This window comes from Henckelia pumila, chromosome 3 (genome assembly GCF_033568475.1).
Source record: "Henckelia pumila isolate YLH828 chromosome 3, ASM3356847v2, whole genome shotgun sequence".
Lineage (NCBI taxonomy): Eukaryota > Viridiplantae > Streptophyta > Magnoliopsida > Lamiales > Gesneriaceae > Henckelia > Henckelia pumila.
The window spans coordinates 105,122,054-105,266,232 of record NC_133122.1 but is presented as its reverse complement, the minus strand read 5'-3'; the positions used below and the strand labels follow the sequence as shown (position 1 = coordinate 105,266,232).

The window sequence follows — 144,179 nt, the reverse complement described above, 5'->3', positions numbered from 1 at the left end:
GTTTTCTAGGAAATATTTTGTAGTATCCCGTACCCTAATTGAGTAATTAAAGGATTAATGCTAATTAAATAAATTGGGGATTGGACGGATCGGAAGCTCCGAAGGGACGATCGAAAGCTTCGATCGGGATCGGAAGCTCCGATGAGGATTGGAGGCACCGATGATATTACGTCATCCATGACGTGTGGCTGGATCGGAAGCTCCGATCACGACCGGAGGCTCCGATCACCCCTATCCGGAGTCATCAAGTGATATTTTGACACGTGGCAGATCAGGATCTTCGGAAGCTCCGATGGCAGGATCGGACGTTCCAATCGAGGTTCGGACGTTCCTATCAGGGATCGGAAGTTCCGATCGTTGTCTATAAATAGAAGGCCGAGACTTCATTTCTCCTTGCCAATTCCGGATTTCCTCTCTATTTCTAGTCATATTCGAGTTGTTCTAGCCTTCCTAGGCTTGAACCGGGAGTCGTCTAGACGTTCGGTAGTCGTAGCGGAGTTGTGCCCAAGTTCTGGAGGCATCGACATCAAAGGGCTAACGACGGACGAAGGTATAGCTTTTGCTTCCTATAAATATTTAGGAGTATGCAATAGCTTAGTTAAGGCTTTTAGAGCACTGTAATGATAGTAGTATCATTTCGCTGTGTAGGCGGACTTTAGGCTTGGACTTAGAGCTGGTAGTGCCTACCTGGTATTTGAGGTACGAAAGTACTGTTCGAGATATCCTGACTGAGTATGCATGTATTATATGACTGCATGATTTATATGCCATGATATTATGCTGCATTCATTTGCATCTTGCTTTATCTCCTTCGAGATGTCTGTAGTAGGGTTGTACCCTATCCTGTTAGTGGATGGACTTCCATCGATTTGGGTCCGGCGTATCCACAGTTATCTCGGTATGGGAGCCACCTCCTGAAGCGACGGCACATCGTGCTACATACCAGGGCCCGGTCTGTCTCTGTTATCTGATCCTTGACCTCGAGTCTATAGGGAGTTCACTTTGAATGCATGTATACTCATACTCTCGCACTGAGCGTTTTATGCTCATGTCTCGTACTCTGTATTTTCTGGACACCCTATTCCATGGGGCAGGTTTGCGATTGGACGAGGAGGGTGGATCCAGGAGGGGCTAGTCAGTGGTTGGCCAGCTGGAGCTTCGTCTAGGTTTTATTACTGTTGTTTGGGTTTATACAGCTATTCGATTTGGTTGTATATTATTGGATAATTACAGATTCCTTTACTTGGGATTGCATAATGTTATTGGATTCCGCAGTTTTATTCTGATATCTGTTTAATTAAGTTAATTGCATGCATAAGTTCTGTTTAGTAGGTGATCCGGGTAAGGGTCACTACATTTATGGTATCAAAGCATGCAAAAGATTTCTTGGGATTTAGTCTCATCTTGAGGTATTTTTGTAGATGTCAAATCGTGACGACCAGAGTTCTCATGGCAGTGTTGGTGGACGTTGGGGTGATGCCGACCGGGAACCTCGTCGAGAACGGCGTCATCGTCACCATGACGACGAGCATTTCACTATGCGTCGATTCTTAGCTATGGGTCCTAAGCCCTTAGTTGGAGGTGAGTCTCCGGAGGATGCGGAGAACTGGTTAGACCGCATGGAGACGACTTTTCAGACTTTCCAATGCACCGAGGAGCAGAAGGTGGAGACCCTTGGCTATCTTCTGGATGGGCGTGCGCGCAGGTGGTGGAGGTTTACTTCTGCACCTTTTGTTGCGGCGAGAGGAGTAGCCACCTGGGCCGAGTTTTGCACAGCTTTCCAAAAGCGGTATTTTCCTCTTGCACTCCGACAGTCGAAGGCAGGCGAGCTACTGAGTCTGCGACAGGGAACCATGTCTATCGATGAGTATCAGCAGAGGTTCTTTGATCTGCTATCCTATTGCCCCGAGATTGCTGATAGCTCAGAGATGAAGTATAATCTATTTCTTCAGGGCCTTAACCCTGAGATCCATGACCGTGTGGCGGTTGGCAACGACATGTCCTACGAGGGTTTGGTGAGCCGTTGTCACCAGGCGGAGGACAGCATTCGGCGGAACAGGTCATTCTCTCAGTCGAGACCTGCTAGTTCTTTGGGTCCCCGTGCCCAAACCTTCAAGAAGTCTAGATCTTCTTCTTCCTCTGGTTCTGGAGGTATTGTCCGTTATGGTAAGAAGGACAAGTGTGATCACTGTGGGAAGAACCATCCATCCGACAAGTGCCGCAGAGCTTCTGGAGCTTGTTTCCGTTGTGGAGAGACTGGTCATATCCGGAGGGATTGTCCACTGTCTGGGGGAGGCGGTTCTGGTTCTGGTTCAGGATCGGGTTCTCAGGCCACCGTTCAGCAGAGGTCGCAGGGACAGTCTGCTGGGAGTTCTCATTTGAGGCCACGAGCTTCTGGCCAGGTGTTTGCCCTGAGACATGATCAGGCTGTGGAGGAGAATGAGAAAGTCATCGCAGGTACATTTATGCTTTATGGTATACCTGCTCTTGTACTTATTGACACTGGTGCATCTCATTCCTTCATTTCTGCACGTTTTGTTAAGAGGCATAAGTTACCATGCATTGCACTAGACATAGTGATGTCTGTTTCTACTCCGACGGGCCAATCTGCTTTGGCTAAGCGTCTAGTGATGGGTTGCCCTTTAGAGTTCGAAGGGAACGTTCTGTTGGCGAATCTCATGGTCCTGGCGATGGACGACTTTGATTGCATTCTGGGAATAGATGTGCTGACTACCTATCGAGCTTCAGTGGACTGCTATCAGAGATTAGTACGCTTTCATCCGGAAGGGAGTGAGAGTTGGTTTTTCTATGGTGAGGGAGCGCGACCCCCGATGCCTTTGGTATCCGCTTTGAGAGCCTGTCGAGCTCTGGAGTCTGGCGGGGAAGGCTACCTTATCTACGCAGTTGATTTGTCCGCTGAGAGTATTGGGATAGAGAGCATTCCTGTTGTGGATGAATTTCCAGATGTGTTTCCTGATGAGATTCCGGGTTTTCCTCCTGCTAGGGAAGTCGAGTTTGGCATAGAGTTGATGCCGGGTACTTCGCCTATTTCTAGAGCACCGTATCGTCTGGCTCCGTCAGAGATGCGTGAGTTAAAGAATCAGCTACAGGATCTTTTAGACAAGGGGTACATTCGTCCTAGTGTATCTCCTTGGGGAGCTCCTGTTCTCTTCGTAAAGAAGAAGGATGGGTCGATGCGGCTGTGCATTGACTATCGGCAGCTGAATCGAGTTACTGTGAAGAACAAGTATCCGTTGCCTCGTATTGATGACTTGTTTGACCAGCTGCAGGGCACATCAATTTACTCCAAGATTGACTTGAGATCTGGGTATCATCAGTTGAGAGTCCGTGATCAGGACGTAGCCAAGACTGCATTCCGTACTCGCTATGGGCATTACGAGTTCCTAGTGATGCCATTTGGTTTGACTAATGCGCCGGCTATATTCATGGATCTGATGAACCGTGTCTTCAGGGAGTATTTGGACAAGTTTTTCGTGGTCTTCATTGACGACATCCTGGTTTATTCGCGTAATACGGAAGAGCATGTTTCTCACTTGCGGTTGGTACTGCAGACTCTTCGAGATGAGCAATTGTATGCCAAGCTGAGCAAGTGTGAGTTCTGGATGGATAGAGTGGTCTTTCTTGGCCATATCATATCCAGGGAGGGGATTTCTGTTGATCCAAGCAAGATTGAAGCGGTACTTAATTGGTCGCGTCCGACGACAGTTGCTGAGATCCGTAGTTTTTTGGGTCTAGCAGGGTATTATCGTCGCTTCATTCTGAACTTCTCTCAGTTAGCTCGACCATGGACGCAGCTTACCCGCAAGGGTGTGGATTTTGAGTGGTCCTCCGAGTGTGAGGAGAATTTCCGTGAGCTTCGACGGCGGTTGACTTCTGCGCCGGTGTTAGCATTACCGTCAGGATCTGGAGGGTATGTAGTTTACACGGATGCTTCTCTTCAGGGGTTAGGTTGTGTCCTGACTCAGAATGGGCATGTGATCGCATACGCTTCTAGACAGCTGAAGCTTCACGAGGACAACTACCCAGTCCATGATTTGGAATTGGCAGCCATTGTGTTCGCTTTGAAGATCTGGCGTCATTATCTTTATGGCGAGAAATTTGAGATCTTCACCGACCATAAGAGTCTCAAGTATTTGTTCACTCAGGCAGAATTGAACATGAGACAGAGACGTTGGATGGACTTGCTTAAGGACTATGATTGCGAGATTAAGTACCATCCGGGAGCTGCTAATCTCACCGCCGATGCTTTGAGTCGCAAGGTGCGACTATCCGCACTTCAGACTTGTTCGATGTCTAGTGCGATCAGTGACTGTTGTACTTCAGGTTTTACCTTCAAGCATAAGAAAGGTATGCAGAGTATCCATATGTTTGCGATATTATGTGAGCCAGCCTTGTATTCGCGGATCCGAGATGCTCAGATGTCTGATTCAAAGACCCAGCGTTTAGCTCGTCTAGCTAATGAGGGTAGCTCGTCTGGATTTCATTATCAGTCAGACGGCTTTCTGTGTTTGTCTGGTAGGCTTGTGATTCCACAGGATGAAGAGTTGCGAGAGGAGATTTTATCTCAGGCACATCGCACTAAGTTGAGTATTCATCCTGGGAGCAACAAGATGTATAAGGATCTACGTACTCGTTTCTGGTGGAAGGGAATGAAACGCAGTGTTTATCAGTTTGTTTCGAGATGTTTGGTGTGTCAACAAGTCAAGGCAGAGCACCGACGACCTGGAGGATTTCTTCACAGTCTGCCTATTCCTGAATGGAAATGGAGTTTATCACTATGGACTTTGTGACCCATTTGCCGGTATCCCCGAGGAACTGTGATGCTATCTGGGTGGTGGTGGACCGACTCACCAAGTCAGCGCATTTCATTGCCTATAGCCGAGAGTACTCTGTGGATCGCATGGCACGGATGTACATTCAGGAGATCGTCCGACTTCATGGAGTGCCTGTGAGCATTGTCAGTGATCGGGACCCCAGGTTTACTTCTAGATTCTGGGGGAGTGTTCAGCGTGCGATGGGTACTACTCTCAGTTTGAGTACAGCCTATCATCCGGAGACTGATGGTCAGTCAGAGCGCACTATCCGTACGTTAGAGGATATGCTTAGAGCGTGCATCATGGATTTTGGTTCAGCCTGGCAGGATCATTTGCCGTTGATCGAGTTCGCTTACAACAACAACTATCACACTAGTATTGGGATGGCACCTTTTGAGGCGTTGTATGGGCGACGTTGTCGTACTCCACTCTTCTGGGAAGAAGTGGGGGAGAGACAGGCTGAGGGATCGGAGTTTATCCAGCAGGCGATAGACATTGTTGATCAAATCAAGAAACGGATTAAGACTGCACATGATCGTCAGACCAGTTATGCTAATATCAAGCGTAGGCCTTTGCAGTTCGAGGTCGGGGAGAAAGTGTTTCTGAGAGTGTCACCTTTCCGCAAGATTCTCAGATTTGGCCTTAAGGGCAAGTTGTCTCCCAGATTTATCGGTCCGTTTGAGGTCTTGGAAAGCATTGGCGATTTGGCTTATCGACTAGCTTTGCCACCGCATCTATCTAGTATTCACGATGTGTTCCACGTATCTCTGTTGCGACGGTATGTGGCGGATGAATCTCATATTCTGCAGCGGTCTGAGGTTCAGGTAGACAAGGATTTGACTTATGTTGAGAAACCTCTTCGTATCCTGGATTATAAGGAAAAGGTTTTACGGAACAAAGTCATTCCTTTGGTTTTAGTTCAGTGGCAGCGCCGAGGCACTGATGAAGCTACGTGGGAGCTTGAGGATAGGATGCGTAAAGACCATCCTGAGTTGTTTTGATTTCATTCTTTAAGTTGTATTCAGTTGCAAACTCTGTAAACGTTTGATTTGAATAAAGAATGTTTCTGATTTCTGTATTTGCATTCGGTATTTAAGATCTGATTTCGAGGACGAAATATCTTAAGTGGGGGAGAATGTAGTAGCCCGTACCCTAATTGAGTAATTAAAGGATTAATGCTAATTAAATAAATTGGGTATTGGACGGATCGAAAGCTCCGAATGGACGATCGGAAGCTCCGATCGGGATCGGAAGCTCCGATGAGGATCGGAGGCACCGATGATATTACGTCATCCATGACGTGTGGCTGGATCGGAAGCTCCGATCAGGACCGGAGGCTCCGATCACCCCTATCCGGAGTCATCAAGTGATATTTTGACACGTGGCAGATCAGGATCTTCGGAAGCTCCGATGGCAGGATCGGACGTTCCGATCGAGGTTCGGACGTTCCGATCAGGGATCGGAAGTTCCGATCGTTGTCTATAAATAGAAGGCCGAGACTTCATTTCTCCTTGCCAATTCCGGATTTCCTCTCTATTTCTAGTCATATTCGAGTTGTTCTAGCCTTCCTAGGCTTGAACCGGGAGTCGTCTAGACGTTCGGTAGTCGTAGCGGAGTTGTGCCCAAGTTCTGGAGGCATCGACATCAAAGGGCTAACGACGGACGAAGGTATAGCTTTTTCTTCCTATAAATATTTAGGAGTATGCAATAGCTTAGTTAAGGCTTTTAGAGCACTGTAATTATAGTAGTATCATTTCGCTGTGTAGGCGGACTTTAGGCTTGGACTTAGAGCTGGTAGTGCCTACCTGGTATTTGAGGTACGAAAGTACTGTTCGAGATATCTTGACTGAGTATGCATGTATTATATGACTGCATGATTTATATGCCATGATATTATGCTGCATTCATTTGCATCTTGCTGTATCTCCTTCGAGATGTCTGTAGTAGGGTTGTACCCTATCCTGTTAGTGGATGGACTTCCATCGATTTGGGTCCGGCGTATCCACAGTTATCTCGGTATGGGAGCCACCTCCTGAAGCGACGGCACAGCGTGCTACATACTAGGGCCCGGTCTGTCTCTGTTATCTGATCCTTGACCTCAAGTCTATAGGGAGTTCACTTTGCATGCATGTATACTCATACTCTCGCACTGAGCATTTTATGCTCACGTCTCGTACTCTGTATTTTCTGGACACCCTATTCCATGGGGCAGGTTTGCGATTGGACGAGGAGGGTGGATCCAGGAGGGACTAGTCAGTGGTTGGCCAGCTGGAGCTTCGTCTAGGTTTTATTACTGTTGTTTGGGTTTATACAGCTATTCGATTTGGTTGTATATTATTGGATAATTACAGATTCCTTTACTTGGGATTGTATAATGTTATTGGATTCCGCAGTTTTATTCTGATATCTGTTTAATTAAGTTAATTGCATGCATAAGTTCTGTTTAGTAGGTAATCCGGGTAAGGGTCACTACATATTTCTTCTGACTACTTAAATGTTTCATCTGCCTAAGATGAAGCGTTGGTAAACTTTCATCCAGGACAATCTCATCTGATTTTTCTTTTATTTATCTTTAGTAGTTTTTCATAGCCTTATTATGTATTATATGTTACTTCTCTTCGTTTAATCTACTGAACCAGATAGAAAGATTTTAGCAAAATATTTCATTTCATAAACTTCGAAAACTTACAAAATACAACTACATCTTTCAAATACCTACCGTAATCACCTAGAGTCTGTCGTATTGGACCCCAGACCCTCTTCCTCACATCAGCATCAAGATGCCACAGATTCAACTACTCAATCAGGGCCAAATCAAATCGCCTACCCTTGTACTTACCTGCATTAATCAGATGAGTAAGGACTTTCACCTCCTTCCTGTACATCAGAAAGGACACCCTCTGATGAGTAAGAATCTCATCAACACTGATGGCACCCAGCAACTCCATATACTTATCCTTGCGATCTTCCAATTCGCAATCATCCTCATACTTGCGTGGAGGGAACAGAGCTTGATGATACATCCATATCTCCTCAACCTTGAACCAAAGCCTCATCACTCATTTCAGGATGAACTCTTGCAACTCTTTCTTGAACTCCTCAACAGATTGATCGGAACTCATGATTCACTTATTTGCTCTCTATCTCTTGCCTTAAAATTTCGAAAGGTTATTCGGAATTTTCATCCGAGTGTCCTATTTATAAGGGGATGTTTGTTTGTCGTTTTATATTCCCGAGAATTTATTGAAATATTATTTTATTTACCGCGTGCATGACTTATCTTATCAGCCGCATTTTATTTGAATTTGAATCCACTACAAAAAAACGCAAAAAGACAACGGATTTTATCCGTTGTCGTAAGGGGTTAAACTCACCAGAGAAGAAGTTCATAGAAGCAAATCTCGGAAACACTTCGATCGCACGAAAAAAGATCTCAAATTAGCCGATCTTTGGCTCAAAACAAAGATTATGTTGTGGGGAACAAAACCACAAAACAATTTTTATGATTTAGGAGAAAAGGACGGTGATTCGACGGCAAGAGCGGGCGGCTAGGGTTGAGAGACGAGAAAGGAATATCCACGACATAAACTTGAAGAAGATGGAAATGAAATAAGACGATGCACGTGAAAGTCAAAGAAAATAATATATAATTTTTTTAAAAAATAAAAATATCAAATACAACGGTTATTAGAACTGTTGTCGAAGAATCTCAAAAAACACGCTCATAGACAACGGTTTTAAAAAACCGTTGTCGTAGACCATAAAAAACCCTCTAATAGACGACAGTTTTTAAAAACCGTTGTCTTTGACATATAACTGTTGTCTTTGTTTATTAAAAAATTTTCAACAACAACGGTTTTCGTAAAAACCATTGTTAAAGACCATAAGACAACGATTTTTTAAAAAAACCGTTGTCTTTTCTATGTTGTTGATACCCAAATTTGTTGTAGTGATCGTTGATTACGTCATGTTCCACATATTTAGATTATTTAAAAACTTATCGAATTAAATTCTTCTTCTCATTCTTAAAATTTCTACGAAGCCCTAAATCTTGTTTTGCAAGAACAGACAACTTGCATTCGAATCTTTGATTTTTGCAGGAACAACATGACACCCATTACCCAAAATGTTCTTCTAGTTGATTTCCACACCATATTTGATCTTACAGATCAAGGAATGGTGGACATGTTCAGAACTATTGAAGCATCTGGGCTGCGGAAATTTCTCGAAGGAGGAAAATCTCTCTACAAGCAGGCTTTGCCCAAATTCTTTCGGACGGACAAATTTGAATATGGTGTTATTTTTGCAACCTTGGGTGGAGAATTAGTTCAAATTACATCCACTTTATTCACCACTTCATTTGATCTACCTCGACAGGGCATCACTGATTTCTTGACTGTCTCTACCGAAACAAAGCAACAGATGAAGAGGATGTACTCTTTGACAGACAAGCCAGTCCGCATTCCTTGCAAGAAGAAGGAATTAAAAATGGAATTAAGAATTCTGCACGACATTGTGGCCAAGTCTCTTCTAGCCAAAGCAGGTTCTTTTGACGCTATTACATCTGAAAAATTTGATGTTATGTTTGCTATCTCTTCTGGTATTTTTGTAAACTGGTCTGTTGTTCTATTCAACATCATATCTGCTATGGTAACTGCTCCTGTAGAACAATCCCAGGGATTTGCAGTTCAGATCGGAGATATATTGAATGATATGAATGTCCATATGGCACCCTCTTCTGCACTTCATCCGCACAAGACTCTGAATGAGAGGGCAATTGAAGTTTATAAGGCTAAGCAATTAATAGACTTCAAACATGGTTCACCTCACTCAGATAAAATTGAAGATCTTACTCTTCCAGATGAAAGCAAGCCTCTGTTAATCGAAGGTGCTAAAGAAATATTGTAGCACCAAGAACTTCTAAAATTTGAAAACATGCCTAAAATTATTTTCAGTATTTATATTTTAAATTTCTTGAAGTTAATTGTTTAAGTTTCAGTTAAAGTTAGCCTTGCTTGACTTATTTGAATTAAATGCCTTGAACTATTTAGTTAGTAATTTTTATCCAGGCAGGCGACGACGGTGGGCTTCGGTGGTTTATTTTCAAGATTTTTAATTTTAAGATTTTAAGTTAGAGGTAAAAGAGGGGTTTTGGCCAAAAATGCAAATTTTGAATTTTTAGGGGTCAAAAAGCAATTTTATCATTTTCTTGGGTTATTTCCTAAATTTTCCATAAAATAGGATTTTATTAAATCCGGATTAGTGGAATTTCAATTAAAATGTTGAGAGTTGAAATTTTAAATTTAGAAGTTTGAAAATAGCAAAAAGTTTGAGGTAAAAAGTTTTAATAGTACAAGTAGTACTTTTGCTAGTACAAGTGAAATTTTAAAACACTACACACAATACACTACACTTTTAATTTACACTATCATTAAAACATTTCAATTAAAATCAAGACACAAACCATAACTCCCAAACCCTAGCCCTAGCCGCCCACTTCTCCCCTCTCCCTTGAAGAAGCCGTCCAACCCCTCCAGCCGCCGTCCCAGCCACCGGAGAAGCTCCCCGAGGTGCTTAGCTTGGTGTTTGGTTGAAGTTCCACTCTCATCTCCTCTTCTTGTTCGAAATTTGTTGGTAGATTGGTGAAGGCAAGTGTAACTATTTTTTTGGGCTAACATTCAAGCAATATCTACCCCCACCCTTAAGACTTCTTGCAATAATTTCGAAAATGCATGATGTTGTGATGTTAGGGTTTCGAATTTGGGCATTTAAGGGGCTTATTTTGCTAAATGTGTTATGGGGTTGAGTTTATGTGATTTAATGTTGAGTATATGTGCAATGACATGGATTTATATGGATGTTCTTGCCAAAATTCGAATTTTCAGAATGTATAAGGATCTAAATTTTGAAATTTTGCATGTGTAGGGGCTGAAATGTAATTGATGTTGAAGTATTTAATGGTCTTGCATTGGTCTTGATTGATTGTTCAACATTTTGGAGTTTTGATGGTTAATTCTTGATGTTCTTGATATTTGTTGTGAAAGTGTGGATTGAGTGTAGCCCAAGTGTTTGGGAAAAGTCCTAAGAGAGGTTATTTGAGGTGTTTGGGTGTTTGGTGTGGAGATAAGTTGAGGAAAGTGGGCTAAGTGTTTGAATTGTTGGAATTGGAGGTGTGTGAGGTGCAGGGCAGTACTGTTCACGGGGCAGGGCAGGGCTGGTCTGAGGTCTGGGCAGTATTTGGTCTGAACCATAGTAAATTTCGTGTCGTTGTGGTCGCATCGATATAAAATAGGCTCGATTCGGATAAGAATTGAGTGAGTTATGGATTTTTAAAAATTGGGTGTAAGTGCATATTTTTCCTTTGAATAGGGGCTGTCCGATTTTTTGTGTTTTGAAAATTTGCTCTTTTGATCTTTTGATGATACCACCTATTCCTTGGGATGATTTGGAGTGTTTTTTGAGTGTCGGTTCAAGCGGGACAGGTTTTGGATAAGGCATGACAAAGTTAAGGGCTTTCCGGTTTACTTGCTCGAGTTAAGTCAAGTTTGAGGATTTTGTTGGGTAAGTTGTCTTCTTTGGACTTAGGGGCAGCCACTCATCCACCTTAAACTCACATTTTCGAGTCGAGTCTCATGTCTTAAAGATTGCTTATTCGTGTGCATTTGACGTGTTCTTGAGTTTAATGAAGAAAAAGGAAGTTTACTTGTTTGCATGCCATTTAATGTATGAGTTGAGTCTTTATAAATGAAAAGGGAAAAGAAAGAAAATATTTTTGAATGAAGTGATCTGTTTGTGACAAGAGGGGTGTTGCTAGACGGGGGGATGCCTCGGTCTACTCACCTAGAGGTTATAGAGGTTAGGCAAGGAGCAAGAGACATCTTGTTTACCCTTGCCATAGAGGGGCAATGTGGGATCGGGAGGCATCTCGGTCTCCTTGCCATAGAGGGGTTAAGTTCGTCGGGAGAAATCTCGTCGTCTTGCCGGCATAGTGCACTACAGTCATGATCATGATCGAAACAGAGGGTCACAAATCAGGGATCGGATTTCTAAGAGGAAAAAGTAAAGAAAAGTTTAAAAGTTAAAGTTTCACAATTTTAGTTGACTCGTTTTGCATTGATGTCAGTCTTTCAGTTATGCATGAGTCTAAGTTGAATGTTATGAAAGTTAAAGTTTATCATAGTGTGAGTTCATTAATGCATGATTTCTATATCTTTCTAGTTTCATGCATATTACAGTTTAAGTTGAGTTTTTGCATCACGTATTTTAAACCCTTGTTATTATCCTAGTTATGCTTGTTGAGTCTTTAGACTCACTATGCTTGAATGTTTGCAGGTGAGGATTTTGTGGATGAGACGGAGGGGCGTGATCTACTGGGATGAGGCCATCGGTAGTGCGAGGCCCAGTGACCGTTGCTTCCTTTTAGTTTATGTTTTTCCGCACAGTTATCAAATTTGTAATAATGAAGTATTATTTGAGATCTTGTAGTATTTATAGCCAGGATGTGCATTCCCTGTGCTACAGCTTATGTTTTGAAGTACGTTTTCCGCTTTTGCAAGTTTATGATTATCGTTGGAATTAATTTTAAATGCTTTAGTTTACTTTATGCTGTAACCGGGAGGTGGTTACTAGGATTGCATGTTTATGTTTAACGCACTTAAGTTTTGAAGTCAATTTTCTTTCCTTATTTAAATTGCTGTTTGAGTCTTGATGGCTTATTTTTTTTACAAATAGGTCATGGCAAAATTTTTAAAAATCCGTAATTTTCCTTTATTTTAATTATAGTCTAGTAGCGAGTAGTTAGGGTCGTTTCAAATATCATCTCCCAAAAGGTCTACACCAAAGAGAAGATCATCGGCAAAGAGAAAGGTGATAATCCACTCTTCTGACTCAGAGACCTCAGAATCAGATCAAATGATTCTTGCAGCTATTATTGTGCCACATTTTCAAAAGAAACGAAGGACTTTTAGACTCCCACCTCGGATCGCTATGCCTACTCAGACTGAACCAGTTCCCGCAATACCTATCTCTATGGTTGAACATATAGCCCATCTGGTATCTCAGATGAATATCACTGCTTTCTGCTCTGAATTATTCAAACAGCCTGATGATGTCTCCAATCCACAGTCAAAGACTCAACGTCTTATTGATCTGACTGCTGATCATATTGTCAAGCATGTCAATATAAAGATGAAGATCTTTGATAAATGGGTATTTCCTCGCACTGAGGATCACTTCACCAATATCAAAAATTTGAACAAACTGGAGAGCATAGCAACTCTTGAAGAAAGAATTCTTGAATGGGATGAGACTCAAGTAATTTCTCGAGCTTTGGAAAGAAGAGAGTTTATAAAACTCAGGCTTCAGGAAAGCATTCTTTGATCTCACATTCGGATCCAAAGAGCAAAGCTTCTTCCCACAAGTTTGAACATCTTTGATATATCTGCCGCACTTACTCAACTGGAGAATGACGCTCATCTGCTCACTTCTAAGGCAAATTTAATGAGACAAGATTTTCCTCTGGAAGCTCCAATCAACGCACAGGCTTCTTCATCTGATAAGTGTCCTGAGATAGATGATTTATACTTATCGGATGAACTCAGTCTGTCTTCTGATCCAACCTCACCAGCTGTATCACCTGTTAGAGCTACTTCTCCTCCACAGAAGTCATTAATCATTGATGTTGCTCCATCAGATCAATCTGCCCAGGAATATATGTCTAAGGAACCACTGACTTCTTCTCACCTTTTAGATGTGTCAAGTGACCAGTTTATCATTACAGATCTGACAGAACACTCTGTACTTCCTAAATTTGAAAGAGAAATAGAGGTACCACTGGCTACATCAACTGTCCCCTCAGCCTTTCCAGATGAAACTCTTTTGTCTACAAAAGAACCAGTTAGACTTGAGTTTCCAGTTGATCCCTCAGCTCAAGAAAATTCTTTTATTGAAGAAATGATTGTGGACCCTCAAGAAAGCTCGACGATCTCTGCTATTGATCCGGACTCAGCAATGGTACCGTTCGATCCAGCGAATGAACAAAGTCATCACTTATATGACGATTCTATGGAGATTGTCTCTTCTGAACGATTGGTAATGGATCTGCCTCCTATAATAAGGTAGTTAGGACTGATCTTATTCATAGTCTATTCAGCCCTATTACCATCATGTTCAAAGACAAGTTAAGTCTTCCATCTGCAACCCTCTCTGAGATCACAGATCCAGATGTATCGTCGAAGATTATGGATGATGTTGTTCTTACATCTCCGGCTATCTCTACTCCACTACTTCAAATTTGTGCCTCATCTGAAACTCCAACAACTTCATCTTCTCGTCCAAATGAAGATAGATCCGATAATTCTCTGTCTGAATCTTTGTCTCAACTATTTATTATTGTCAGAGAATTGCACGTTAATCAGATCCAGACATCTGATGAACTTCGTGATTTCAAATCACATGTGCTGACAATAATAAATAACATTAGTGAATCTGTTTTGAGTGTTCAGAAGAAACAAGCTAGAGAATATATAAATATTCTTCGAAAACTTGACAGACTCGAAGCCTCTACAGAAGCTCACAATAAATAGATTCATGACACCTTTGGTACTCAACTCACGGTTATCCTAGACCTTTTATCTGAGAGTAGTGATGCCAAAAAGGGGGGAAAAGACTATCTCATCTAAAGCCAAAGGCAAATGAAAGAAGTAAGGACCACCAGATCAGAAGAAGAGCAAAGTAGATCTGATTATATTGGAAAATTAATTTTTGACATTTATTTTGTCTAAAAATTATTATTCGATCTATGATAAAATAATTTTGGAAAGCTCCTTGATCTATCATTCTTATCGAAATTTGATCCGAAAATAATCTTGGTTTTGACATCACCAAAAAGGGGGAAATTGTTGGAGATCAAACCCAAATAGTTTTGGTGATAGCAAGTCAAAACAAAACCAAGTAATAAAATAATTTAATGGCTAAAACCATTCGGACTTTTCCAGATCAAATATCCGAGAATTCAAGAGAATAAAGTAATATGCCAAATCGTTGGAGTATAAATAGCCAGAACACTTTAAGTGGATATGACTTCAGGCGGTATGTAAGAATTGTTTGGTATTAGAGACCATCTAATCCAATAAGTGGATAATATATCGTAGTATATTTTGACTTGAAGTGTAATTATGGGCATAGTCCAGGATCATTAAGCATAGAACTAGTAATACGTGGCATGGACCTTTAAAATTTAAAAATGGATATTAAGTTGTTCTGGAGGGTATCATTGTTCCGTAATATTACCGATTTGGGAATATAAGGAAATTAATTGTCGATCCTTATATGATTTGTTGAGGAGATTGGTAATTTGTTTCTATCGTTTAGGTATGCCGCAGAGTTTGGTTTGTAGAATTATGGGTCAGATCCATCTTGTATCTTGATGGCAGTTGAGGTAAAATTGTATAGTTCCCTTAACTATTATACTTAGAAAAATTTACTGTTTAGTTGCTAGGTATTTTGGGAACTTGTGAATTTCTTAAAAGCTCGATTCTATATGATAAGTGTTGAGGTTAATTGTTAAATAGACAATAAGCATAGTTTCGTTGTTAGAAAGTTTTTTTAAGTTATCGTTGCGGTTGACATAAATTATTTATTGTAGGTTGTAGAACTTATCAGTTGCGATGAGATGACGTTTTTAAGTTTGTAAATTTAGATCGAAAGTAAATTTGAAGAATGATAGAATTTCCTTGAGGATAAGACCACTTGGGAATATGTAAGAATTGTAAGTTTTATATTGCAATAAGAGTTAGTCAGATCTTTGATGATATAGATATGAATAAGCATCGGAGTGCGCAACGAAAGCTGATTTGGGCCAACTCTTGTAGGTGCAAAGTTTAAAAAAAAAATTTAATGTTCATTTGGTCTAAGGTATTCGAACATAGTTAGTAAGTCTTGAATTTCGAGGATGGAATTCTATTTAGGCAAATCTTCTAAATCACATGCATTAAATTAAATAAATATTAGGATTATTATTTCTATGTTTAATTGATTTAAATTTTTTATTTGAATTATGTGCTAATAAAATATTTTTATTATTTATTCAATGATTTTATGTTACTAACGATTTAATTAATATTTTTAGTTGTTTAAGTTTATTTGTCTAAATGATTTTATTGTGCAATTTAAATTGTTTTAAATATTTTAAAGGTTTAAGCTTGCATATTTAAATGATTTTAATTTTAATTTTTAATTTTATTCTTTTAAATGATTTTTAATTGTTTAGTTTATTCTATTAAATAATTTTAACTGTTTAGCTTATTTGTTTAAATATTTTTGAGTGTCCAACTTATTTATTTAAAATAGTCTAAGTTTACCGGTTAGTTATTTTAAATTATTATTAATTATTAAAAATATCTAGCTTATTTGTTTAAATCCTTTTTAATTGTCTAAATCATTTTAAAGATTTTTATTTCGGCTTGTATATTTATTTAAATATATTTTAAACGTTAGTATAGTTTATTTAAATTATTTTAATCGCTCTTCCTGTTATTCAAATATTTTATTCGTTTCCGTGACATCGGAATATTTAAAGTGTTTAATTCTAGGATTTTCAAGTTTGTGCTTTATTTAGTGCAATTTAATTTATGACCTTAGTTGCTATTTGGAGAGTAGCACTTTTAATTAGTGGGTAGCACTTTTTCTATACCTACACACTCAAACATTTCCCTAACTTAAAGATTTAACCCTAGACTCCAACATTTTACACAAACTTTTCACACTCAAACTCACACACATCACACGATTCCTCTCATCCTCTCCAACTTTCCTCCACCATTCACGCTGCCGCAGTTCCTCCATCTTCATTTCTCTCCGGCGAATCATTCCTAGGCAAGCTGGTCGAAGTTCTTCAGCTCGTTCCAGCTCGATTTCAGCTCATTTCCAGCTTCTCAAAACTTTCGGCCATAGCTCTTTGAGCTGTAGTTTCTTTTGTTTTCTTGACTAGGCAAGGATATGGATTTTTTGCTTCACCTTGTAGATTAGCTTATCTTGTGTGTTGCATTTCATGTCATTTTTGAAAACTTTTGTTTATGCCCTATTTTTATTTTCGAAAATACATGTGCAGTTTCGCATTCCATGCTTGAGGATTTATGATGCATTGATCTTGGTTTTTTGAGGATTGTAATGAGCATGTGTTTATGGTTCGAAAGTTTCCAGATTTTTCATAGCATATGGTTTGAATATTTTCCAGAATTTCTACATGGCATTTGTCCGAATGTTTTTAGATTTTTCTACATGGCATGCATTCGAATATTTGATGTTTTATTGTGTTGATTGGATGGTGAATTAGGGGATACCATGGGTAAAATGTAGTTCACATGGTAGTGTTTAGGATGGCTTGAAATTGGTGTTTGAGTTTGATTATAAGTGCGCTTCGAATTTACGGAGGGTAGGGGCTCGGTTTTATTGATTTGAGGATGCCCTTGTTGAGATAAGGTTAAGATGATTGGGGTGTGTTCTTAGGTGTTGGAAATGAGGCGAAATGTTGGTCTTGATCCTAGGTTAGTGGCTTAGAACTTGGGAGAATTATAGCTAAGGTTTTTGGTTGGGCTCGAACATGAGACTTGAGCAGAATTTTAGGAGTGTTGGTGCTGTTCGGAAACTTATGATTAAGGCAGGGTTTTAAAAGTGAAATTTGGATACAGGCACGGGTCTGGGATTGGTTTAGGATGTTGGGAATATGCCGGTGAAAGCGGGAATTAATTCAGTTAAGTTTTGGTCAAGTTCAAGGCATGCAAATGGTTAGGTGCAGAATTTTTAGTATTGTAAGATTGTTGTCCGGAAGTATAAGTTTATATTTTGGTTAAGCAAAGAGGGGTGCATCGAGGACGGCTTTCTACCTTAGTTCTAAGGGTGAAGGAGTCGTGGTTTCAAGCGAAATCCTTTTTGAATAATAACTGAGTGAGTTATAAGTTTTACGGCCGAACCGCTCGAATTGATTTAAGCGCAAATTTATGGTTTAGATTCTGTGATGCCTAAATCCAATCTGCATTAGATTTAATAAATATTAGGGTTATTATTTTTAGGTTTATTTGATTTAAATTTTTATTGTGAATTATGTGTTAATAAATATTTTATTATTTATTCTAATAATTTTTATTGTACTAACTATTTAATTAATGATTTTAATTGTTTAGTTTATTCTTTTAAATGATTTTAACTGTTTAGATTATTTGTTTAAATATTTTCGAGTTTCAAATTTAATTATTTTAGATAGCATAAGTTTAGCGGTTACTTTAAATTATTTTATAAGTCTTGCTTATTTATATAAATCTTTTTTAATTGTTCAAATCATTTTAAATATTTTTATTTTCTCTTGTGTATCTATTTAAATTGCTTTTAAAAATTAAACTAGCCTGTTTAAATTATTTTAATCGCTCTGCTTGTTATTTAAATATTTTACTCTTTTTCGTGACATCAGAATATATATAGTGTTTAATTCTAGAATTTTCAAACTTGTGTTTTATTTAGTGCAATTTAATTCATATTCCTAAGTTGCTAGTTTGAGTAGCACTTTTAAAGGGTGAGTACCCCTTTTCCCATTGTACTCACACACTCACATTTATATACATACACCTATACTTACACACACCTACACACTCAAATCATTTATGACCATGTTTCAGTTCTGATTATTCAGTTACATTGCTCATGTTTGACTTAACCATGCATAAGTTTCATTCATTTTCACTTCATCCTTTAAGAAATCATTTGCTTAAGTTAAGGGCACAAAAGTATTTTTAGTACAAGATATTTTTAATATGTGTGTGCATGTATTTATGTAGTACTCGTTATTTTCCCAATATTCTTGTTGGGCCCCTAGGATCACTACATCTACTTGGTGCAGGTTTAGGTTATCATTGAGATTGCGGGGAAGGACTATCGAGTGGACTGTAATGCGGGCAAGGAACATCCCTCTGACCATGTCAGTCTTCCGCAAAAGTTTATTGTATTACATTAAAGTCTTTTATCTAGTTAATTATGAAAATGTAAATGGAAAGATATTATTGTAAGAACTATTTGTGGGCTTATAACTGTCAAATTGTTTATCTTTTGGATGTCCGATATGTCTAATCTTTTTCTCTAGTTTTCATTTCTTTACCGGTCTAGTTTATGTAGTGTTGTTGGTTGTATTTTTTTTTTTTGTTGTTGTCTCTGACAGAGTGGTTTGAATATAAATAGATAGGCCATGCCGAAATTTTTTGAAAAACCCATATTTTATTTAATTATTATTTAAAGTAGAGTTAAGATCGTTTCAGTTGGTATCAAAGCATGCTTCTTGTAGTAGCCCGTACCCCGTTTTAGTAAGTAATTGCTAATTAAACCGATAAATTGGATTAATAAGACTTCTAATGGATTAACGTAGCCCGGGATTAGACCTAGAATGATTAAAAATGGTCCGGATGGTCAGGAAGAACGGAAGCAACGTTCTAGGAACGGATGCAACGTTCGTGCCATCTGAAATGCGTCACTGCTTACGTACTTGATGTGACATTGGCACCATCAGAAGCAACGATGGTTAACGGACGCAACATTCGTTAGGCAGAACGGACGCAACGATGGAGGAATGGACGCAACGTTCGTTGTCTATAAATAGGGGTGCCGAGGCTCATATTTGAGCACATCTTTCACCTCTTCTCTCTCGATTCCTTAGCCTTCTAACTCAGATCTAGGGAATTCTAGGCGTCCCATTGGGAATCCGGAAGTGGCATATCGATCCAGGCATCGTAGCAGAGCTGTGGCCTAGTTTTGAGGCAATCGACAGCAAAGGGCTAACGACGGACGAAGGTATAGCTTTTGTTTCCTAAAAATATTTAGGAGTATGCAATAGCCTAGTTAAGGCTTTTAGAGCACTTTAATGATATTAGTATCATTTGGCAGTGTAGTGCGGATTATAGGCGTAGACCTAGAGCTGGTAGAGCGTGCCTAGTATTTGAGGAACGAAAGTACTGTTTGAGATATCCTGACTGAGTATGCATGTATTATGTGACTACATGATTTATATGCCATGATTTTATGCTGCATACATTTACATCTTGAGCTATCTCTATTGAGATGTCTGTTAGTAGGGTTTACCCTATCCTGTTAGTGGATGGACTTCCATCGATTTGGGTCCCGCGTATCCACTGGTATTTCGGTATGTGAGCCACCTCCTGAAGCGATGGCACAGCATGCTACATACCAGGGCCCGGTTTGTCTTTGTTATCTGATCCTTGACCTCGAGTTTTAGGGAGTTCACTTGCATGCATGTATACTCATACTCCCGTGCTGAGCATTTTATGCTCACGTCTCGTACTCTGTGTTTCTGGATACCCTATTCCTTGTGGCAGGTTTGCGATTGGACAAGGCGGGTGGATCCAAGAGGGGTAAGTCAGCTGGAGCTTCGTCTAGGTTTTTATTTCTGTTGTATTAGGTTGGTACAGCTTTCGATTTGGTTGTATAAACTATTCGGATATTTACAGATTTCTTTTCTTGGGATTGTATTATTGTTTATGGTTTCCGCAGCTTATTCTGGTTTACTGTTTGATTAAGTTAATTGCATGCTTAAGTTCTGTTTAGTAGGTGATCTCGGTAAGGGCCACTACATTTATGATATCAGAGCATGCATAGTATTCTTGGTAATTTATATTCTGCATAAGATAACCGTGAGGTACTTTTGTAGATGGAGAACTACGATGATCAGAGTAGCTATGGTAGTGGAGGTGGACGTTGGGGAGACGATGACCGTGAGCGTCATCATCGTGAACGTGATGAGGATCGTTTCACTGTGCGTCGGTTCTTGCAGATGGGTCCTAAGCCCTTGGTTGGAGGCGAGTCTCCAGAGGATGCGGAGAACTTGTTAGACCGTATGGAGACGACATTCAAGACTTTCCACTGCACTGAGGAGCAGAATATGGAGACACTGGGTTACCTTCTGGATGGGCGAGCCCGTAGGTGCTGGAGGTTTACTTCTGCACCCTTTGTTATGGCGAGAGGAGTGGCCACCAGGGCCGAGTTCCGCACAGCTTTTCAGAAGCTGTATTTTCCTCCTGCACTCCGTCAGTTGAAGGCGGGAGAGCTACTGAGTCTGCGACAGGGAGCCATGTCTATTGACGAGTATCACCAGAAGTTCTTTGATCTGTTGTCTTATTGCCCTGAAATTGCCAACAGCTCTGAGATGAAGTATAATCTGTTCCTTCAGGGCCTTAACCCTGAGATTCATGACTGTGTGGCGGTTGGTGATGACATGAATTACAAGGGTTTGGTGAGCCGTTGTCACCAGGCGGAGGATAGCATTCGGCGGAACAGGTCTTTCTCTCAGTCTAGGCCTGCGAGTTCTTTGGGTCCGCATGCTCAGACTTTAAAGAAGTTTGGATCTACTTCTTCTTCCTCTGGTTCTGCTGGTGTTGTCCATTTTGGGAAGAAGGACAAGTGTGATCATTGTGGGAAGAACCATCCAACCGACCGATGCCGCAAAGCTTCTGGAGCTTGTTTTCGATGTGGAGAGGTTGGTCATCTCTGGAGGGATTGTCCACAGTCTGGGGGAGGCGGTTCTGGTTCAGGATCTGGTTCTCAGGCTACCATTCAGCAGAGGTCGCAGGGACAACTTGCTGGGAGTTCTCATTTGAGACCGCGGGCTTCTGGCCAGGTGTTCGCCTTGAGGCATTATCAGGTTGTGGAGGAGAATGAGAAGGTCATCGCAGGTACATTTTTACTTTATGGTATACCTGTTATCGTAGTTATTGACACTGGTGCATCTCATTCCTTCATTTATGCACGTTTTGTAAAGAGGCATAAGTTACCATGCATTGCACTAGACGTAGTAGTTTCTATTTCTACTTCGACAGGTCAGTCTGCTTTGGCTAAGCATCTAGTGATGGGTTGCCCTTTAGAGTTCGAAGGGAATATTCAGTTAGTGAATATCATGGTTCTTGCGATGGATGACTTCGATTGTATTCTGGGGATAGACATGCTGACTACCTATCGAGATTCAGTGGACTGCTATCAGAGATTAGTACGCTTTCATCCGGATGGGAGTGATAGCTGGTTTTTCTATGGTGAGGGAGCGCGACCCCCGATGCCTTTAGTATCAGCTTTGAGAGCCTGTCGAGCTCTAGAGTCTGGCGGAGAAGGATACCTTATCTATGAAGTTGATTTGTCTGCTGAGAGCATTGGGATAGAGAGAATTCCTATTGTGGATGAATTCCCAGATGTATTTCCAGATGAGATTCCGGGTTTTTCTCCTGTTATGAAAGTTGAGTTTGGCATAGAGTTGATGCCTTGTACTTCTCCTATTTCTCGAGCACCGTATCGTCTGGCTCCGTCTGGATGCGCGAGTTGAAGAATCAATTACAGGATCTGTTGGACAAGGGGTACATTCGTCCTAGTGTATCTCCTTGGGGAGCTCCTGTTCTTTTTGTGAAGTAGAAGAATGGGTCTATGTGGTTGTGCATTGACTATCGGCAGCTGAACCGAGTTACTGTGAAGAACAAGTATCCTTTGCCTCATATTGATGACTTGTTTGATCAGCTGCAGGGCACTTCGGTTTACTCCAAGATTGACTTGAGATCTGGGTATCATCAGTTGAGAGTCCGAGATCAGGATATATCCAAGACTGCATTCCGTACTCGCTATGGGCATTACGAGTTTCTAGTGATGCCATTTGGATTGACTAATGCGCCGACAATATTTATGGATCTGATGAACCGTTTCTTCAGGGAGTATTTAGACAAGTTTGTCGTGGTTTTCATTGACGACATCTTGGTGTATTCGTGTAATGCGGAAGAGCATGTTTCTCACTTGCGATTGGTACTACAGACTCTTCGGGATGAGCAATTGTACGCCAAACTTAGCAAGTGTGAGTTTTGGATGGATCGAGTGGTGTTTCTTGGGCATATCATATCCAGGGATGGGATTTCTGTTGATCCGAGCAAGATTGAAGATGTTCTTAATTGGTCGCGTCCAACGACGATCGTTGAGATCCGTAGTTTTCTGGGTCTAGCAGGTTATTATCGTCGTTTCATTCTAAACTTCTCTCATCTAGCTCGACCATTGATGCAGCTTACCCGCAAGGGTGTTGATTTCGAGTGGTCCTCCGAGTGCGAGGAGAATTTTTGTGAGCTTCGACGGCGGTTGACTTTTGCGCCGGTGTTGGCATTACCGTCAGGATCTGGAGGGTATGTGGTTTACACGGATGCTTCTCTTCAGGGGTTAGGTTGTGTCCTGACTCAGAATGGGCATGTGATAGCATACGCTTCTAGACAGTTGAAGTTGCACGAGGACAACTATCCAGTTCACGATTTGGAGTTGGCAGCTATTGTGTTTGCTTTGAAGATCTGGCGTCTTTATCTGTATGGCAATAAATTTGAGATCTTCACCGACCACAAAAGACTCAACTATTTGTTCACTCAGGCGGAGTTGAACATGAGGCAGAGACGTTGGATGGACTTGCTTAAGGACTATGATTGCAAGATTAAGTACCATCCGGGAGCTGCTAATCTCACTGCTGATGCCTTGAGTCGCAAGGTGCGACTGTCCGCACTTCAGAATTGTTCGATGTCTAGTGTGATCAGTGATTGTTGTTCTTCAGGGTTTACCTTCAAGCACAAGAAAGGTATGCGGAGTATCCATATGTTTGCGATATTATCCAAGCCATCTTTGTATTCGCGAATTCGAGATGCTCAGATGTCGGATTCAAAGACCCAGCGTTAGGCTCGTCTAGCCAACGAGGGTAGTACGTCTGGATTTCACTATCAGTCAGATGGTTTTTTGTGTTTGTCTGGTAGACTTGTGATTCCGCAGGATGAAGAGTTGCGAGAGGATATCTTGTCTCAGGCACATCGCACCAAGTTGAGTATTCATCCGGGGAGCAACAAGATGTACAATGATTTACGTACTCGGTTTTGGTGGAAGGGGATGAAACGCAGTGTGTATCAGTATGTTTTGAGATGTTTGGTGTGTCAACAGGTCAAGGCAGAGCACCGACGACCTGGAGGTTTGCTTCACAGTATGCCTATTCCGGAGTGGAAATGGGAGTTTATCACGATGGATTTTGTGACCCATTTGCCAATGTCTTCGAGAAATTGTGATGCTATCTGGGTTGTGGTGGACCGACTCACCAAGTCAGCGCATTTCATTGCCTATAGCCGAGAGTACACCGTGGATTGCATGGCCCATTTGTATGTTCAGGAGATCGTTCGACTTCATGGAGTGCCTATGAGCATTGTCAGCGATCGAGACCCCTGGTTCACTTCTAGGTTCTGGGGGAGTGTTCAGCGTGCGATGGACACTACGCTCAGCTTGAGTACTGCCTATCATCCGGAGACAGATGGTCAGTCAGAACGCAATATCCGTACTTTGGAGGATATGCTTCGAGCTTGAACTATGGACTTTGGTACAGCCTGACAGGATCATTTGTCATTGATCAAGTTCGCGTACAACAACAACTATCATACTAGCATTGGGATGACACCTTTTGAGGCATTGTACGGGCGACGTTGTCGTACTCCACTCTTCTGGGAAGAAGTGGGGGAAAGGCAGGCTAGGGACCAGAGTTTATCCAGCATGCAGTAGATGTTTTTGATAAGATCAAGAAACGGATTAAGACTGCACAGGATCGTCAGGCTAGCTATGCTAACACTAAGCGTAGGCCTCTACGGTTTGATGTTGGGGAGAAAGTGTTTATGAGAGTGTCACATTTCCGCAAGATTCTCAGATTTGGCCTTAAGGGCAAGTAGTCTCCCAGGTTTATCGGTCCGTTTGAGATCTTGGAGATCATTGACGATTTTGCTTATCGGCTAGCCTTGCCACCGTATCTGTCCAGTATTCACAACGTGTTCCACGTATCTATGTTGCGACGGTATGTGGCAGATCCGTCTCATATCCTACAGCGGTCTGAGGTTCAGTGGATAAGGATTTGACCTATGTTGGGAAACCTGTTCGTATCCTGGATCATAAGGATAAGGTCTTGCGAAATAAAGTCATTCCCTTGGTTTTAGTTCAGTGGTAGCGCCGAAGCACTTAAGAAGCTACTTGGGAACTTGAAAGCAGGATGCGTACAGAACATCCTGAGTTATTTTGATTTCATTTTCGAATTGTATTTAGTTGTAAACTCTGTAAATTTTGCAATTTGAATAAGAGAATGTTTCTGCACCTTGTTTTACATTCGGTACTTAAGATCTGATTTCGAGGATGAAATATCTTAAGTGGGGGAGAATGTAGTAGCCCATACCCAGTTTTAGTAAGTAATTGCTAATTAAACCGATAAACTGGATTAAGAAGACTTCAAATGGATTAACGGAGCCCGGGATTAGACCTAGTGTGAGATCCCATTTCTAATCATCTAAACTCATTTAATTAAACACAAAAGAACACGAGGAGCCACAGAATGAAATCAATTTTTTTTTTTATATTTTTTTTAAATCGAACTACAGGTGCGGGCGCGCCGGAATTTCGCACAATACGAAATTCCATGTCCCGGGGAGCACGCGTCTAGGTGGCGCGGGCGCGTCGGATGTTCGCAACATGAGAAATTCCAAGCCCAGGAGAGGAGCGGGCGCTCCTTGAGTCGCGCGGGCGCGCTGCCCCTTCGACCTGCACTGAAAAACACTCCCAAAAAGCAAAGCTAAAGCTTGGGAAAGTGCAAAACCCTAAACCAACTTAATCATAAACATGCATTGATATATCCGACTGTCAAAATACAATACATGAAGTTCTAGAGTTTTACAATAATCAATCTAGTAGAACATGCATCACTTCTAAGTTCTACAATCAAAATACAACAAGTACAACCGAGTTCGAAAACAAAATCGACTCCTACAATAATGAGGTCTCACTCTATCAACTCGACCACCTAGCCATGCGATCTCTGACTCGATCCTGTCCCCCCTGCCATCAAGTACACATACAAACAAAACGACAGCCGGATAATCCGGTGAGAATACAATTCCCAGAAAAAGAGACAAAACATGCATATCAAATAATATATCGAACGCGATATATGAAATAACCAAACAAGAGTTCCAAAAGAATGTCAATAACTCCAAATCAATTGCACAATGTGCAATGCATGTCTTTAAAACAAGGATTATCAAGTCTGGATAATCACACGGTAAAAGTTCTCTTTTCTCAATTGGGATCCCGAGGACAAAATATCACCAACACGCCGACTCTCCCGATCGAGGTGGACGGTGCATATTTTTCTCCTCTAGACTCTGGGCACATATAGAGAGTGTTTCTCGACAATTGGTAAAAATCTGCTAACCAATGTCACTCAACTATAGTCCACAAAACATCTAACTCTTCTGGGCCTCTCTTGCCCGCAAAACAAAGGTAATTGGCTCAATATGAATGAAATGCAAATCAAAACTCATTCAACTGATTCCAGTAAAACAAATAACATATAATTCAAGAAGCATGCAAGTATGTGATTTTCCCTAGGACACTCGAATAATTCCGGATTCGAGTTAATCGTCCTATTCCATTCCAAAGTCGTCTTTTACCTCTTCTTTGATTGACGTAGCTGAAATCCGGACAAGCTACAAGCACAAAAGGCTCAATCAAACATCATTCGATTCAAGTCAAATAATAAAGTAACCTCGATATCAAACCTCGATCAATTGCTTTAAAGTTCTCCCAGTGCTTTCTTTATATCTTCCTGCAAGAAAGTATGGAAATTTAATTGTAAAAGGACAATAATTTTACATAGTAATAGATGTTTCTATGTCATACAGGAACACCCTGAATATAAGTTCTATATAACTCTGCTCTGAAATTAAAATTTTAAATTTAGTTAGTTATTTTATATAATTGTAAAAGCAGATATAAAAGAATTCCAATGTCAATCCATCCAAATCAACCATTCAAACTCAATTCCAACTCCTAAATCCAAAATCTCATCAATATAAACGATTGATATTCCAAAACTCAACTGGCGGCATAACGGCTATAACTGATCAAACCGGAAATACAGACAGTAGAATATCAATCCAATAAACTTAAATCAACCATCAAACCCAAAAATGGCTCAAACCCAACAAATCTCCAAAACCGAAATTTTGAATAATCTTCCAAAAATCAAAACAATTCCGAACGACGCTCAAATTCAAAACTGACTGAGAATAAACGATCAGAACTCTGCCAAGAACAACATACTCGAAACTCAGTCGATTCTAACAACATCCAAAAAACAAAATGTATCTGATCGGAGAAATACTTACGGTATAACGGAGCTCTCGCTGCCATGATCGCTAATCTGCCTTCAGAATTAAATTCCAACGGATGGATCGACCGGAAATCGAAATCACAAAGCTTGGAATGGGTTTGGGGCGTCGTCTATGGAGGAGAGAGGCGAGGGAGAGAGGAATAAGAAGGAGAAGGAATGCAGAATAAAAGTCAAAAGCCCATTAAATATCTAACAATCTCCATTTTTGCATTTTTGTCCCTGAAAAATCCAAAATTTGCAAAAAGGATCCTGATCAAAATCAAGTCGGCTCTTGAACTCTGAAATCTCCGATTAACTCAATTAAGCTCAATTAAGATAAATTCGGGGCGTTACAATTCTCCCCATCTAAAAATAGATTTCGTCCTCGAAATCAAAACGGTTCAATCTCATAAGAACTAGATAGAGTCAAGACTGCAATAAAGATTCTTCTCTCAGGAATAACCCTGAATTTGCTGCTCCAACCAAACTCTGTTCTTCTAACTGCTTCTTCAAATCCGTAGCAACTTCACTGCACTAATAAAAACTGAAACGGTTTGTCTCAGAACTGTTCTGATTCAGGTCGAAACATCTGAATTAGTCATCTCAAGCAATTTGTCATCTCAACAAATCCAGTCTCATCAGTTAAAAAGCTAAAGAAATTCTGATCTGGTAACCCAAAAACAAGGATTCGGTGATAATCCGCATCAAAAGACGGAAAACACTACGTGAAAACGAAAAAAAGACGGAATAAACAAGTCTGTAGGAAAGATCGCCCATCATCTCCGAACTCTAATGGTATTCAAACAATCTTAAAGACGATTTATCTATCTTCTCATCTTTGAAAAATCTTTCTGAAACTCTTAGTCTTCCGAAATATTCGATCTTTCCGACCAAAATACAAAATTCTGCATCTAAAATCTGAATACTTCGACCGCTTAGTCCAAGTCATCTTCATTCTAGACACAAAATCGTCAACTGATCAAAACCTTGAAACAATTCTGGTCCCAAAACAGGTGATTCAAAAGAAGAACCATCCCAATACAATGGAGGTTTTCAATTCTTCTCGCACAAATCGTCAAAAGATTCCATCCAGATAATCATCTAATAGTTTTTGTTGTACAAGAATTTCATAAAAGTTAGCGACACTCGTCAGCTAGCACAAGGGTCAAGCACCATGCTTCAGATTTTTCCCTCCCGGGATCAGGGAGTTTCATATCTTCCTCTAATTAGAACCATGGACCTTCAGGATCGGTACCTTGATTTACCAAGTCTGGTTAAGGTTGAGCTTAAGAGAAGGAATAGACTTCTCATACAAAAATTTTTTCTAAACAAGAGGCAAACCTCTAATCCATATCATATGTTCTGGTTGTCCGTCGTTCTGAGGATAATCACTGAACTCAGGTGTACTAGAATAACAAAAGTCTATTCGAAGACTATACCAAAAGAAAGGCCATAACCAAGATCTCTATCTAAAATGACCAAATTAGACATTCAATCAATCTGACAAAAGTTATGACAGAAACACTAACATCTGATCATGTCTGAGAACCATTCTGTAGGGACTACAATAGCGGATTAATCAATCGGTCAATCAAACTCGAATGACAATTCAAACTCAGACTGACCGGTAGCTCTGCGACAACACCTGTCGAAAGTTCCCAATTCTATTCTGAAATAATAAACTGTAGCACCGAAATCAGATCTCTCTCTCAGCTACCAGCTGTGGACAGCCCAGATTATCAGTAGTTATTCTTTAAACTTCCTTCTGCATCTGTTCTGAAAAGATCAATTCCTCAATTCTCTGAATATCCATCTGTCATCTGAAAGAATACTGAATAAATTCAAAGTGCCAATCTCTAGATACTCTGCTTTCTCGAAACATCTAACGTAACAAAATAATTACTCCCAACATACAATCTCGGCACTGAACTGAAACTCAAACTGTAACCCAATCTGAATTTCTTCAATGAATTCTCATACCTGCTTCAAACTCAAAATCGAAACGGTATCAATCGTCACTCAAAGAGAATTACCGATAGTAGATAAAATAAAAACATATCTTTCGGCTTAGAGCAACAGATGTTGCATTCGATATCCCCGAAAAGAAAAGATTTCCAATCAAAAATTCCTCAGTACTGCTAATCATCTTCTCTTCTTATACTCAGTCTGTACGGAAATTTACTCATAAGAAAAGTGATACAGATCTTCTAATCAATAAGATCGCGACGAGATCAAAGTCCAAATTCAGACATTGAGTCTCGAGCGTCTTCAGCTGTCTCGATGCTCAGGCTAATAATTGAATCTTCCAAACAAGAATAAACCTCAAATCTCAATAAGAATAAGTTCAAAGCACTGTAAGGTATGCAATACAGAAGAATACAGAATTCTGAAGAGATGGTCAATCTCTTATTCAAATCTATAAGAACTGGTCTCATGAGATTAAGTCCAGACATAAGAATATATCCTGCTGAGTAATCGGCTTTACGAACGATAAGAATTTCTCATAGAATCTGCGATAGGACTCAAACATCTTCAAATTCTAGGTAAAGACGTCGATATAGATCAATTCATTTTGTGTCGGTCGTGAGGTGATCAACAGAAATTCCACCTCCAGATAACATGGTTGATAAGAACACCTCAAACCAATCAAAATTCCGTCGGTAAAATAGTGTATCACTGCTCGGCATGCAATCAGCGATCATCAACCAAGAATCTAAAAGATCAGTACAAATCTTCAAACGGATGTGAAATCCACCGATCGAATACTTACGAATTCATCTAACGTCTCTGACAGGTTGAGTTCAAGAGTCTATAAAACTGAAGACGAGTTTAAAATTCAAATGGTATTACAACAGAATCAAAGCGGCCATACATCATTCCAAATCCACTCTTCCATACCTCTTTCTTACTACTCTCAAATGATGATGTCTGATCTCAAGTCGTTGCTGAAATTAACTTCATAAATCAGAGGCAATCCCGGAATCTCATCTGGCAATACTAGCAAAACTCTCTAACCACTGATTTATCAACCAATTCGGGGTAGATTCTAAGACATCAACTGTATACAAAGAGAATTCCTCCGTACAATTTTGAAATCAAGCGATCATACAACAGATAAAAGCAACTATGCAATGCAAAAGCTCAAAAGGCAGAGGATGCATCATAGTAATATCCTCAGTTAAGAATAAGGAGCGTAACAGAACTATCAGAATAAGAGCATAAAATTATACTCAACAATTACCTGTTGTGTCATCATCGGGTGAAACCCAAGTCTGCGGATCCTCATGGAGAGAAAGATTCAACGTCTGTTGAATCGGAGGTTGATTCATGATCAAAGAGCCTCTAGGCCGATTCTCGTGCGGCGGTTGAAATGAGTGAACTACACGAGCTTGTCCCTCATGTTGAACCATCGGTCTAAAAGAACTCCCCGACTGAGACCCACTGGTATAACGCTGAGGACATCTCCTAGAAAAGTGTCCTGGAAGATGGCAGATATTGCAGCATCTAGAAATCCCAAGGCAATGCTCACTGAGGTGTTGATCTCCACAGTTATTGCAAGATACACCGGAAGATCCTGAACTATGTCCGGAACCAGACTGTTTCGATCCGCTGGAGCTGGAAGAACTACTCCCATACTTCTTGAAAGACCGTCCTCTCGGTTGCAAACGATCTCTAGTGGTACTCCCTCTGTACACGGTCGGTTTTTGGAACGAAATCTGCCTAAGAAATTCATCTTTGAACAAACTCCACAAAACAACCAAACCTTGATTCTCTAATGCCTTCTTCCTAGAAATCCACCAAATTTTGGCAGTCCCTTGCAGTTGGTACATAACTAACTGAATTCTACGGTCATCGTTGTATTCCAGAGAATCAAATAGCTGGTCGATTTCTTTTAACCAATTCACACATTCCACTGCACTCTCTGAACTTCTCAGAGTTGGGGGTTGAAAGGTCTGGAACCTCATCAACAAGGCTTCCATCGGTGTTGGAGTAACGTCCATTCTTCGGTCGTAGAACAACCTCGTTCAATCGAATTTCGATACGAAATGTTCCTGTTCAAAAATTTATCGAGGAACGCATATTTCAAATTCGAGAGCATTAGGACACAACATCTCAATCCCAACTCAATCATCTCGTGTCCATAATCTCTATTCAATAATTTTCTTCTATCTCAGAAATATTCAGTTGCAATTGAGAAACAATTACAGTTTATATTCCAGATAATTCATGCTTCACAAATTAAACCACAAAATCATGCATTTCAAATAATCTTCACGTAATAAAGCATGCTCGCATGGTATTTAAACAAACAATTAAATAACCCAATCACATGCGATAATTCAATTCATGCGAACTCGATCTACCCTGCTCACTCTAATTCAGTCCAAGAAACTTATCGCTCTGATACCACTTAATGTGAGACCCCGTTTCTAATCATCTAAACTCGTTTAATTAAACAAAAATGAACACGAGGAGCCGCGGAAAGAAATCAAATTTTTTTTTCAAATCGAACTACAGGCGCGGGCGCACCTCTTGGTGGCGCGGGCGCGCCGAAAGTTCGCAACATGCGAAATTCCAAGCCCAGGAGAGGCGCGGGCGCTCCTTGATTCGCGCGGGCGCGCTACCCCTTCAACCTGCACTGAAAAACACTCCCAAAAAGCAAAGCTAAAGCTTGGGAAAGTGAAAAACCATAAACCAACTTAATCATAAACATGCATTGATATATCCGACTGTCAAAATACAATACATGAAGTTCTAGAGTTGTACAGTAATCAATCTAGTAGAACATGCATCACTTCTAAGTTCTACAATCAAAATACAACAAGTACAACCGAGTTCGAAAACAAAATCAACTCCTACAATAATGAGGCCTCACTCTATCAACTCGACCACCTAGCCATGCGATCTCTGACTCGGTCCTGTCCCACCTGCCGTCAAGTACACATACAAACAAAACGATAGCCGGATAATCCGGTGAGAATACAATTCCCAGTAAAAGAGACAAAGCATGCATATCAAATAATATATCGAACGCGATATATGAAATAACCAAACAAGAGTTCCAAAATCATGTCAATAACTCCAAATCAATTGCATAATGTGCAATGCATGTCTTTAAAACAAGGATTATCAAGTCTAGATTATCACACGGTAAAAGTTCTCTTTTCTCAATTGGGATCCCGAGGACAAAATATCACCAACACACCGACTCTCCCGATCGAGGTGGACGGTGCATATTTTTCTCCTCTAGACTCTGGGCACATATAGAGAGTGTTTCTCGACAATTGGTAAAAATCTGCTAACCAATATTACTCAACTATAGTCCACAGAACATCTAACTCTTCAGGACCTCTCTTGCCCGCAAAACAAAGGTAATTGGCTCAATATGAATGCAATGAAAATCAATACTCATTCAACTGATTCCAGTAAAACAAATAACATATAATTCAAGAAGCATGCAAGTATGTGATTTTCCCTAGGACACTCGAATCATTCCGGATTCGAGTTAATCGTCCTATTCCATTCCAAAGTCGTCTTTTACCTCTTCTTTGATTGACGTAGCTGAAATCCGGAAAAGCTACAAGCACAAAAGGCTCAATCAAACATCATTCGATTCAAGTCAAATAATAAAGTAACCTCGATATCAAACCTCGATCAATTCGTCAACGATTCGAATTCTGTAATTTCTGGACTTCAAAATCTGCAACTGAATCTGAAAGGAGATATAAAAGAATTCCAATGTCAACCCATCCAAATCAACCATTCAAACTCAATTCCAACTCCTAAATCCAAAATCTCATCAATATAAACGATTGATATTCCAAAACTCAACTGGCGGCATAACGGCTATAACTGATCAAACCGGAAATACAGACAGTATAATATCAATCCAATAAACTCAAATCAACCATCAAACCCAAAAATGGCTCAAACCCAACAAATCTCCAAAACCCAAATTTCGAATAATCTTCCAAAAATCAAAACAATTCCGAACGACGCTCAAATTCAAAACTGACTGAGAATAAACGATCAGAACTCTGCCAAGAACAACATACTCGAAACTCAGTCGATTCTAACAACACCCGAAAAACAAAATTTATCTGATCGGATAAATACTTACGATATAACGGAGCTCTCGCTGTCGTGATCGCTAATCTGCCTTCATAGATAAATTCCAACGGACGGATCGACCGGAAATCGAAATCACAAAGCTTGGAAGGGGTTTGGGGCGTCGTCTATGGAGGAGAGAGGCGAGGGAGAGAGGAAGAAGAAGGAGAAGGAATGGAGAAGAAAAGTCAAAAGCCCATTAAATATCTAACAATCTCCATTTTTGCATTTTAGTCCCTGAAAAATCCAAAATTTGCAAAAAAGATCCTGATAAAAATCAAGTCGGCTCCTGAACTCTGAAATCTCCGATTAACTCAATTAAGCTCAATTAAGATAAATTCGGGGCGTTACACCCAGAATGATCAGAAATGGTCCGGAGGGTCAGGCAGAATGGAAGCAACGTTCTAGGAACGGATGCAACGTTCGTGCCAACAGAAATGCGTCACTGCTTACGTACTTGATGTGACATTGGCACCATCAGAAGCAACGATGGTGAACGGATGCAAAGTTTGTCAGGCAGAACGGACGCAACGATGGAGGAATGGACGCAACGTTCGTTGTCTATAAATAGGGGTGCTGAGGCTTACATTTGAGCACACCTTTCACCTTTTCTCTCTCGATTCCTTAGTCTTCTAACTCAGATCTAGGGAATTCTAGGCGTCCCATTGGGAATCCGGAAGTGGCATAGCGATCCAGGTGTCGTAGCGGAGCTGTGGCCTAGTTTTGAGGCAATCGACAGTAAAGGGCTAACAACGGACGAAGGTATAGCTTTTGCTTTCTAAAAATATTTAGGAGTATGCAATAGCCTAGTTAAGGCTTTTAGAGCACTTTAATGATATTAGTATAATTTGGCAGTGTAGTGCGGATTATAGGCGTAGACCTAGAGCTGGTAGAGCGTGTCTAGTACTTGAGGTACAAAAGTACTGTTCGAGATATCCTGACTGAGTATGCATGTATTATGTGACTGCATGATTTATATGTCATGATTTTATGCTGCATACATTTACATCTTGAGCTATCTCTATTGAGATGTCTGTTAATAGGTTTTACACTATCCTGTTAGTGGATGGACTTCCATCGATTTGGGTCCCGCGTATCCACTGATATTTCGGTATGTGAGCCACCTTCTGAAGCGACGACACAGCGTGCTACATACCAGGGCCCGATCAGTTTTTGTTATCTGATCATTGACCTCGAGTTTTAGGGAGTTCACTTACATGCATGTATACTCATACTCCCATGCTGAACATTTTATGCTCACGTCTCATACTCTGTGTTTCTGGATACCCTATTCCTTGGGGCAGGTTTGCGATTGGACGAGGTGGTTGGATCCAAGAGGGGTTAGCCAGCTGGAGCTTCGTCTAGGTTTTTATTTCTGTTGTATTAGGTTGATACAGCTTTCGATTTGGTTGTATAAACTATTCGGATATTTACAGATTCCTTTTCTTGGGATTGTATTATTGTTTATGATTTCCGCAGCTTATTCTGGTTTACTATTTGATTAAGTTAATTTCATGCCTAAGTTCTATTTAGTAGGTGATCTCGGTAAGGGTCACTACAGTTCTGGTTTTGGTTGTGCCTACTGCCGATTGCAAGAAACTCGAGAAATCTCGCCCCAAAGTCTGTAAGTTTTTAAATAATTTTATATGTTAGTCATACTTGAATTGTTACATTAAATGTTTTGATGTCATCTTCTTTTTAAAAATATTTTTCGAAACTAGATGTTTAATTATTTAAGTGTAGCTCAGTGTTGATTTTTGTTTATAACTTTTTTTTTTATAGATTAAATGGTACTATTTGACTGTTTATTTTTATAGCATGCGATTTCAAGTTAAACGAAGTTGGTGTACTAATATTTCTTCCAGTTTTAGAAAATACGTGGTTGTTGTTTGAGTTATTAGGTAGTGTTATCAATTTTGATAAGATTGTAGGAGTTTGTTGGGAAACATTAAACTTGCGTATTAGGATATATTAATTGTGTGCTATTATTGTAAGTTGTTTTTTATATGGGATTTTAATCTGATGCAACTAGGTGCATAGTTTTCTGAGAAGTTGATAGGCGTATGTTTCGTCAGTTAAGTTAGTGAGTCGAAACTTCTACGAGGACTTGGGTTACATACTTTGCTTTATATTATGAATAGCCTAAGTTTTACTCTTATTAAGGGGTCAAATATAATTTTTGGATAATAGGAAATTGGTTACTATGAGTCTTTCAATTATGTGAACTATTATTCCGATCGTTACTTCCTTTTCTTCTTTTGTGCTCAAATCCATTGCAACATATACTTTTTAGTATCCGAAATTTCTTTGCACATCCATTGTTCATTCATGAATTCGTATGACATCAGTCAATGTTGTATTCAGCTACTTTGGCATTAATTGAACTTCTTAATAAAATCTTGTTCATGTTTTACATTTCTTGAAATTTTTCTTCGGTTCTAGAGCCGCATATTGATGTGAGTAAAATTCACCTCGATTTTCTTCTGCGATCTACTTATGTTGTGTTGACATTCGGATATGTATTAGGACCGTTGTTTCCACTGATTATTAACTTGTGTGAACCTCCCTCGACTGAAGTCACACTGACTTTCTTAATTGTGCTTTGATTGTTGAGCCTGAATTCATTACCCATGGGTAAAAGATCACGAGATTTGTATCTTGTTGGATCATATTTATTATTCATGGAGCCTCAATTATTATTCATTCACCCTTAGAATTGAATTATGAGTGGGTTGTTTTTACTTAACTAAATTTTTGTTTTCAGCTTGTTTGTTTTTAATGCTTGCATTAATTCATTTCGTATTGAGCGGAATTACTTGTATGCTTGTTTCTTTTCATGATCCACCATGACAGGGACTTGGGTGGATTATAGTTTCAACTATCATTTTTATTTCTTGTGTAGAAATTTGACTCGTAACCGCATAGTGAGTGTTGCGACCGTTGGGAATTAATGTTATTGCTAGATAAAATCCTAGTTTATCGTTTTGTTCTGAGGAATGACGACTATCAATTATATCTGGTTCTAGCGAGTAGACTGCTAGGTAGTAAATTAATTGAATAGGTGTTTAAATTTTAAATAGTATCGTTAAGAGTAAAAAGATGATTTTGGTAACCTGAATGACTGGTCAGTCGCGAGTTAGAGAAATAGAGTTGTCCCAAGAATACTTTTGAGTACTTTACATTTCCATTCTAAGACTTTGTGATTATCGACCGGTTAGACTAATGCACCAACTATGGGAATAGAATGATGAATAAAACATTCAGGTAGTTTTTCTAGTTAAGCTGTGGATTTATTTATTGGGAAAATAACAAGGTACTGGAGGATCAATTAGAAAGTCATTTTGATCGGGTTACAACTCTTCGAGATGCCCAATTGTGTACTAAGTTCTTGAAATATGAATTCAGGTCATACATATAATAACTTGGAATTTCTGGATTTTCAGACTTGCTGTCAAGTTGAACTAGGGATTAGAGATATGTCTTCAGGCGATATGTAAGAATTATTTGGTGCTTAGAGACGATCTAATCCAATAAATGTATAATAGCTCGTGGTATATTTTGATTTGAGGTGTAAATATGGATTTCTTAGTCGTTGCGGCTGGGATAGAAAATATGGTTAAATCTGTTAGAAAATTTTAATTAAGAATTTGACTTTCGGGAGAATAAAAGATGCTAGAGATGAACGTATAACTTGGAGAATGGATAATTGGTATCTGTTTAGTCATATTTGGATTCTATATGTTATCGGTTAATACCTTGGGACTGAACAACAGTGGATTTTATGGTTATATTTTCTTATGAAGGATTAGATTTATTTATTTATAGAAATAGGTCAGATCTATCTCGTAATTTTAGGTGTAACGCGGTAGAATTGTATAGTCTCTTAGCTATCCTATTTAAAAAAGTTTAGTGCTTAGTTGCTAAGTATTTTGGGAACTTATGAATTTCTTAAGAACACAATTCTATATTATAAGTGTTGAGTTCAATTGGTAAATAAACATTAAGCATAGCTTCGTTGTTAGAAAGTTTTTAAGTTATGATCGAGGTCGACATAAATTATTTATTGGTTATATAGACTCTATTGCTTGGATTTTCGACGTAGGATATAAGATTAGCAAAAGGTAGGTTGTGCAATAACATAAAGATCTAAAAACTTGTAGGTTGTAGAACTTATCATTGCTGTAGGGTGAAGATTTTAATTTTATAAATTTAGATCGAAAGAAAATTTGAGGAGTGATAGAATTTCCTTGAGAATAAGACCACCTGGGAATAAGTAAGAAATGTGAAATTTTATGTTGCAGTAAGATTTAGTCAAATCGTTCGTGATATAGGTATCAGTAAGATTCATAGTGCGCTGTGTAAGCTAATTAGCGTCAACTCATGTGGGTTCAAGGTAAGAAAATTTAGTGTTGTTATAGTCTTAGGTATTCGAACCTAGTTAGTAAGTCTTGAATTTCGAGGATGAAATTCCATTTATGGGGGAAGGAATTATGACGCCTAAAATCCAATCTGCATTAGATTTAATAAATATTAGGATTATTATTTTTAGGTTTATTTGATTTAAATTCTTATTGCGAATTATGTGTTAATAAAATATTTTATTATTTATTATAATAATTTTTATTGTACTAACTATTTAATTAATATTTTTAATTTTTTAGTATATTCTTTTAAATGATTTTAACTTTTTAGCTTATTTGTTTAAATATTTTCGAGTGTCCAATTTATTTATTTTAAATAGAATAAGTTTAGCGGTTACTTTAAATTATTTTAAATGTCTAGCTTATTTATTTAAATCCTTTTTAATTGTTCAAATCATTTTAAAGATTTTTATTTTCGCTTGTGTATCTATTTAAATTGATTTTAAACATTAGTCTAGCCTGTTTAAATTATTTTAATTGTTTTGCTTGTTATTTAAATATTTTACTCGTTGCCGTGACATCAGAATATATATATATAGTGTTTAATTCTATAATTTTCAAGCTTGTGTTTTATTTAGTGCAATTTAATTCATATTCCTAAGTTGCTAGTTTGAGTAGCACTTTTAAAGGGTGAGTAGCACTTTTCCCATTGCACTCACACACTCACATTTATATACATACACCTATACTTACACACACCTACACAATCAAATTAAGATTTAACCCTAGCCCCTAAAATCACACATTTCCTCAAGCCCAAAACACCCACACACGCATAGCCGCCCTTTCACTCCCATTTTTATTTAGTCATCGGCTTCTTCTCCCCTTAGAGTTCCAGCCACCACCGTCGAATCCAGCACCACCAGCTCCGTCGAAGCTTTTCCCTAGGCGAGCTGAGCGAGCTGGTTTCCCCATTTATTCAGCTCGATTCCCAGCTGTTCGAGCCCCTGCATTTTTTTCCTTGGACGATTTTAGCTCCATTTTCTTTCCTCTTTCAGGCAAAGCTAATCCTTGGCAAGTTGGTCGTGCTTCTCTGCTCTTTGTGAGCACGGTTTCCAGCTCCATCACAGCCCCGTAGATTCGGCCGCATCAAGCCCTGTTCTTTTTTTATGTTTTTGGTAGCTCAGGCAAGTATATGGATTCATTTCCTCACCTCGTAGATTTAGTATGTTGTGTGTTTGGTTTATGTTTGCAATACATTATTTTCGAAAATCTGTTCAAGTGCCTTGTTCGATATTTTTAACCCCATTTCTGTCATGAGATTTGCATTCTTTCATTCTTGAGAAATACTTATATTATGGCTATGGAGGAGAATTTAAAATAAATTGAATTTGAAATGGGAATGGTATTGATGCTTGACTATTTCGAAAAAAATATCCCGAAATAATTTTTTTTAGCTTGTTGAATTCAATAATCTCATGTTGCTGCCTGTGATGACGGAATGGTGATTTAGAGGCTGCCATGGTTGAGATGCATCTCACATGGTAGCACTTAGGTGTGTTGGATATAGCTAGCAAATTGGAGGTGAAGGAGTCGTCGAATTTGGGTCAATGTGAATTTGGTTTTGCGGCAGGGGAGGAGTTGATGTGCGAGCTGGGTGTGGGGCTGGTTTCAGTGGTTCAAGGGAGTCTACAATGTGGTCTCGGACAGGTGTATATGCTGGGATAAAGGTGGGTACAATGGTTAAGTTTAGGAGGGAGAATGGGCTAAAGTGTGTGGGCAGAATTGTGTATTGGTTGGGGCTGCTCGGAAACGAGTGTTTAAATCAGGGTTAGATTCATGGTTTGAATAAGGGCTCAGGTTTGGAATTAGTCCAAGATGTTAGGAGTATGTCGGTGAAAGTGAAAATTAATTTGGTTAAGTTTTGTTCAGGTTATAAGCTTATGAAGGCATAGGTGCAGAATTTTAGTGTCTTAAGCTTGCTGCCCAGAAATGGAATTTTTATAATATGATTGCTTAAGAATAAAATTTAGAGGATGATTTATCTACTTAGTTATAAGTGTCATGGAGTCGTGGGTTCAAGCGGAATCCTTTTTGAATAAGAATCGAACAAGTTACAAATTTTATGGGAGAACCGCTCGAATTTGTCATAAGCGCTAAATCATGGTTTGGTTCCCATCTATTGGGTTGCCTCATAATCACCATCCCAGTCATCCTTGTGGGAGTCATTTTCATGATTATTGAGTAAACATTTACTTGTACGTCATATTTACATATGCATGATAAGTACTTGAATCAAGAATGAAAGAAAATACTTTTTATGGACGAAGTGAGTTGATTGTGACTACAGTAAAATTCATGTGTTTGGATGGGCTGGGAGACGTCTTGGCTTCCCTTACCGAAATTCATGTGTATGGAAGGGCTAGTAGAAATCCTGGCTTCTCATACCACCCATAGGGATAGACGGGTTGGGTGTATCCTGACTTCCTTGCGGCATAGTGCACTACAGCCATGATCATGATCGCAATCACAGAGTAACAATTCAAGGATCTAAGTTCACAGTTTCAGTTCCAATCATTTATGACCATGTTTTAGTTCAGATTATTCAGTTACATTGCTCATGTTCGACTTATGCATGAATATGTTTCATTCATTTTCACTTCATCATTTTAGAAATCATTTGCTTAAGTTAAGCGCACAAAAGTATTTTTAGTACAAGATATTTTTAATCTGTGTGTGCATGTATTTATGTATTACTCGTTATTTCCCCCATATTCTTGTTGGGCCCCTAGACTCACTACATCTACTTGGTGCAGGTTTAGGTTATCATTGAGATTGCGGGGCAGGACTATCGAGTGGACTGTGATGCGGGCACGGCACATCCTCTGACCATGCCAGTCTTCCGCAAAAGTTTATTGTATTACTTTAAAGTCTTTTATCTAGTTAATATTGAAAATGTAAATGGAAAGATATTATTGGCATAACTATTTGTGGGCTTGTAACTATCAAATTGTTTATATTTTGGATGTTTGATATGTCGAATATTATTCTCTGTTTTTCATTTCTTTATCGGTCTAGTTTATTTAGTGTTGTTGGTTGTATTTTTTTTTTGTTGTTGTGTGTGACTGGGTGGTTTGAATATAAAGTAGAGTTAGGGTCATTTCATATTCCTACCCTTGGTTTGCTCCCTACATCATCATCCCGATCATTCATATTTGAGTCTTTTGCATGATTATCGAGTAAATATTTACAAATACATTACATCTACATATGCATGCTAAGTTCTTATATCAAGACAAGAAAGAATGAAAGAAAATATTTTATGAGATGATTGTGACTATATTTATTATGGATTTAGACGAGTTGAGAGACGTCTTGGCTTTCCTTACCAAATTTATGGGTTTGTACGAGTTTGGGATAAATCCTAACTCCCTTACCAAGTATGGTTTTGGACGAGTTTGGGAGAAATCCTGACTTCCCTTACCAAGTATGGGCAAGACGAGTTTGGGAGATATCTTGACTTCCTTGCGGCATAGTGCAATGCAGTCATGATCGAGATCAAAACCAAAGAGTCACAATCCAAGGATCTAAGTTCAAAGTTTATATGATTACGTTTAAGTACAGTTTATGCAGTTATATTGATTATGTTAGACTTAAACATGCATATGTTATATTCATGTTCTCTCTCTTTTTAGAAGCAAATTCTGTTTAAAGTTAAGTGCACAAAGTTATACCTCTTTAAGTACAGTCTATTATTTTATTGATTGGATTAATGTTAATGTAAGAATTTATTGTAAGTTATTAAGTATGTAATTATGAAATTATTTAACCTTTGGTTGTTTGTATGTCGAATCTTTTTCTTAGGTTCCCGTTCTTTTCTCGGTCTATCTTGTTTAGTGTTGTTGGTTGTGATTTTGAAATTTTGCTTTCTGTGACAGGTAGGTTGTTATATAAATAGATAGTTCATGCCGATTTTTTTTTAAAAAATCAGTATTTTATTTAATTGTTATTTAGTAAAGGTAAGGGTCGTTTCACGTGAAGTTTTGAATTAGAGGATGCGTAGCCCATGCGCGCCCGCGCCTACGTTTTTCCACACACACTTCGGCATGTTTGTGTGTGTGCGTGATTTTTGATATATTTAGATATATTATGATATTTTGAGTTTTTTAAGTTTATTAGGAAAATTTTGGAAGATATCTTTGATATCTTTAGATATATTTCTGCGATATATTTTATTATTGAACAAAAAAATTATGATTTATTTAATTATTTATTTTTATCAATTCTTAAAATTCTTTCTAGAATTTTACCAAAGCTTTGCTTTATTTTTATCAAATCAAACTTATCAAAGTTTCATAAACTTTGTGGCGTTCGTCAATTGATTTTTTACTTGGGTTGTCAAAGACAGGTTCCTTTGAAGGTCTAATTTAATTATTGATTGTTATCTTCTCGTGATTATATGTTGCTAATTTCAAGTAAATTAGAGGTGGATATCCAAAAACTTACTTGTTCAAAATATTGGGACAACATTATAGAATCTGTTTGTTATTGTACTGGGGGTACGATTCATTTATAATCGTGTTTTCTTTTCATGCATCCAAGATTCGCATCAGTGTGTGAGTGGAGGGAATATTAAAAATGCTATTTCACTTGTGAAAGTTCTAGTCACTCATTACAACTTTAACACTAAAAATCTTACACATATTAAAATTTCTAAGCTTGAAAATTCCAAAATTAAAATTTAAAAATCACATTTTACTAGTCCGGGTTTGAAAATGATAATTTTTGAAATTTTTTTAAAATAAGCTCAAGAATGCAATAAAAGCGATTTTAGGCATCCGAAAATTACAAAAATCAAAATTTCATTTATTTTCCTCAATTCCCATAAATTTTAACTCTCATAATAAAATTTAAGAATTTACCGCCGAAATCGACAATCACCATGTGCCGAAACCGGACTTCACTGAATTCAAGAACATCAAGAATAATTAACTTAATAATCAGACAAATAAATATTTGAAAGAATTTAAACGCTAACTTAGAAATTTAAAATCAATACTTTAAATATCTTGATGTCACAACGATAAGTAAAATAATAAAATAATAAAACAGAACGATTAAAATAATTTAAACAAACTAGATGAACGTTTAAAAGTCATTTTGTAACTCCCCGAAATTATCTTAATTTAGTTCATTAGTGATATTCAGAGATTATGAATTTGAGGGATAAATTGTTATATGCTCAGGGACTGATTTGCAATTTTTGAAGAGTTCATGAACTAAAATGCAAAATTAGATTTTTATATAACACTTGGCCTATTTCTTGTGACTAGGCATGTGCATCATCTTCTCTCCTCCTTGTCCATCGTTTCCATCCATTTACGTGATCTCCAAGCTTTTCAATTTCCGATTTCGCACGATCCGTCTGATAGAATTTTATTCCGAAGGTAAATTTGCGATCACAACTGCGAGAGCTTCGTTCTATCGTAAGTTTTATTTAGATCCGATATTTTTTGATTTTTAGACGTTGTTAGAATTTGATTTCGATTGGATATGTTGTTCTTGAGCTAGCATAGTTTGTTTATTTCAAGGAGGATCAGAAAAACAACGATGTTCGGATTTTTTATGATTTTTAGAGTGAAATTTGGAAATGGGGGTTTGGAATATTGTTGATATTTGAGTTGTTTTAGTTGATATGAGATAGTATGAGTTGTATTTGATAGATATGCTGAGTTTGTTAATAATCGATTAGCCGATATTTAGCCGTTATGCCGTCAGTTTGAGAATTTTGGAATTTTGGAAGTTTGTTTGAGTTTTTGGGATTTGAGTTGAATTGAATGTTTGATGTATAGTTTTTTTATATCTCCGTAAAGATTTGTTTGAAGACGGTTGGAACTTAGAGTTGTCAGAATTCAAATCGTTGAAGAGTTGGTCGAGGACTGAGGTGAAGCCCGGTGTGGAGCACCTAGAATCGAGAAGAAGGTAAAAGTCAACATCGAACTGAAAAGGGGTCGAATACTCGAATCTGAACTGAATTTAGAGTTCCCTGAAATCACATACTTGCATATTATTTGAATTACATGAATTATTCTTGAATGCATTATGATTTTTATATGCATTCTTCTTGAGCCGAATATTTTATTTCCTTTCAAATTAGACGATTTGGAGACTATAATTAAGTGCATGGGTTGTTGACGTTTCCCATAATCTGAATACTCCTTATAGTTGCTCCAAAGTCCAGAGGAGTAAGTTATACCTCATCCACCTCGATCGGGTGAGTCGGTGAGTTGTTGTTATATCTTATCCTCGGGGTCCCAACCGAAGAACCGAATTCTCTGAAGATTATCTGATTTGATAATCCCGAATTTTAAGGACATGCATTTCATTCTATTTATCTTTGAACTATATTGAGGTTGTATCGTGTTGTTGATATATTACTTGATAATGCATGTTATGTTGCTTTTATTGGGAATATTATTCTCACCGGAGTTTTCCGGATATTGTCTTGTTTTGTATGTGTACTTGGAAGCAGGTGGGGCAGGATCGAGTCAGAGGCAACATGGTTAGTTTGGGGTTGATCGATAGAAGTGGGTAATTGGTTTTAGATGTTGGGGTTGTATTCGAACATGTTTTGTATTATGTAGTTTGAACTATCTTGTATCGATGCATGTTCTACCTTTTGATTACTCGAACAACTCTAGACTCGTTATGTATTGTAAAATACTAGATTGATGTATTATTGCATGTTGTGGATGTAATTTGGAGTTGATTTTGGGATTTATCAGCTCTGATATGCATTTTATTTTTCTGAGTTTTAACAGGGCATGGACCCGTGCCTACATCCATTCCAAGGTCCATGTACCCTCGCATATGTTATTACTATGATTTTGTTCATGCACGGACCCCAGACCTGCATCCGTGCATGGGTCCGTGTTAGTCTTCTGATGAGACAGTATGTTGAGATTTTGATATGCTGATCACGGACCCGAGCACAGAAGGTGCACGGGGTCCGTGTAGAAAATAGAGAGTTGCGTTTTTAGTGCTTTTATGTGCACGAACCTATGCACGGAGGTGTGCGCGGGGTCTGTGTACCCTGTAGTCTCAGAAGCTTGGCGACAGATCAATGCACAGACCCAAGCACGGAGATGTGCACGGGGTCCGTGCATGCTTTAAAATAATAAAATTTCCTTTACTTTTTGTCTTGACTCTTTGTGGTTGTTTGATTGATTTACTCTCGATTAGATTATTAGAACCGAGGTCCTTACATTAAGTGGTATTAGAGCGATAAGTTCTTGGACTGAATTAGAAGCGAGCGAGGTAGATAGAGTCCCCTTCATTTAATTTTTTCACATGTGATTCAATTCTTTATTTGATTATTTGAATTCCATGCGAGCATGCTTTATTAATTGAGAATTATTTTAACTACATGATTTTATGATTTAAATTACGAAGCATGATTATTTGTTATAAATTGTAAAGCATGAGATATTAGAGATCCGGATTTGAATACTCTTGAGATTGAATAAGTTGTTGATCAGAGATTATGGACACGAAATTACTGAAATTGAGATATTTGTGTCCTAATTCTCTTGAATATCAGATTTGTGTCCTCGAAGTGTTTTGAACCGTTAAAAACCAGCAGTAACACTTCGAATGAACAAGATAGTACTGTGATTGATCAAATGGGCGTCACTCCAACACCAATGGAAACCTTGCTGATGAGGTTCCATTATTTCAAACCACTGACTCTTAAGAGTACTGAAAATGTTGTTGGGTGTGAAAGTTGGTTAGATGAGATCGATCAGTTGTTTGACTCTCTTGAATACCCAGATGACCGTCGAATCCGGTTAGTTGTTCATCAGCCGCAGGGTATTGCGAAAAGTTGGTGGATTTCAAAGAAGAAAGCTTTAGAGAATCAAGGTACGATTATTTCTTGGAGTATGTTTAAATCTATTTCGTCAGCAGATTCATTTCCAGCAATTGTCCGGATATAGAGGTAGTAGCATAAGATATCATTTACAACCAAAGGGAAAGCAGTTCAAGAATCCAGAGATCCGTTCTTCTATTTCCAGTGATTCGAGACAGTTTGGTTCAGGACATAGTTCAGGATCTTCAGGTATGTCTTGCACCAATTGTGGAGGTCGACACCTTAGTGAGCATTGTCGTGGAATTTCTAGAAGCTATCAGGCTGCTAGTTCGACTCATCCGTTCCCTCCGTATCCACAGTGGCCGCCTACTTTTGGCCCTTCCGGTCTTGCCCATGATGATGTTGCTGGTGATGGCGATGACCACTGACGGTCGTCGTTTGTGGTACATGTCCTTTATGCTTTCTTGTTTTAATTCCTTGAGGACAATGAATGTACTAAGTTTGGGGGGATTGTGTCCTTTTTTACTTTTGGTGTTTTTGCTTTTGCTTTTGCTTTTATTTTGTTTTGTGTTTTCTTTTAGTTATTTGGTTCTTAGGTGTTGTGTTGTGTTGGTGTGTGGCTGAATTTGAGTAATTGTGTTTTTGGTGAATGATGTTGATAAGTCATGAATGAAATGGATTGATGGCCAATGATGGTAACTTTTTTGTTTTGTAACTGAAATCCATGACTATCTGCGTAGCTGACAAAATTTTGAAATAAACCGAACCAAGTGAACAATTGAACTTCTATATACTATGGGATTTTCCTTGAATCTGAATCTTGAGACAGACAAACATAAAAATGATTGAGGCATTGTTTGGATTTTTTGGGCCTGAATTTTATTGAATCAATGTATCCTTAGTTGCCCAGTTGAGCCTACACATTTATTAGTACATTGAGGTACTGAAAAATCTGAATTGTTGTGAAAATCATCGTTTACTGCTGATGATTATTCTTTCCTGCACTGATTGGAATTCGTATGATTTAATTGTGGATTGAGACTTGTCTAGAACTAGTTCAAACACTCCTCGAGGTGAAATACGGGCATAACTGTGATTAGAAATGATTTAGGCAATTTTTCTGAAATCGTTTGAGCCTTTCAAACTACCTTGTAATGCATGTATCCCTAGTACCGTGTTTGAGCTTTATTTGAAAATCGAATGACATGCGTGTAAACGTGTGATAAACCCCCATTCGTCATTATTTCAAGGTCCTACATTGACTACATAATTAACCTAAACACTAATTCCTACCTTTCAGGGAGTAATTTGAGTGCTAAAATGTTATATGCTCCTGGTGTTATTTGTGAAAAAATGGAATGGTGTGGTGGATGAATTGAAAATATGAAAATAGGTAGTATCAAAAAGAGTTGAAAAAAGTTGTGAAAGAAAGTGTGAAAAGCTGAAAAAATTAATGAAGTGAAGAAAAAAGTGTAAATTTGTGAATGAAAGGAGTTGAAATTAGAGTTTAAGCATAAGTATGAATTACTCCTTATTTTAAATTCTTATCCTTCAATTGTAGCCATGAGCCAGGCCTGACATTATAAGCTGATTAAGTCCTAATTGACCGAGTCACAGTTGCCCAATATACTAGTGGAGAGGGGTTGCGAGAATTTAGCCTATGGACTGTTGATTGAAACTCTTAATGATTATGAATTCTTGATCGAAACACGCACACACTATTATTCTTTGAATAACACTGATTGTGAGTGTTTTTGATGATACCTCCTTGGAATTTGATCCTGTGCTACCATGAAAGTCTTCATGATTTGTGAATGTTTGAATTGAGTTAAGAGAAGAGCATTTTGAACTGTGAGTTGCGGGGTTTCTTAGTTTATGAGGTTGAATTATTTTTCTGGTTAACTTATTTTTCAAGTGTTAGTAGGATAGATTTGATTGGATTTAAATTGTTTTTGAATTCCAAACTGAGGTCATTGATCCATAGTAATTCTTGATGGTTATTGTTCATGCATTTGTGGTGAGTTGTGTTAGTTTTGCTCGAGACGAACAAAATTTCAAGTTTGGGGGAATTTGATAAGTGCATTTTGTGCACGTAATTTGCATATGGTTTTACTTGAATTTTGATATTTATTGGTAGATATTGCGTGAAATTGTTGTTGTTTTTGTGTTTGTAGGTAGTTATGGACCTTGATGAGTATTTAAAGGATTTGAGCCTAAAAGATGAAAATTAAAGGAAAAATCAAGAGATGAAAAAGAGAAGAAAAAGGCAAAAATCGAGGTCAAGGCGCGCCTGTGCCAACTAATGGGGCGCCCGCTCTGTTATTGAAGAATTAGGCAGAAAAGTCAAGCTGAAGACGCGCCCGCGCTGACCATCCATGCCCCCGCGCTGTTGAAGAAGATTCTGAAGAGTGTTTTGCGAGTCTAAGGCGCGCCCACGTCGTCGTCTGTGAGGAAATAAAGAGTCCGACTGTTTATGAAAACTTTGGAGATATCTTTGGTATTATGTTTGGACGATTGTTAGGTCATATTTAAGGGATTTTTCTGAGTCATTAAGCAATCTATCAGCCGCCAATACACACAATATTCTTGAGAGCACTTTTGTGAGTTTTTGGGATCAAGAATTGAAGATTGCTTGGAACGAAGACGAAGATTTTCAACCGGACACGGAAGAAATACTACGGCTTTGTTACTTCTTTTTATTTTCTTTTGATTGTTGAATTATGTTTGAGATATTAAACATGATTTGGTTTTTATTGAATTTGAGCATGAACTAAACTTTTCTAGTCTAGAGTTTGACGTAGCTTGGTTGAGACATATTCATGAATATTTGATTTTAATGCATTGAATTTCTATAGATTAATTGTGTTTCTAGAATTGAATGTCTTCTTAATTTACTGGCCATAAATTAAGTTGTTATATTTACTTAGAATCATTGATCGGGAGAGGGGATTTTGAGTAGGATCATTAGAAACTACACTATTAATTGTTTATATAGCTCGGGAGAGTATATAGCTTTAATAGAACCTTTAATGAACATAGTTTTACACATATCACTACATCTAGATTTTTAATAGGGATATTAAAATCGAACTGTAGTTGATACACTCTATTTATTGCTCGGGAGAGGAGAAAAGAATAATCTAAGTGTTCTTGGTTATTAATAGAAAGAAATTCATAAAATAGATTAATTATGATTGAATATTGTTGAGACCAAGTGAAATCAAAACCTCTGGACTATTTTTTCTCTAATTGATAATTTCTCAAAATTTGTGTGTGCGTGAGCTTGATAATTCTTCATTACTTATTTAAGTTTTCAGCGAATTTCCAAAATTGATTTTCTAGATAAAATTAAGACTATTATACTAAAACTTGACACTCGTACGCTTGCGAGTATTTTTCACAACACATATCGATCATAGAAAAAACCAAAGATCCCTGCAACTGATCAAATAAATCTTCTATCCTCGGTAGTGGATACTTATTCTTTACGGTGAATCTGTTCAGCTCTCGATAGTCAATACAAAGCCTCATGCTGCCGTCTTTCTTCTTCACAAATAAGACCGGTGCACCCCAAGGTGACACACTAGGGCGAATAAAGCCCTTCTCTAGAAACTCTTGAATCTGTTCTCTCAATTTTTTCATCTCTGTGGGAGCAATACGATACGGTGCCTTAGAGATAGGCACAGTTCCTGGTAACAGCTCGATACTGAATGAAACCTCTCTAACTGGTGGAACTCCTACCACATCATCCGGAAAGACATCAGAAAACTCAAGAACAATCTCCACATCTGTTATAGATCTAGTAGATGACTCGCCTGCTGCTATTACAATTGCAAAAAATCCCTGACAACCCTTCCGTAACAACCTTCTTGCACGCACATAAGATATGACAAGCAAAGCACTACTACTCTAAGATGCGAGAAAGACAAAAGAATCTCCGCCTGACGGGTTCACTAAAACTGTCCGCTTTCGAAGGTCTATCGAAGATCCATTAGATGTCAGCCAATCCATGCCAAGAATAAGATCAAATCCTGACATCGGTAACACCACTAAATTGGCTCTAACCAAAGTTTCCCTAAAGCTCCAACTCCACTTCATTAAGTACACTGGAGGTAGTAATAATTTCGCCAGATGGAAAGGTAATATCATAGCTCATAATAGCATCCTTGGGTATGATTCCTACTCACCTAACAAATTCTTGAGCATTAAACGAATGCATAGCTCCTGAATCTAGCAACGCATACATAACATTACCTCTAACAAGAATCTTCCCTTTACTCATAAAAATATCCCCACCACCATACAACTTAGGAACAGTTAACTAAACCAAAATAATGTCACATAAACATGAATTGCCTATGCAAATTCTAAAAATTATGCAAATTATCGAATCTTAAATACATAAGTTATAATTACCCATGATCAAAGACGTGTTTGGGTTAGCCTCCTCTGTCTGCATGACATATACACGCCCCGGGATGTTCCTTGCAGTAGGACAGTTCATCGCAACATGACTTGGTAGCTTACATTTGTAGTAGACTCCCTTACCATACATGCACTGGCCTGAATGAGGCTTTTGACAAGTCTTACATAAGGGAATACCTCTGGGATTTAGGGCGGCTGCCCCATTCTGCTACGGCCTCTGCTGGCCCTATTGTCTCTACTGTGGTCGGGAAGGATTCGGGCCCTTAGCCGGTCCGGTGAACTGTTTCTTCGCAGGCTACGAAGACTGACCTCTGAAAGGTCGCTGAACTGCCTCTTTGCTGATTAGCTGCATGCATCTCCTTCCTTCCCTACTCGGATCTCAACGCCCTGTTTACCGCCGCCTTGTAGTTCTCCACCTCAGCCATAAACACATCATGCTTAATGTCAGGTCGCAATCCATCTGTGAAGTGCCTCAATCTTTCCTGCTCATCATTCGCGATCAATGGTGCAAAATGACATCCCCGCTCAAACTGCATCACGTACTCGGCAACATATTTGTCTCCCTGACGGAGACTCATAAACTCCCGAATCAGTCATCCACGTGTGTAGTAGCCCGTACCCTAATTGAGTAATTAAAGCATTAATGATAATTAAATAAATTGGGTATCGAACGGATCGAAAGCTCCGAAGGCACGATCGGAAGCTCCGATGAACGATCGGAGGCACCGATGATATTACGTCATCCATGACATGTGGTTGGATCGGAAGCTCCGATCACCCCTATCCGAAGTCAACAAGTGATATTTTGACACGTGGCAGATCAGGATCTTCGAAAGCTCTGATGGCTGGATCGGACGTTCCGATCGAGGTTCGGACGCTCTGATCGAGGATCGAGGATTGGAGGCTCCGAGAATTCACTTTCAATTGCCAATTCCGGATTTCCTCTCTACTCTAGTTGTATTCGAGTTGTTCTAGCCTTGCTAGGCTTGACCCGGGAGTCGTCGAGGCATTCAGAAGTCAAAGTAGAGTTGTGCCCAAGTTCTGGAGGCATCAACATCAAATGGCTAACGATGGACGAAGGTATAGCTTTTGCTTCTTATAAATATTTAGGAGTATGCAATAGCTTAGTTAAGACTTTTAGAGCACTATAATGATAGTAGTATCATTTGGCAGTGTAGCGCGGATTATAGGCGTGGACCTAGGGCTGATAGCACTTGCCTAGTATTTGAGGTACGGAAGTACTGTTCGAGATATCCTGACTGAGTATGCATGTATTATGTGACTGCATGGTTTATATGTCATTGATTTATGCTGCATTCATTTGCATACTGAGCTATCTCCTTTGAGATGTCTGTTAGTAGGGTTTTCCCTATCCTGTTAGTGGTTGGACTTCCATTGATTTGGGTCCGGCATATCCACTGGTATTATGGTATGGGAGCCACCTCCTGAAGCGACGGCACAGCGTGCTACATACCAGGGCCCAGTCTGTCTCTGTTATCTGATCTTTGACCTCGAGTTATAGGGAGTTCACTTTGCATGCATGTATACTCATACTCTCGTACTGAGCATTTTATGCTCACGTCTTGTACTCTGTGTTTCTGGACACCCTATTCCATGGGGCAGGTTTGCGATTGGATGAGGTGGGTGGATCCAAGAGGGGCTAGGCAGTGGTTGGCCAGCTGGAGCTTTGTCTAGGTTTATTTCTGTTGTTTTGGGTTGATACAGCTTTCGATTTGGTTGTATAATCTATTTTGGATATTTACAGATTCCTTGCCTTGGGATTGTAATTTTAGTAATGTTTCCGCATTTTATTATGATATTTGTTTATTAAGTTAATTGCATGCCTAAGTTCTGTTTAGTAGGTGAACCGGGTAAGGGTCACTACATTTATGGTATCAGAGCATGCAAAAGTATTCTTGGGATTAAGTCTCATCTTGAGGTATTTTTGTAGATGACAAACTACGATGATGAAAGTAGCCATGAAAGTGGAGGCGGTCGTTGGGGCGATACCGACCGAGAGCGTCGTCGAGAACGGCATCATCGTCATCATGACTACGAGCATTTCACTGTGCGTCGATTATTAGCTATGGGTCCTAAGCCCTTAGTTGGAGATGAGCCTCCGGAGGAAGCTGAGAACTAGTGGGAACGCATGGAGACGACCTTTCAGACATTGCACTGCACTGAGGATCAGAAGATGGAGACACTGGGAAATCTTCTAGAGGGACGTGCCCGCAGGTGGTCGAGGATTACTTCTGCACCTTTGGTTTCGGCTAAAGGAGTGGCCACCTAGGCCGAGTTTCGTACAGCTTTCTATAAGATGTATTTCCCTCCTGCTCTCTGACAGGCAAAGGCAGGTGAGCTTCTGAGTCTGCATTAGGGAGCCATGAGTATCGAGGAGTATCAACAGAAGTTTCTCGATCTGTTATCTTGTTGTCCGGAGATTGCTGACAGCTCCCATATGAAGTATAACATGTTCCTTCAGGGCCTTAACCCTGAGATCCATGACCGTGTGGCAGTTGGCGACAACATGTCCTACGAGGGTTTGGTGAGCCGTTGTCACCAGGCGGATGACAGCAATCGGCGGAACATGTCTTTCTCTCAATCGAGACCTGCTAGTTCTTTGGGTACCCGTGCCCAATCTTTCAAGAAGTCAGGATCTACTTCTTCTTCCTCAGGCTCTGCTGGTGTTGTCCATTTCGGTAGTAAGGACAAGTGTGATCACTGTGGGAAGAACCATCCATCCGACAAGTTCCGTAGAGCTTCTTAAGCTTGTTTTCGTAGCGGCGAGGTGGGTCATATCCAGAAAGATTGTCCACTATCTGGGGGAGGCGGTTCTGGTTCTGGTTCAGGATCTGGTTCTCAGGCCACCGTTCAGCAGAGGTCGCAGGGACAGCCTGCTGGGAGTTCTCATTTGAGGCCACGAGCTTCTGGCCAGGTGTTTGCCTTGAGGCATGATCAGGCAGTGGAGGAGAATGAGAAAGTCATCGCAGGTACATTTCTGCTCTATGGTATATGTAACGCCCCAAAATTATCTTAATGGACTTTATTTGAGATAATCAGATATTTTAGAAGTCGAGTCCCGATTCGATTTTGATCAGGGACTAGAATGCAATTTTTGGAATTTTCAGGGACTAAAATGCAATAGTGGGTTTTGTTAGATATTTATAAGGGATTTGACTTGGTCTCCTCCGTTCTCTCCTCCCCCATCTCGCCTTCTTCCTCCATTGTTGAGAGGAAAGTGAGTTTCAAGCTTTGGAATTCTCCTTTTTTGTCGATCCGTCCGTTGGAATTTATTTCTGAAGGCAGATTAGCGATCACGTCTGCGAGAGCTTTGTTCTATAGTAAGTTTTTCTTCGATCAGCTAGACTTATATTTTCGGATTTCGTTAGAATCGATTGATTTTGGAGTATGTTGATCTTGGCAGAGTTCTGATCGTTTATTCTCAGTCGGTTTTGAAATAGAGTGTCGTTCGGAATTGTTTTGATTTTTGGAAGATTATTTCAAAATTGGAGATTTTAGATTTGAAGGATTTGAATTGTTTTGATGATATTGAGATGATTATGAGTTTATTGAATTGATATCTTGCTGTCTGCGTTTCCGGTTTGATCAGTTTATAGTCGTTATGCCGTTAGTTTGAGTTTTGGACTTCGTTCAATATTTTGATCGTATCGAGTTTGATTGAGCTTTTGGATGTCGATATTGATCCTTATGAATTCTCCTGTTAGATTGAAGTGAAGTCAACAGAGTTGCGAGATAGTAGCTTTGGTCAGTTTGGAAGATTGATGTCGATTGAAGTACCTTTGAAGAGAATAAGGTAAAAGATGACTTAGACTTGAATGGAACGATTAACTCGAATTAGACTTTATTCGACTGTTCTGAAGAAACCACATACTTGCTTGATTGAATGTTTATTTGAATGCATGAGATTATATCTGAATTTACATTGACGAAATCATGTTTGAATGATTATTTGAATTGATGAATGAAAGCATGATTGAATGCTTATATGAACTGATGATTGAAATGATATTTGAATGCATGAGATGACATATGCATTCATATTGAGCCTCGATTCATTTCAATTTGATTAGACGATCTAGATATTGTAGTTGAGTGACTTGGTTGGAGATTTTATACCTTGTCTATTAAACTCTCTATAATGCTCTGGATTCTAGAGGATTAAAATATGCCTCGTCCACCTCGAGAGAGGAGTTCGGTGTGATTGTTGGATATTTTAACCTCGGGATCCCAAACTGAAGAAAGAAAGAAAGAAGAATTCCTAGTGATTATCTGAGTCTGATAATCCAGAAGCTTTAAAGACATGCATATCATTTTAATTCAGTACTTGGATGAATTACTTGATTTATATTGATGCGATAGATATTTGGAAATTGATACATGTCATGTATTGATGTGTTTTAATTGATATGCATGATAGTCTATTTTACTAAGAATTGTATTCTCACCGGATTATCTGGCTGTTGTCTTTGTTTGTATGTGTACTTGGAAACAGGTGGGGCAGGAACGAGTCAGAGGCAGCATGACTAGGTGGTTGAGATGATAGAAGTGAGGCTTTGATGTTTAGGAGTCGTTTACGTTTTTGAACTCCTTTTTGTAGTTGTATTAGTTCAAACTAGATTGAAGCATGCTTGATATATTGAAGATTGTATGAACTTAGAATTGAATACTTGTATATCATGTTGAATGGAATTTATCTTGTTGTCGAATTGATTGAGTTGAGATTGGATTGAAAGAAAGAGAGAAAAGAACCAGTATTTTTTTCTGGTGCAGAGTGACTCGCTCGATCGGTGGAATTATACCGATCGAGCGAGCACCCCTGTTTTGAGGCAGAAAGTTTAGCATGTTACTTTCGCTCGATCGGTAAGTTTTGACCGATCGAGCGGCGGGCTTTTGTAAGTCTCGGCAAAGACTTGGTTAAGATGGCCCGCTCGATCGGTAAAGTTGTACCGATCGAGCGAGCACTGCTTAAAAAAAAAAAATTATTTTATTACTTTTAATCTTGGATCTTGATTGCCCTATTGTTGTTTAATTTCGAGATTGGATATTTAGAATCGAGGCCTCACATTAATTGGTATCAGAGCGATAAGATTCTTGGACTGAACTAGAGTGAGCGGGTAGATCGAGTCCGCTTGAATTGGCTTCTCGCATGTGTTTGAGTATTTAATTGATTTATTAAATACAATGCGAGCATGCTTTATGATTGAGAATTATTTGAATTACTTGGATATGTGATTTAAATTTTAAGGCATGAATTAATTGAGATACGAACTCTTTCGAGTTACTGGTTGCACTGAATACTCTAGAGATCGAATGAGTATGTCGAGCAGAGGTTGTTGGACACCGGATAGATGTATTTGAGATGTTGTGTCTTAATCCTCTTGAATCATATTTTCTACTCGGCAAGTTTTGAACAAGATTCAACTAGTAGCGAACTCGATGGTACAGAATTGTCCTGTGACTGAACTGATGGATGTCACTTTGAAATAATGGAAGCATTGCTGATGAGATTTCAGTATTTTAGCCTTCAACTTTAAGGAGTTCTGAGAATGAGTTTGGTTGTGAAAGCGGACTAGAAGAGATCGATCAGTTGTTTGATTCTTTTAAACTACACTGATGAACGACGGATTCAGTTAGTTGGTTACCAACTGCAAGGTATTGTGAAAAGTTGGTTGATATCGAAGAAGAAAGCCTTAAAGAAACAAGATTTGGTCGTTTCGTAGAGTTGTTTAAATCCGAGTTTCTACGACAGGCTTTAGTACTTGCTCGAGGATTCACAGACTCTAACTGCTCTTGACGATGATGAAGCAGGTAACTGTTCGATTCTAGTCTTTCGACTCTTTTGCTGTTAGATATTGATGCAACTTTTTCTTCTTATTGAGAAGTTAGATTAATACTTCCTCTAAATTTGAGTATCTGAATTAGTTGCGGTGAGTTTAGTTCGAATTTTTGAACTTTGATTCGATGGGAGTTGATTGCACTGAACAGTACTTTACTTCGATTATCAAATTTGATTATATTATCGATGTAGTTTATTAATCGAGTATAGGGCAACCGAGGTTGATTTCAGACAGTTTCCAGATTCAGATCCGAGACGATAGACGAATGAATTTTCTCCAGTAAAACTCATGAATTAAGAATTCCTTTCTTATTTATTGTTGATTACCGTTTGTTACAGAATGGTACGGAGGAATGTTTGATGTATGTAGATGATGTCTTCAATCAGCCCGTGTTGGTTGTTTTAACAAGACATGTTAAGTTTGCTGATGTTGTTCTAGTTGAGATTCCAGATTTGCCTCCGAGTCGAGAGGATGAGTTCAGCATTAATTTTAGATCAGACATCATCGACTGATATTCTGAAGGGAAGAAGTTTCAGAGATTGAATTCAGAATGAGGTACGACCGATTTTAATTTTAATCGTACAGATTGAATTGGAATTACATCTGCAATGTTTATGAGTTCTTTGAACCGAATATTCCAGAGGTTTGTAGATAAGTTCTTGAGTATTCTTATCGATGAATCTTTTATCCTTCGAAGATCAGTACTGATCTTTCAGATTCATTAAGAATTGTTCGCCGTTTTCCAGGTCGATCAATTATGCTATTCTTTTGACGTCTGAATCTCGTGAGACCGAGTGGTATCTTCCTCGATCTTTTCCCTAGGAAAATGGAATTTTATTGAATACCTCAATACTAGAGCTGTTATGAATTGATTTGGATCGACATCCTTATCTGAAATTGAAGATTCTTGGATTTAGCGAGTTCTATCGCGAATCCTTTGAGGAATTCTTATTGTTGATTAGACGAATACTCAGCAGATTATGCTCTTCTATTCAGTTGTATCTTTGAAGACCTTTTGGTGCTTTGCACTTCTTCATATTGAGTATTGAGATTTATTCTTGTTCAGAAGAAATCTGTATTATCTTGAGCATCGAAGAAGTTGAAGACGCTCGAGATGCAATATTAGTTTCCGATTTGAATCTCACAGAGATCTTATTATTTGAAAGATTTCAGTAATCTATTCTGATCTAGGAAGATAGAAGTTTTTATTGTCGCAGTCCGAACTGATTTTGTTTTGGGAGAGAGTTTTAGAGGATGATTTATCTGACTGCGAATTTTTATTGTTATCTGGAGAACTGATGGTAACCGCTAAGATCCTAAGCTGTATGATCTGATCTTATTTTATCTACTTCAGTTGTCCTCTTTGACAGATGATTGCTGCACTTCTGTTAGAGACTGGAACAGATGGAATGTTTATCTTGACTCCTTCATTCGACTTTCAACCAGAGTTGATTGAGAAGATTGAGAACACTCTGGAATCTGATTCGACCTTTCAGAATCCAATGAAGATAGATCATATCTGAGTATAATATGAGTTTTGGATTTTTATTGATGCCTTTTTAGCGAATAACTTTTGTTGTGCCAGATATTTCGGTTTGAGACAGAGTATCAGGAGTTTGGCACTTTGAAGTTTATTCAGAGTTCTTCCAGATGATCGGGAGATGTTTGATGAATTAGGGAATCAGATCGAATAGAGGATGATGAAGCATGAAGTTCGAAGTAAGGCTTCTGATGTTTTGAACTGTCAGCAGTCAGAGAGAGAGCGATCCAATTTTCTATTGTTCATTCTATTCTGATTCAGAAGGGAATTGAGATCGCATTTTGATGATTTTCGTAGCAAGGCTACTTGGTTGAGTCTGAGATGAGATGTCACCTGAGTATCGTTGATCGAGTGATGGAATACTTTGTTAAGAATTCGCGATTCTAAGAATTCTTGTTTTATTCTGTAGATTGACTGTTGTTACAGAATAGTATGAACGAACTCTCGAAGCTTTACAATTAATGTTTTGAATTGTAACCTGAACTGGTTGATGTGCCAATGGTTATTGAACGAATGAAGTTGTTTGGAATGAGCTTCTAGATTGGTCCCGATTGTCAAAATGAGTTCGAAACTGTATTTTTGAAGAATTTTCTGTTTACCGAATCTCTCAGAAGTATGAGTTGAAATTAGGAATTCTTATTGATGAATTTCTTGCTTTCTGGATATGAGAATTGAACTGATCGTTCAGAGCCTTCTACAATCTTTTCAGAATTGTACGCCGATCAGCTGTAGACTAATCTCGATGTTCGAAATTCTGATTGAACCGAATGAATTTATTTGATCTTATTATCTGTTGATGAAATTTTTGATTATCCGTTCTGAGTTTCAGTACTGATGATCTTGCAGTACTTGGTTTTCTTCTTATTGAGAATTCCGATTTGAATCTTTTTAACTAAAGGGTGAATGCAGCAAATGATGTTTAGAACCGAAGAATTTGTTCTTATTTTATCTACTGTCTGATTTTGATTGACCGATAGATAGGATCCGTTACAGTTATCTGTACAGAATGATTTTTATGAAGAACAGAGAATTGATATCTTGTCAGAGGTTGTCAGATGTCATGAATTGCCGAAGTCTGTCGGTCTAGACATAGATCCTTGATGTTATGGTTCTTTCGGCATAGACTTGGAAGAGAATTTTGTTGTTGATTTCAACTACTTTTGATTCGATACCCTCAGAACCACATACAGCCAGATCAGATGAGTCGAACTTTAGAAGAATTGCATTGAGTAGTAGTGCTCGACTTAGCACTAGTTGACAAAATTCTTGTTGTTTGTGGAAATTTCGTGCAACGACAGAGCTTGACGAGTTATTGGAGACACATTATAGAAATTGTACAAGGAGAAATGAAGATCTCCTTCCTTTTGAGATGAACTTTCTGTGTCTCTTGAGTTAGAACAAAAGATGATTCGAATTGTGTCTGAGTTTAGAAGAATTTTCTGACGACGATGAGTTGAATTTTGGTAGATGGACGGAGTGTTGATGAAATAATCAACTAGAGTTTCTGACATTCTCTGATTGATTGAGATGTCGAACTGTCTGAGACGAACAATTCAGAGTTAGATTGGAGGCAGATTCTGGACTTAGTTCCGAGATGTAAATTCTTATTGCAGTCCTTTGATTCATGCCTCGACCTTGTGATAGAATCATGTTTGATTTTGAGGACGAAATCGATTCTTAGAGGGGGAGAATTGTAACGCCCCAAAATTATCTTAATGGACTTTATTTGAGATAATCAGAGATTTTAGAAGTCGAGGTCCGATTCAATTTTGATCAGGGACTAGAATGAAATAAAATTTTCAGGGACTAAAATGAAAAAATGGGTTTTGTTAGATATTTATAAGGGATTTGACTTGGTCTCCTCCATTCTCTCCTCCCCCATCTCGCCTTCTTCCTCCATTGTTGAGAGGAAAGCGAGTTTCAAGCTTTGGAATTCTCCGTTTTTGTCGATCCGTCCGTTGGAATTTATTTCTGAAGGCAGATTAGCGATCACGTCTGCGAGAGCTTCGTTCTATAGTAAGTTTTTCTTCGATCAGCTAGACTTCTATTTTCGGATGTTGTTAGAATCGATTGATTTTGGAGTATGTTGATCTTGGCAGAGTTCTGATCGTTTATTCTCTGTCGGTTTTGAAATAGAGCGTCGTTCGGAATTGTTTTGATTTTTGGAAGATTATTTCAAAATTGGAGATTTTAGATTTGAAGGATTTGAATTTTCTTTGATGATATTGAGATGATTATGATTTTATTGAATTGATATCTTGCTGTCTGCGTTTCCGATTTGATCAGTTTATAGCCGTTATGCCGTTAGTTTGAGTTTTGGACTTCGTTCAATATTTTGATCGTATCGAGTTTGATTGAGCTTTTGGATGTCGATATTGATCCTTATGACTTCTTCTATTAGATTGAAGTGAAGTCAACAGAGTTGCGAGATAGTAGCTTTGGTCAGTTTGGAAGATTGAAGTCGATTGAAGTACCTTCGAAGCGAATAAGGTAAAAGACGACTTAGACTTGAATGGAACGATTAACTCGAATTAGACTTTATTCGAGTGTTCCGAAGAAATCACATGCTTGCTTGATTGAATGTTTATTTGAATGCATGAGATTATATCTGCATTTATATTGACGAAATCATGTTTGAATGATTATTTGAATTGATGAATGAAAGCATGATTGAATGCTTATATGAACTGATGATTGAAATGATATTAGAATGCATGAGATGACATATGCATTCATATTGAGCCTCGATTCATTTCAATTTGATTAGACGATCTAGAGATTGTAGTTGAGTGACTTGGTTGCAGATTTTATACCTTGTCAATTAAACTCTCTATAATGCTCTGGAGTCTAGAGGATTAAAATATGCCTCGTCCACCTCGAGAGGGGAGTTCGGTGTGATTGTGGGATATTTTAACCTCGGGATCCCAAACCGAAGAAAGAAATAAAGAAGAATTCCTAGTGATTATCTGAGTCTGATAATCCAGAAGTTTTAAAGAAATGCATATCATTTTAATTCAGTACTTGGATGAATTACTTGATTTATATTGATGCGATAGATATTTGGAAATTGATACATGTCATGTCTTGATGTGTTTTAATTGATATGCATGATAGTCTATTTTACTGAGAATTGTATTCTCATCAGATTATCCGGCTGTTGTCTTTGTTTGTATGTGTACTTGGCAACAGGTGGGGCAGGACCGAGTCAGAGGCAGCATGACTAGGTGGTTGAGATGATAGAAGTGAGGCTTTGATGTTTAGGAGTCATTTACGTTTTCGAACTCCTTTTTGTAGTTGTATAAGTTCAAACTAGATTGAAGCATGCTTGATATATTGAAGATTGTATGAACTTAGAATTGAATACTTGTATATCATGTTGAATGGAATTTATCTTGTTGTCGAATTGATTGAGTTGAGATTGGATTGAAAGAAAGAGAGAAAAGAACCAGTTTTTTTTTTTGGTGCAGAGTGCCTCGCTCGATCGGTGGAATTATACCGATCGAGCGAGCACCCCTGTTTTGAGGCAGAAAGTTTAGCATATTACTTTTGCTCGATCGGTAAGTTTTGACCGATCGAGCGGCGGGCTTTTGTAAGTCTCGGCAGAGACTTGGTTAAGATATCGGTAAATTTCTACCGATCGCCCGAGCACTGTTAAAAAAATTTGTTACTTTTAATCTTGGATCTTGATTGCCCTATTGTTGTTTAATTTCGAGATTATATGTTAAGAATCGAGACCTTACAGTATACCTGCTCTTGTACTTATTGACACTGGTGCATCTCATTCCTTCATTTCTGCACGTTTTGTTAAGAGGCAAAAGTTACCATGCATTGCACTAGATGTAATGATGTCTGTTTCTACTCCGACGGGCCAATCTGCTTTGGCTAAGCGTCTAGTGATGGGTTGCCCTTTAGAGTTCGAGGGTAACATTTTGATTGCGAATCTCATGGTCCTGGCGAAGGACGACTTTGATTGCATTCTGGGGATAGATATGTTGACTACCTATCGAGCTTCAGTGGACTGCTATCAGAGATTAGTACGCTTTCATCCGAAAGGGAGTGAGAGCTGGTTTTTCTATGGTGAGGGAGCACGACCCCCGATGCCTTTGGTATCAGCTTTGAGAGCTTGTCGAGCTCTAGAGTTTGGCGGGGAAGGCTACCTTATCTATGCAGTTGATTTGTCCGCTGAGAGCATTGGTATACAGAGCATTCCTGTTGTGGATGAATTCCCAGATGTATTTCCTGATGAGATTCCGGGTTTTCCTCTTGTTAGGGAAGTCGAGTTTGGCATAGAGTTGATGCCGGGTACTTCTCCTATTTCTTGAGCACCATATCGTCTGGCTCCGTCAGAGATGCGTGAATTTAAGAATCAGCTACAGGATCTTTTGGACAAGGGGTACATTCATCCTAGTGTATCTCCTTGGGGAGCTCCTGTTCTTTTTGTAAAGAAGAAGGATGGGTCTATGCGGTTGTGCATTGACTATCGGCAGCTGAATCGAGTCACTGTGAAGAACAAGTATCCTTTGCCTCGTATTGATGACTTGTTTGATCAGTTGCAGGGCACTTCAGCTTACTCCAAGATTGACTTAAGATCTGGGTATCATCAGTTGAGAGTCCGTTATCAGGACGTAGCCAAGACTGCATTCCGTACTCGCTATGGGCATTACAAATTTCTAGTGATGCCATTTGGTTTGACTAATGTGCCGGCTATATTCATGGATCTGATGAACCGTGTCTTCAGGGAGTATTTGGACAAGTTTTTCGTGGTCTTCATTGACGACATCTTGGTGTATTCGCGTAATACGGAAGAGCATGTTTCTCACTTGCGGTTGGTATTGCAGACTCTTCGAGATGAGCAGTTGTACGCCAAGCTGAGCAAGTGTGAGTTCTAGAAGGATCGAATGGTCTTTCTTGGCCATATCATATCCAGGGAGGGGATTTCTGTTGATCCAAGAAAGATTGAGGCGGTGCTTAATTGGTCGCGTCCGACAACGGTTGCTGAGATCTGTAGTTTTTTGGGTCTAGCAGGTTATTATCGTCGCTTCATTCTGAACTTCTCTCAGCTAGCTCGACCTTTGACGCAGCTTACCCGCCAGGGTGTGGATTTCGAGTGGTCCTCCGAGTGTGAGGAGAAATTCTGTGAGCTTCGACGGTGGTTGACTTCTGCGCCGATGTTGGCATTACCGTCAGGATCTAGAGGGTATGTGGTATACACTGATGCTTCTCTTCAGGGGATAGGTTGTGTCCTGACTCAGAATGGGCATGTGATCGCATACGCTTCTAGACAACTGAAGCTTCACGAGGATAACTACCCAGTCCATGATTTGGAATTGGCAGCCATTGTGTTCGCTTTGAAGATCTGGCGTCATTAACTGTATGGCGAGAAATTTGAGATCTTTACCGATCACAAGAGTCTCAAGTATTTGTTCACTCAGGCGGAGTTGAACATGAGGCAGAGACGTTGGATGGACTTGCTTAAGGACTATGATTGCGAGATTAAGTACCATCCGGGAGCTTCTAATCTCACCGCTGATGCATTCAGTCGCAAGGTGCGACTATTCGCACTTTAGACTTGTTCGATGTCTAGTACGATCAGTGACTGTTGTACTTCGGGTTATACCTTCAAGCATAAGAAAGGTATGCAGAGTATCCAGATGTTTGCGATATTATCTGAGCCAGCTTTGTATTCGCGGATTCGAGATGCTCAGATGTCTGATTCGAAGACCCAACATTTAGCTCGTCTAGCTAACGAGGATAGCTTGTCTGGATTTCATTATCAGTCAAATGGCTTTCTGTTTTTGTCTGGTAGGCTTGTGATTCCGCAGGATGAAGAGATGCGAGAGGAGATTTTGTCTCAGGCGCATCGCACTAAGTTAAGTATTCATCCTAGGAGCAACAAGTTGTACAAGGATCTACGTACTCATTTCTGGTGGAAGGGAATGAAACGCAGTGTTTATCAGTTTGTTTCGAGATGTTTGGTGTGTCAACAGGTCAAGGCAGAGCACCGACGACCTGGAGGATTGCTTCACAGTCTGCCTATTCCTGAATGGAAATGGGAGTTTATCACAATGGACTTTGTGACCCATTTGTCGGTATCCCCGAGGAACTGTGATACTATCTGGGTTGTGGTGGACCGACTTACCAAGTCAGCACATTTCATTTCCTATAGCCGAAAGTACAATGTGGATCGTATGGCTCGGTTGTACATTCAACAGATCTTTCGACTTCATGGAGTGCCTGTGAGCATTGTCAGCGATCGAGACCCCAAGTTTACTTCTAGATTCTGGGGGAGTGTTCAGCGTGCGATGGGTACTACTCTTAGTTTGAGTACTGCCTATCATCCGGAGACTGATGGTCAGTCAGAGCGCACTATCCGTACTTTGGAGGATATGTTTAGAGCGTGCGTCATGGATTTTGGTTCAGCCTGGCAGGATCATTTGCCATTGATCGAGTTTGCGTACAACAACAGCTATCATACAAGTATTGGGATGGCACCTTTTAAGGCGTTGTACGGGCGACGTTGTCGTACTCCACTCTTCTGGGAAGAAGTAGGGGAGAGACAGGCTGAGGGACCGGAGTTTATCCAGCAGGCGGTAGACATTGTTGATCAGATCAAGAAACGGATTAAGACTATACGGGATCGTCAGGCCAGCTATGCTAACACCAAGCGTAGGCCTTTGCAGTTCGATGTCGGGAAAAAAGTGTTTCTGAGAGTGTCACCTTTCCGCAAGATTCTCAGATTTGGCCTTACGGGCAAGTTGTCTCCCAGGTTTATCGGTCCGTTTGAGATCTTGGAGAGCATTGATGATTTGGCTTATCGACTAGCTTTGCCACCGCATCTTTCCAGTATTCACGACGTGTTCCACGTATCTCTGTTGCGACGGTATGTGGCGGATGAATCTCATATTTTGCAGCGGTCTGAGGTTCAGGGGAGCAAGGATTTGACCTATGTTGAGAAACCGATTCGTATCCTGGATTATAAGGATAAGTTTTTGCGGAACAAAGTCATTCCTTTGGTTTTAGTTCAGTGGCAGCGCCGAGGCACTGAGGAAGCTACTTGGGAGCTTGAGGACAGGATGCGTGAACACCATCCTGAGTTCTTTTGATTTCATTCTTAAGTTGTATTCAGTTGCAAACTCTGTAAACGTTTGATTTGAATAAATAATGTTTCTGATTTCTGTATTACATTCAGTACTTAAGATCTGATTTTGAGGACAAAATATCTTATGAAGGGGAGAATGTAGTAGCCCGTACCCTAATTGAGTAATTAAAAGATTAATGATAATTAAATAAATTGGGTATCGGACGGATCGGAAGCTCCGAAGGCACGATCGGAAGCTCCGATGAACGATCGGAGGCACCGATGATATTACGTCATCCATGACGTGTGGTTGGATCGGAAGCTCCGATCACCCCTATCCGAAGTCAACAAGTGATATTTTGACACATGGCAGATCAGGATCTTCCGAAGCTCCGATGGCAGGATCGGACGTTCCGATCGAGGTTTGGACATTCCGATCGAGGATCGGAGGTTCCGATCGAGGATCGGAGGTTCCGATCGATGTCTATAAATAGAAGGCCGAGAATTCACTTTCAATTGCCAATTCCGGATTTCTTCTCTACTCTAGTTGTGTTCGAGTTGTTCTAGCCTTCCTAGGCTTGACCCGGGAGTCGTCGAGGCGTTCGGAAGTCATAGCAGAGTTGTGCCCAAGTTCTGGAGGTATCGACATCAAAGAGCTAACGACGGACGAAGGTATAGCTTTTGCTTCCTATAAATATTTAGGAGTATGCAATAGCTTAGTTAAGGCTTTTAGAGCACTATAATGATAGTAGTATCATTTGGCAGTGTAGCACGGATTATAGGCGTGGACCTAGGGCTGATAGCACTTGTCTAGTATTTGAGGTACGGAAGTACTGTTTGAGATATCCTGACTGAGTATGCATGTATTATGTGACTGCATGGTTTATATGTCATTGATTTATGCTGCATTCATTTGCATACTGAGCTATCTCCTTCGAGATGTCTATTAGTAGGGTTTTTCCCTATCCTGTTAGTGGTTGAACTTCCATCGATTTGGGTTCGGCATATCCACTGGTATTATGGTATGGGAGCCACCTCCTGAAGCGACGGTACAGCGTGCTACATACCAGGGCCCAGTCTGTCTCTTTTATCTGATCTTTGACCTCGAGTTATAGGGAGTTCACTTTGCATGCATGTATACTCATACTCTCGTACTGAGCGTTTTATGCTCACGTCTCATACTCTGTGTTTCTAGACACCCTATTCCATGGGGCAGGTTTGCGATTGGACGAGGCGGGTGGATCCAAGAGGGGCTAGGTAGTGGTTGGCCAGCTGGAGCTTCGTCTAGGTTTATTTCTGTTGTTTTGGGTTGATACAGCTTTCGATTTGGTTGTATAATCTATTTTGGATATTTACAGATTCCTTTCCTTAGGATTGTAATTTTAGTAATGTTTCCGCAGTTTATTCTGATATCTGTTTATTAAGTTAATTGCATGCCTAAGTTCTGTTTAGTAGGTGAACCGGGTAATGGTCACTACAACGTGCCTCCACGATGAAATACTTCTCGAAGAACATCCTCTTAAGATCTTCCCATGCCAACGTAGCCAAGTCCACCCCGATCACTACCCCTTCCCACCACAATGCTGCATCTCCCTTCAGCATGTAAATAGCGCACCTTACTTTATCAGCATCGGTGATCCCCATGTATGCAAAAATGGTCTCTAGAGAACGGATCCACTCCTCAGCAACAAGTGGGTCAATAGTACCTCTAAATTCTTTAGGTCCCTGCTTCTTGAATCTCTCTGCCACATCCTCTTCATGAGACTTCCTTGGCTGTGCAGTTTGGTTGTAGTGACCCTTACCCGGATCACCTACTAAATAGACATTTAGGCATGCAATTAACTTAATTAAACAGATATCAGAATAAAACTGCGGAAACCATAAACATTATACAATCCCAAGTAAAGGAATCTGTAATTTATCTAATAATATACAACCAAATCGAATAGCTGTATAAACCCAAAACAACAGTAATAAAACCTAAGCGAAGCTCCAGCTGGCCAACCACTGACTAACCCCTCTTGGATCCACCCCCTCGTCCAATCGCAAACCTGCCCCATGGAATAGGGTGTCCAGAAAATACAGAGTACGAGACGTGAGCATAAAACGCTCAGTACAAGAGTATGAGTATACATGTATGCAAAGTGAACTCCCTATAGACTCGAGGTCAAAGATCAGATAACAGAGACAGACCGGGCCCTGGTATGTAGCATGCTGTGCCGTCGCTTCAGGAGGTGGCTCCCATACCGAGATAACCATGGATACGCCGGACCCAAATCGATGGAAGTCCATCCACTAACAGGATAGGGTACAACCCTACTAACAGGCATCTCGAAAGAGATAAAGCAAGATGCAAATGAATGCAGCATAATATCATGGCATATAAATCATGCAGTCACATAATAGATGCATACTCAGTCAGGATATCTCGAACAGTACTTTCGTACCTCAAAACAGTGCAAGCTCTACCAACTCTAGGTCCACGCCTATAGTCTGCTCTTCACTGCCAAATGATACTACTATCATTAAAGTGCTCTAAAAGCCTTAACTAAGCTATTGCATACTCCTAAATATTTATAGGAAGCAAAAGTTATACATTCGTCCGTCGTTAGCCCTTTGATGTCGATGCCTCCAGAACTTGGGCACAACTCCGCTACGACTACCGAACGCCTCGCCGACCTCCGGACCAAGCCTAAGAAGACTAGAACAGCTCCAAAAAGGACTAGAATGGAAAGGAGAACTTGGAATTGGCAAATGAAAGTGAAGCCTCGGCCTTCTATTTATAGACAACGATCGGAACGTCCGAACCTCGATCGGAACGTCCGATCCTGCCATCGGAGCTTTCGAAGATCCTGATCTGCCACGTGTGAAAATATCACTTGATGACTCCGGATAGGGGTGATTGGAGCTTCCGATCCTGATCGGAGCTTCCGATCCAACCACATGTCATGCCTGACGTAATATCATCGGTGCCTCCGATCGCTCATCGGAGCTTCCGATCCTGTTCGGAGCTTCCGATCGTGCCTTCGGAGCTTCCGATCCGTCTGATACCCAATTCAATTAATTAGCATTAATCCTTTAATTACTCAATTAGGGTACGGGCTACTACATTCTCCCCCACTTAAGATATTTCGTCCTCGAAATCAGATCTTAAGTACCGAATGCAAAAACAGAAATCAGAAACATTCTTTATCCAAATCAAACGTTTACAGAGTTTGCAACTGAATACAACTTAAAGAATGAAATCAAAACAATTCAAGATGGCCTTTACGCATCCTGTCCTCAAGCTCCCAAGTAGCTTCCTCAGTGCCTCGGCGCTGCCACTGAACTAAAACCAAAGGAATGACTTTGTTCGGTAAAACCTTATCCTTATAATCCAGGATACGAAGAGGTTTTCTCAACATAAGTCAAATCCTTGTCTACCTGAACCTCAGACCGCTGCAGAATATGAGATTCATCCGCCACATACCGTCGCAACAGAGATACGTGGAACACGTCGTGAATACTGGATAGATGCGGTGGCAAAGCTAGTCGATAAGCCAAATCGCCAATGCTCTCCAAGATCTCAAACGGACCGATAAATCTGGGAGACAACTTGCCCTTAAGGCCAAATCTGAGAATCTTGCGGAAAGGTCACACTCTCAGAAACACTTTCTCCCCGACCTCGAACTGCAAGGGCCTACGCTTGATACTAGCATAACTGGCCTGACGATCCTGTGCAGTCTTAATCCGTTTCTTGATTTGCTCAACAATGTCTATCGCCTGCTGGATAAACTCCGGTCCCTCAGCCTGTCTCTCCCCCACTTCTTCCTAGAAGAGTGGAGTACGACAACGTCGCCCATACAACGCCTCAAAAGGTGTCATCCCAATACTAGTATGATAGCTGGGGTCCCGATCGCTGACAACGCTCACAGGCACTCAATGAAGTCGAACGATCTCCTGAATGTACATCCGTGCCATGCGATCCACAGAGTACTCTCGGCTATAGGCAATGAAATGCGCTGACTTGGTGAGTCGGTCCACCACAACCCAGATAGCATCACAGTTCTTCGGCGATACCGGCAAATGGGTCACAAAGTCCATTGTGATAAACTTCCATTTCCATTCAGGAATAGGCAGACTGTGAAGCAATCCTCCAGGTCGTCGGTGCTCTGCCTTGACCTGTTGACATACCAAACATCTCTAAACACACTGATAAACACTGCGTTTCATTCCCTTCCACCAGAAACGAGTACGTAGATCCTTGTACATCTTGTTGCTCCCAGGATGAATACTCAACTTAGTGCGATGCGCCTGAGACAAAATCTCCTCTCGCAACTCTTCATCCTACGGAATCACAAGCCTACCAGACAAACACAGAAAGCCATCTGTTTGATAATGAAATCCAGACGAGCTACCCTCGTTAGCTAGACGAGCTAAACACTGGGTCTTCGAATCAGACAACTGAGCATCTCAGATCCGCGAATACAAGGCTGGCTCAGATAATATTGCAAACATCTGGATACTCTGCATATCTTTCTTATGCTTGAAGGTATAACCTGAAGTACAATAGTCACTGATCGCACTAGACATCGAACAAGTCTGAAGTGCGGATAGTCGCACCTTGCGACTCAAAGCATCAGCGGTGAGATTAGCAGCTCCCGGATGGTACTTAATCTCGCAATCATAGTCCTTAAGCAAGTCCATCCAACGTCTCTGCCTCATGTTCAACTCCGCCTGAGTGAACAAATACTTGAGACTCTTATGGTCGGTGAAGATCTCAAATTTCTCGCCATACAGATAATGACGCCAGATCTTCAAAGAGAACACAATGGCTGCTAATTCCAATTCATGGACTGGGTAGTTGTCCTCGTGAAGCTTCAACTGTCTAGAAGCGTATGCGATCACATGCCCATTCTGAGTCAGGACACAGCCTAACCCCTGAAGAGAAGCATCCGTGTAAACTACATACCCTCCAGATCCTGATGGTAAAGCCAATACCGGCGCAGAAGTCAACCGCCGTCGAAGCTCACGGAAATTCTCCTCGCACTCGGAGGACCACTCAAAATCCACACCCTTGCGGGTAAGCTGCGTCAACGGTCGAGCTAACTGAGAAAAGTTCAGAATGAAGCGACGATAATACCCTGCTAGACCCAGAAAACTACGGATCTCAGCAACTGTCGTCGGACGCGACCAATTAAGTACCGCTTCAATCTTGCTTGGATCAACATAAATCCCTTCCCTGGATATGATATGGCCGAGAAAGACCACTCTATCCATCCAGAACTCACACTTGCTCAGCTTGGCATACAACTGCTCATCTCGAAGAGTCTGCAGTACCAACCGCAAGTGAGAAACATGCTCTTCCGTATTACGTGAATACACCAAGATGTCATCAATGAAAACCACGACAAACTTTTCCAAATACTCCCTGAAGACACGGTTCATCAGATCCATGAATATAGCCGGCGCATTAGTCAAACCAAATGGCATCACTAGGAACTCGTAATGCCCATAGCGAGTACGGAATGCAGTCTTGGCTACGTCCTGATCACGGACTCTCAGCTGATGATACCCATATCTCAAGTCAATCTTGGAGTAAACTGATGTGCCCTGCAGCTGGTCAAACAAGTCATCAATACGAGGCAACAGATGCTTGTTCTTCACAGTGACTCGATTCAGCTGCCGATAGTCAATGCACAGCCGCATCGACCCATCCTTCTTCTTCACGAAGAGAACATGAGCTCCCCAAGGAGATACACTAGGAAGAATGTACCCCTTGTCCAAAAGATCCTGTAGCTGATTCTTCAACTCACGCATCTCTGACGGAGCCAGACGATACGGTGCTCTAGAAATAGGCGAAGTACCCGGCATCAACTCTATGCCAAACTCAACTTCCCTAGCAGGAGGAAAACCCGGAATCTCATCAGTAAATACATCTGGAAATTCATCCACAACAGGAATGCTCTCTATCCCAATACTCTCAGCGGACAAATCAACTGCATAGATAAGGTAGCCTTCCCCGCCAAACTCTAGAGCTCGATAGGCTCTCAAAGCTGATACCAAAGGCATCAGGGGTCGCGCTCCCTCACCATAGAAAAACCAGCTCTCACTCCCCTCCGGATGAAAGCGTACTAATCTCTGATAGCAGTCCACTGAAGCTCGATAGGTAGTCAACATATCTATTCCCAGAATGCAATCAAAGTCGTCCATCGCCAGGACCATGAGATTCGCTAACAGAATGTTCCCTTCGAACACTAAAGGGCAACCCATCACTAGACGCTTAGCCAAAGCAGATTGGCCCGTCGGAGTAGAAATAGACATCACTACGTCTAGTGCAATGCATGGTAACTTATGCCTCTTAACAAAACAAGCAGAAATGAAGGAATGAGATGCACCAGTGTCAATAAGTACAAGAGCAGGTATACCAAAAAGCAGAAATGTACCTGCGATGACTTTCTCATTCTCCTCCACAGCCTGATCATGTCTCAGGGCAAACACCTGGCCAGAAGCTCGTGGCCTCAAATGAGAACTCCCAGCAGACTGCCCTGCGACCTTTGCTGTACCGTGGCCTGAGAACCCGATCCTGAACCAGAACCAGAATCGCCTCCCCCAGACAGTGGAAAATCCCTCCGGATATGACCAGTCTCTCCACAACGGAAACAAGCTCCAGAAGCTCTATGGCACTTGTCGGATGGATGGTTCTTCCCACAGTGATCATACTTGTCCTTCTTACCGTAACGGACAACACCTCCAGAACCAGAGGAAGAAGAAGATCCAAACTTCTTGAAAGTTTGGGCACGGGTACCCAAAGAACTAGCAGGTCTCGACTGAGAGAAAGACCTGTTCCGCCGAATGCTGTCCTCCGCCTAGTGACAACGGCTCACCAAACCCTCGTAGGACATGTCGTCGCCAACCGCCACACGTTCATGGATCTCAGGGTTAAGGCCCTGAAGGAATAGATTATACTTCATCTTTGAGCTATCAGCAATCTCGGGGCAATAGGATAGTAGATCAAAGAACCTCTGCTGATACTCATCGATAGACATGGCTCCCTGTCGCAGACTCAGTAGCTCGCCTGCCTTCGACTGACGGAGTGCAGGAGGAAAATACCGCTTTTGGAAAGCTGTGCAGAACTCGGCCCAGGTGACCACTCCTCTCGCCGCAACAAAAGGTGCAGAAGTAAACCTCCACCACCTGCGTGCACGCCCATCCAGAAGATAGCCAAGGGTCTCCACCTTCCGCTCCTCGGTGCATTGGAAAGTTTGAAAAGTCGTCTTCATGCGGTCTAACCAGTTCTCCGCATCCTCCGGAGACTCACCTCCAACTAAGGGATTAGGACCCATAGCTAAGAATCGACGCACAGTGAAACGCTCGTCGTCGTGATGACGATGACGCCGTTCTCGACGAGGCTCCCGGTCGGCATCACCCCAACGCCCACCAACACTGCCATGAGAACTACGGTCGTCATGATTTGCCATCTACAAAAATACCTCAAGATGAGACTAAATCCCAAAAATTCTTTTGCATGCTCTGATACCTTAAATGTAGTGACCCTTACCTGGATCACCTACTAAACAGACACTTAGGCATGCAATTAACTTAATTAAACAGATATCAAAATAAAACTGCGGAAACCATAAACATTATACAATCCCAAGTAAAGGAATCTGTAATTTATCCAATAATATACAACCAAATCGAATAGCTGTATAAACCCAAAACAACAGTAATAAAACCTAAGCGAAGCTCCAGCTGGCCAACCACTGACTAACCCCTCCTGGATCCACCCTCCTCGTCCAATCGCAAACCTGCCCCATGGAATAGGGTGTCCAGAAAATACAGAGTACAAGACATGAGCATAAAATGCTCAGTACGAGAGTATGAGTATACATGTATGCAAAGTGAACTCCCTATAGACTCGAGGTCAAAGATCAGATAACAGAGACAGAACGGGCCCTGGTATGTAGCACGCTGTGCCGTCGCTTCAGGAGGTGGCTCCCATACCGAGATAACTGTGGATATGCCGGACCCAAATTGATGGAAGTCCATCCACTAACAGGATAGGGTACAACCCTACTAACAGACATCTCGAAAGAGATACAACAAGATGCAAATGAATGCAGCATAATATCATGGCATATAAATCATGCTGTCACATAATACATGCATACTTAGTCAGGATATCTCGAATAGTACTTTCATACCTCAAAACAGTGCAAGCTCTACCAACTCTAGGTCCACGCCTATAGTCTGCTCTTCACTGCCAAATGATACTACTATCATTAAAGTGCTCTAAAAGCCTTAACTAAGCTATTGCATACTCCTAAATATTTATAGGAAGCAAAAGCTATACCTTCGTCCGTCGTTAGCCCTTTGATGTCGATGCCTCCAGAACTTGGGCACAACTCCGCTACGACTACCGAACGCCTCGCCGGCCTCCGGACCAAGCCTAAGAAGACTAGAACAGCTCCAAAAAGTACTAGAATGGAAAGGAGAACTCGGAATTGGCAAATGAAAGTGAAGCCTCGGCCTTCTATTTATAGACAACGATCGGAACGTCCGAACCTCGATCGGAACGTCCGATCCTGCCATCGGAGCTTCCGAAGATCCTGATCTGCCACGTGTCAAAATATCACTTGATGACTCCGGATAGGGGTGATCGGAGCTTCCGATCCTGATCGGAGCTTCCGATTTAACCACACGTCATGCCTGACGTAATATCATCGGTGCCTCCGATCGCTCATCGGAGCTTCCGATCCTGTTCGGAGCTTTCGATCATGCCTTCGGAGCTTCCAATCCGTCCGATACCCAATTCAATTAATTAGCATTAATCCTTTAATTACTCAATTAGGGTACGGGCTACTACATTGGTGCTCAAGAAACCTTGTAATCCCAGTCAACATATCCACACTGGCTCTCGAAAACGAAGTAAGCTGAGGTGGTGGAGGTGGATTCTGACGATTTTTATCAACTTGGTCTCCATTGATGTTGTTCGATTCCTGAGAATACCTTCGGAGAGCCATACTGCATTTTCCATAAATCTCTAACGTGATCGCAATGTAGAACTAGTATATTTAAAATCTTTCATAACTTAAATGGTTAAAACATAAATTTTAAGCTCCATAACATAAACATTAATAAAACATGAAAACATATGGACTTGTAGTGCGACTTCTGAGCTCCACGTAGCAGACAAGCACCCTCTAAGAACCTGGCTCTGATACCAACTGAAACGACTCGATCCTACTACTACAATTTTTTTTAATAAATATATAATAAAAACATATATATATATATATATATATATAGATATATAGAGAGAGTAATAGTAGTGAAACTTATAATAATACATAAATATGGAAACATAGAAAATAAACTTACACAAATTATTTTACAATAAATTTCATGATTTTGCATGCAAATAATTATTTTTAAAAATAAACATAATTCCATACATATAAATATCACCACTCGAACTCTCGTAAAATCTTTTAACATAAAATCCATAAATAATAAATTATAATACTTGTGCGGAAAAAAATATAGTATTCTTCAAGACCACTGAAAACATAAACTGAGCATAGGTCATGGGCTAGCCAACTGTCGGGATCTCATACGTCCTCACCGCCAGTCGGGGCAATATACTCTACATCATTGTCTCCCTGCTCACCTGCACCATTTAAGTCTAGTGAGCCTAGAAGCTCAACACGTTCTATCTCATAATAACAACATGATTAAAATAATGCATCACATAACATATGCACGATACATAATAAATAATATATATACATGCATGTCATAAAATACATAACTCATGATCATCTCATAACATAGTATACATATTCATATCATAATCATCATGCATCATAATAAGGGCATATCATCATTTAAAACTCTGAAGATTATATTCATGTTGTGTGACCGTATAAGTGATTGATCAATCAAAGAACCAACGTACGTGGATTTGGGATCTCCACCTCTTGGCCCCTTCACCACGCTGACCCCAGATCCGTAGGCAAATCATCATAACATATGGAAAGGCAATCGGGCCCCAGTATCCCGACTCTCAGTCCCGTACTCTATGGAAAGGGCTCCTAGCTTAGATATCCCATCCCCAATCCCGTATTTGTCACACATTCATTTCAACTTCCTTAAAATATTTTTATGCCCAACATCATACATATACATATAATATCATGCACATCACAAAAATCATTCATGATCTTATTTTTCGTAAAATATTGTCCGTCAATATATATTTAATTAATTAATATAAATATTAAATAATCTTTTGTCATACTTAAAATATTCAAGCAATAATTAAATATATATTTACGGACCATGCATATTTTTTTATATATTGGTTCAGGCTGCTAACTCCTTAAACTTAGGCCCATTAACTTACATTTAAGCCCAAATAAATATTCAAGCACAATAAGACATATATGGCCCAATTAAAAAGCACAAGCCCACTAATAATCTAAACTGGCCCAATGGGCCCAAAATATCGTAAATTGGCCCAATAACTTTCATGGGCCCTAAGCCCATAAAATTTAATGGATTAACTTAAATAATTATTTAAGCCCAAAATATTATCCCAATTAGCCCATTTAAATTCATTAATTCAACTTAGGCTTAATTTAACACTTAAACTAATAATAAATCCTAAAATAAAAATACCCGAGCCCGACTAACACGACCCAAACCCAAACCCAAACCCAACCAACATGACCCATAAACCATCGGACCCAACCCAAACCACCCAGCCTGAGCCCAGCCCGAAGCAAACCCAGAACCCGATCCCCTTTTTCTAGCTACTGCGTGGCAGCAAGCAGCCTTAAAGAAGGCCGGCATCCGGCCAGTTTCGGAAACCACCGACCAAAGAACCACCCCCTAAACCGAGCCCACATCCAGACGTTTCCATCAAGCCAAGAACTAGCCCAAACCGTGACCTGAGCAGCTCACACGAAAGCTTGCACTCAACCCCTTTCCCAGCTCACGCACAAGAATGAGCAGTTGCTGTATTTTCACTCGTACGACCTGATCAAACCACCAAATACCGTGAAACCACTTTCAAAACATAGCCAACATCTAGGGGTTTTAACCCAACAAATCTTAACCAAAACCGTACTCTATAGTAGGAGAACGAACCACCACAACATGACTCTATTTTCTGCTCGTGCGGAGATCGCGATTTCCAACTTCGGCGGCTTGGACCGACTAGCTCCGGCAACCACTGACAGTAGAATCACCAACACATCCTTCCCCAAGGTCTCGGGGTTCTAAAACTATTGGAATCCACCTGTAAATCGCATCCTACAGTGTATACAAAGCAATCTTCTAAGATTGCTGAATCTGCAACAACTTGCGCATCACAAAAGAATAGCTTCGGTTCCAGCCTAGATTATCCGCAAAATCCAACCAAGATCAACCCTAGGGACCCTAAGACACCACATAGCCATGCACCAGTAGCCATAAAAGATCCAGATGAAGAAAACATGAACATCAATCATGAAAAGAAGGAAAAGTCATGGACAGCTTGCAAATCATTACATAATCTTCATGAAACACATTCATAGTATGTGAAAACATTGATTTCATGATCAAACAGGAATATATAACTTAAATGGTGAGAAAAGAAGAGAATTAAAACGTGCCTTTGTGTTTAAAACACAAGAAAAACGTATACGATTGCGTAGATCGCGACTTGGACAGGCGGACTCTGATTTTTCCTTGAGTTTGCACCAAGAATTTCGTGACGTGTGTGGATCTGTGAGTTAGCTGCTGCTAAGTATTGTATATGAATACTCAAAGGGACAAGGAGAGAAGAGGGAGGAGAATGATTGAGGCTAGACAATCCCATAAGTTGTAGTAAAGAAGGGATGGGTCTAGGGCCATCAACTTGTGTAGGAAAAATGAACTTCTCGTGCATTTGCTAGTTAGGTCAAAGAGACAATAATCCAGCCTATATTTATCAGATTTTAAAATTCTAAATTATGACATTAATTCTCCAATCTTTGTCCAAAATAATGCCTCAATTTTTAAAGTGTACTAAAAGTTCTTAAAGTGGACTTAGTAGGTGAAAAATAGGTTTCCAATAATATGTACTTATCAAAAAACTATTTTTATATAAATTAAGTCTTTAAAATTAATTATTTTTCCTAATTATTCATGCGAAATCACGTAGAAAAATTTCGGACGTTACATCGTGCTTATTCTTATTGATGATATTCTTATCTATTCAAAGAATTGTACTGATCATGCAAAACATTTGAGAGTTGTTTTGCAAATTTTGCATGCTCAACAGTTGTTTGCTAAACTGTCGAAGTGCGAGTTCTGGTTGGATCGAGTTGTCTTTCATGATCACATTATCTCCAGAGATGGGATTTCTATTGATCCCAAAAAGATTTAATCAGTTATGAATTGGCCTAGACCAACATCTGTTCTTGAGATTTGATGTTTTATGGGTTTAGCGGGTTTCTATCGCAGATTCTTCGAGATATTATCCTCTCTTGCGAAGCTGATTACTTAGCTAACTCAGAAAAATGCGCCTTTTGTCTGGAACGAAGCGTGTGAGGCCAGTTTTATTGACTTGACGAAGTGGTTGACCAGTGCTCTAGTTTTATCTATCCCTTCAGGTACTGGTGAATTTACAGTTTATTGCGATGCTTCTCGTAGAGTCTTGGGAGGTGTTCTTATGCAGAGGAAGCATGTGATAGCTTATGCATCAAGGAAGCTGAACCCGCACGAGACTCGATATCCTGTTCATGATCTTGAACTTGCAGCTATCGTTTTTGCTTTGAAGATCTAGCGTCACTATCTTTATGGTGAGACTTTTGAAATATTTTCATATCATAAAAGCCTGAAATATTTGTTTTTGCAGTCCGAACTGAATATGAGACAGAGAATATGGTTAAATCTACTGAAGGACTTTGACTATGAAATCAAGTATTACCCGGGGAAATCGAATGCAGCTGATGATGCCTTGAGCCAAAATATCAATTCTTTATCTTTATCTACAGTTGGTGTCTCTCATTTCATCGATGATTGTTGTACTTCTGGTTTAGAGTTTGAAATAGATAGGTGGTCTATCAGAGTGTTTGTTATACAAGACAACCACAGTTTTTTTTGAAGATCAAAGTGGCACAGAAATCTGATCCGAGTATTCAGATTTCGATAGAGAAAGTCAGATCTGGATATCAGTCTGAATTTCAAGTTAGAGATGATGCTTTATTTGTAAATAATCGTATTGTTGTTCCCGATGTTTTCGAGTTGAGACAGCGAATCTTGTGAGAGGCACATTGCAGTCAATTCAGCATTCATCCAGGTGGTCGAAAGATAAACAATGATTTTAGAAACCAGTTCTGGTGTAAGAAGATGAAGAGCGATGTTACGAGGTATGTATCCCGATGTTTGAACTGTCAACAGGTGAAAGTAGAGAGAAAGCTACCCGGTGGTCTGTTGCATAGTCTATCTGTTCCTGAATGGAAATGGGATCTTATTTCGATGGATTTCATCACGAAGCTACCACGATCAGTCCAAGGTTGCGATGCTAACTAGGTAGTGATCGACCAATTGATGAAATCTGCCTACTTTTTTCCGTACAAGATGACGTATCGACATGATCAGATGGCCGATATCTATGTCAGAGACATTGTGAGATTGCATGGTGTGCCGAAGTCAATCGTTTCATATCGAGATCCTCGGTTTACTTCTCACTTTTGGCTTAGTCTTCAAGAGGCACTTGGTACTTAATCTATCATTTAAGACCGATATCCTCGGTTTACTTCTCACTTTTGGCACAGTCTTCAAGAGGCACTTGGTACTCAATTTGCATTTAAGTATAGCATATCACCCACAGACTGACAGATAGACAAAGAGGACGATTCAGACTTTAGAGGGTATGCTGCAATCCGTAGTGCTTGACTTTGGCACTAGTTGGCAATATTCCTTACCTCTTGTAGAGTTTTTGCACAACAATAGCTATCAAACGAGTATTGGGATGACACTTTTAATGGCGTTGTACGGAAAGGAATTCAGATCTCCTTTGTACTGGGATGAGATTTCTTAGTCACATGATGTGGGACCGGATATGATTCGAGATTTGGCTGAGCAGATGAAGATTATTCTGACAAAAATAAAGACGGCTCAAGAAAAACAGACGTAGTATGTGAATATCAGACGCAGAACTCTGTGTTTTGATCAGGGAGACCGATTATTTCTGAAGATTTATCCTCCAGAGGCACTGTAAGATTTGGGAAGAGAGGGGAGTTGTCTCCGAGATTCATCAGACCGTATGAGATTCTGGAGAAGATAGGGGATCTTGCCTACAGACTTGCACTTCCTCCATTTATTTCTGGTATTCACGACATCTTTCATGTCTCTTTGTTGCGGAAATATCACCAAATCATTCTCATGTTCTTTAGCCAGACGAAGATGAATTTAACGATACGTTGAGCTCAGAAACAAGTCGATTCAGTTAGTGAAAGTGCAGTGGAGCCAACACGGAGTCGAAGAAGCGACTTGGGAGACAGAGTTCGATATGAGACATCATTTTCCAGAGTTATTTTTGTGATGTGAATTCTTATTGCAGTCTTTGTTCTATCCCTTATCTTATGTGATCGATTCGAATGCGATTTCGAGGACGAAATCAGTTCTTAGAGGGGGAGAATTGTAATGCCCCAAAATTACCTTAATTGATTTTTGTAGTGATATTCGGAGATTATAAATTTGAGGGCAAAATTGTTATATGATCAGGGACTGATTTACAATTTTTTAAGAGTTCGGGGACTAAAATGCAAAATTGGATTTTTATATAACACTTGGCCTATTTCTTGTGACTAGGCGTATGCATCATATTCTCTCCACCTTCTCCATCGTTTTTGTGACGCCTAGAATTTTCATAATTTGAGTTTTATGCCTAACCTGTTTTAATATTTATAATTTTTAATTTTCGGTATTTAATTGCTTAAATAAGTTTTAAATTCTCTATTATTTAATCATTTCAAATTTTCGATGACAAGTCGCTTTTAAATTTAATTTTTCTCGCACTCTTGAACTTTCTCTTTTAAACCTCTGTGAGGATTAGTATTTTAATTTCCGGGCTATCGAATTCGATCTTTTATTTTATTTGAAAAATCCTAGTGTGTATTTTGGGTGCGGATTAATTTAGAAATGCAAATTATCTCTTTAGTCTAACACTTGAAATTTTAATTGACATTTTTACCTAGGGTTGGGTATAACCATAGCCTTTAAAACACACACACACACACACACACACTAACACTCTAAAACACACTCAACTCATGCACACCATCTCGCAATACACACACACTCATGCCGAGAGAAAGGAGAGAATCCCTTTGTTCTGTTCTTCATTTTTTCCCTTTGAATCCTCACATCGTGCCATTCTAGCTTAGATTTTTCTCGAGAAAATCAACCCTTGGTGAGCTAGGATGCAAGATTGAGCTCGGGTCCCGCAATTTTCTTCCGTTTCTCCTCGCCTCACTCATGCCGCAGCATCACACCTTGTTCGAGATTTCTGATTTCTTGCTTGATTTAGTTTACGCAAGATTTTGGATTCGTTTCTTGCATTTCATATACGAATATTATGTGTTGCATTTTATTGATAGCTACTGCCCTCCCCATTTTTTAAAATACAAGCTTATGCTTGCCCTGTTCTCTTCTCCTCACGACTGGAAATGTTTATTTTCTCTAGAATTTTGATTTCAGTTAGTTTATTGATGCCCTCATGAGTTAAATGCTATGGTTTAAAGCTTGAATGCCATTGTATATATAATTGTGTATTTTTTAAATATTTCCAGAAAATATTGGCAGCTTGTTCGATTTCTATTATGGTTTTTGATGGTGTTGGATTGGTGTGGTGAGGTAGGGGCTACCATGGGTGATACGTAGTTCACATGGTATCAATGGAATGAGTTGGATGCGTTTTGGGACTTGGTTAGGGGCTGTTCGAATTTTTGTCAGAAACTAAGTTCTATTCTTGGCTGCTGGTTCGATGTTTAGCATGAGTTTGTGGTTGGTTTCTATGGGGTGATGGTGTAGGGGCTACCACGGGTGATATGTAGTTCACGTGGTAGCAATAGGATGATTCGATTGTGTCTTGAGATTGGGCTAGAGGTTGTTCTGTAGCGACCCTACCCGGATCCGCAACCTAATCAGAGTTAAGAGCATAATTAAACATGCATTAAATAAATCGCTGCGGAAGACTTAAATAAAAACAGACCGGCAGAATACAACCGGTTAAACCAATTCAATTTATACAACCAAATCGAATAAATAGCCTAAAGGAAAAACCTACAGCTAATCCTGCTGTCTTCATTGGTCACTGGCTACTCCAAGCTCCTGGTGCTCAATCCTGCACCTACACCTGCCCCGTCGAATGGGGTGTCCAGATACACAGAAAAGACTGGACGTGAGCTCTAAGCTCAATACGAAAGCACTGGGTAAAACATACAAATATGATGCATGAAAATGATAGAGTATCCATATCTGGGATAACTGTATATAACTGCTTAATAGTGGCGCCTAGGATATGAGTGGTACAACCCGGGGAGCAAACCCTGTGTACACTGCTCATTCCTATAGGACGTGGACTCTGTCCCCAGATGCTAATCACCCATGACCCGTCGGTCACTGGGCCCTAGACATCAACCGTCCAGACAGGGCTGAGCGGCCCTACATGTCTCATCTCACAAGATGGACAGACACAATATGATATGCACATGCTGCATAATAATATGACACACAAATGCAACATATAAGCATGCAAAACCCGCTGGCTATCTCAGTCTGTACTTACGTACCTTACTACAGGCAGTTCCTAGTTGTCCCACTCTAGGTTCCAAGCCTATATCAGCTCTACAATGCAAATACCCATGCATCATTATTTAAGCTCTAAAAGCCTTAACTAAGCTATTGCATACTCCTAAATAATTTAAGGAGACCATAGCTATACCTGCGTCCGTCGTCAGCCCGCTGATGACAATTGCCTCAAAACTTAGGCATATCTTCGCCTCGACGTCGGGATCGCTATGCCACTTCCGGATTCCCAATAGGATGCCTAGAACTCCCTAGATTCTAGTTAGAAGGCCTAGGAATTGAGAGAGGAAAATGAGAGGTGCGAGTTGAAAATGAAATTTCGGACCTCTATTTATAGGCGAAGTTCGGGCCGTCCGAACTCGACTTCGGATCCTCCGAACTGGTTCGGATCCCCCGTTCTTGACTTCAGAGCCTCCATTCCTGTTCGGAGCCTCCGATCCTGACTACGAATCCTCCGAAGTCCCATCAATGATGTCACCCATGATGCATTATCTTCGGAGCCTCCGATCCGAGCTCGGATCCTCCGAACCCATTCGGATCCTCCGATCTTTGGTTCGGATCCTCCGATCCAGTTCCTATTTGGAGCCTCCTTACCCGGTTCGGAGCCTCCGAACCCTCAGAACCTTCTCGACCATTTTTGAGTGTCTTGAATCCATTTCTGGACTCTGTTAACCCATTTGGAATTTACTTAATCATGTTTTACTTAATCTAAACATGATTAATTATTCATTAATCGTTAATTCTTGATACGGGTCACTACATTCTCCCCGCCCCCCCCCCCCCTTAGAAGATTTCGTCCTCGAAATCTAGGGTAAAACCTCGAGAACGTACAAGAAACCCTTGCTCGAGTGTCTGGTCGAAATATCCTCTGACACACTCAGACTCCCGTCGAATTCTCTGCAAGCTTCATTAATGCTGAACCGCATTAACATTTTCCCAGCTGAAAATTACTGCGCTACTGGTCGACAGTCGAACTTCCCTAGCGCTAGCGTATCGTAACTCTTATACATCTTTCATTTGGACCACGATCTTCCTGATCACGAAAGATACCAACACCCACTTGATCGAGATTATCGTCTCAAAGGAAATCTTATACTGACGAAGACCAAGTCATAACCTGACTGGTTTTACTGCATTCGTCGAATTACTTATCGAATCTAACCATCTAATGGTTTCAAAATTTCTCGGTGCTCAACACCTCTAGTTAGGAAAACACTAATCCCAACATTGTGCTGACACATTCTAACATGAATCTCGCTTTAAGATAATCCAGTTGACTCAAGTATATACTCCAACGTAACTGCTCACAATGTTCCCTAGACTGGTTATCCTCTCCACTCTCCCTGAAGCACAACCGGCTTCCCAAGAAATACTGGGAACTTAAACCATCATGTCTAGTACATTCTGCTGTCCACGTTTCTTAGTATAACCTCAACACTATGCCCTGATGATAACTATCATCACTTGCAATTTATGACTCTACATCATCTCCTAGCCATTGGCCTGCGAAATCACGCATACATTGCAATGGAAGTCATCACGCCTCTGATGATCTACACCATCTTGATCATAGGTTATTCAACTCATGAATTCCAATCGTTAGACATCCTCTGGTTAGTTATACATACTCGCAATCACTGTACACACATCAAGACTAAGGCAAGCTTCCACCAATATGCTCGACTGGGACATTCCACAGTGCACATACATATGGAAACGCTTCCTATTCCGTCTCGAAACTCGACAGTCGTTGCACCTGGTATAACTCAACTCAGAGTCTCTGATAATACCACCTGCTCATACCAACCTCCCAAGGTCGAATCATAAAGATCCTGGAAACTAAATCCCAATGGATTCTCAATAGTCAAATCGCTCCCTTGCCGAACGCATCAGTCTCAGCACTGAACGATCTAATTCGTCGATTCCCTAATCGATCCTGGGAAACACTTGTGCTCGAAGTAACTTGCCACTTGACGCCATCCGAATATCGATTATTGCTAACGCGCAATATTCTTGACAAAACAATCCGCATAGATGTGACTCACTGACTCGAAAGAACAATTTCGATCCGTCACGATCTTGCGAAATCTTCGCTCCCAAAGGCAAACCTTGTTGGCTACTAAGTCTATCCCAGCTAATGTCATACCACACGATTAGACAACTAATGTTCCTTGCTAATGTCCATTAGCATTTCCAACTACTCGTCGGATCCAAACACAACGGTATACATAGATGCCCTTACTTAACCGAACTGTCCGGTCAACAATCTTCACTATTGTTGTTCAATGGAAAACTCTCACATGAAACAACAACATGATCCTTTCCTGACCTATTGCTATCACTAAGCAATTGATTGGATCAATATCAGCTTCCTTCTTAACAATAATGCATAATCCTTGGAAACTACCAACTCCCTTGCTTGTCTCCACTGTCAAGTTAGCATCTAACTTGATCATACAAGTACACTTGCAATCATTCCCGATTACAGCAATCCCAGAAGATTCATCTCTGGCGATCATTGAGACTAAATAACTTAAATCTCCGATTTCTCTGAGATGGTATTCAGTACTCATCCCATAAGCATTACTCGACAAAATACTATCCCAAGTATTTCTTAATTGCTACATCCTGATCAACCCTGATTGGCTCAACCAATCGAATTCGTCGATCTACTTAAGCTCGCACTTATCAGATAAAACCACCAATGATCATCCAACCTACATGGCTCGGTCAATAACCATGACTCAGCTGCCACAAAGAACCATTTCCAAACGGTGTCGGAATACGGTACATAAGTAGTTTACTTGGCACAAGTCCTGCGCCTTTTCTGCACTACTAACCGCTGCTTCGTATTCTGAACTTAATTATCCTAACTCTGACAGAGTTAGCCAATTGACACTAGTATTCATTAGCACAGATTCCGTGCCACATCATCACTACTAATCGTTGTCTTGTTCGCCCAAGGCAAACATCAAGATAAACTAAGCCCATTTCCATCCCATGGAAAATCCTATGCTCAACCTTTGAAAATATCAGACAGTACTTAGTGCAATCACCGGACTCACTATCCTTGCCTCATTCATTCACGATGAACATCGCGATTCGTCAAGTCCAAAGTTATACCTAAGGAATTTCAAATATTTCCACAATCTTCGAACACTCTCCTGATCATATCCCTTGTTAAGATTGTGCAACAGTTCAAGACTAAGGTAGCTTACCTCAATAACCCACCTGGACAACCACCAAGGTTTCACGGTCATAGGCCATGCTTCCCACATCTTAAATAGTCATGTACAATCCTCAACGTCTGATATAATCCAATACTGATGAAGCCAATCATCAAGGAGTAGTCCTCGTATTCGATTTGAAGTCATAAAACAGCATCACATCCAAGTTCTTGGATGATTCCTATCACAGGGAAATTCTAACCACAACTCTGATGAAAACCCATAGCCATCGCTGGTAGAATCCATCCACCTACTAGATCCACATGTCTAGCAGTAACCCAAAGGTTAAAACCTATCTGCTCAGAGTACACACTTGTCAAGAAAATCCCTTCATGACTGGTTCCTATAGCAGAATATTCAAACTATATCTCTGGCACACCAGACGATATCGAACCATCGATATCAAACCTGATATCTTAATCCAAGGTCATAACCTGTTGTGACTGCTACCAAATCCCTAGGCTGAGTAGCCTTCCCACCGCCAATCCTGAAGCACCAAGGCTCCCAGATAACATCTGAAGTACAAGGACTCCTAGAGTAACATTGGCATAGGGTCGCGCCCCATCACGTCTAGTCATGGTCATAGTCCACAACTCTCGGCATATACTGGACCTGGTATCCCTGATGAAAACCCATCATCTCAAGTCTCAACCTAACGAATATCAGACAGCCTGTTCTAAGGAAACAACCTAGAACAAAGTTCAAATGTTCTAAACCGAACAATATGCCTAATGCCTTTAGATGAGTCCACTCATCGCTGGCACTAACATAGTCCACTGACTAACTAGGTCAATCCTAGGAAAACGACTAGACTAACCGCAAGTCAAACATTCACGTTGGCCCACTCAAATCCCATGAGCTGCAATAGTTGAACGCTAATCAACTAAACCCAAATCCAAACTTCCGCACAATCATGAAATCATCCACGAATTGCTGGATAAATAAAACAAGTATCACTTATTTCAAGTTATGTACAATTCTCTTTATTACAATCTCATTTAATACATACAGTATTCAAAATACAATGAAATGTACAATAGAACTTGAAATAATACAACCAAAGTATGATGATTCTTTACAACTAAAATACTGTTTACAACTACATCAATACAGTATTTAAATCATCGTACTAGTCTTTGTTTCTTGAGCATGAAGCTTCTAATCGACACGCGCATCGATACAAGCATACTCCCGACCAAGTCTCTCTACATGTCCTCCTACGAAGAACTCCGGAGAAATGGCTCGTGATAGCTAACCAGCTATGCTCTGCGTCAGTGCATGTCAGTCGACCCCTCCTGCTCAAGATCTACCATCAGCGTTCTTCTTGTATTCATATCATGCTTTTGAACATGAAGTTTCCCGTGTGCTTACCGAAAGCATCGATATCAGCATACTGGCAAAACCATGTACTTCATGAGGTTAAAGACCTTACGCTCAAAACTTGTCATGCCTTAGGCACTCGAGGCATTCCCTGGTAAAGGTCTATCTGACAATCTCTCCAACTACTAGTGGAGAATCTTCAGAGTAGTGTCATCATGGTAATGACTGTACAGATGCAAGCATCAAGTAAGTCCACACCAATCCTCTGACACTGCCTCTAGCATCCGGTACTCGATCCAAAACTAGGATCCACCTGAGTAGAATTCTTGAAAACTCGGACACGATCCATCACTCCTGTCCGCACTTGCTGGAATCCCATAAGGCAAATCTTCATAAATCCTGCCGATGATGATAGTCTCTGGGCAAACTAATCGTCGCATTATCACCTCTTCCAAGGTCTCATCAATCCTATAAGGATAACCCAAATTATCTTTCCTATATCCCAAGTCTCTTGCATGCATATGCTCTGATACCAATAAATGTAGCGACCCTACCCGGATCCGCTACCTAATCAGAGTTAAGAGCATAATTAAACATGCATTAAATAAATCGCTGCGGAAGACTTAAATAAAAACATACCGGCAGAATACAACCGGTTAAACCAGTTTGATTTATACAACCAACTCGAATAAATAGCCTAAAGGCAAAACCTACAGCTAATCCTGCTGTCTTCACTGGTCACTGGCTACTCCAAGCTCCTGGTGCTCAATCTTGCACCTACACCTTACCCGTCGAATGGGGTGTCCAGATACACAGAAAAGACTGGACGTGAGCTCTAAGCTCAATACAAAAGCACTGGGTAAAACATACAAATATGATGCATGCAAATGATAGGGTATCCATATGTGGGATAACTGTATATAACTGCTCAGTAGTGGCGCCTAGTACATGAGTGGTACAACCCGGGGAGCAAACCCTGTGTACACTGCTCATTCCTATAGGACATGGATTGTGTCCCCAAATGCTAATCACCCATGACCCGTCAGTCACTGGGCCCTATACATCAACCGTCCAGACAGGGCTGAGCGGCCCTACATGGCTCATCTCACAAGATGGACATGAACAATATGATATGCAGATGCTGCATAATAATATGACACACAAATTCAACATATAAGCATGCAAAACCCGCTGGCTATCTCAGTCTGTACTTACGTACCTTACTACAGGCAGTTCCTAGCAGTTCCACTCTAGGTTCCAAGCCTATATCAGCTCTACAATTCAAATACCCATGCATCATTATTTAACTAAAATCCTTAACTAAGCTATTGCATACTCCTAAATAATTTATGGAGACCATAGCTATACATGCGTCCGTCGTCAGCCTGCTGATGACAATTGCCTCAAAACTTAGGCATATCTTTGCCTCGACGTCGGGATTGCTATGCCACTTCCGGATTCCCAATAGGATGCATAGAACTCCCTAGATCTGAGTTAGAAAGCCTAGGAATTGAGAGAGGAAAAGGAGAGGTGCGAGTTGAAAATGAAATTTTGGACCTCTATTTATAGGCGAAGTTCGGGCCGTCCGAACTCGAATTCGGATCCTCCGAACTGGTTTGGATCCCCCGTTCCTAACTTCGGAGCCTCCGTTCCTATTCGGAGCCTCCGATCCTGACTTCAGATCCTCTGAAGTCCCATCAATGATGTCACCCATGATGAATTATCTTCGGAGCCTCCGATCCGAGATCGGATCCTCCGAACTCGTTCGGATCCTCCGATCTTTGGTTCGGATCCTCTGAGCCAGTTCCTGTTTGGAGCCTCCTAACCCGGTTCGGAGCCTCCAAACCATCCGAACCCTCGAAACCTTCCCGACCATTTTCGAGTGTCCTAAATCCATTTCTGGACTCCGTTAACCCATTTGGAATTTCCTTAATCATTTTTTACTTAATCTAAACATGATTACACGATTAATTATTCATTAATCTTTAATTCTGGATACGGGTCACTACATGTTCAATTTTCTGGACAGCAACCAAAGGGCTGATTTTGGGTTGGCCGGGAACAGGCATTAGCGAGGGATAGAGCGATTGTTTCAAGGTTTTGGAAGAGCTTAGGGGTTGGTGTTGATGCTAGGATAGTGGCTTGAGGATCGGGGGACAGTTTGGTAGGTTTTTGGTTGGTTTGAGGAAGGGTGTTGAGCAAGATTTTGTAGGCCACGCTGCTGTCCAGCTTCTTGCGAGTTCAGCAGGGTAAGGGGCTGTACTCAGAGAAGGGCACGGGGCTGGTGGATACCTTATAGCGTTAGAAAATTAAGGTTTCAGGGGGAATTTGAATTGGTTGAGTTTTCTCTAAGCATTAGGCCTTGAGTCTTAGGAAGGGCAAAATTTTAAGGCAAAAGCTTGCTATTCGGTTTTGAACATTTTAACTAGTGTTGGGTTTAAGTCAAGGGGTTAGGGAAAGTATTGTCTCAGACAGATTCCTCTCTTGGTCAAGCCCTTAGCGAGTCATAAGAGGGTAGAGTGTGCAGCTCCGTTCACCTAAGTTCTTTATTCATGGTTTAGATTTCCGCATTGGTACTACCCTAAATCACCAAACCCAATCAATCACCATCGAGTCTCTTGCATGTACATTGAGTAAATAGATTTTGTTTGAGTTCATTACTATCACATGTGCTTGCTATGTCCTATATCCCATAAAGAAAGAAAATTATTTTTCGAACGAGGTGAACTGATTGTGACTATAGAAATGACGTGTATGTGTGGGGTTGGGAGAAGTTCTGACCTACCTTACCAATGGACGTGTATGTGTGGAGTTGAGAGACGTCTTGGTCTATCTTACCAAATATAGACGTGTAAGCGTGGGGTTGAGAGAAATCTTGTCCTCATTTACCAATCACAGGGCAAGACGAGTTTAGGAGACATCCTGACTTTCTTGCGGCATAGTGCACTGCAGCCATGATCATGATCGAAATCACAGGATCACAACCCAAGGATCTAAGTTCGCTATTTATATGTTTATTTTCAGAACCATGTTATGCAATTTATTGAGTTATTTGACTTAGCCTTGCACTTGTCATATTCATGTACTCGCATCTTTTGCATGTTCACTACTTCTAAGATCAAGGGCACTAACATTTATTTTATTACGCACTATTTTGAATTATGTGTGTGCTTGTAGTTATTTAGTACTCGTTATCGCCCCCCCCCCCCCCCCCATGATCTTGATGGGTCTTTTAGACTCACCCCAATTTTTTCATCCTTTCAGGTGAGGACGAGTATCAGTGGACTGAGGGGCAGGATCCCATGGGTGAGGTTCCTGGGGGCGCAAGCCTGTGACCGTGGCTCCATTTATTTTCCGTTGTGTCCTTTCCTTCCTAGAGTCTGTAATGAATTTACATTTCGTACTTTCTCGTTTACTTGGTAGCAGGATGTGTTTCCCTGCTTAGGAACATTTGGTTCGCTTTACTTTCGGTTGGTTGCCCGGTGTGGCACCTTACTGTCATGTTACTAGTTGTGATACTTGTTGAACATTTGGAGTCATTATTTAAGATATTTTGAACTGCTGTCTGTGTTGTTGGTTTGTTCTAAAATAACATGGGTCATGCCGAAATTTTTAGAAAAATTTTAATTATTTTAAAAACCCGAGTATTACTTTCTTTTATTTATTCAAGTACTAGTAACTAGTTGTTTCAGTTGGTATCAAAGCCTCGGTCTTGGTTGGGTCTGTGCCTACTACCGATTGCCGAAACTCAAAGGGATCTAGCCTCAAAGTCTGTAAGATTTAAGTGCAATGATTTTTATTTGTTTAAGTTCATTTCCGCTTATCCTTTTTAATTTTTGAGCTTGTAAAAGTTTAAAGATTTTTTTTTCTAAGGCATGAAACTTGATTGTGGGAATTTGAACATGCGTACAGATGGCCGCTCGTCGTGGACGGTACCCACATCCACCGCCACCTCCTCCTCCGCCGCCTCCACCAGCTGGAGATGTTGGGACGTAGGTGCTAGCGGGCTTAGCCCGTATCCTGGAGCGACATGTGGACGCTCCGAGGTCTGGAATTGGGACTGTTTATGAGCAGTTCAGGAAGATGAATCCGAAAGACTTTGCCGGCACCACTGATCCACTGGTAGCGGAGGGATGGATCCGATCTCTTGAGGTGATCTTCCGCTATATGCAGTTGGGAGATCCGGATCGAGTACGATGTGTTGTCTTTCATCTCCAGGATGATGCTGCCCTCTGGTGGGAAGGAGTGGAGAAGACAGTAGACACAACTACCCTGCCTTGGGCTGAGTTTAGGAGACTCTTCTTTGAAAAGTATTTCACTGCTAATGTGAGAGCCCGTTTGAAGACGGAGTTTTTGAGTCTACGACAGGGAGACTTATTGGTGGCTGAGTTTGTGGTGAAATTTGAGCGTGGTTGGCACTTTGTTCTTCTGATTGGAGACGAAGAGGCGGAGAAGCTCCAGCACTTTATTGTGGGGCTAAGATCCACTATATAATGAGATGTACTCATGGCGGAGCCAGCTGAATATGCTTCAGCGCTCAGACGAGCTTTGAGGTCTGAGCAGACATTGAGGGACATCAGTGCTGAGGTGCAGAGTAAGAGGCCGCTCCCATCTCATGGCCCGCAGTAGCAGCATGGGAAGATGCCATTCACTGGGCCGCAGCGTCACCAGGGACACTTCAGGCCCCAGGGACATCATGTTCAGTGACCCCAGGGTCAGCCAGCACCGAGACCCGCTCCTTCCAAGACTGGGGAGAAGCCATTTTTCCCGAAGTGCAAACGTGCCCATTATGGGAAGTGTTTGGAAGGCGCTGGAGTTTGTTATCGATGCAAGAAGCCGAGGCACATGGTCTCAGATTGTCCATGGCGTGAGACGCCGACTCAGGGCAGAGTGTTTGTGATGCAGGCCGAGGAACCCGATCCTGATACCACGCTCGTCACAGGTAATATTTAGAGCATTTAATTAAGGGTGATTTTACTGATTCCTAGTTGCACTGTTCGTTTTGAGTTTTTCTTTTGGGAATGAGAATTTGTTTTAGGTTGCATGCTTTGGGTTAATTGGTCGTGTAGAGATGAATAATTTTGTTTATGGGATTTGTTGGCTTAGAATGAACCTAAGAAGGACTTGCCTTATTTGTTTTCAATCTTTCCGTGGTTGTAATCACCTTTAATGCAGGTAGAATTTTAGTAGCCGGTGTTGCCACTAGAGCCTTGTTAGACTCAGGGGCTACCCATTCTTTCATCGGAGGATTTTACTCGCAAGCAGAGCTTTGAGTGCGAGGATCTGATTGGTGGATTCACAGTGACCATCCCATCAGGGGAAGAACTGTCCACTAGGAGAATGGTGAGGAATCTTGAACTCCTGTTGCAAGGGCAACCAGTAGTTGCAGCTGAGGTCAGTATTGGTCAGACCAGAGGGAGTAGATCCGTTTCAGTTTGAGGCTACTAGGGGTTCGAGGAAGACACATATCATATATTTTATGCAAGCTAAGAAGATGGTGCATGAAGGATGTGAGGCATTCTTAGCCAGTATATCTTTGACAGAGTTGCCACCATGTCCAGATATTTCAGATGTGGACATTGTCAGGGATTTTGAGGACGTTTTTCCAAACGATGTGGCAGGCATTCCGCCTGCTAGGGAGGTGGAGTTCTCTATCGACTTAGTACCCGGTACTGTGCCAATTTCTAAGGCACCGTACAGATTGGCTCCTACAAAAATGAGGGAGTTAAAAGAGCAGATTCAAGAGTTGCTTAACAAGAGTTTCATACGCCCTAGTTTTTCTCCATGGGGTGCACCGGTCCTTTTTGTGAAGAAGAAGGGCGGATGCTTAAGGCTGTGCATAGACTATCAAGAGTTGAATGGAGTGACAGTGAAGAACAAGTACCCCCTACCCAAGATTGAGGACCTCTTTGATCAGTTGCAAGGGGCCTCTGTATTTTCGAAGATCGACCATCGATCCGGTTATCATCAGCTGAGGGTGAAAGAATTGGATGTGTTCAAGACAGCTTTTAGGACTCGTTATGGTCACTACGAGTTTCTTGTGATGTCGTTCGGGTTGACAAACGCGCCAGCGGTTTTCATGGATCTTATGAACCGCGTATTCCAGCCGTTCTTGGACCAATTTGTCATCGTCTTCATTGACGATATCCTTATATATTCCAAGGATAGAGAGGAGCATTCGCAGCGTTTGAGAACTGTTCTAGAGGTACTCTGGGAACGGAATCTGTTTGCTAAGTTCGACAAATCCGAGTTTTGGTTGGAGATAGTAGAATTCTTGGGCCATGTGATTTCCGAGAGAGGTGTTGAGGTAGACCCCTCCAAAGTTCAAGCAGTGAAGGAGTGGTCAGTACCTAGAAATGCCTCAGAGATTCGCAGTTTTCTCGGATTGGCCGGTTATTACAAGAAGTTTATCAAGGGCTTTTCATCCATTACAGTGCCCTTGACAACATTAACCAAGAAGAATGCTAGGTTTGTTTGGAGTTCCGAGTGTCAAAGGAGCTTTGATGTATTGAAGGAAGCTCTTACGACAGTGCCAGTATTGGCTAAGCCATCAGGGCAAGGTGATTTCGTGGTTTACACTGATGCTTCCAAGTTGGGATTGGGAGCAGTTCTTTTGCAGCGTGATAGGGTTATTGCTTATGCTTCTAGGAAGCTGAAGGAGCATGAGAAGAATTACCCTACACATGACCTAGAGTTAGCGGCAGTAGTGTTCGCTCTCAAGATTTGGAGACACTATCTCTATGGAGAGAAGTGTAAGATATTCACCTTCCATAAGAGCCTCAAGTACTTCTTCACCCAGAAGGAGTTGAATATGAGGCAACGGAGATGGCTAGAGTTGGTGAAGGACTACGATTGTGAGATCAGTTACCACCCAGGTAAGGCTAACGTGGTCGCAGATGCATTGAGCCGGAAGACGGCAGTGATTGCTTCCATGTCAGTGACTAGACCATTACAAGATGAGATTCAGAGGTTCAGATTGGAGTTCTATGTTGAGGGTAGGGCTCCTAGATTGTCAGCCTTGTCAGTAAAGACCACATTGTTCGACCGTATCAGAGTTGCTCAAGCAGATGATGAGCAATTGAGAAAGTGGAGACAGAAAACTGAAGAGAAAGATAGTGGTTTGTATTCTGTAGTAGATGGGATTGTAAAGTTCAGAAATCGATTTTGGGTTCCCGTAGGTGACTCTCTACGAGCTACTATCATGGCAGAGGCACACGCATCACCGTACTCTATCCACCCGGAAAGTACAAAGATGTATCGGGATCTTCAAGGATTGTATTGGTGGCAGGGCATGAAGAGTGACATTGCCCGATTTGTGTCAGAATGTCTGACATGCCAGCAGGTCAAGGCGGAGCATCAGAGGCCTGCAGGATTGCTTAAGCCACTTCCTATTCCGGAGTGGAAATGGGAGAACATTACTATGGACTTCGTTGTTGGTTTGCCGAGGACAGTGAGGAATTCGAATGCTATTTGGGTTATAGTAGACCAACTCACAAAGTCGGCACACTTCTTGCTATTGAGGACGACCTTCACGATGACACAGTATGCGGAGTTGTATATCCGGGAGATTGTCAGACTACATGGTATCCCTGTTTCCATAGTGTCTGATAGAGATCCGCGGTTTACTTCAACTTTTTGGAAGAATCTTCACGCAGCTTTACGGACGAAGCTTTTATATAGCACTGCCTTTCACCTGCAGACGGATGGACAGTCCGAGAGGATGATTCAGATTCTAGAAGATCTTTTGAGAGCTTGTGCCATTGACTTTTAGGGAAGTTGGGAGTCGAGACTGCCATTGGTGGAATTTTCTTATAACAACAGCTTTCAAGCCACCATTGGTATGGCATCTTACGAGGCACTCTATGGAAGATTGTGTAGATCTCCGGTGTTGTGGACCGAGATTTGGGAGAAAACGGAGTTGGGACCAGAGATTGTTCAGCATACTGTCAAAGTTGTAGCCAAGATCCGTGACAGGATGAGGACTGAACAGAGCCGGCAGAAGAGTTATGCAGATCACAGGATGAGAGACTTGGAGTTCTCGGTGGGAGATCATGTGTTCATCCGAGTAGCACCGCTGAAGGGAGTTATGAGGTTTGGGAAAAAGGGAAAACTGGCGCCGAGGTTCATAGGACCCTTCGAGATATTGGATAGGGTAGGGGCATTGGCTTATAGGGTGGTCTTGACGCCTAACCTTGATGGGGTCCATAATGTCTTCCATGTGTCGATGTTGAGGAAGTACATCTCGAACCCATCCCATGTGCTTAGTTCGGAACCACTTCAGATGTAAGGCCCGGGATTAATTAGAGATTAATCCAAATTTATTTAAATTTTACTCCGAGTATATTTAATTTGGGAATATTTGAAGTTTTGATTTAAATTCTAATATTCTTAAATTATTTAGGATTGAAATTGAATTAAAATAGGGGCCGAGGACCAAATTGCAATTATTGAAGAATCTAGGGACTAAGTTGCGATTTCTATTGAAAGTTATCAGATATTGAATTGATTATCAGCTTGTGCACGTGTATGAAGTAGGAAAAATTCAGAAAATAAGAACAGAGCCCGTCTTCTTCCTCTTTTCCTTAGAAAGTTTGATTTTCGATTTGCCATAACTTTTGTTCCGGTTGTCCGATTTCGATTCCGAAAAGTGTTCTGGAATCCTTACGACAAGAGCTTCAATCTCGTGTAAGTTTTATGTTGTGTTTTATGGATTTCGAAATCATTATGGAGCAGATATCAGATTTTTAGTTGTTGATTGTGTTCTTGCTATTGTATCGCTTCTATTTTCGAAACTGGATCAAAGTTGGATGATTTAAGGGATTGATTATGATTTGTAGCATGTATATCGATGACTATAGCTGCTGATAAGATGTTTTATGACTGATTTTTATATGATACATGCTCATATATGAATTGGAGTTACAAGTTTCGAAGTCGGGATTACGTCGGTTATCGATTTTGAATCGCTACGTCGCTTAATCGAGTTTTGGAACTATTTTGATAGCCGATTTCTGAGTTGAAGTTGTTGTTGAGATGTTATGAATGTTATAGTATTTTTCTTATTCAGTTTCAGTTGAGTTTTAAGGCTTAACGACACAAGACGCGGATTTGAACGAACGAAGAAAGAGTTGAGGTTTGAAATGCGATTCATTGATGAATTCTTGATGGTTTTGACTCGTTTCTGAAATGATAGGTTGATATGAAGTTTGATATATGTATTTTGATTATATCTCGCATATTTGAAGAGTTCAGAACCTCGATAAACGAAGGTATAATGACGACATGCGAAGTAGGGACTTTGAAACTCAAGAACGATTATCTTTGAGTTGGCCCGCAAAAATCACATACTTTTTTATGTTTTGATTTGATTTTGGTGTTGTCGATCCATCTCAGGTTGTGGATCTTTAAATTTGAGTTGATATGATGTTATATCGAATTGATTCTAAGCCAAGGTTGCGGTTAACCTTATTTGCGAGTCGTGTACGAATTCGTTAGATGGATATCCATGTCAATATCATTTATGAATCTTGATGGCTTCGAAGTTATATGAATCAATTCGTATTTAAAGCGTTTGAGTACTCTATTTGTTGAGTCGAGTTTTAAATAGAGTTAATATGATTTATTTAACTCTTTCGATATGTTGGTTATACTGAGATTTGTATCTCACCGGAGTTTATCCGGCTGTTGTCTTGTTTTGTATGTGTGCATGACAACAGAGAGGGCAGGAGCTGATCATCGACGTCATTGACAGCTGGGAGAGAGTCTAGCACGTGAGGACTCTGGTTGTAGATGATGTTTTGAATGTTAGAAGCAAGGAACTTTAGAACTTGTTGGTTTTGGAATACATGTATAAAACTTGAGATAGTTTGTGTCGTTATCGTTATCGTGTCTTTAGCGACTTTGTTGATGTAATAAAATGCATGTATACTTACTTGAGACTTTCTTTAGATGTATAAGTTTGTGTTTACATCAAATGAAACAAGTTTTGGAGCTGTCAATTGCCAAGTTTTGGAGCTGTCAAGTGTGGGCAAGAATCTACCCAGGGCCGTACTCGAGCTGCAGAAAACAGCAGCCCGAGCGCAGCCCGGGGCAGAAAGTTCTGCCTCGAAATGGGCAGGGCGCGCCCGAGCGGCGCTTTTCAGCCGCTCGAGCGCAACCTATTTTAAAAAAAAATAAAAATATTTTTGTTTGTTACAGCTTCGGATGCTTGGTGATTGCTTATTCATTAATTGCCCTTAAGATTTGAGATTAGCAACCCGAGGCCCCACAACAGGTGGTATCAGAGTGTTAAGTTTCTCGGACTATGACTAGATGAGTGGGGTAGATCGAGTCTTCTATTCTGATTTATTTATTGCTTTCATAATTGTATGGTATATGATTTATTGATTACAGATATTAAATTGTCACATGATGCTGTGATAATTTGCGAAGAGTATGTTGTACAATGTTGTGAATTACATGCTATTTAGTTATTTGATTGAAGTACTAGCATGTATTATGAGGATGAATTGAAACTCGATCTACGAAGGCAATGTGGATTGCAACAGACTTGATGTATTTGAGATTGAACTGTACACTAATTTGTTTGATTATCAAATATGCCTCCCCGACCAGCACCGAGAGTTAGGCAGACTTTAGCTACGAATCAGCCTGAACAAACAAATGCTGCACAGGTCCCAGTGACAGTGTCTGAACATGGACAGGGTAGTACATCTACTGATGAGTTCAGTGATGCTAATCCGATGGAGAAACTTTTGAAACGATTCCAATCATTCAAACAACCGAAGTTGAAAGGAACAGAGAATGCTATAGAGTGTGAGAAATGGCTGGAAGATATTGAGCAGTTATTTGAGTCCATTGATTATACAGATGATCGTCGTGTGAGACTGATAATTCATCAACTGCATGGCCTTGCCAAGAGTTGGTGGATAGCGATGAAGAGAGAACTGGAAAACCAAGGTACTGTTATTACCTGGTCTGTATTTCAAACTGCTTTCTATCAGCGTTTCTTTCCTGTGTCTTATCGCAAGGACAAAGGAACAGAGTTTGCAAGTTTGCAACAGGGACAGTTGAATATTGAAGAATATGTTGCCAAATTCACTAGCTTGTTGAAGTTTGCACCACATATCGTTGTTAGTGACGAAGCTCAAGCCGATCAATTTATCAATGGCTTGAATCCTGATGTGTTTACACTGGTGAATTCGTGAAGACCGAATACCTTTGCTGATGCTCTGAATCAAGCAAATGGTGCAGAAGCAGGGATACTAAAACAACGAGGAGCACAGTTTGTGCCACAGCCAGTGAGACAACAACAAGAACAGCCACAGATTCCACAGCCACCTCGATTTGAAGCTGGAGGTAGCAGCAGTGGAAAGAAAATTTTCTTCAAGGGTAAGAGCAAACAGTTCAAGAGATCAGGTGGTGGTAGCTCTTCTAGTTCTAGTGGATCCCGACAGTCTAGAGCTGGACAGAAGTCTGATGTATATTGCACCAAATGTGGAGGTCGCCATACTGATGAACAATGCCGAGGTGTGTTTGGAAGCTGCCACATTTGCAACAAGATGGGACACTTTGCAAGAGTGTGTCCACAACGAGGATCTGAAGGTGCACAGGATGTAGGAGCATCGAGACCGGTGGGTCAATCTACATCTTCGGTTCACTCTTTTCAACCACAGCCTGCCGCACCGAGTAGAGGAGGAGGTCAGACGGTGAATCATCCTCCAAGGCAACAAGCAAGGGTGTTTGCATTGACTGAGGAGCAAGCACAAGCGGCACCAGATGATGTGATTGCAGGTAACTGTTCTCTTTATGGTTATCCTGCTTATGTCTTATTTGATACTGGTGCGTCGCATACTTTTATATCTGAGCAGTTTATTGCATTGCATTCATTACCTGTTGAGCCCTTAGCTACTGTTTTATCTATTTCATCACCTTTGGGTCGAGGTATTGTATCAGTGAAGTCTGTACGAAATTGTATATTACATTGTGAGGGGCATGAGATTGAGCTTGATTGTATTGTACTCGGTTTTTCTAATTTTGATTGCATAATCGGTATTGATATGCTAACCAAGTACAGAGCTACAGTAGACTGTTTTCAGAAGATTATGAAATTCAGACCTGATATGGCTGATGAATGGAAATTTTATGGTAAGGGATCAAGATCTAAAATTCCATTGATATCTGTTCTTGCTATGACTGAGTTGTTACAGAAAGGAGCAGAGGGATTTCTGATCTATGTTGTTGATGTATTGAAGACTAGCCCTGAATTGGCTGACTTGTCAGTCGTTAGTGAATTTCCTGATGTTTTTTCTGACAAGATTCCGGGATTGCCTCCATATCGAGAGATAGACTTCGGTAATGAATTGATTCCAGGTACACAGCCGATATCAAAAGAACCTTACCATATGGCACCGATTGAATTGAAAGAACTGAAAGACCAACTCGAAGATTTGTTGGCCAAGGGTCATATCAGACCGAGCATCTCTCCTTGGGGTGCTCCGGTATTGTTTGCTAGAAAGAAGGACAGATCGATGAGACTATGTATTGACTACCGGCAATTGAACAAAGCAACGGTAAAGAATCGCTATCCTTTACCTCGTATCGATGATTTATTTGATCAATTGCAGGGATCGTCAGTATATTCGAAGATTGATTTGCGATCCGGATATCATCAACTGAGGGTTAGAGACGAAGATATTCCAAAGACTGCATTTAGAACCAGGTATGACCATTATGAATTCATAGTCATGCCTTTTGGTCAAACGAATGCACCAGTAGTTTTTATGGGATTGATGAATAGGGTATTTCAAAGATATCTAGATGATTTCGTGATAATATTTATCGATGATATCTTGATTTATTCTAAGAATATGTGTGAACATGCTGATCATCTCCGAATTGTATTGAGAACGTTACGGGAAGAAAAATTATATGCCAAGTTATCCAAATGTGAGTTTTGGTTGCAGCGAGTCGTGTTTCTTGGCCATATAATTTCAGGATATGGTATATCAGTGGATCCAAGCAAAGTAGAAGCTGTGATCAGTTGGCAAAGACCGACGTCTATGCCAGAAATTCGAAGTTTTATGGGCTTAGCTGGTTATTATCGTCGATTCATTCGAGATTTTTCATCTATAGCGAAGCCTATTACACAGCTTACACAGGAGAATGCACCATTTGTTTGGTCTGAGGCATGTGAAAGGAGTTTTGTTGAACTGAAGAAGAGATTGACTACTGCGCCAGTGTTGACAATCCCTAAAGTTACTGGTGATTTTGTTGTTTATTGTGATGCTTCTCACCAGGGTTTGGGATGTATTTTAATGCAGAAAGGACATGTTGTTGCTTATGCTTCTCGACAACTGAAACCACATGAGGTTAGGTATCCGATTCATGATCTTGAATTGGCTGCTATCGTTTTTACATTGAAGATCTGGAGACATTATTTATACGGCGAGAAGTTTGAAATATTTTCTGATCATAAAAGTCTGAAGTATCTATTCTCACAATCTGAATTGAACATGAGACAACGACGATGGCTTGATTTATTGAAGGATTTTGATTGTGAAATCAAATACTATCCGGGAAAATCTAACGCAGCAGCAGATGCCCTGAGTAGAAAAGTATGTGCTCTATATTTATCTACTATAGGTGTATCTAGTTTGATTGAGAATTGTTGTGTTTCTGGGTATGTATTTGAGACAGATTGAAGGCCGATGAGAGTGTATGCAATCAGTGCTGAGCCAGAGTTGTTGATTCGTATCAAAGAAGCACAGAAAGCTGATCAGAATGTACAGAAATCGATTGAAATGATCAGATCAGGACATCAGTCTGAGTACAAGCTTAGTGACGATGATATCTTGTATGTGAATAACCGAATAGTTGTTCCCAATATTGCAGACTTGAGACAGAATATTCTGAAAGAAGCCCATTGTAGTCGCTTTAGTGTTCACCATGGAGGCAGAAAGATGTACAACGACTTGAAGAGTCAGTACTGGTGGAATCAAATGAAGTCTGATGTGACTGAATTTGTATCTAAATGTTTGAATTGCCAACAGGTGAAAGCTGAAAGAAAGAAAACGTAAAACATCCTTAAAGTACTACTGATTTTTTTTTTATCTCTATCTCTAATTATAAAATAATAAATATAAAAATATATATGCAATACATATATATATATACATCATACTTAAAAATAACTTTTTAAAATTTAATATGCATCTACACGATAAACATAAATAATAATAAAAATACAAGCATGCAACTAAATACCTAACATTAATTACTAAATAATCATTTATAAAAATTTCCATAATAAAATGCCTAAATAATATCTCTTTTACAAAAATCCATGAAAACTTAGAAAATAAATACTTAAATATAAAATCCATGCATATACTAACAATCCAAAATAATAAAACATGTGCGGAAATACATATTTTATATCTCAACATAAATATCGTGATAGAGCTATGGTCACGGGTTCTAGCCGCCTGGATACTCATACGCCCTCGCCGTCAGTTGGGAACACATTAACTTCATTAACATTTCACTCACCTGCACCATTTAAATCTAGTGAGCCTAGAGGCTCAACACGTTCTATCCTTATATAACAAAATAAAACCACACACAAGCACACATCATATAAAATACGTGAATATAAATATACGTGCATGATCTTAAAATTATATACATATAAACATGAAATAAAATAATTATACTGATTTATCATAATGCTAAACATGTATCATCATACTTAATAAATCTCATAAAATAACTTATCATGATTTCTTAGTTCTCAACAGGTCGTATCCATATCGGTGACATCATACTAAGCGATTGATCAATCTAAAAACCAACGTACGCGGCGGTGGGGTTTCCACCTCTGTGCTGCCACTTCACCAGCCCTCTCAGCTGGATCCATAAGCTCATCATACTTATACATCATTAGGAAGGTCATCGGGCCCAGGTATCCCGGCGTCCAACCACATCACTTTCCACCTTCACTTCAACTTCCATAAAATATATTTTTCTTAACATGCATTTAATTAAATTTATCATAAAAATTCTTACATGATGCATGAACTTAAAAATTCTCATTATTTCTTTATTTCATGAAAATTTTGCCCGTAAATATATATTTAATTTATTTTTTAAAAAATCATACTTATATAACTAATAAAATACATGCATGAATTAAATATATATTTACGGACCCGTTTTATTTTCCATGGACTTGTTCGAGCTGCTGACCAATAGACTTAAAGTCAAAAATTCCTAGACTGACTCAAAAATTCACAAACTGGCCCAAAAATTCTTATGGACTCCCAAGCCCATAAAAATCATTGGGCTAACATAAATAAATTATTTAAAGGCCAAAATAAAATTATTTGGAGGCCCAAATAATTTTCTAACTAACTAATTGGCCCAAAAACCACTTAAACTAATAATTATTTAAAAATTAAAAATACCCGAGCACAATTAGTCTAACCCGGACCCAGACCCAAATAACTTGACCCATGACCCAAAAACCCAACCCGGACCCCAAAGACCCGACCCGGACTGCCCTAAACCCTAAAACCCGAACAGCCCCCCCTTACCATGCCCACGGCCGTGAGCAGCAAGCCTTCATGGCCTGCTGCCAGCCGGCTCCGGCCACCCCTTGCCGGAGCAACTCTATCTACACCTAGAAGACTTTAAGACGTTTCCATAAAGCCAAAAACCAGCCCAAACGGAGTCCTAACGAAGGAGAACGAACCAAAACAAAATCTGCCTAATTTTGCTCGCGTGCTGCGCGCGACGCCGGACTTTCGGCCGTTCGGCCGACCCACTCCGGCCACCACCGGCCAGAGGACCACCTTTTCTACCTTTCACTTTGTCTTGCGGTTCTAACCCAACTAGAATCACCCTAAAACACGCTCTGTGGACCGAGAACGAGCCAATCTCCCAAAACTGCTCATCCTGCGCGCACAGCCCTATACCAGCGGCTTTCATTCCTGATTCAAGCCACTTCAGACCTTTTCCACCCGCCAAACCTGACCCCAAGGGACCCTAGATCGACCCCCTAACAAAGGTGCAGCAGTCCCGATCAAGCCGTGGTCAAAAAACTCGTCAACATGAGCCTTATGCATCAAAAACGTGGTTACATGTATGAATCATGAATAATATCCTTAAATTCTGAAAATACATGCATTAACAAATCATTCATAGTAAAAATCAGTGTATATGATTTAAATGGTGGCCAAGAACGGATTCGAGACGTGCCTTGTTGAAGATTTGAACAAAACGAAGAAATTGACGCGTATCGGGCTCGCCGGGACGAACGGCTTGAAAATTCCTTGCCGAAAAACCTCAAGAAAAATCGTGTGTGTTGTGTTTTCTGACATAGAACATGAGAGATGGGGAAGAAGGATGAGGGAGGCGGCTTAGAGAGTTTAAGCGTGAGATAGGGTAAATCTTTTTTTTTAAAAGATAATCTGGGTTTAATAAATAAATAGATAATTAAGATAAATATATACTCTAAACATATAAAATTTTAAAACTCTTAAATACAATATAAATTTGATATTTAACCTTAAATCCCGAAATTATAATTAATGGGATTTTTAAAGCTTAATAAAAGTCATTAAAATGACTTATCTTGGGTAAAAACGGACCTATAAATATATATATATATATATATAAACACTATAATTTACTTGAAATAATACCTTAAAATAATATTTTAAGGCTACTAAAAATCTCATAAAATATTTTGGATGAAAACAACATCTCGTCCGTCCACTGTCCTGCCTACGCGATCATAAAATAATTTTTCTCAAATAAATTCATAAATCATATCATATAAATTTAAATGTCGAAACAATATTTAAAGCATGCAAATAAATCACATAATTCACATACTAACTCATAAAAACAATTTAACACATTTTCACATTATTTTAAAATTATTAAATCTCCTAGTTATGCATGCGGATTTACGTGACGAATTTTTGGGCGTTACAATTCTCTCCCCCTTAAATGGAATTTCGTCCTCGAAATTTGATTTAACTTAGTCGTCTAATAACATATGACTAAAAATTTTCCATAACTAATTTTCAAACTTAAATCCCAAAAACATATCTTAATTTGCAAATCTAAAATTCAACTTATATATCAAAAATTCTAACTTGTCAAACTTAAATATGCAATTCATAACTTAATCTACAAATCTAAATGTCAAACTTACATCTCATAAATTATCAAACTTAGTTTTCTAAACGTATATCATTATAGTCATCCTCGTGTGTAATACGTCTCAAAAGCATACTGTAATTTTCGTAAATTCTCCACGTAACCGCATTGCAAAACTAAGTGTTTTTAACTTTAAGACTGTCATAACTTTAAATTCTCCTTTCATAAATCGTTAAAACATAAGTCATGTGTTCCATGCATAAAACATAATTTAAATCATTTAAAACTTACAGACTGGCAGTGCGGCTTCTGAGCTCCGAGCAGCAAGCTAGTAACCCTCCAAGAACCGTGGCTCTGATACCAAATAAAACATCCTAAAAGTACTACTGATTTTTTTTTATCTCTATCTCTAATTATAAAATAATAAATATAAAAATATATATGCAATACATATATATATATACATCATACTTAAAAATAACTTTTTAAAATTTAATATGCATCTACACGATAAACATAAATAATAATAAAAATACAAGCATGCAACTAAATACCTAACATTAATTACTAAATAATCATTTATAAAAATTTCCATAATAAAATGCCTAAATAATATCTCTTTCACAAAAATCCATGAAAACTTAGAAAATAAATACTTAAATATAAAATCCATGCATATACTAACAGTCCAACATAATAAAACATGTGCGGAAATACATATTTTATATCTCAACATAAATATCGTGATAGAGCTATGGTCACGGGTTCTAGCCGCCTAGATACTCATACGCCCTCGCCGCCAGTTGGGAACACATTAACTTCATTAACATTCCACTCACCTGCACCATTTAAATCTAGTGAGCCTAGAGGCTCAACACGTTCTATCCTTATATAAAAAAATGAAACCACACACAAGCACACAACATATAAAATACGTGAATATAAATATACGTGCATGATCTTAAAATTAATACATATAAACATGAAATAAAATAATTATACTGATTTATCATAATGCTAAACATGTATCATCATACTTAATAAATCTCATAAAATAACTTATCATGATTTCTTAGTTCTCAACAGGTCGTATCCATGTCGGTGGCATCATACTAAGCGATTGATCAATCTAAAAACCAACGTACGCGGCGGTGGGGTTTCCACCTCTGTGCTGCCACTTCACCAGCCCTCTCAGCTGGATCCATAAGCTCATCATACTTATACATCATTAGGAAGGTCACGGGGCCCAGGTATCCCGGCCTCCAACCACATCACTTTCCACCTTCACTTCAACTTCCATAAAATATATTTTTCTTAACATGCATTTAATTAAATTTATCATAAAAATTCTTACATGATGCATGAACTTAAAAATTCTCATTATTTCTTTATTTCATGAAAATTTTGCGCGTAAATATATATTTAATTTATTTTCTTAAAAATCATACTTATATAACTAATAAAATACATGCATGAATTAAATATATATTTACGGACCCTTTTTATTTTCCATGGACTTGTTCGAGCTGCTGACCAATAGACTTAAAGTCAAAAATTCCTAGACTGACTCAAAAATTCGCAAACTGGCCCAAAAATTCTTATGGACTCTCAAGCCCATAAAAATCATTGGGCTAACTTAAATAAATTATTTAAAGGCCAAAATAAAATTATTTGGAGGCCCAAATAATTTTCTAACTAACTAATTGGCCCAAAAACCACTTAAACTAATAATTATTTAAAAATTAAAAATACCCGAGCACAATTAGTCTAACCCGGACCCGGACCCAAATAACTTGACCCATGACCCAAAAACCCAACCTGGACCCCAAAGACCCGACCCGGACTGCCCTAAACCCTAAAACCCGAACAGCCCCCCCTTACCATGCCCTTGGCCGTGAGCAGTAGGCCTTCATGTCCTGATGCCAGCTAGCTCTGGCCACCCCTTGCCGGAGCAACTCCATCTACACCTAGAAGACTTTAAAACGTTTCCAGAAAGCCAAAAACCAGCCCAAACGGAGTCCTAACGAAGGAGAACGAACCAAAACAAAATCTGCCTAATTTTGCTCACGTGCTGCGCGCGACGCCGGACTTTCGGCCGTTCGGCCGCCCCACTCCGGCCACCACCGGCCGGAGGACCACCTTTTCTACCTTTCACTTTGTCTTGCGGTTCTAACCCAACTGGAATCACCCTAAAACACGCCCTGTGGACCGAGAACGAGCCAATCTCCCAAAACTGCTCATCCTGCCCGCACAGCCCTATACCTGCGGCTTTCATTCCTGATTCAAGCCACTTCAGACCTTTTCCACCCACCAAACCTGACCCCAAGGGACCCTAGATCGACCCCCTAACAAAGGTGCAGCAGTCCCGATCAAGCCGTGGGCAAAAAACTCGTCAACATGAGCCTTATGCATCAAAAACATGGTTACATGTATGAATCATGAATAATATCCTTAAATTCTGAAAACACATGCATTAACAAATCATTCATAGTAAAAATCAGTGTATATGATTTAAATGGTGGCCAGGAACGGATTCGAGACGTGCCTTGTTGAAGATTTGAACAAAACGAAGAAATTGACGCGTATCGGGCTCGCCGGGACGAACGTCTTGAAAATTCCTTGCCGAAAAACCTCAAGAAAAATCGTGTGTGTTGTGTTCTCTGACATAGAACATGAGAGATGGGGAAGAAGGATGAGGGAGGCGGCTTAGAGAGTTTAAGCGTGAGATAGGGTAAATCTTTTTTTTTTAAAGATAATATGGGTTTAATAAATAAATAGATAATTAAGATAAATATATACTCTAAACATATAAAATTTTAAAACTCTTAAATACAATATAAATTTGATATTTAACCTTAAATCCCGAAATTATAATTAATGGGATTTTTAAAGCTTAATAAAAGTCATTAAAATGACTTATCTTGGGTAAAAACGGACCTATAAATATATATATATAAAAACACTATAATTTACTTGAAATAATACCTTAAAATAATATTTTAAGGCTACTAAAAATCTCATAAAATATTTTGGATGAAAACAACATCTCGTCCGTCCACTGTCCCGCCTACGCGATCATAAAATAATTTTTCTCAAATAAATTCATAAATCATATCATATAAATTTAAATGTCGAAACAATATTTAAAGCATGCAAATAAATCACATAATTCACATACTAACTCATAAAAACAATTCAACACATTTTCACATTATTTTAAAATTATTAAATCTCCTAGTTATGCATGCGGATTTACGTGACGAATTTTTGGGCGTTACAAAACGGGTGGCTTATTACAGAGTTTATCAATTCCTGAATGGAAATGGGATCACATTTCCATGGACTTTGTAACGAAGTTTCCACGATCATCTCGAGGATGCGATGCTGTTTGGGTGATCATCGACATGTTGACGAAATCTGCGTGCTTTATTCCTTATCGAATGACTTATCGTCATGATCAAATGGCGGATCTTTATATTCGAGAAGTGGTATGACTTCATGGTGTGCCAAAGTCGATTGTATCTGACCGAGATCCGAGGTTTACTTCGCATTTTTGACATAGCCTACAGGAAGCTCTAGGTACGCGTTTACATTTGAGTACTGCTTACCATCCTCAAACCGACGGTCAATCTAAACGAACAATTCAGACGCTTGAGGATATGCTTGGAGCTGTAGTACATAATTTTGGTGTTACATGGCAAAATTCTATACCACTCGTGGAATTTTCTTATAACAACAGTTATCAGACGAGTATAGAGATGGCACCATTCAAAGCGTTATATGGGAAGAAGTGTCGATCGCCTTTGTATTGGGGTGATGTTTCTGAGGTACCTGAGTTAGGGCCAGATATGATCAGACAGATGACTGAAAAGGTTAAACTGATACAGCAGAGAATGAGAACAGCACAGACAGACCAGATAAGCGAATGTACGACGACGACCGTTATCTTTTGATCAGGGAGATAGAGTGTTTCTGAAGATTTCACCGTTCAGAGGCACCGTTCGATTTGGTAAACGAGGGAAATTATCTCCGAGGTATATTGGGTCGTATAAGATTCTCGAGAAGATAGGCAATCTAGCTTATCGACTCGCTCTTCCTATGTCTTTATCTGGAATACATGATGTCTTTCATGTATCGATGTTGAGGAAGTACATATCTGATGCATCTCATGTGATTCACTCCGATGAAGCTGAATTGGATGACACTCTTAGTTATTTCGAGCAACCTATTCAGATTCTTGATAAAAAGACGAAGCAACTCCGAACGAAGACCATTCCATTGGTGAAGATTCAATGGAGTAGACACGGAGTTGAAGAAGCGACTTGGGAAGTCGAAGAAGATATGAAGCAACGATTTCCTTATCTATTCCACTAATGTGAGTTCTTATTCAGTTTTCAGTTATTCTTTATTCTTATGAGCATACGGACTGCATATCTATACTGTTTATGAATTCGAGGACGAACTCATGTCTTAGTGGGGAAGAAATGTAAGGACCGGGATTAATTAGAGATTAATCCAAATTTATTTAAATTTTAATCCGAGTATATTTAATTTGGGAATATTTGGAGTTTTGATTTAAATTCTAATATTCTTAAATTATTTAGGATTGAAATTGAATTAAAATAGGGGCCGAGGACCAAATTGCAATTATTGAAGAATTTAGGGACTAAGTTGAAATTTCTATTGAAAGTTATCAGATATTGAATTGATTATCAGCTTGTGAACGTGTATGAAGTAGGAAAAATTCAGAAAATAAGAACAGAGCCCGTCTTCTTCCTCTTTTCCTTATAAAGTTTGATTTTCGATTTGCCATAAATTTTGTTCCGGTTGTCCGATTTCGATTCCGAAAAGTGTTCTGGAATCCTTAAGACGAGAGATTAAATCTCGTGTAAGTTTTATGTTGTGTTTTATGGATTTCAAAATCACTATGGAGCAGATATCAGATTTTTAGTTGTTGATTGTGTTCTTGCTATTGTATCGCTTCTATTTTCGAAATTGGATCAAAGTTGGATGATTGAAGGGATTGATTATGATTTGTAGCATGTATATCGATGACTATAGCTGCTGATAAGATGTTTTATGACTGAGTTTTATATGATACATGCTGATATATGAATTGGAGTTACAAGTTTCGAAGTCGGGATTACGTCGGTTACCGATTTTGAATCGCTACGTCGTTTAATCGAGTTTTGGAACTGTTTTGATAGCCGATTTCTGAGTTGAAGTTGTTGTTGAGATGTTATGAATGTTATAGTATTTTTCTTATTCAGTTTCAGTTGAGTTTGAAGGCTTAACGGCACAAGACGCGGATTTGAACGAACGAAGAAAGAGTTGAGGTTTGAAATGCGATTGATTGATGAATTCTTGATGGTTTTGACTCGTTTCTGAAATGATAGGTTGATATGAAGTTTGATATATGTATTTTGATTATATCTCGCAGATTTGAAGAGTTCAGAACCTCAATAAACTAAGGTATAATGATGACATCGTGAAGTAGGGACTTTGAAACTCAAGAACGATTATCTTTGAGTTGGCCCGCAAAAATCACATACTTGTTTATGTTTTGATTTGATTTTGGTGTTGTCGATCCATCTCAGGTAGTGGATCTTTAAATTTGAGTTGATATGATGTTATATCGAATTGATTCTAAGCCAAGGCTGCGGTTAACCTTATTTGCGAGTCGTGTACGAATTCGTTACATGGATATCCATGTCATGATTATTTATGAATCTTGATGGCTTCGAAGTTATATGAATCAATTCGTATTTAAATCGTTTGAGTACTCTATTTGTTGAGTCGAGTTTTAAATAGAGTTAATATGATTTATTTAATGCTTTCGATATGTTGGTTATACTGAGATTTGTATCTCATCGGAGTTTATCCGGCTGTTGTCTTGTTTTGTATGTGTGCATGACAACAAAGAGGGCAGGAGCTGATCATCGACGTCATTGACAGCTGGGAGAGAGTCTAGCACGTGAGGACTCGGGTTGTAGATGATGTTTTGAATGTTAGAAGCAAGGAACTTTAGAACTTGTTGGTTTTGGAATACATGTATAAAACTTAAGATAGTTTGTGTCGTTATCGTTATCGTTTCTTTGGCGACTTGGTTGATGTAATAAAATGCATGTATACTTACTTGAGACTTTCTTTAGATGTATAAGTTTGTGTTTACATCAAAGGAAACAAGTTTTGGAGCTGTCAATTGCCATGTTTTGGAGCTGTCAAGTGTGGGCAAGAATCTGCCCAGGGCCGTGCTCGAGCTGCAGAAAACAGCAGCCCGAGCGCAGCCCGGGGCAGAAAGTTATGCCTCGAAATGGGCAGGGCGCGCCCGAGCGGCGCTTTTCAGCCGCTCGAGCGCAGCCTATTTTTTAAAAAAATAATAATTTTTTTTTTGTTTGTTACAGCTTCGGATGCTTGGTGATTGCTTATTCATTAATTGCCCTTAAGATTTGAGATTAGCAACCCGAGGCCCCACATCAGATATCTCCTCACATGACCTATGAGGAGAGGCCCATCCGGATTTTGGATAGACAGGAGAAAAGACTCCGTAACAAGTCAATTCCAATGATCAAGGTGAGATGACAGAACCAATCGGATGAAGAGGCCCATTGGGAAGCAGAAGAAGATATCAGAGATCGCTATCCAGAACTATTTTGTGAGTCTCGAATTTCGAGGACAAAATTCTGTATTAGGGAGGGAGGAACTATGACGCATAGAATTTTCATAATTTGAGTTTTATGCCTAACCTGTTTTGATATTTATATTTTTTAATTTTCGGTATTTAATTGCTTAAATCATTTTTAAATTCTCTATTATTTAATCATTTCAAATTTTCGGTGACAGTCGCTTTTAAATTTAATTTTTTCCGCACTCTTGAACTTTCTCTTTTAAACCTCTGCGAGGATTAGTATTTTAATTTTCGGGCTATCGAATTCGATTTTTTATTTTATTTGAAAAATCCTAGTGTGTATTTCGGGTGCAGATTAATTTAGAAATGCAAATTATCTCTTTAGTCTAACACTTAAAATTTTAATTGACATTTTTACCTAGGGTTGGATATAACCCTAGCCTTTAAAACACACACACACACTAACACTCTAAAACACACTCAACTCATGCACACCATCTCGCAATACACACACACTCATGCCGAGAGAGAGGAGAGAATCCCTTTGTTCTGTTCTTCATTTCTTCCCTTTGAATCCTCACATCGTGCCATTCTAGCTTCGATTTTTCTCGAGAAAATCAACCCTTGGTGAGCTAGGATGCAAGATTGAGTTCAGGTCCTGCAATTTTCTTCCGTTTCTCCTCGCCTCACTCACGCCGCAGCATCACACCTTGTTCGAGATTTCTGATTTCTTGCTTGATTTATTTTAGGCAAAATTGTGGATTCGTTTCTTGCATTTCGTATACGAATATTATGTGTTGCATTTTATTGATAGCTACTTCCCTCCCCAATTCTAAAATACAAGCTTATGCGTGCTCTGTTCTCTTCTCCTCACGGCTGGAAATGATTATTTGCTTTGGAATTTTGATTTCAGTTAGTTTATTGATGCCCTCATGAGTTAAAAGCTATGTTTTAAAGCTTGAATGCCATTGTTTATATACTTGTGTATTTTCGAAATATTTCCAGAAAATGTTGGCAGCTTGTTCGATTTCTGTTGTGGTTGTTGATGGTGTTTGATTGGTGTGGTTAGGAAGGGGCTACCACGGGTGATACATAGTTCACATGGTAGCAATGAAATGAGTTGGATGTGTTTTGGGACTTGGTTAGGGGATGTTCGAATTTTTGGCAGAAACTAAGTTCTGCTCTTGGCTGCTGGTTCGATCTTTAGCATGAGTTTGTGGTTGGTTTGGATGGGGTGATGGTGTAAGGGCTACCACGGGTGATATGTAGTTCACGTAGTAGCAATAGGATGATTCGATTGTGTCTTGAGATTGGGCTAGAGGCTGTTCGATTATCCGGACAGCAATCGAAGGGCTGATTTTGGGTTGGCCGGGAACGGGCATTAGTGAGGGATTGGGCAATTGTTTCAAGGTTTTGGAAGAGCTTAGGGGTTGGTGTTGACGCTAGGATAGTGGCTTGAGGATCGGCGGATAGTTTGGTAGGTTTTTGGTTGGTTTGAGGAAAGGTGTTGAGCAGGATTTTGTAGCCCACGCTGTTGTCCAGCTTCCTGTGAGTTCAGCAGGGTAAGGGGCTGTATTCAGAGAAGGGCACGGGGCTGGTGGATACCTTATAGCGTTAGGAAATTGAGGTTTTGGGCGGAATTTGAATTGGTTGAATTTTCCCTAAGCATTAGGCCTTGAGTCTTAGGAAGGGCAAAATTTTAAGGCAAAAGCTTGCTATTCGGGTTTGAACATTTTAACTAGTGTTGGGTTTAAGTCAAGTTGGGTTTAAGTCAAGGGGTTAGGGAAAGTATTGTCTCAGACAGATTCCTCTCTTGGTCAAGCCCTTAGCGAGTCATAAGATGGTAGAGTGTGCAACTCCGTTCACCTAAGTTCTTTATTCATGGTTTATATTTCCGCATTGGTACTCCCCTAAATAACCAAACCCAATCGAGTATTTTAACCATCGAGTCTCTTGCATGTACATTGAGTAAATAGATTTTCTTTGAGTTCATTACTTTCAAATGTGCTTGCTAAGTCCTATATCCAATAAAGAAAGAAAATTATTTTTTGAACGAGGTGAACTGATTGTGAATATAGAAATGACGTCTATGTGTGGGGTTGGGAGACGTTCTGACCTACCTTACCAATGGACGTGTATGTGTGGGGTTGAGAGACGTCTTGGCCTACCTTACCAAATATAGACGTGTAAGCGTGGGGTTGAGAGAAATCTTGGCCTCCCTTACAAATCACAGGGCAAGACGAGTTTAGGAGACATCCTGACTTCCTTGCGGCATAGTGCACTGCAGCCATGATCATGATCGAAACCACAGGGTCACAACCCAAGGATCTAAGTTCGCTATTTATATTATTATTTTCAGAACCATGTTATGAAATTTATTGAGTTATTTGACTTAGCCTTGCACTTGTCATATTCATGTACTCGCATCTTTTGCATGTTCACTACTTTTAGGATCAAGGGAACTAACAGTTATTTTATTATGCACTATTTTGAATTATGTGTGTGCTTGTAGTTATTTAGTACTCGTTATCCCCCCATGATCTTGCTGGGTCTTTTAGACTCACCCCACTTCTTTCATCCTTTCATGTGAGGACGAGTATCTGTGGACTGAGGGGCAGGATCCCATGGGTAAGGTTCCCGGGGGCGCAGGCCTGTGACCTTGGCTACATTTATTTTCCGATGTGTCCTTTTATTCCTAGATTCTGTAATGAATTTACATTTTGTACTTTCTCGTTTACTTGGTAGCAGGATGTGTTTCCCTGCTTAGGAACATTTGGTTCGCTTTACTTTCGGTTGGTTGCCCGGTGTGGCACCTTACTGTCATGTTACTAGTTGTGATACTTGTTGAACGTTGGGAGTCGTTATTTAAGATATTTTGAACTGATGTCTGTGTTGTTGTTTTGTTCTAAAATCAGATGGGTCATGCCGAAATTTTTAGAAAAATTTTAATTATCTTGAAAATCCGAGTATTACTTTATTTTATTTATTCGAGTACTAGTAGCTAGTTGTTTCAGTTTCCATCCATTAACGTGATCTCCAAGCTTTTCAATTTCCAATTTTGCACGATCCGTCCGATAGAATTTTATTTCAAAGGTATATTTGCGATCACAGCTGCGGGAGCTTCGTTATATCGTAAGTTTTATTTCGATCCGATATGTTTTGATTTTGAGACGTTGTCAAAATTTGATTTCGATTGGATATGTTGTTCTTGAGCTAGCATAGTTTGTTTATTTCAAAGCGGGTCGGAAAAAGAACAACGTTCGGATTTTTTATGATTTTTAGAGTGAAATTCGGAAATGGGGGTTTGGAATAGTGTTGATATTTGAGTTGTTTTGGTTGATATGAGATAGAATGAGTTTTATTTGATAGATATGTTGAGTTTGCTAATTTTTGGTTAGCTGATATTTGGCCGTTATGTCGTCGGTTTAAGAATTTCGGAATTTTGGAAGTTTTTTTGAGTTTTTGGGATTTGAGTTGAATTGAATGATTGATATAGAGTTCTTATATATCTCCGTAAAGATTTTTTTGAAGACAGTTGGAACTTGGAGTTGTCAGAATTCTAATTGTTGAAGAGTTGGTCGAGGATTGAGTTAAAGCCCGGTGTGGAGCACTTTGAATTGAGAAGAAGGTAAAAGTCGACATCGAACTGAAAAGGGGTCGAATACTCGAATCTGAACTAAATTTTGAGTTCCTTGAAATCACAAATTTTCATGTTATTTGAATTACTTGAATTATTCTTGAATGTATTACAATTTTCATATGCATTTATCTTGAGCCAAATTATTTGATTTCCTTTCGAATTAGAGGATTTGGAGACTATAATTGAGTGCATGGGTTGTTCACGTCTCCCAGAGTCTGAATATTCCTTATAGTTGCTCCCAAGTCTAGAGGAGTAAGTTATACCTCATCCACCTCGATCGGGTGAGTCAGTGAGTTGTTTTTATATCTTATCCTCGGGATCCCAACCGAAGAACCGAATTCTCCTATGATTATTCGATTTGATAATCCCGAATTTTAAAGACATGCATTTCATTCTATTTATATTTGAACTATATTGAGGTTATATCGTGTTGTTGATATATTACTTGATATTGCATGTTATTTTGCTTTTACTGAGAATATTATTCTCAACGGAGTTATCCGGATGTTGTCTTGTTTTGTATGTGTACTTGGCAACAGGTGGGGCAGGATCGAGTCAGAGGCAACATGGTTAGTTTTGGGTTGATCGATAGAAGTGGGGACTTGGTTTTATATGTCGGAGTTGTATTCGAACATGTTTTGTATTATGTAGTTTGATGAAGCTTGTACCAACGCATGTTCTACCTTTTGAATACTCGAACAACTCTAGACTTATTATGTATTTTAAAATGCTAGATTGATGTATTAATGCATGTTGTGGATGTAATTTGGAGTTGATTTTGGGATTTATCAGCTCTGATATGCATTTTATTTTTCTGAATTTTAGCAGGGAATGGACCCCGTGCCTACATCCGTTCCAGGGTCCGTTGATAACTGCATTTTGTATGCTTTATTTTATGTCTATTTTGCATGCATTCGTATGGTTTCATATTGTTTTATGTGTGTTTTTATGTGATTTATTGTTTACATGTGAATTTCACTCCCCGAGTTAATTTTGTAGGAAAATGGATTTATGAAAAATGAATTACGGAGCAGCCATGATTCAAAAATCATATTTTATTTTAGAAACATCCAAATCTGATCTCTACTGTTCTAAATGAATTTCAAGATGTTTTAAAGTTTCTTTCCAAATTTGAGATCGATCCAACGGCTAGACCTCAAGATATGAATTTTTCAAAATCGTTGCGCGCAACAGAAAATTGAGCTCGCTCAGATGCTCGCTCGAGTGAGCGAGACGGGCCAAAATTCCTTCGGAGCAGAAAGTTGCTCGCTCGAGCGAGTGGAGCATACAAAATTTATATTTTTGGAAACTCTTGCTCGGGAAGGATACTATCTTTTGAAGACCCTTGGGCATATAAATACGAATCTATTCATCAGATTAAGAGTTCCGAACGCAGACAACACATGGGAGGCGGCTTCAAAGCTTGGGAGAAGATTTCTACACTTTTTCTTTTTCTGTTCTTCTTTATTTTTATTTATTGAATTATAATTTCAATTATTGAGTAGTTTGTTTTCAACCAAGACGGCGTGATTGAGCAAAAAAAATTTATGTAGAAAACTTGGATGTTTGTTTGGGATTTTTCAGACTTCATTATATTTTATTGATTGTTAGATTCATATTTGTCTTGTGGATAGTCTGATCAACTATTTGCTTGCATGTTAATCGATTCCAAGTCGACAGAGGAGGTATTGATTTCGATCACTTTGATAATCAACATATGATAAAACCGATTAGAAATAAAATTCGGTTTCAGTGTGCGGTTTATGTGAAAACTAAATTTTCACAAATATTTAATGCATTCAAATTTGATTAGAATTACGAAAGATTAATCCGTCAATATTTGAGTAGGTTTGATTGTTCTAAAAATAGAACTTTGAACAAGTTAGGAGAATTCCCGTAATCTAATATTAAATCTGAGTTCTGAATCGGCTACATGTTGCATGATTTGTTCTGTACCTGTGTGTGTCTTGGTTGTCTCATTTTAATTAAATTAACCTTTCAGCTATTCTAATTATTATTTCTTTTTAGTAACTTTATTTATATTTAAATTGTTGGAGAACGCGGCGATCAGATCAATCAGGATTGATACCCGGTGCAGCGGAAGTTTAAAAATTTTATATGGAATGATTCCATAGTGGGTATCAAAACCTTACGATTAAATTGTGTGTGTAAAAATTAAATAACAATTATAAATTTTTACCTCAAATCTCGAATCGAGATTATGGACACCAACAGATTGCTCTGCTCTTGTTGTATATCCCTGGAACTGATGGACGAACTGTTCTTCAATCAGGTCCACGAACAGAGATTTAATCCCTCTGATAGATTGCACTAGAAAATCTATCAGAAGTTTCTACGAAGAGAATTAACGAATTTGATCCGTTAAACCAGAATGTAATTCAAAATTCACAGACTGGATTTTTCCCGAGCAGAGGGTGGCGGCCACTTTTAGAGAGAAAACTAGGGTTTTTCGAAAATTTTGTGACCTGTTGTATGTAATTTCTGTACTGCAATAACTTATTTATAATGTAGGCCACTAACAGCTTAGGGCCCATTAGTCATAAGTTTAAGCCCGACAAGCAAAGCCCGCACGTTCAAAAATTAATATAAAATTCATCATGACTCCGATTGATAAACCGATTTCACCAATGTGCACAGAAACCATTTCTGCACCTTTTAAAGTCAAAATAAATTTTTCTGAATCCGAATTCAGTGATTTCCAAAAATGCCCATCCCTATGTCATTTTAGGAAATCTTACTCCTCTACTCTTAAATAAGAAGTCCAACTTCTTCGTTCATTAAATTTAACTCTTTAAATTTAACTATCTCAACGGGGATTAAAAATCCATTACTCTGTGTGACCCTCAATGGTTCAGGGATACAGCTAGCCGTGGGCTCACAACTCCTTGTGACTCGGAACAACAATTTCCGACTTGCCCATCGAATCATGGTAAGAGCGCCTAGCAACATCGCCCCATGATTCCCTAGGTATCACTGATAGTTCCTGCAAGAACCAATAGATTTTGGTTAGCGTACAGTACGGTCCCTTCATCCATATATCCCGATCGAATCAACAACCATTGGTATATCGAGAGTCGCTCGAGATTCGATAACTATGCAATACATCTTGAAGATCAAATAGTGACATCGCATGTGTTACTAAGAAACCATTTCTTAAAACACATCATGTACTCTGGCCAGAGATTCGTCACACTAATATCTCCTCAGATCGCATAGGATATCCACACTCGCAAGTATGTGGTGAATCCTTGACAACAAAACATCGACTCCTATATGTGTTGTAACTGTACCCAATCCCGACACCTGATGACCCCAATAGAGTCGGTAAACGAGTCAAAGCACAGTACTAGCATATAGAGTCTCAATGATGTTTCAAGTAGTAAGGACTAATGGTGTACAACCAAAACCGCGGACTTTATCCACTTGATAAGTGATAACCACTTGAAAAGTCCGGATAGGGTATTTCGATCATTCATCGTATGAATATCTATTTGCATGCTTCGAACATATCTATGTTCCTTACCAATGAAACGTGGTACTCTGCATCGCAAATGCTAGTCTCAAACTCGAGCGATCCTTATCCTTATTATCGGACGGCTCAATCGACTAGGAACAGTTTAGAATATACAGTGACTATAAGATGTATTTCATGATAGACATCTCCATGTTCTACCACATCTTACATACACTATAGTATATTCAAGGTCTTTATCAAAACAACAATAGTATATCACAATATAACAATATGAAGAAAGATAAAGTCATTGCCATTAATAAAAGTGTAAATTATATTAAACAAAAGATTGTTTATACAAAGAGTCATCAAAGCCCTTAGCCACAAGTTGGCTCACCGGGCACCCACTCTTTCAATCTCCCACTTGCCCTATAGCCAACTAGTCATACTACGTATACCCATTGCTTCGCGATGTTTGTCAAATAATGGTCCTGGAAAGGGCTTAGTAAGTGGATCAACGATATTGTTTGCAGAGGCTACTCTTTCGACAGTGATGTCTCCTCTTTTCACAATCTCCCGGATGATGTGGTATTTCCTCAGTACGTGTTTGGATCTTTGATGAGACCTTGGTTCCTTTGCCTGAGCAACGGCACCCGTGTTGTCACAGTACACCGGGACTGGACCAACAACTTCAGGAATGACGCCCAACTCTTGGACGAAATTCCTCATCCAAACGGCCTCTTTAGCAGCAGCTGATGCTGCAATGTATTCTGCCTCAGTGGTGGAATCCGCTGTGGTGTCCTGCTTGAAACTCTTCCAAGAGACAGCACCGCCATTGAGCATGAACACAAATCCAGAGGTTGACTTCGAGTCATCCACGTCACTTTGGAAGCTAGAGTCGGTATAGCCTTCCAATTTTAGTTTTCTTCCTCCATATACCATGAACATATTCTTAGTCCTTCGTAAGTACTTAAGAATGTCCTTCACGGCTTTCCAATGCATTTGACCGGGATTATCTTGATATCTGCTCGTGACACTCAGAGCAAATGCTACATTCGGTCTGGTAGATATCATCCCATACATGATACTACCTATGGCTGACGCATATGGTACATGTGTCATTTTCTCTATCTATTCATCCTTCTTGGGACACATAGACTTGGATAGAGAAACTCCATGACACATGGGTAGATGTCCTCTCTTGAACCCATCCATTGAAAACCGTTTCAATATGGTGTCGATGTAGGTTGATTGAGTGAGTCCTATCATTCTCTTAGATCTATCTCTATAGATCTGTATCCCTAGAATATAGGATGCCTCACCCAAATCCTTCATCGAGAATCTACCTGATAACCATATCTTTGTTGACTGCAACATCCCTACGTCATTTCCAATGAGTAGGATGTCATCAACATAAAGTACTAAGAATGTCACAGCATCCTTAACTACTTTCTTGTACAGGCATGGTTCCTCCGGGTTCTTGATGAAACCAAAATCCTTTATTGTTTCATCAAATTTCTGGTTCCAACTTCTTGATGCTTGTTTTAGACCATAAATTGATCTCTGAAGCTTGCATACCTTATGCTCGCTTCCCATGGATGTGTACCCCTCAGGCTGCTTCATATAGATTTCTTCCTTAATGTCTCCATTAAGGAAAGCAGTCTTCACATCCATTTGTCATATCTCATAGTCATACCAAGCAGCTATGGCAATAAGGATTCTTATGGACTTGAACATTGCAACTGGTGAAAAGGTTTCATCATAGTCAACTCCTTGTCTTTGAGTATAACCTTTTGCCACCAATCGCTCCTTGTAGGTCAATACCTTACCATCAGGCCCAAGCTTTCTCTTGTAGATCCATTTACACCCTATTGGAACAATTCCATCAGGAGGATCTACTAAAGACCAAACTTGGTTTGTATGCATCGAATCTATTTCCGACTGCATAGCTTCAAGCCATAAATTTGAATCCGCATCAGAAATTGCTTCTTTGAAGTTTCTTGGATCACATACAACATCGGGTTCATCTTGATCCCCTTCAAGAAGAAGACCATATCGTATAGGAGGTCTAGAAGTCCTCTCGGATCTTCTAGGTACAGGCGTGTCTATCAATGGTTCCTGAGGTGTAGGATCGTTATTTTGTATTTCGGGTTCTTCTCGAATTTCTTCGAGTTCCATCATCTCGCCTTTCTTATCCAATAAGAACTCCTTCTCCAAGAAGGTGGCATTCCTTGAAACAAACACCTTTGTTTCAGTAGGATAATAGAAATAATATCCGATTGAATTCTTCGGATACCCTACAAAATAACATAAGGTGGATTGACTATCCAACTTATCTCCCACTGTCTGCTTCACGTAAGCAGGACATCCCCAAGTCCTCAAGTACGAATACTTAGGAGCTTTGCCATTCCATAACTCGTATGGTGTTTTGTCCACTGCTTTAATGTGGACGTTGTTCAACAACAATACCGCCGTTTCAAGCGCATAGCCCCAAACGAAGGTGGAAGCTCAGTGAAGCTCATCATGGATCGAACCATGTCCAACAAAGTTCGATTACGACGCTCCGATACACCATTCAGCTGTGGTGTCATAGGAGGAGTCCACTGAGAGAGAATCCCATTCTCTTTCAGATAGTCCAAAAACTCGGTACTTAAGTATTCTCCACCTCGATCCGATCGAAGTGCTTTAATACTTTTACCTAGCTTGTTTTCTACTTCAGCCTTGAATTCTTTGAACTTTTCAAATGCTTCAGACTTATATTTCATTAAATATAAATACCCATACCTAGAATAATCATCAGTAAAGGTAATGAAGTAGGTGTGGTCATATTGAGTACCAACTCTAAATGGACCACAAACATCTGTATGGATCAAATCCAACAGATTTTGACTACGCTCAGGTTTCCCCTTAAAAGGAGATTTAGTCATTTTTCCTTTCAGGCAGGATTCACAAGTAGGTAGAGAGTTAATATCAGACATATCAAACATGCCCTCTCCCACTAGCTTGGTCATCCTCCTTGAGGAAATATGACCTAGCCTAGCGTGCCAAAGGTTTGCCGGGTTTTGACTATCGATTTTCCTTTTGTTTGTTGTTGCCGGTTTATCAACATAATTTATTGGAACGTCTTTTAGTTTTAAGTTATATAGATCGTTTTCAAGTTGTCCATTTCCAATCAAACATTCATTCTTGTAAATATTGCGAATCCAATTCACAAAATTTCAAGAATAACCATATCTATCAAGCATAGAAACAGAAATAATGTTTTTAATCAAATCTGGAACAAATAAAACATCTCTCAAAAGTAACTTAAAACCGCTCTGCAAAATTAAATAAATATCTCCCACAGCTTTAGCTTCAACTCTGGAACCATTTTCGAGCCTCAGCTGGGTCTCACCCATTCTAAGCTTATTACTTCTTGTCATCATTTGCAACTCATTGCAAATATGAGATCTACATCTGGTATCCAATACCCAAGAAGTAGTATTAAGAAAAACATTTATTTCAATGTAAAACATACCCTTTGCAGTTCGCAACTGCTCGAGGTATTCCTTGCAGTTACGTTTCCAATGACCGGGTTTCTTGCAGTGATGGCAAACTTGTTTAGACTTGTCCAATTTTGCATGTAACATTTGGCCTTGAGATCATGGTCCAACCATTTCTCTAGTTCGGCCAACCTTTTGGCAGTTACATCAGCCGGGGCTGTTTTTCGGAGAAGCCTTTTCTAACACTTAGAAAATCTTTTCCGAACTTAGGACAATCTTAACTTATGGAATCATTCTGTATTGTTTGCGCCAATAAGTTTGTTTTGTTGGGGAATAGAAACATGTGGATTACTGAGATGAAACAGACAATTATCGATGATTGTTTAATTAATTTACTAAGACATAAAATAGGCGAAATTTATTTTATGAATCTCACTCCCACTATTTTAACGATTTCACTACCCTCTAGTGAAAACGGGAAACTGTTTTCCTTAGTGAGAACATGGAGTCCAATTGACAAACTATGGTCCCGAATAATATCAGTCAACCATAATTTTCAAAAGCTAGAGCCCAATTGCTTCCAAAGCAACCTCCAAGTTTTTACCTCATGTCCAATAAGGGCCCAATAATATGATGCCGTTTATTGTGACATGTCAAGATGACCCATCAATATTATGTTGTGATGGACGGTCGCCATGTGGATCCCCCAATAATATGAGCCGATCCCATGGGAGTTCCACCCAACTTACAACATGTGTCGATCCAATGTACAGCTTTCCGAAGAACGGGCCCCCCCAATAATATGAGCCGGACCGTATCCACGGGTAGCATCTCATACATTGATCGTTGATGGAAGGTAGGAACATTTAAACAAATTTAAATTTCCTTTATTTATCTTGATATCAATTTTAAATCATATTTAAAATGAGGGATTTTAATTTTGAAAATTTGTCTCATCATTTTTAAAATTTTGTATGCTTGCCGGATTCACACAATTTTGTCTAAAACATGCATACAACAATAATATCATATATTATATAGGATGATCGATTCCATTTCTAATCGACCCGTGATTGCCAATCATGAGTCTTAGTCCAATCCTAGGTAATATGCAGTATGCAATGCAATCCTATTACATTGAGCTTCCAATTTACATTTCTTCTGTCTTTATTGTCTGCTGGGCCCACCTCCATCTTCAAATCTTGATCTCCCACTAAATCTAATGTATTTACAATAAATAACAATGACAAGTAGGGGATACATTTTTAAGGGGTGGGAACGGGCCATAAACCAAGCCCACTTTTATTACATATGACAATTCATATTGGGCCATAAACCAGGCCCATTAATAAATCCAACAATAAAAACAAATGTAAATTCCTAACATACACCTACAAAATTGGTCATGGCAATCGATCATCCTTATCCAATAACATTTAATTCAAAATTAATTTATTGGATAACATGCAATGACAATTTAAATTTAAAAGGATAAAATCATATTTTATATATAAAATCTTATTTTACATACAAAATCATATTTTATATTTTTATCAAATAAAATCATATTTTATCTATAAAATCCAATTTTATACATAAAATCATATTTTACTCAATATATCTATAAGATCATATCTTATCATCAATTGTACCAAAAATAATTAATTTCAAAATTCAATTTAACGGATAAAATATTTAAATTTTCAAAAAATTCAAATTTATCCAAAAATCAATTTTAAAATTTTTGGACTCGAACAATTCGATCCGACGCCTCGTGGACCAATCAAAAACAATTTTCGATCGGACCAAAAATAAAATTTTAACATATTAAAATTTAATTTAAAAATTAAAAATTAATTTTTCCGCGGGCCGCCCGGGACATTCCCGGGCTGCCCGCGCCCCAAAGGGCTCGGGCCGGGCAGCCCGGCTGCCCCTAGGGCAGCGACGATCGCTGCCCCCCCTTGGGCAGCGATCCAATCGCTGCCCGGGTTTTGCCCGAAATTTTTTTTTTAATTTTTAAAATATTTATTTTGTTTCAAAAACCGAGGCTTAAAAATTTTTGTACAATCGATTAAATTTAATCGCTTGATCTGAGCAACCTGGCTCTGATACCACTGTTGGAGAACGCGGCGATCAGATAAATCAGGATTGATACCCGGTGCAGCGAAAGTTTAAAAATTTTATATGGAACGATTCCATAGTGGGTATCAAAACCTTACGATTAAATTGTGTGTGTAAAAATTAAATAACAATTATAAATTTTTACCTCCAATCTCGAATCGAGATTACGGACACCAACAGATTGCTCTGCTCTTGTTGTATATCCCTGGAACTGATGGACGAACTGTTCTTCAATCAGGTCCACGAACAGAGATTTAATCCCTCTGATAGATTGCACTAGAAAATCTATCAGAAGTTTCTACGAAGAGAATTAACGAATTTGATCCGTTAAACCAGACTGTAATTCAAAATTCACAGACTGGATTTTTCCCGAGCAGAGGGGAGGGGGGCGGCCACTTTTAGAGAGAAAACTAGGGTTTTTCGAAAATTTTGTGACCTGTTGTATGTAATTTCTGTACTGCAATAACTTATTTATAATGTAGGCCACTAACAGCTTAGGGCCCATTAGTCATAAGTTCAAGCCCGACAAGCAAAGCCCGCATGTTCAGAAATTAATATAAAATTCATCATGACTCCGATTGATAAACCGATTTCACCAATGTGCACAGAAACCATTTCTGCACCTTTTAAAGTCAAGATAAATTTTTCTGAATCCGAATTCAGTGATTTTCAAAAATGTCCATCCCTATGTCATTTTAGGAAATCTTACTCCTCTACTCTTAAATAAGAAGTCCAACTTCTTCGTTCATTAAATTTAACTCTTTAAATTTAACTATCTCAACGGGGATTAAAAATCCATTACTCTGTGTGACCCTCAATGGTTCAGGGATACAGCTAGCCGTGGGCTCACAACTCCTTGTGACTCGGAACAACAATTTCCGACTTGCCCATCGAATCATGGTAAGAGCGCCTAGCAACATCGCCCCATGATTCCCTAGGTATCACTGATAGTGCCTGCAAGAACCAATAGATTTTGGTTAGCGTACAGTACGGTCCCTTCATCCATATATCCCGATCGAATCAACAACCATTGGTATATCGAGAGTCGCTCGAGATTCGATAACTATGCAATACATCTTGAAGATCAAATAGTGACATCGCATGTGTTACTAAGAAACCATTTCTTAAAACACATCATGTACTCTGGCCAGAGATTCGTCACACTAATATCTCCTCAGATCGCATAGGATATCCACACTCGCAAGTATGTGTTGAATCCTTGACAACAAAGCATCGACTCCTATATGTGTTGTAACTGTACCCAATCTCGACACCTGATGACCCCAATAGAGTCGGTAAACGAGTCAAAGCACAGTACTAGCATATAGAGTCTCAATGATGTTTCAAGTAGTAAGGACTAATGGTGTACAACCAAAACCGCGGACTTTATCCACTCGATAAGTGATAACCACTTGAAAAGTCCGGATAGGGTAGTTCGATCATTCATCGTGTATGAATATCCATTTGCATGCTTCGAACATCTCTATGTTCCTTACCAATGAAACGTGGTACTCTGCATCGCAAATGCTAGTCTCAAACTCGAGCGATCCTTATCCTTATTATCGGACGGCTCAATCGACTAGGAACAATTTAGAATATACAGTGACTATAAGATGTGTTTCATGATAGACATCTCCATGTTCTACCACATCTTACAAACACTATAGTATATTCAAGGTCTTTATCAAAACAACAATAGTATATCACAATATAACAATATGAAGAAAGATAAAGTCATTGCCATTAATAAAAGTGTAAATTATATTAAACAAAAGATTGTTTATACAAAGAGTCATCAAAGCCCTTAGCCACAAGTTGGCTCACCGGGCACCCACTCTTTCATAAATCATCTTAATCATTTTATGATTTTGACTAGATTAAATAAAATAATTAATTCTTGAGAATTGACAACAGTCCCTGTGGGATCGATACTTGGACTCTCTATCCACTTTACTATTACTTGACCTAGTGCACTTGCTAGTAAATACCGAATTAAGCGGTCAAGTTTTTGGCGCCGTTGCCGGGGACTGTTTAGTTAATATTAGGATAAATTATTTGTTTGAGACTATATATTTTATTATTGTTAGTTATTTATTATTTATTATTAATTTTTTTGTTTCTTACTTGTGAGGTACTTGGAGATGGATCATCGACAGATGTTCACAAGGTTTGGCCAATAATACTTGGAGCCTTTCTATGATGCTTTGGGAAGATTCAATGATTTGGCGAACAGATTTCGATGCCATGATTTTTCAAACTACACTCTAGTTCAAATTTTTTATGGTGGTTTGGATGAGCTAACAAGAGATTGGGTAGATTATGGAGCTTTGGCCACTGGCAGTCACTTGTTCAACAGAGATTACGACAGTGCAATGCACTTGTTAATGATATGGCAGATTTCGACTACCATTGGCATTGTGATCCTTCATTGCAGGGTTGAAGTCATAAATATCCTCCACAATTAAACTCCACAAATCAAGAAGAGTGTATAGGGCATTTTGAGGATCATGTGGCTCAGTTGAATAACATGGTGCGATGGCAGAGAGAGACAAATCAGTTCTTAGAAAGCCGCATCAAGTCATTGAGTATTTTGGATGAACAGATTACGCTTCTTAGAGAACCAATTTTTGAGATCTACTAAGAGAATGAAGTAATTGAGCCAGAGCAAGAAGAACTATTTTTCAGGGACTAAAGTGCAAAAATGAGTTTTGTTATATATTCTTGAGTTTGACTAAGTATATTATTCTTCCATCTTCTTCCTCTCCAGCGTCTCCTCCATTGAAGATGCCCCAGCACTTCTCCAAGCTTTCAGATTCGGTTTCTACTCGATCCGTTCGTTAGAAATTAAATCTTAAGGCAGATTAGCGATCACAACATTGAGAGATTCGTTCTATCGTAAGTATTTCTTCGATCAGATATACTTTATTTTCCGGATGTTGTTAGAATTGAATGAGTTTTGAGTATGATGTTCTTGAACTAGTTCTTATCATTTATTCTCAGTCAGATCGGAAATAGAACGTCGTTCGGAATTGTTACGATTTTTTAGGCATAATTCGGAAATTGGAGTTTTGGGATTTGATGGGTTTGAGTCTTTATTGATGTTTTGGTATTTATTTGAGTTGGTTTTTATATTATACTGATGTCTGTGTTTCCGGTTTGATCAGAATATAGCCGTTATGCCGCCGATTTGAATTTTGGATATCGTATCATTTGAGTTGATTGAACCGTGTATTTATTGAAGTTAGAATGTCGATATTGATCTTTTTGGCTTAATTTCAGATTGATTGAAGGCCGTTGGATTCGGAGTCGACAGAATTTCTAAGCGTAGAAGAAGGGGCAGAGTTGGTAATGAGTTTTACCTAGTTTTTTTATGAGATTGATTGGATCATAGTTTTATTATCGTTGTTGTTTTCCAGATTTGGAGCTTCAACTGAATCAAGAAAGGTATAAGACAACATTGGATGGAATAGGATGATTAACTTGAATCCGGATTGATTCGAGTGTCCTAGAGAAATCACATACTTGCATGTCTATGTGAATTAATTGGATTACATGTTTGAATGTTTGTTTTTCATATGCATTCATATTGAGCCGAAAGATTCGTTTCAATTGAATTAGACGATCTGGAGATTATAGTCGAGTGGCATATGGTAGGTATATCAGTGGCCGATCAACTCTCTATTGAATGATCCGGAGTCTGGATGATTGATGTATACATTGTCCACCTTGAAAGGGGAAGTCGGTGTGATTGTTGTGATATTTCATCCTCGGGATCTCAACCAAAGAATCGAAGAACCAATTTACCTTTTGATTATCCCGATTGATAATCTAAACTTTTGAATAATGCATTCATTTACTCTAATTGTGAACATTTTAAAGTTGATGTTTTCATTTTTGAGATGCCTATTTGATATATCATGTTTGTCTCTTTTACTGGGAATATTATTCTCACCGGATTTATCCGGCTTTTGTCTTTTATTTGTATGTGTGCTTGGCGACAGGTGGGCAGGACGGAGTCAGAGATCACATGGCTAGGTGGTTGAGTTGATAGAAGTGAGGACTTGGTGTTTTGAGAAGTCGATTATGTAATCGACTTAGATTGTATTCGAACTTGTATTGTATTGATTAAACTAGACCGAAGCATATTCTACTAGCTTGAATAGGGCTGAGATACCGAACCAAAATACCGATATTTTGGGATACCGTACCAAAATATTTTGATATATAGACATTTTTTTGATATATGAAATTTTTTTCGGTATTTATACGGTATCAATATGGATTTTTTCCATACCAAAATTTCGAAATTTTGATATCGGTATCGGTATGAATTTTTTTCATACCAATATTTTGGATACAGTATACCGAAAACCCACCCCTAAGCTTGAATATGTATAACTCTAGAACTACATTGTATTGGATTATGCATGTTGTTTGGAGTGAGTTATGCTTGTTGGAATGGAATTGTGTTGCGAGCGGGTGTTTCTTACCGCTCGAGCAAGGGACCGGAAAATTCTTTTTTTTGAGGCAGGGAATTTCTCTCTCGAACGAGTGTTCATTACAGCTCAAGCGCGAGTATTGTAGGGAGCCGGGCAGAGTTTTGCTTGCTCGAGCGGGCGTTTCTTGCCGCTCGAGCGAGGCACTGTTCACAAAAAATTAAATTTTTTTTTATTGGTTTCAAGCTTGGCTCTTGTATGCTTTTATGTTGGTTTATTCTAGTTTGGATGATTGGAACCGAGGTCCTCATACTTGGGTTATGAGATTTTGACTATTTTGTCAGTTTAGATGCTTTAACCTAGTACAGAACAACCGTGGGTTGTTTCCAGGAAGTGCTCAATTTTAGACCCGAAATGGCAGACGAGTGGAAACATTTTTTGGTAAGGGTTCTCGATCCAAGATTCCTTTGATATCCATTTTTTCGATGACCCGTTTGTTAAAGAAAGGTGTAGAAGGATTCTTGATATATGCAGTTGATGTACTGAAATCTAGCCCCAAATTGGTTGATATATCAATGGTTAGATAATTTGCTGATGTATTTCAAGATGAGATTCCTGTATTTCTTCAAATTTGTGAGATCAAATTCAGCATGGAATTGATGTCAGACACTCAACCTATATCAAAAGCTCCGTATCGAATGACACTTGTTGAATTGAATGAATTGAAAGAATAGCTCGAATATTTGATTGCCAATGGTTCATCGGTATATTCTAAGATTGATCTAAGATCACGATATCATCAACTGAGAGTTTGAGAGAAACATGTTATTAAGACTGCCTTTAGAACAAGGTATGGCCACATTGAATTTACAGTCATGTAGTTTGGTTTGACTATTGCTCCAGAAGTTTTATGGGTCTTATGAACCGAATCTTTCAAAGGTATTTGGATGAGTTCGTGCTTATTCTAATTGATGATATTCTTATCTATTTGAAGAATTGTACTGATCATGCAGAACATTTGAGAGTCATTTTTCAGATTTTGCAAGCTCAACAGTTGTTTGTTAAACTGTCTAAGTGCGAGTTTCGGTTGGATCGAGTTATCTTTCTCGGTCACATTATCTTTGGAGATGGGATTTCTATTGATCCCATCAAGATTGAATCAGTTATGAATTGGCCTAGACCAAATTCTGTGCTTGAGATTCGAATTTTTATGGGTTTTGCGGGTTTCTATCGCAGATTCTTCAAGGGATTATCCTCTCTTGTGAAGCCGATTACTCAGCTAACTCAGAAAAATGTGCCTTTTGTCTGTACCGAAGCGTGTGAGGCCATTTTTATTGACTTGAAGCAGCGTTTGACCAGTGCTCCAGTTTTATCTATCCCTTCAGGTATTGGTGATTTTACAGTTTATTGCGATGCTTCTCACAGAGTCTTGGGAGGTTCTCTTATGTAGAGGAATCATGTGATAGCTTATGCATCGAGACAACTGAAGCCGCACGAGACTTGATATCCTGTTCATGATCTTGAACAAGCAGCTATCGTTTTTGTTTTGAAGATCTAGCGTCACTATAGTTATGGTGAGATTTTTGAAATATTTTCAGATCATAAAAGCCTGAAATATTTGTTTTTGCTGTCCGAACTGAATATGAGACAGAAAATATGGTAAGATCTGCTGAAGGATTTTGACTATGAAATCAAGTATTACCCGGGGAAATCAAATGCAGCTGATGATGCCTTGAGCGAAACAATCTGTTCTTTATCTTTATCTACATTTGGTGTCTCTCATTTCATCGATGATTGTTGTACTTCTGGTTTAGAGTTTGAAATAGATAGGATGTCTATTAGATTGTTTGCTATTCAAGACAAACGAGATTTGTTTGTGAAGATCAAGGAGACACAAAAATCTGATCCGAGTATTCAGAGTTTGATAGAGAGAGTCAGAACTGGACATCAGTCTGAATTTCAAGTTAGAGATGATTCTTTATTTGTAAATAATCATATTGTTGTGCCCGATGTTTCTGAGTTGAGAGAGTGAATCTTGTGAGAGACACATTGCAGTTGATTCAGCATTCATCCAGGTTTTCGAAAGACGTACAATGATTTTAGAAACCAGATCTGGTGGAAGAAGATGAAGAGCGATGTTACGAGGTATGTATCCCGACGTTTGAACTGTCAACAGGTGAAAGTAGAGAGAAAGCGACCCGGTGGTCTGTTGCACAGTCTATCTGTTCCTGAATGGTAATGGGATCACATTTCGATGGATTTCGTCACGAAGCTACCACGATCAGTCCGAGGTTGCGATGCTATCAGGGTAGTGATCGACCGATTGACGAAATCAGCATAATTTTCTCCATACAAGATGACGTATCGACATGATCAGATGGCCGATATCTATGTCAGAGATGTTGTGCGATTGCATGGTGTGCCGAAGTCTATCGTTTCAGACCGAGATCCTCGGTTTATTTCTCACTTTTGGCACTGTCTTCAAAAGGCACTTGGTACTCAATCTAACATTTCAGACCGAGATCCTCGGTTTACTTCTCACTTTTGGCACATTCTTCAAGAGACACTTGGTACTGGATTTGCATCTAAGTACAACATATCACCCTCAGACTGATGGACAGTCAAAGAGGACGAATCAGACTTTAGAGGGTATGCTGCAAGCCGTAGTTCTTGACTTTGGCACTAGTTGGCAAGATTACTTACCTCTTGTAGAGTTTTCGTACAACAATAGCTATCAGACGAGTATTGGGATGACACATTTTGAGGCATTGTACGGAAAAAAATTGCAGATCTCCTTTATACAGGGATGAAATATCTTAATCACCTGATGTGGGACCGGATATGATTCGAGATATGACTGAGCAGGTGAAGATTATTCTGACAAAAATGAAGACGGCTCAGGACAGACATGCGTAGTATGTGAATATTAGACGCAGACCTCTGTGTTTTGATCAGGGAGACCGAGTATTTCTGAAGATTTATCCTCAAGAGGCACTATCAGATTTGGGATGAGAGGCAAGTTGTCTCCGAGATTCATCGGATCGTATGAGATTTTGAAGAAGATAGGGCATCTTGCCTACAGACTTGCACTTCCTCCATTTATTTCTGGTATTCATGACATCTTTCATGTCTTTTTGTTGCGGCAATATCACCAAGATCCTTCTCCTGTTCTTTCACTAGACAAAGCCGAATTTGACGAGACGTTGAGCTACTTCGAACGACCGATTCAGATTCTTAACCGAAAAGAGAAGCAGCTTAGAAACAAGTCAATTTAGTTAGTGAAAGTGAAGTGGAGCCGACACGGACTCGAAGAAGCAACTTGGGAGTCAGAGTCCGATATGAGACATCATTTTCCAGAGTTATTTCTGTGATGTGAATTCCTATTGCAGTCTTTGTTCTATCTCTTATCTTATGTGATCGATTCGTATGCGATTTCGAGGACGAAATCAGTTCTTAGAGGGGGATAATTGTAATTCCCAGAAATTATCTTAATTGATTTTATTAGTGACATTCGGAGATTATAAATTTGAGGGCTAAATTGTTATATGATCAGGGACTGATTTACAATTTTTGAAGATTTCGGGGAATAAAATGCAAAATTGGATTTTTTATATAACACTTGGCCTATTTCTTGTGACTAGGCATGTGCATCATATTCTCTCATCTTTCTCCATCATTTCCCTCCATTAACGTGATCTCCAAGCTTTTCAATTTCCGAAGGTATATTTGCGATCACAGCTGCGAGTGATTCGTTCTATCGTAAGTTTTATTTCGATCCGATATATTTTGATTTTGAGACGTTGTTAGAATTTGATTTCTATTGGATATGTTTTTTTTGAGCTAGCATAGTTTTTTTTCAAAGCGGGTCGGAAAAATAATGATGTTCGGATTTGTTATGATTTTTAGAGTGAAATTCGGAAATGGGGGTTTGGAATAGTGTTGATATTTGAGTTGTTTTGGTTGATATGAGATAGTATGAGTTGTATTTGATAGATATTATGAGTTTTCTGATTTTCTATTAGCCGATATTTAGCCAATAAGCCATCGGTTTGAGAATTTCGGAATTTTGGAAGTTTGTTTGACTTTTTGGGATTTGAGTTGAATTGAATGATTGATATAGAGTTCTTATATATCTCCGTACAGATTTGTTTGAACACGGTTGGAACTTGGAGTTGTCAGAATTCTAATCGTTGAAGAGTTGGTCGAGGATTGAGTTGAAGCTCAGTGTGGAGCACCTTGAATCGAGAAGAAGGTAAAAGTCGACATCGAACTGAAAAGGGGTCAAATACTCGAATTTGAACTAAATTCGAGTTCCCTAAAATCACATACTTGCATGTTATTTGAATTACTTGAATTATTCTTGAATAAATTACAATTTTCATATGCAATCATCTTGAGCCAAATTATTTGATTTCCTTTCGAATTAGACGATTTGGGGACTATAATTGAGTGCATGGGTTGTTGACGTCTCCCAGAGCCTGAATACTCCTTATAGTTCCTCCAAAATCTGGACGAGTAAGTTATACCTCATCCACCTCGATCGGGTGAGTCGGTGAGTTATTGTTGTATCTTATCCTTGGGATCCCAACCGAAGAACCGAATTCTGTTACGATTATCCAATTAGATAATCCCGAATTTTAAAGACATGCATTTCATTCTATTTATCTTTGAACTATATTGAGGTTATATAATGTTGTTGATATATGACTTGATATTGCATGTGTTTCTTTTACTGGGAATATTATTCTCATCGGAGTTACCCGACTGTTGTCTTGTTTTGTATGTGTAATTGGCAACAGGTGGGGCAGGATCGAGTCAGAGGAAGCATGGTTAGTTCGGGGTTGATCGATAGAAGTGGAGACTCGATTTTAGATGTCGGAGTTGTATTCGAACATGTTTTGTATTATGTAGTTTGAACTAACTTCTACCAATGCATGTTCTACCTTTTGAATACTCGAACAACTCTAGACTCGTTATGTATTGTAAAATACTATATTTATTTATTAATTCATGTTGTGGATTTTTTTTGGAGTAGATTTTGGGATTTATCAGCTCTGATATGCATTTTATTTTTCGGAATTTTATCAACGAACGGACCTCGTGCCCACATCCGTGTCAGGGTCCATTTACCCTCGCATCTGTTATTACTTTGAATTTGTTCATGCACGGACCTCGGACCTGCATCTGTGCATGGGTTCGTGTGAGTCTTCTAATGAGATAGTAAGTTGAGATTTTGACATGATGAGCACGGACCCGAGCACAGAAGGTGCACGGGGTCCATGTAGAAAACAGAGAGTTGAGTTTTTAATGCATTTGTGTGCACGGACCTATGAACGGAGGTGTGCACATGGTCTGTGTACCTTGTAGTATCCGAAGCTTGACTACAGATTAATGCACGGACCCGAGCACGGAGGTGTGCACGGGGTCCGTGCATGCTTTTAAAAAAAATTCCTTTACTTTTTTCTTGACTCTCTGTGGTTGTTTGATTGATTTACTCTTGATTAGATGATTAGAACGGAGACCCTCACTCATTTAAATGAATCCCCAAGCATAAATAATGACCTTTAAAACGATTTGGACAGTCAAAAACAATTAAATAAATAAGCTAGATATTTAAAATAATTTAAAATAATTAACCGCTAAACTTAAGTTATTTAAAATATATAAGTTGGACAATCAAAAGTATTTAAATAAATAAGCCTAACATTTAAAATCATTTAAATAAGTACTATCCAATAAACATAAATCATTTTAAATAAAGAAGCGGGACAATTAAGATCATTTAAATAAATAAACTAAATAATTAAAATCATTTAAATATAAATATTAAACCTTTAAAATATTTAAAACAATTAAGTTTCACAATAAAATCATTTAGACAAATAAACTTAAACAATTAAAAGAATTAATTAAGTAGTTAGTACAATAAAAATCATTTGAATAAATAATTAATTTTTTATTAACAAATAATTCAAATAAAAATTTTAAATCGATTAAACTTAAAAATAATAATCATAATATTTATTTAATTTGTTGAATACGATTTAGTAGATTGGATTTTAGGTGCTACAATCCCTTCCCACCATAAATGGAATTTCGTCCTCGAAATTTAAAACATACTAACTAGGTTCGAATACCTTAGATCATAAAACACTAAATTTTCTTACCTTGCCCCACATGAGTTGACGATAATTATCTTTCGCTGCACACTTCTATGCTTATCAACACCAACAAAGAAAGGAGCTAAGGAGCTAATTAACTGCCAATGAAAAATAAATTTGCAAATTCCTATTTATCCCCAAATGATTGTAGCCAAAGAGAAATTTTTAATCACTATTCCAATGTGACTTTAAGAGTTTTAAATTCGCCACTTAAACTGCTAAAATATCATATATTTTCCTTAGTTCGATAAATTTAAGTCCTAGGTCACAACATCAGGCAATAAAGGTCCATAAAACCAATAAATAATTTATGTCGATCTTACTCATAACTTAAAAACTTTTTAACAACTAAACTATGCTTGAGGTTTATTTACCAATTAAGCTTCACGTATAATCTAGAACTCAAACTCTTGAGAAGTCCACAAGTTCCCAAAATACTTAGCATCTAAACACAAAACTTTTCTAAATAAGATGGCTAAAGGAACTATACAATTCTACCTCATCGACCGGCAAGGTACGAGATGGATATGACTCATACTTCCACATACAAACTCTTCGGAATGTCCAAACGATAAAAAAAATTACCAATCTGCTCAACAATCGCATAAGGACCGACAAAACGAGTTAATTTTCTTATATACCCAAATCAATAGTATTACGGAACAATGATACCTTCAAGAACAACTTATTATCCAAATTTGAAATTCTAAAGTCCTACGCCACTCATTAGCATAGCTTCGCTTAATGATCCTGGACCATGCTTATCCATTCATTAGTTACTACAACTCACATCTCTTCTAAGGATGATTAATTTTTTTTTTATGCAACGACTATAGTTCATCTAATCTTCAAGTAGGATGAATGTTTCTACTCAAATTAGGATTGATTGACCCATTTCTAAAAATTAAATCTAATCCTTGAAAATAAAACATAACCATAAAATTCATTGATGTTCAGTTTTAAGATATAATCCGATAATATATAGAATCCAAATGGGTAGCTAAACAGATCTCATTCCTCCATTCACCAATTTATACTTTCGCCTCTTGGGCACTCTTGATTCTACCAAAAGTTCAATTCTTAGTTAAAATTTTCCAACGGGTTAACCACCTTTTCTATCTCAGACGCAACGAATAAGAAATCCATATTTACTCTTGAAGTAAAAATATACCATGAGCTATTTTCCGTTTATAGGATTAGATTATCTCTACGTACCAAATAATTCTTACATATCGCCCGAAGACATATCTCAAATCTCTAGTTCAACTTCACAACAGGTCTGAAAATCCAAAAATTCCCAAATCATTGATTCTAAATGGGAAATATTCTCTTCCGGATATGCTCCAAATCCTAATCAGATCATTAACACAACTATTCATCTTACCAAAGTCGTCTGTTTACACTTAACGATTCTGTTTAAAATGAAACAGCCCATTCAACTAATTCACTAAATAGCAGTCTTCTCGCTAAACTAGTTATAATTGATAGTCATCATTCCTCAGAACAAAACAATAACTTAGAATTTATCTAGTATTAGTACTAAATCCCAACAGTCTAAACACTTACTCTGCGGTTATGAGCCAATTATCTTCACAAGAAATGGAAATGATAGTTGAAACTATAATCCAGCCAAATACTCAACATGATGGATCATGAAGGAATCAAACATACAAGTGATGCTGCTGAATACGAAATGAAATAGTCCAAACATTACAACTAAACGAGCTAGACATAAAATCTAGATAAGTGAAAACAACTCACTTATAATTCATTTCTAGGGGTGAGTGAATAATAATGGAGGATCCAAGAACAACGAATGTGAGCCAACAAGATAAAAAATCTCGTGATCACTCATCCATGGGTAATGACATCATGCTCAAACAATCAAAGCACAATCAAGGGCAATTGTGAGACTTCAGTCATGAGAAATCCACACAAATAAATAATTAGGGAACAATGGTCTCAAGATTTAATCATATGTCAACCACACAACATAAGTAGATCACCATTAAAATACTAAGTGAAACTCACTCATATCATGTGGTTCTAGAACCGAAGAAAAATTCAAAAAAATGTGAAATACGAACAATATCTTATTAAAACGTTCAATCAATGTCAAAATAGCAGATTAAAACATTGATTGATGTAATACGAATCCATAAATGCACAAAGTATGCGCAAAGAGATTTTAGATATTCGAAAGTATATGTAGCAATGGACTTGAGTACAAAAGAGAAAAAAATGAAATAATGATCGAAAGAATAGTTCATATAATCGAAAAGCTCATTTGTAACCAATTCACTACGGTCCAAAATCAAATTTGTCCCTACAACAAGAGTAAAACTCAGGCTATCCATAATATAAAATAAAGTATGTATCCCAAATCTTCACACGAGTTTAGATTCATTAACTTAACTTACAAACATACGTCTATCAATTTCTTAACAAACTATTCGCTTTGTTGAATTCAACAAAAACCCATTATAAGAAAGTAACTTACAATAGTAACACACAATTAATATCTCCTAATTCGCAAGTTAAATATTCTTCGACAAACTCCTAAAATCTCATAATAAAATATAATAATAATAATAAAAGTAAAATAAATTATTAACACTACCTAATAACTCAAATAACTCTCACGTACTGCCTAAAACTGGAAGTAATATTGGTACACCAACACCGCTTAACTTGAAGTCGCATTTCATAAAAATAAACATTTGAATGGTACACTTTAAACTACAAGAAAAAATTTTTAAACAAAAATAAACACTGAACTACACATTTAAATAAATTAAACATCTAATTTTGAAATATTTTTAAAATGCATGACATCAAAACATTTAAATTAGTAACACAAATATGACTAACATATAAAATTCATTAAAACTTACAGACTTTGAGGCGAGACTTCTTCGAATTTCTTGCAACCGGCAGTAGGCACAACCCAACCAAAACCATGCTCTAATACCAAATTAAACGAACCTAACCTCTACTTTAAATAATTAATAAAGAAAAATGTGGTTTTAAAAATAAATTATTTTGGCATGACCTATCTGTAACTGTTATAGCCCATCTGTCTCAAACAACAAACTAAAAATTCAACCAAAAACACGGAAAATTTAAACCAAGAATGCACAATGATGAAAGGAAAGGGGTACGCCATTAAAACATTCAAAGTGTAGCAGTTGAATAGTTTACATGCCGACAATTCCAAATCTTGACGTTCTTACATTTACATTAAACCAATAAACAAAAATAAACACTTCAAAACATTTACGTCTAAATAACTTATGCGGAAGACTAGCATAGGTCGAAGGGATGTGCCGTGCCCGCATCGCAGTCCACTCGAGATTCATGTCCCTCGAACTCAACGGAAGTCTAATCTGCACTAAGAAAAGTAGTGAGACTAAAAGCCAAACAAGTATAAACCATGAAATAACGAGGGTTAAAAATACATGCGAAATACATAAAATACTCGTACTTATAATACCTTGGAACTTACCCGGAAAAGTTTGAATGATAAAAGAGAATGAGACTTGAAACTGTAAAGAAATCACATACAAAGAACTCACGCGACTTACTCAAACTCATGCTTTTAAATATAAACTTCCTTGAACTTGAATTTGAACCTTTAACTTTGAACTTTAACCTTGAACTTTAACTTTAAACTTTAACTTTCCTCTGTGAATTTAGATCCTCGATTGTAACCCACTGTTTGATCGATCATGTCTATAGTAATATGCCGGCAAGGACGCCGAGAACTTTCCCGATGCCACATTGCCCCTCTCCTCTATTTGGTAGGGGAGCCGAGATGTTTCCCGACCGTACACTAAACGTTTGATTTGGTAGGGGATCTGAGATGTCTCCGGCTGTTCAAACCGTACATTCCATGACTTTTCCATTTCTTAACCAAATCAACTTCCGGTTGAACCGACACTTCCTATACATCAAAATACCTCCTAAGTAATAAGTTATAGCCTCCAAAGACCACCAGAGCAACCCGTTCAAAACGAATTTCCGAGCAGCCCTCAAACTTGTTAAAATTCTGCACTAGTCTTCCCAACTTGAAAAATTCCTATCTTGGCCAAAACTAACCTGATTCGCTCTCAATTTGAACCGACACGACCACAAAGTCCTAAACTTAACCTATGACCAGACCCTACTCTGTCCAGGTCACCCAAACTTTAACCTCAGCCCCAATTCCGCGGCCCATTCTCAAATTGTCACCCGCAAGCCTCGCCTATGCCTTTATCTTCCACCTATTGACCTCACCACTCACCCAAATAAGTTATAGTCCTCTTAAAATATCCATACCACCCCTTAGACCTAAATGAACCCATGGTCCAAGACCTCCAACCGGAAACCATTTCCTCACTCCAACCGTTTACCGATACATCCATTACCAATCCCAAAACCACAAGTCTACACAACACCACCCCGGACAGCCCTTAACTAGCCTTTTCGCCACCTTAATCACCTCCCATAACACTACCCAAACACCATAAACCAAACCTAGGCAGCCCCCTAGCATCAACCATCCGGAATTTTCAAAAATGAGCATAAACGGCTCAAGATTACGAGCTGAATTTTCATGAACACACAAGAGAATTCAAGAACCTATAATCATGCATAATATTCTTCATTTCAAAATCAAGAATACATGAAAATTTTGAATTTTTCAGCAAGTCTATTGCTAAGAATTCTGAATTTTTTAGTATTGAGCAAGAACATGCAAGTTTCATCCCTTAATTCATCTCAAAACTCAAATTAACTTCAAGACACTTGTACGTTTCGAAATTACTCAATAATGAAACTGATTTCCATTCAAATTTTTTGAATAAAAAACAGGGCACAATATGAAATTTCAAAATTTATTTGAAATCTCCAAGTCTCAACTCCAACAAGCATGAAAACTCATTCTAATATCAAAATATGCATCATTTTCGAAAGGAAACTATGCAACCTACTGATTTATATGTAAAACTCAAATCCTAGGTCAAGGAAATTGGGGAAAATCGAAATTAAATTCATGAAAATCAAGAAAAACATAATAGCCTTGCTTGGTGGCCAAAGAATCGGCCTATACTTGCCTAGCTTTGATTTTTACCCAAAAGGAGATGGAACCAGCTGAGAAGGCACGCCTATAAGTAGCTTGGACCCCTAGTAGTCGGCCTTTGGACGTGGTGGTGGTGGAGATCGGTCGGCGGCGGACGGAATTCCAAGTAAGAAGAAGATGTGAAGGTGAAGGGAAAGAAGAAGGGGGGTGGTGGCTAGTTTGGAGTCCTTGGGGCTACGGTTTGATTATTTGTGTTGTATTTTTAATTTTAGATGTGTTAATGTATGTAAGTATATGTGTATGTATGTATAGGTAGGTGTGTGAGTGGAAGGAATTTTAAAAGTGTTATTTCACTTGTGAAAGTGCTAGTCACTCATTAAAACTTTAACACTACAAATCTTACACCTATTAAAATTTCTAAGTTTGAAAATCCAAAAATTAAAATTTAAAAATCAAATTTTACTAGTTCGGGTTTGAAAATGATAATTTTTTAAAAAGTGATTTTAGGAACCCGAAAATTCCAAAAAATCAAAATTTCATTTATTTTCTTCAATTCCCATAAATTTTAACTCTCAGAATAAAATTTATGAATTTACTGTTGAAATCAACCATCACCATGTGCCGGAACTAGACGTCACTGAATTCAAGAACCTCAAGGATAACTAACTTAATAATCAAACAAATAAACATCTGAAAGAATTTAAACCCTAACTTAGAAATTTAAAATCAATACTTTAAATATCTTGATACCACGACGATAAGTAAAATAGTCAAATAATAAAGGAAGTGATTAAAATAATTTAAGCAAACTACATGAACGTTTAAAAGTCATATAAATGAATACCTAAGCGGAAATAAAGACCTTTAAAACAATTTGGACAGTCAAAAACATTTAAATAAATAAGCTAGACATTTAAAATAATTTAAAATAACTAACTGCTAAAATTAATTTATTTAAAATAAATAAGTTGGACAATAAAAATATTTAAATAAATAAGCTAAACAGTTAAAATCATTTAAATAACTATCCAATAAACTTAAATCATTTTAAATAAATAATCGGGACAGTTAAGTTCATTTAAATGAATAAAATAAATAATTAAAATCATTTAAATATTCAAGCTTAAACCTTTAAAATATTTAAAAAAATTAAGTTGCACAATAAAATCATTTAGACAAATAAATTTAAACAATTAAAAGCATTAAATAAATAGTTAGTACAATAAAAATCATTTGAATAAATAATTAATATTTTATAAACAAATGGTTCAAATAAAGAATTTAAATTTATTAAAACTAAAACTAATAATCATAATATTTATTTAATTTAATGCATGCGATTTAGTAGATTGGATTTTTGGTGCTGCAGGTAGTTTTCGAAAATTTCTGCACTAACACATCTTGGGAGAATGAGCATAACTTTTCACTGAACATTTCAGTTAGGGTAAGGATAACGACATTGGAAATCCAAGACAAGAAGCTACAACTTTCATGTTTACCACATTTTCAAATTCTGCACGTAAGAAGTCCAAACAGTAGCTTCAATTCGATGCAATTGCAGTAATTTAGCGCAGTAGGTTCAAAGGGTCGCGACTGTCTTACAGCGCCCCAGCACCAGTTTTGCAGTGCTCCAGCGCCTGAACTTTGAATTAAAATTTCCAAATTTCGTTTTTGAAGTCCTAAATTCATATCTATGATCTCTTAAGGCCTTTTATACATATTTAAGAGTTCCTACATGAAAAAAAAATTTCAGGATCAGTTTTGTATTGTCGTTTCGTATATAGCACCCGGGGTCCCACATTAGTTGGTATCATAGTGATAAGAGATGTCTTTGGTCTACATTAGTAATTGTGAGCGGGGTATTTGCATCCGCCTGATTTTATTTTTGCATGTGATTGATTCATTGCATGAATTGAATGAAATATACATGCAAGCATGCCTTATCGCTTAAGATTATCTGCTTACGTGATTATTTGCAATAACCTGTAAAGTGTGTGATTAAGAACAACAGGGAATACGATTGATTTTGAATGAGATATTGAGCGCTCACTGCGTTTGATGAGCCAAGAAATTTATTGGAATTGATATTCTGATAATGATGTTGATTTTTGTTGTGTAATCTCGGTATAACTGATATGCCTCCCTATCAAGCAAGAAAGTGTATGCTCTTGAGCTTGAAGAGCGGGAAATGATCGAAATGAGATAAATTGGATCATGATTATATGATGAATTCATTGATTACTAAACAAATAATATTGATAGTTTGGATGTCTGCATGAGATTTTGATGCAAAATTCTACATGAGATAGATACGGTAGAGCCATATCAAAATTTGATGATTTTGGCTATTGATGTCATGAGATTGAAATGACAGAGATTAAATCCATTCTTGAGGAGATTGATTTATAATCCCTTAAGACCTGATGTGGCCGGGATTTAGCAAGGTAAGATTTGATGTTTTGATGCCTATATATGATTGGATTGATTTTGTCAGATGACCTTGAGCAGAAGAGAGATAGACCCTCGAGACAGAGGATTTCAGGATAATCCAGAATTTGATCAAACTTGATCAGCAATTGAAATGATATGATAAAAAATTTTGAGGTTAGAATTCTGTTGTTTCTGACTGTTTGATTTTAGGAATGGATTGTAGCTCTGTGATGGTGTTGTAAACAATTCAAGACCAAAGCTATATTTGCAAATACCCCATCCTAAGTAGATGAATCGATTTATCAGTGAAGCTAAGCTTGATTGTTCTTGATATCAAGGGATAGAATAGAAATGAACTGAGATCCTAATGTTCCCAGTAAGGTCGTTGAGCTTATTATGCCTTTTGGGTTGACGTGTATGCTCGTAGCGTTATGAGTATAATGAAGGAATGAATTATATCAGACTACTTAGATTTATCGCATTGAGATTTTGGCGATATACTGAAATTATTGAGAATTGATCTGAGCCTGCGATATATTTGAAAGTTTCTTGTAAAGTCGAGAATGTCAATACTCATACGCTAAGGATTGGGATGAGTTGATTAATAGAATGTCTTGAGAATTCTATTAGAGCCCAACAAAATGTATCGATATTTTATTGATTTATCCGATACTATTTTGCGAGAATGATGTTATGATCGAGTCTTACATGTGAGATGTATTGGGTTCTAGTATTTAATTGACTCAATGAGATATTGTGAACTGAATCGTTGAGATGATACGATTTGATAAAATTTTCGAGGAGAATCTCGATTCTTCTAAAATGAGAGGATAGATTCGATATTGTTAGAAAATGAGATTGAGCTTGATTGCATGGTACTTGGTATTTTATTTTGAATGCATTTTGGCATTGATGTGCTAACCAAGTACAGGGAAACAATGGATTGTTTCCATAGAGTGGTCAAGATTTGACCACACATGATAGGTGACTGGAAATCTTATGGTAAGGGTTCTAGAGCTAAGAACCCTTTGATTTCGGTACTTGATATGACTCGTTTATTGCAGAAAGGTGCCGAAAGATTTCTAGCCTGTGCACTGGATGTGTTGAGATCTAGCTAGAGTTGGAAAATGTTGGAACACGTTTTCAGATCAGTCAGATCTGATACCCAGAGCAGCGGAAGTTTAAAATTTTTATTTTCTGATCTGGAACGATTCCAGATCATGGGCATCAAATCCTTACGATTAAAATTAAACAAGTAACCTAAAGAACATCATGTACTCTGGCCAGAGATTTGTCACACTAATATATCCTCAGATCGCATAGGATATCCACACTCGCAAGCGTGTGGTGAATCCTTGACAACAAAGCATTGACTCCTATATGTGTCATAACTGTACCCAATCTCGACACCTGATGACCCTCATAGAGTCGGTAAACGAGTCAAAGTACAGTACTAGCATATAGAGTCTCCATGATGTTTCAAGTAGTAAGGACTAATGGTGTACAACCAAAACCGCGGACTTATCCACTCAATTAATGATAACCACTTGGAAAGTCCGAATAGGGTAGTTCGATCATCCATCATATGAATATCCATTTGCATGCTTTGAACATCTTTATGTTCCATACTAATGAAACGTGGTACTCAGCATCGCAAATGCTAGTCTCAATCTTGAGCGATCCTTATCCTTATTTGTGGACGGCTCTATTGACTAGGAACTGTTTAGAATATACAATGCTTATAAGATGCGTTTTATGATAGTCATCCAAGTATACTATCACATCTTACATGCACTCTAGTATATTCAAGGTCTTTATCTAAACATCGTATAGTACATCACAACATAATAATATGATAAAAGATAAAGTAAATGCTAATATAAAAATGTAAATTATATTAAACAAAGATTGTTTACACATAGAGTCACAAAAGCCCTTAGCCACAAGTTGGCTAACCGGGCACCCACTCTTTCAATCTCCCACTTGCCCTAAAGCCAACTAGTCATACTACGTAGTCCCATTACTTCGCGATGTTTGTCAAATAATGGTCCTGGCAAGGGCTTAGTAAGTGGATCAGAGATATTTTCTACAGAGGCCACTCTCTCGACAGTGATGTCTCCTCTTTCCACGATCTCCCAGATGATGTGGTATTTTCTCAGTATGTGTTTGGATCTTTGATCAGACCTTGGTTCCTTTGCTTGAGCAATGGCACCAGTGTTGTCACAGTACACAGGGACTGAACCAACAGCTTCAGGAATTACGCCCAACTCTTGGACGAAATTCCTCATCCAAACGGCCTCTTTAGCAGCAGCTGATGCTGCAATGTATTCTGCCTCAGTGGTGGAATCCGCTGTGGTGTCCTGCTTGGAACTCTTCCAAGAGACAGCACCGCCATTGAGCATGAATACAAATCCAGAGGTTGATTTCGAGTCATCCACGTCACTTTGGAAGCTAGAGTCTGTATAGCCTTCCAATTTCAATTCTCTTCCCCCATAAACCATGAATATATTTCTAGTCCTTCTTAAGTACTTAAGAATATCCTTCTCAGCTTTCCAACGCATTTGACCGGGATTGGCTTGATATCTGCTCGTGGCACTCAGAGCATAGGACACATCCGGTCTGGTAGATATCATCCCATACATGATACTCCCTATGGCTGACGCATATGGTATGTGTGTCATTTTCTCTATCTCTTCGTCAGTCTTGGGAGACATAAACTTGGATAGAGAAACTCCATGGCACATAGGTAGATGTCCTCTCTTGGAATCATCTATAGAAAACCTTTTCAATATGGTGTCAATGTAGGTTGCTTGAGTGAGTCCTATAATTCTCTTAGATCTATCTCTATAGATCTGTATTCCTAGAATATAGGACACCTCACCCAAGTCTTTCATCTAGAATTTACCTGATAACCATATCTTTGTTTACTGCAACATCCCTACATCATTCCCAATGACTAGGATGTTATCAACGTAAAGTACTAAGAATGTCACAGCATCCTTAACTATTTTCTTGTATGCGCACGGTTCCTCCGGGTTCTTGATGAAACCAAAGTCCTTTAATGTTTCATCAAATTTCTGGTTCCAACTTCTTGATACCTGTTTGAGACCATAAATTGATCTCTGAAGCTTGCATACCTTATGCTCGCTTCCCATGGATGTGAATCCCTCGGGCTGCATGATATATATTTCTTCCTTAATGTTTCCATTAAGGAATGAAGTCTTCACATCCATTTTCCATATCTCATAGTCATACCAAGCTGCTATGGCAATAAGGATTCTTATGGACTTGAACATTGCGACCGGTGAAAAAGTTTCATCATAGTCAACACCTTGTCTTTGAGTATAACCTTTTGCTACCAATCGTGCCTTGTAGGTCAGTACCTTACCATCAAACCCAAGTTTTCTCTTGTAGATCCATTTACATCCTATTGGAACAATTCCATCGGGAGGATCTACTAAAGACCAAACTTGGTTTGTATTCATCGAGTCTATTTCCGACTGCATAGCTTCAAGACATAAGTTCGAATTAGCATCAGAAATTGCTTTCTTGAAGTTTCTTGGATCACATCCAATGTCGGGTTCACTTTGATCCCCTTCAAGAAGCAGACCATATCGAATAGGAGGTCTAGAAGTCCTCTCGGATCTTCTAGGAAGAGGCGTGTCAATTATTGGTTCCAGAGGTGTGGGATCGTTATTTTTTATCTCGGGTTCTTCTCGTTTTTCTTCGAGTTCCATCATCTTGCCTTTCTTATCAAGTAAGAACTCCTTCTCCATGAAGGTGGCATTCCTCGAAACAAACACTTTTGTTTCAGTAGAATGATAGAAATAATATCCGATTGAATTCTTCGGATACCCTACAAAATAACAGAAGGTAGATCGACTATCCAACTTATCTCATACTGTCTGCTTCA

The 144,179-nt window shown here is 39.1% G+C and overlaps 1 protein-coding gene across 1 annotated transcript; it reads left to right on the top strand.

Moving 5' to 3' along the window:
• Positions 1-89,580: 89,580 nt before the first annotated feature.
• On the top strand, positions 89,581-90,162 carry LOC140889284 (uncharacterized). The gene is made up of 2 exons (XM_073296998.1): positions 89,581-89,660; positions 89,748-90,162. Exons 1-2 carry the CDS (start codon positions 89,581-89,583, stop codon positions 90,160-90,162), a joined length of 495 nt encoding a protein of 164 aa, XP_073153099.1.
• Positions 90,163-144,179: the final 54,017 nt, after the last annotated feature.

Excerpts from the sequence above, each read along its gene's own strand:
- LOC140889284 (XM_073296998.1), top strand. The coding sequence starts at position 89,581 with ATGGCCGCTCGTCGTGGACGGTACCCACATCCACCGCCACCTCCTCCT. Across the intron at positions 89,661-89,747 it reads CCAGCTGGAGATGTTGGGAC|GAAGATGAATCCGAAAGACT; the intron begins GTAGGTGCTAGC and ends TGAGCAGTTCAG.